This window comes from Acomys russatus, chromosome 31 (genome assembly GCF_903995435.1).
Source record: "Acomys russatus chromosome 31, mAcoRus1.1, whole genome shotgun sequence".
Classification (NCBI taxonomy): domain Eukaryota; kingdom Metazoa; phylum Chordata; class Mammalia; order Rodentia; family Muridae; genus Acomys; species Acomys russatus.
The window spans coordinates 1,591,357-1,723,320 of record NC_067167.1 but is presented as its reverse complement, the minus strand read 5'-3'; the positions used below and the strand labels follow the sequence as shown (position 1 = coordinate 1,723,320).

Genomic DNA, 131,964 nt, shown 5'->3' with positions numbered 1-131,964 from the left:
GGCGGTGGGCGGGGCTTTACCACACTAGGGCGTAGGTTGGAGGCGGGAGCGCAGCTTTACCATGGCGCAGGGGCGTGGCCGAGTGGCGGGCACGCCGTTTTGCGACGACGCCTTGTGGGTGGGTAAAAGGGGGTCGCCGCGCTACGGCCGCCGCGCTTTGCGGACAAGCCAAGGCCGCCCCGGTGCGGGTCGCGAGGGACACCAGAGGCCGACGGCGGCGAGAGCGTACCTGAGGTGTGACTAGGACCGGCAGCCGCCCCTCCCTCGTGGGGGCGTGGTTTAGGGAACGCGACAGGCGTCGCCCTTCCGTTGCCATGGAGACGCGTGGCGGTCTCCCGGGCGCCCGCCCACAGCCGTGCCTGTGACGTCACTGTCTCGCCACCCGACGTCACGGGGGCGGGGCAGAGGGGCGTGGTCTCTGCTGGCTGGGGTTGGCGCTGAACCCGGAAGTTGCTAACATAAAGGAAAATAGTATCCTAAAGTTAGTGATCCGCGCCTCAGCGCAATGTCGATTTTGGTTAACGGCACGTGGTCAGAGTCAGGGCTGAAAGTCTCAGTGTTCTTGTTCTTTTTCCTTTGGCTGTTTTTCGAGACAGGGTCTCTCTGTGTTATTCTTGGCTGTCCTGGACTCACTGAGTAGACCAGGCTGGCCTCGAACTCACAGTGATCCTCCTGCCTCCTGAGTGCTGGGATTAAAGGCTCCACCACACCAGGCTCTCCAGTGTTGGTTCTTTAAAACTTTATTTTGTGGGGCTGGAGAGATGGCTCAGTGGTTAAGAGCATTGACTGCTCCTCCAGAGATTGAGTTCAATTCCCAGCAACCACATGGTGGCTCACAACCATCTGTGATGTGATCTGATGCTCTCTTCTGGCCTGCAGGTGTACATGCAGGCAGAGCACTGTATACATAATAAATAAATCTTTTTTAAAAATAATTATTAAGAGCCAGGCGTGGCTGGGCGTGGTGGCGCACGCCTTTAATCCCAGCACTCGGGAGGCAGAGGCAGGCGGATCGCTGTGAGTTCGAGGCCAGCCTGGTCTACAAAGTGAGTCCAGGATGGCCAAGGCTACACAGAGAAACCCTGTCTCGAAAAAAACCAAAAAAAAAAAAAAAAAAAAAAAAAAAAGAGCCAGGCGTGGTGGCGCACGCCTTTAATCCCAGCACTCAGGAGGCAGAAGCAGGCGGATGGCTGTGAGTTCGAGGCCAGCCTGGTCTACAAAGTGAGTCCAGGATGGCCAAGGCTACACAGAGAAACCCTGTCTCGAAAAACCAAAAATAAATAAATAAATAAATAATAAAAATAATTATTAAAAAACACTTTATTTTGTTTTTGAGACAGTCTTGCCATGTAGCTCAGGCTGCCTTCTCCCTCAGCCTCCAAGTGCTAGGACAACAGGCTGTCTGTCTGTCACCCCTTGGTTTTTCTGGCATGGCATGTATTTTTTGCATGGCAGGTGTATCCCCAGGTGTCGGCCTCTGGGGTCGCAATCCTGCAGCAGGCCACCCGGGGCCAAGCGGTAGGTGCCCTGCCAGCCTCCTGCTCCAAGCGCAGGCTTGGCTTCCAGCTGGCACTCAACCGGTGCAGCCTCCAAAGTGCTTGGTCACTCAGGGCTGCGGGGAGGGGCTGTTGAGCAGGGTCCCCGTGTGACCCCTGGGAGGATGCTTGCCCCATGAAGCCCCTGTTTCCCCCACCCTCGCCCCCCCACACATTGTAGATATTTGTTCACAAATCCTCAGAGCCTGGGTGAACCACTCAGGGAGGCCTCAGTCCTGGGGGAGGGGAGCGCTAGTGTCAGATGACATCATGGGTGGTGGCCCCTCGGATGGCAGGACCTCACAGGCCCAGATCCCAGCTTCCTCCTCGTGACCGTACGTCGCTTCAGGCTTGGAAGAAAGGAAAAACACACACACACACACACAAGAGGTGACTATGGCAGAGCGTGGTGGTGCACTCCTTTAATCCCAGCAACCGGGAGTTCGAGGCCAGCCTGCTCTTGAAAAACTTTGGTCTTGAAAAACCAAAAAAACAAACAAACAAAAAACCCAGAGGTGAATACGGTGCCGGCCGCGTCCAGCTCTCGGGCTGCCCTGGGAGGCGGCGTGGGAGCGCGCACACGGCAGGTTATCCGCCTGGCACACGCCGCCCTCACAGGTGTGGGAGAAGCCAGGCTGACCCCATCTCCACCTCTGCTCTTCAGGAACTGTACCTGGGAGGGGTGGGCTGTGGCCTACGAGCCTCTTAAACCAGTGAGTGGCTGTGTGACTGTGAAATGCCCACCTCCGTCCTCGGGACCTCAGGACAGGTTGACTGCAAGGCGGGTGGGCTACGGTGGGGATCCAGGAGTGAGCGACATGCTCGCCCACCCCAGGGCAAACGGCTGCGCACCTGGCAAGGCACTCCCGGCGGAGCCTTGGCCAGCCCCAGGTCGCCACCACCCTGTTCCCAGTGTCAGCGACATGGGGCGCAGTATCCCCCAGTTCACAGCAGTTGCAGGGCTGCAGCTAAGGCGCGGGAGGCGGGGGAGGGTCTGAGCCCAGGTCGCATGGAGAAGGACCAAGATGAGGTGAAGCCACAGTTCTTGATCCTGTGAAGCTGCGCGGGCCAGCGGGGTGGCCCGAAGGAAGCAGGGCACAGCTGAAGGGTGAACTTCTGGGGTACCACTCTCTAGGATCCTAAGACACGCCTCCCCCAAGCCTACCTGAGTGGCCCAAGGTGATCCAATCAGATCCTCCCCTGGGAACCGTGATGGAGGGATATGTAACTGATGCTGGGACTGGGGACTGTAGGCAAATAGCCTCAGAAAGAGGCTAGCCTGGGCTACAGAGACGGAGTCACAAAGGTGGGGCAGGCGGCAGGCAAAAGCGACACTGAACTTAGGTTAAGTATGTTGACATACAGCCTAGGATGAACAGCAGGCTCAGACTGACTTCTGGGATGCTGGGATTTCTCCCTCTTCCCCCTCCTCCTCAGTTTGTTTGTCTGGGTCTTTTGTTTTGATTGGTTTGGTTTAGTATTTTGGGACTCGGTCTCCCTAGGAGCTCCAAAGTGGACTGGGACTGGACTCTCTCCCTCTGGAGCCCAGGATGCTCTTGGTTTTGTGACAACTCACCTAGGTGTTTGGCTAACAGGTGATGCATTGTCATGGTCAGCAGATGCTGGAATATTTAAAACGTATTATTGGAGCCAGGCAGTGGTGGCGCACGCCTTTAATCCCAGCCCTCGGGAGGCAGAGACAGGTGGATCGCTGTGAGTTCGAGGCCAGCCTGGTCTACAAAGTGTGTTCAGGACAGCCAAGGCTACACAGAGAAACCCTGTTTTGGGGGAGAGAAGGTTATAGATGGGTGTGTATGTGTGTGTGCCACCAGCCTGGCAAGATGGGTGCGTGTGTGTGTGTGTGTGTGTGTGTGTGTGTGTGTGTGTGTGTGTGTGTGCGCGCGTGCGCGCACGCGCCACCAAGCCTGGCAAGATTTTCTTTTTTTTTTTTTTTTTTTTTTTTTTTTGGTTTTTTCGAGACAGGGTTTCTCTGTGTACCCTTGGCTGTCCTGGACTCACTTTGTAGACCAGGCTGGCTTCGAACTCACAGCGATCCGCCTGCCTCTGCCTCCCGAGTGCTGGGATTAAAGGCGTGCGCCACCACGCCCGGCTAAGATTTTCTTAATATTTATTTTACTTCATGTGCTTTGGTGTTTTGTCTGCATGTATGTTTTTGTGAGGGTGTTGGGTCCCCTGGATCTGGAGTTACAGACAGTTGTGAGCCACCCGGTGGGTGCTGAGAACTGAACCTGGGTCATCTGGAAGAGCAGCCAGTGTTCTTAAGCACTGAGCCATCTTTCCAGCCACTATAATTTGGGGGGGGGGGCGGTTGTTTGTCGAGCCAGGGTCTCTTTGTGTAGCCCTGGCTGTCATGGACTCACTTTGTAGACCAGGCTGGCCTCAGACTAATAGTGGTCCACCTGCCTCTGCCTCTGCCTCCCAAGTGCTGGGATTACAGGCATGCACCACCATGCCTGGCTACAATTTTTTTTTAAAGACAGAATCTCATGTAGTCCATGCTGGCCTCAAGCCCCATATGTCGCAGAGGGTGGTCTAGAACTCGTGATCTCCTAGTGCTGGGTGCTGGGCTAACACCACCCACTGAGCTCCAGACCAGGGGTTGTGATGTCTGCACTGAGAAAGCCCCAGCAGACCAGGTGACTTCCTCACCCAGTGGCTCTTGGCAGCTGGAGGAGGCAAAGGGAGCTCATCCTGACAACTGACAACATCCTGTCCCCAGCAGAAGGTGGAGGAGAGAATGACAAGCAGGTGACAGCTGCCCTCACCCTCCACTGGCACTCTCGGAGGCTCCGGTTCCAAATAGCTTCCTCACCCCGAGTGGCAGCGTGCCCAGCCTTGCCCGCCAGCCCTGGTAGTTTCCCTCTGGGGGACAGGACAGGACACTCGGGGTCACCCAGCAGCAACCAGCCTTGGAAGACACAACACTGCTGTTTTCTTGATGTTGCTCCAGGGACCAGAGTCCAAGGCGATCCAGGGATCATGCTGGGGGGGGGGGCGAAGGGGCAGAGGGGGGGAGTGTGTCTCTAGGCGTCCGTCAGTCATCTGTAAAGAGCTGACTTGGGATTGAGCTGCCACTTGGCTGACTGGTGGTCTATCTGCCCTATCAGTATGAGGGAAGCCATTGCGGACACATCGGCTAGTGCTGCCTGCTCTGTGCTGAGAAGGGAGAGGGGCTCACAGCCTTGATTATTGATGTCTGACCTGTATACAGAGTGGAGGAAGGGCATCACTGACCTCTTGCTCTGTACAAAGAATGCAGGAAAGTATCATTTATCCATCAATTGATTTGTGATTCCCACCCTGTGCATAGAATGGAGGGCATTGGGCTGGAGAGACGGCTCAGAGGGTAAGAGCACTGGCTGCTCCTCCAGAGGTCCTGAGTTCAATTCCTAGCAACCAGGTGCTGGCTCACAGCCATCTATCATGAGATCTGGTGCCCTTTTCTGGCCTACAGGTGTACATGCAGATGGAGCACAGCATACATAATAAAGAAATAAAATTTAAAAAGAAAATAAAGGAAGCTGGGCAGTGGTGGTGCACACACCTTGAATCCCAACACTTGGGAGGCAGAGGCAGGTGGATCTCTGTGAGTTCGAGGCCAGCCTGGTCTACAAAGCATTCCAGAGGTTTCTGAAGATTGGAGAACCCTAGGGAGACAGTTCCAAGTTAAGAGCCAGTGGTGGAGCCTCTTCCTGGCTTCAGAGATGAGTGAGTGTGTTCTGTTCTGTCCCCAGCATCCAGCCAGCAGAAGAGGTAAAGTGACCACTGGAAGCAGAGGTAAATGGAACCTTAAAGAACAGCTTAGCCTAGGGTGCTGTCGTATGCCTGTCCTCCCAGCATGTAGAAGGCCGACACAAAGGCTGGACGGTGGTGATGCACCACTTCATTCCCAGTACCTGAGAGGCAGACGCAGGTGGATGTCTGTGAGTTCGAGGCCAGCCTGATCTACAGAGTGAGTCTGGGACAGCCAGGGCTACACAGAGAAACCCTGTCTCAAGAAACCAAAAACCAAACCAAACCAAGCCCCCACAGAAGCAAAGAGTGGGTTACAGCCTGTGAGATTAGGACTTTGGTGACAGGGCTCAGGGTGGGTGGACAGAGAGCACCTGTGGCCAGTGTATTCTTTTTTTTTTCTTAACATATTTTTATTGAAAAATAAAATAATTCATATTACATCTCATTTGCTATCCCATCCCCTGCATCCTCCCATTCCTCCCTCCCTCCCTCCCGCTTTCACCCCATTCCCCTTCCCTATGACTGTGACTGAGGGGGACCTCCTCCCCTGAATATGATGCTAGGGTATCAAGTCTCTTCTTGGTAGTCTGCTATCCTTCCTCCGAGTGCCATTGGGCCTCCCCAACAAGGGGACATGTGGCCAGTGTATTCTTTAGGACAGCTTTAGGGAAGGAACCTGCAGAGGACAAACTGAGAAGCGTGCCCCCTGGTGGCTGCAGGCAAAGTGGCACTCTAACCATGGAAGAAAAGGTGGGGTAGGGAAATAAATAGGTGTACTTTGTAACTATGGGTTTCTGTCCCGCTCTTGCAGAAACTGACACACAGGCTGGTTCTCCTTGAGGCCAAGTAAGAGGGGTGGCCCCACTGTGGCCACTTTGTTGGAAGTGCAGCGCTGTTTGCTCCTAGAGGCACATGGCAGCCAGCAACCCTCAGTGCCCTTGGTCTGTAGACACATCGCCCAGGTGTCTCTCTTTTTTCTTTTTGGTTTTTCGAGAGAGATACTGTGTAGCCTTGGCTGTTCTAGACGCTTTGTAGACCAGACTGGCCTCTGCCTCCCAAGTGCTGGGATTAATGGCGTGCACCACCACCACCTGGCTTCTGCCTTTTAATGACACCAAGCAGCTAGGTCCAGGACCTACCCTAGGCCAGGCTCACTAATGCTCTCGGCAGAGCACCCGTCCCCATGGGTGCCAGCCTTCCCTGGGGTCTGGCAGGCTTTGAAGTTGTTCTGTGTGTGCCTCACTATGTAGCTCAGCATCCAGGGAACAGCAGAGCATCGTGGTGCTTACTTGGAACCACAGCCCTGGGCAGCCATGAGGAGGAGGATCCTTGGTGCTCACCGGCCTCCCAGCCTAGCCCTGTCAGTGGGGAACTTTCGAAAAACAAGGCAGACAGGGGGAAAAAAAAAACCAAAAAAACCAACAAGGCAGACAGCAAGAGAAGGCAAAAGCTCATGTCAGTCTCCAGGCTCTGCACACATGTGTGTCTGCACAGCACAAATACAGGCCCTGCTGCAGAAACAGTTTATTTCCAGAATATTCTCACATAACAAAATCAACTGTGGCATTTGGGTCCACATACACAGGGCTGGGCAGGAAAGAGCTGTAGGTGGCCCGAGGGTGTGGCACCTATGGCAGACACTTGGCCTTATCCCTGGGCCACTCTGAGATGGGGCCTCAAGGTACAAGGCCACTCCCTGTGTGCCTGGCAGCAACTCGCCACCCTCAGGTGGAGAACAGAGGCCAGGTGCTCAGGCAATTTGGCAGGACACTGGCACAGAAGTATGGCCCTGTGGGGAAAGCCTGGGGACTGCAGTGACTTGGCTGGTGGTCACAAGAATATTGAGTCCAATGTCATCAGGGGCGCTATGGACATCCAAGACTCAGTCAGGCTTTCCTGGCGAGGCCACAGCTGTCCTGGGAAGGCAGGAAGGGGAGGGGAGGAAGTCCTTCGTAAGGCACAACTTCATTCCTGGGTTCTGCTCCGGGCAGACCAGGGCCTCTGGTCCGCGCTCTCCTTGGCTGGGGGACATGGCCTGCCACACAGCAGAGCTGTCTCTTTCTTCTATTACTGCCCACGGGTGGGGGTGGGAGGGTCCCGGTGGCCAGCACAGCCTAAACCAGGTGGATCAGGGCCTTCAAGTGGGCAGAGTACTCAGGATCCTGGGGACAGGAGTGACAGCAGGCTGCCACTGTCACAAGAGATAGAACTAGGAAGCTGCAGGACCCTGGGCACAGAGGAGCCTAGGGGTGGGCTAGATGGTGGAGCAGAGGATGCAGTCATGACAGCCATGCCCCTGCCTCTACCATTCCCACCCATCCCCACAAGTGCTCTGGGTCCAGCTTTACATCTTGGTGACAAAAAGGACGGACAGGAGCCTGGCGTTGGAGGCCGCTCCCTGGACTGGCTGGGAGCAGGCACACAGCCAGGCTTCCATGGGATGGCAGTCGACGGTGGCTGCTGGGCAGTGCTTGCTGAGGGCTCAGACGAGATGAACACAGGCCGGCGACCTCCTGGAACCCCTGGGGGACCAAGGTTGATGACGGGAGACAAGAGCCGCAGTGCTGGGGCAGCCAGCTGCCTAAGGCCACTGGCCACTGGCTGAGTAGCTGGGGACTGTGGGGTATTCGGGCAGACTGCTTCCAGAGAAGTTGTTGAACTGGGCCTCCCTTGATGGTGGGTTCCTCCAGGTACCGGCTGTCCACTCTGTCTGTGCCTTCTGGAAGCTTCCACCAGCCCCACGGTAGATCCTATGCACCTGAAGGATTAGGGGACAGAGACAGGCTGTGAACCCTCCAGTGAAAGCATGGGCAGTGCAGGGCCCTGCTCAATCAACTGCACCCTGGGTGCCTCATCTCTACCCCGCTGTCTCCACAGCCCACAGGACACCGTAGGGTGGCGTCTCGCTGTCACTGCTGAGTGTGACCTTTGACCAATTTAATTTTATTTTTTTTAATTTTATTTTTTGGTTTTTCAAGACAGAGTTTCTGTGTAGCCTTGGCTGTCCTGGACTCACTTTTGTAGACCAGGCTGGCCTCGAACTCACAGTGATCTGCCTGCCTCTGCCTCCCGAGTGCTGGGATTACAGACGTGCGCCATCATGCCCAGTCCTGACCAATGAAAAACTTATTTATTATTATGTACATAGTGCTCTGCCTGCACATACACCTGCACACCAGAAGAGAGCATCAGATCTCATTATAGATGCTTGTGGTTGCTGGGAATTGAACTCAGGACCTTTAGAAAAGCAGTCTTTAGCCATCTCTCCAGCCCTTGTTTTTTGGTTTTTCGAGACAGGGTTTCTCTAGCCCTGGCTGTCCTGGGCTCACTCTGTAGACCTGGCTGGCCTCCAGGGACCCACCTGCCTCTGCCTCTCAAGTGCTGGGATTCATTTTTTAAGGGACCTGGAGGAAGAATGGGGTGAAATGCATGCAGGGCAGGGTGGGTTGTGCCCCTCATGTTAGCACTCAGGGGGCTAAGGGAGGACCAGGAATCTAAGGCTAGTCTGGATAGTTTAAAAAAAAAAAAGCTGGGTGCATGCCTTTAATCCAGCACTCCAGCAGCTGAGGCAGGAGGATCAGGTGTTCAAGGTCCCCGTCAGCTCCACACTGAGTTTGAGGCCACTGTAGAGGCCCGGAGGGCAAGGGCAGTCTGCTGTCCCCTGGCTATCTTCATGGCTTGGCCAGCTGCTACCCTTCTTCAGTGCTCAGGGCTCATTTCCCAGCATGCCTGGGCCCACAATCTTGAGAACTCTTCTCACTGTCTCCTCCTCTGCTCCACTGTGACGTGAGCGTCTCTCCTGGCATAGCTGGCTTCACAGAGTGGCGCCCTGTCAACAGTGGCCCAGGAGCCTCAGGGTTCCTGTAGAGGCGCAGTTCTGGGGACCTGGGGACCTCACCTACACACATCAACCTGAGGAATGGAAAAGTGGCCGGGTGGTGGTGACACACACCTATAATCCCACACTCGGGAGGCGGATCGCTGTGAGTTCGAGGCCAGCCTGCACAGAGAAACCCTGTCTCGAAAAAACAAGAAGAAAAAAAAGAGAAACAAACCCAAAAACCAAAAAAAAAAAACCAATGGACAAGTGGCTCGGCATGTGTGAGGCCCTGGGTCCATGCCCCAGGAAACAAACTGCAAAAACAGGCTTCTGAAAGGGTTTATCTTGCTCTCCTCTGTAGCTCTGCCCCAGGCTCTGGGGGTGGGGGTGGGGTGCAGGCAGAGCTGCCTGAAGGTCACTGCATTGTCTAGGGAACCTGGCCAGCCTGGGGTCCTGCGCTCCCCACCAGGAGGGCTCCTGAGCCTGAGCCACTGGTGCCAGGGCCAGTCATGTGCTCCGCCCTTGCCCTCCTCTGGGGCCTGCAGTGTGTCCTCCCCAAACCCTGTGAGTTCCCAGGTGCCAGCCTGCAGCTGAGCACATGGGTATCCTGGGTCGGATGCACAGGAACGGTGAGGTCAGGGGAGAGACTGGAGGACTCACCTGTACAATAGTGACAGCCATCAAGGCAGCAGCCAGGGAGAACATGATGGCTGGGATCAGCATCACCACAGCAGCCCCAACATTGACCCCAAAGACTCCAACAGCTGCCAGCCAGCCACTGCAGAGTGGGAGAGGGGAGCCGGGCACAAGGGCTCAGCGCACTGAGAAGGGCCTGCTGTCCTTCACATGCAAAGAGCTCTGAGAAACCAACAAAGACAGGTAAACAAGGCCTGCTGTCCTTCACATGCACAGAGCTCCAGCAGATCACAGAGAAAAGCGTAACTTCAAAGGCGCTGGCTCAGCTCAGGGCCAGAAAGTGACTCATCAACACCAAGTAATGGCTACAACAAACTTCACAGTTTAACAGGTTTGAAGTCACAGAACATACCAAACAGGAAGCCACATTTCTTTTTCCTTTTGGTTTTTCGAGACAGGGTTTCTCTGTGTAGCCTTGGCTGTCCTGGACTCACTCTGTAGAGCAGTCTGGCCTCGAATTCACAGCAATCCACCTGCCTCTGCCTCCTGAGTGCTGAGATTAAAGGTGTGTGCTACCATGCCCAGCACAGGAAACCACTTTTTAAAGGTGGCGCACGCCTTTAATCCCAGCACTCAGGAGGCAGAGGCAGGCAGATCTTTGTGAGTTCGAGGCCAGCCTGGTCTACAGAGTGAGTCCAGGACAGCCAAGGCTACACAGAGAGACCCTGTGTCGAAAACCAACAAAAGCATTAAGTGAAGGCCTTAATGGCTCCTGCAGGTCAGCACTGTGTCTTTCATTCTCCAAGGACTCAGGAGACTGAGTTGGTGGTTGCCCGTGGTGGGCTGCACCTGCCTTTCAAGCACTTAGGCGGCCGACTTGAGGATCAAGAAGGTCAGCCAGGCGTGGCGGCCTTTACTCCCCAGGACTCGGGAGGCAGGCGGGTCTCTGAGTTTGAGGCCAGCCTGGTCTACAGGGTGAGGTCCAGGACAGCCAGAGCTGTTATACAGAGAAACCCTGACTCAAAATAAAACAAAACCAACCCAACCACACACATTACTTTTTCTTTTTCCCCTTGATTTTTCAAGACAAGGTTTCTCTGTGTAGCTCACCCTGAGCCAGGCACTGGTGGCATGGCCAGGTGATGGGGTGGGTGACAGCCCCTTCAAGGGTTACAGGCTCCAGATGCCAGGGAGGTGGTGGGAGGGCATGGCTTACGAGCAGCACTGAAGGGTAAGCGCACGCCTGGGGACCCTATATGGACACAGTGGCACTCAGGGACAGGCAGGCAAAGCCCTGAGTTCCAGGCCAGCCAAGGCTGGGGCCCTCAAAAAAAAAAAAAAAAAAAAAAAGGAGAGCCCTGACTAGGAGACGGAGACAGGGCGCTGTCTGTCCAAGGCAGGCTTGGGCAGCGCTGACAGGATGGGCTCTCCCTCAGAGGAAAAGTACTGCTGGCCTAGCAGGGCTGGGGGCAGCTCAGCCATGCCCTCTGCTGGCGGCCCAGGGCAAGGTGCTTCTCTTTCCCCACCTCCCTACCCACGGGTCTGGAGGGAGCCGGGGAGCCCGCGTGCGCACGCATGCCCGCACGCACGCGCGCGCGCACACACACACACACCCCTCAGCACTTACCACGCGCCCCAGCCTGAGAAGCCGATGGCCTGGATGACAGTCAGCACAAACTGGGCCCCGAAGATGAAGAAGAACGTCATGAAGTTAAAGGAGCTGTCAGCTCTGTAAGGGCAGAATGTGCAGTGTCACCCCCACTCCCCAGGGAGGGGACCGAGTGACACAAGCTGTCCTTGTGGGACGTACAGACAGAATCGGCGAGGACAGCACATGCAGCCTGGGTGCTGACTGACCACACGAGGAGACGGGGAGCCCCAGCGTCATGGAGTGGCTAACCCCTTGACACCATCAGGGCTGAGGGGCCACCACTGGGCGGGCTGCTGCTGCTCAGAAGGAAGGGTGCTTCTGGGAGTGGCAGGTGGGACGTCTCTGCTCTGGGGCCACTTGTCCCTGCTGTGGTGGCTGGGCAGGCATGTGTGTCACACAGGTCCTCCTGGGCTATCCTGGGCTACAGTCCTCTCAGGCACCATTTCCAAGCAAACACAGCACTCGCCCAAGAAGGCAGGGGTAAGGTGGCTGAGAGCAGACACCCGTGGATGGATGACAGACACACACGCAGCCATCTACAGGCTGGCGTGTTACAAACAGGAACAAGGCTCTGACACGCACCACGGTCAAGGGGCCTTGTGCTCAGACAAACAAGCACAGAAGGCCACACAGCTGTGACTCCATAATAGAAAATGTCCAGAATGGACAAATCCACAGACAGGAAGTGCGTTTGTGGGTTTGCGGAGGGTGGAGAGGGGACAGGGTGACAGCTTATGAAGACTGGTTTCCTTTTGGGGTGATGGAATCTTTGAGAAGCAAGCACTAGCAATGGCTAAGCCACTGTACTGCCACACTGAGGTACACTGCAGTTAGGAAACCACAGTGCATGAGACAAGGCTCACTAGAGCCATCACTAAGACTCAGAACAGCCACGTCGGGCTGACTACGATGTCTAAATGGGTAGAGCTGTGTGCTGTCAAACCACCGGCCTGAGTTCAACCCCCAAGACTCACCTATTGGAGGAAAAGACCATTCTGTGACCACTATGGCTGTCATGGCACATATGTTCATGTGTGCGTGCGTGCGTGCGTGCGTCCTGAAAACAAGGCTAGGCATGGAGGTACAGGTCTGCAATCCAGACGCTGAGGCAGGGTGGGCCACTATGACCAATCTTCCTACAGACACTCCACATCAAAGCACCCAGGGGGAGGGGGGCAGGACAGGGCTCCTTCCAAGAAAGCCTGAGACAGAAGGTGGCTGTGGCCTGTGGTCACAGATTGCTGACCACAGCATAAACATCCACCCACACTGGACACGCAGGAGACAATCTATTAGTAACTAAGCCAAAGCCTCTCCTAGAGGGGCAGATTCCAGGTCCCCAGGGACCAGAACACCCTCTGTGGGCCAGCATGCGGCTACCTACAGTTCTGAGCATGTGCACCCAGCCCCTGGGGCTCACCTTCTACATGCCTGATGGCCCCTGGAGCAAGGCTTACCGGAAGGCCTTGTATGCAGGCCGGAACCAGCACACATAACTGCAGGGAGTGAAGAGCAGCAGCCAGAGAACGGCCAGGCCGAAGTTGCCCCCTGCTCCAACCGCAATCCACCAGGCCAGGCAGGCCACCAGGTTTACACCCAGAGTGGCACAGTAAACTGGAAGGGGACATAGAGGGACAAGTACGCGGTGAGTCACCAGAGACCCGGGCCAGGCCCAGGGACGTTCGATGCCAGCACAGTAAGGCTGGGCATCATGCAGGGCCTGGCACGTCTCATGACCCACCCGTGGACCACACTGCCCCTGGCCGCGGTGGGGAGGGGACCCAGCACTCTCCGGGTGGGGCCCCCCACCCGGCCCACCCGCGAGGCTCACACATCCACAGGCGGTAGATCCTCTTCACCAGCACCTGGTGCTCCACGGGGATCTCGTCGGAGAAGTCCTGGTAGAAGCAGGGCTTCAGAGGCAGGAAGTGCGGCAGGGGGGGGAAGTTGTTCTCTTTTCCTGCAGGAGGGGACACCCCCAGGTAGCCCGCCACAGCCACAGCCTGTGGGAGCACCCTCCTCACACCTCAGGGCCCCCTGAAGCTGGACAGGACAGGGACCCCACAGGATCAGCTGTACCCTCTGTGGGCTGTAGCCAGAGTCACACGCTGGCACTGCGTGTGTCCGGGGATGGGGAGGAGGAAACCACCAGGGAGCAGCCACAGTCAGTACAAAGGCCCTGAGGTTGGTACCCACTGTCCAGCAGTGGTGGGGCTTAGGACAGCCAGAGGCCCTCCAGGGCCCCCAGGCTCCCTGCACGCTCCTCCGAGCTGTCCTGCTTTACCCCCTCCCTCGTCTGCAGCCGGAAGATGTGGATGGTTCTTTGGTGACCTGTTTGTGCCCCGCAGTGGCACCCAAGACAGACAAGGCAGACGCTGGGGGAGGCAGACCAGTTGCGCAACCACAGCTGTGTGTGCACTGGGGACACTGGCTGGCCAGACTCACCTGCCATCTCTGTAGTGGCTGACCAGGCACCCAGGCAGGAGGGACCACCTGAAAGGAGACTACAGTCAGGGTCTCTGGAGCCACTGGGACCAGGAAGACCCCAGTCCAGCCCACGCTGCAGGCTCTGCTGGACAGGCCAGCCAGCTTGGCTGCTGGCTCAGCAGGCGTCGGGCCCGGATGTGGGGCCGCCTCACGTCATTCTCCTTGGTGCCGTCTGGAAGGGGATGGGTCAGGCCGCCTGAAGATTCTACCCACAGCCCTAGAGCCAGGATGTCCCCGTCTCGGTGGCCCTACAGACGACTCAGTGCTTCCACCCCCATCCAGGCACCCAGAGTTCCCTGCCATGTGACAGCAACTGGGTCACTCCAGCTGTGGGTGTCAAACTCCCCTGGGATGTCACAGGAACCCCCAGCAAGCCCCAGGGGCACCCAACAGTCACTTTTCAGAGTAGCTCTGGCCGAGTGCCTCCTTTAGGACACACACGACTAGGCACGGGCCCATGCCACCTAGGGTAAGGAAGCTGCAGGTCTCCTGATCTCCCTGTACACACCCTGTTCAACCAGGTGCCCTGACTGGACACAGCCCCTCAGGCACAGGTTGGGCTGCTCACAGCTCTCAGCCTCTCCCTGCCACGGAAGCACGTCTTCTAGGAAGGGCCCTAGTTTCCCTCAGACAAGGAAGAGTAGAAGGACTACACGAAGACCCAGGGAGAACCCAAGCCCCATCTTTGGTCACATCTGCCTGGCAGCTCCATGGAGCATCGCTGACTCCAGCATCCTGCCTAGTACACTTAGACTGATCCTGCGGAGCCCCGACCTCCCCATCAAAGACGTATACAGAACGGCTGGGATTAGCCTGTGGGTGAACAGACCTGGTCCAACAGGTGTCCAGACATACTTGGAACATTCCAGACTCCAGGGACAGGCAAGGGTGCCCCTGCAAACACCCAGAGCAGTCTGCACTCAGCAGGGCTGTCCCCTCCCCTTCACAAGCCACACAGCCAGACAAGGATGCCCAACCCAGCCTGGCACCTCAGTGCAAATGGGAACTTAGTTTGAGGCGCTTTATTTTCACACACAATGGCTGCTCCCTGGCAGAGCCTGGACGACCATGGGGGCTATAAGACGCCACTGAGCAGGTAAGCAGAGCCGAGTCCCACGGTTGCCTGGTCGCCGCAGGCAGCGGTGAAGAGGCCACTGTCTCGGGGCTGAGAGGCCCACATGCTGACACAGTTGGTCGGTGTCGGGTGGGGCCCCGGGGTCGGGGGCCATGGAGCTGCAGGGGACTGCAGGCTGGTCAGGAGCAGAGAACGGTCCTGAGGCAGAAGGCCAGCAGGCCTAGGGGTCAGGGTCCAGCTGGCAGCACTGGTCCTCGAGGATGCCGCGGAACACCTGGAAGCGGTGGTTGAGGTCTGAGCGCGCATGCACACGGAAGCAGGTGCCCAGGGCGCCATCCGGTGAGGGTGCCCCATAGAAGACGCGCTGGATGCGGGCGTGGACCAGGGCCATGGCACACATGACGCAGGGTTCGCGAGTGACGTACAGGTCATAGCCAGTGCACACATAGGGGAGGCCATCCTCGTCCTGGTCCAGCTTGCGCACGCTGCCCGCGCGGGCACCCTGGGTGGAGGCGGTCTGGGTGAAGGAGCAAGCTGGGTGGCGTCTGAGATCACAGGAGCCGCGGCCCTGCCCCTGGGCCACCAGGTCAATGCACACCATGACGGCGTGCAGGAGGGGGCTGTCCACGCTGCTGCAGTCATGGCCTGTGGCCAACACACGGTCCGAGGCTGGGTCCACCACGACGGCGCCCACCGCCCGCAGGCCCTGGGCAGCTGCTCTCTGGGCAGCCCGCACCGCCTGCTCCATGTGGCTCTGCATGGCAGCTCGTGCTTGTGTAGAGAAGAGCTGCCCGGCCAGCGCGCTGGTCACCTGCTTGTCTTCGTGGAAGGATGTGGGCCAGTGGGCCCGTGCCTCCTCAAACTGGCTCCGGGTGAGGGGTGGCCGGGCGGGCACCAGCACCAGGAAAGGTGTGCCCAGGCCACGCGGGTCCACGGCCGTCCTGGGGAGGAGCTCAGCCAGCGAGCACGGGCCCGCGGAGGGCCCTGCCAAGCACAGCAGCAGATCGGACGCGTGGGCACCCTCGGCACTGCGGCTGGGGCGCACGCGCTTGAGGTGGGGCTGGGCGGGAAGCGGATAGACGGCTGACACCTCCCGGAGGAGGCGGGATGTCTGACGCTTGTCCAGGACAGGCGCCGCGTAGGCTAGCACCAGCTCCATGGCCCCCGACTGCTGCTCCGACAGGACGGGGAGGGCTTGCCACTGTGCCGGCTCCCACTCCTCACTTCCAGCCTTCTCAGGCTCAGGCTCAGGCTGCTCTGCGAGGCCCGAGGTGGGCTCCATCCTCAGCGGGGCTCGACTGTGGGAGACAGAGATGGGACTGGAGCGTCATCCGACATCTGTCAGCTTCTGTGGGGCAGGGGTCTGTGCTGGGATGCTGTGGGTACCACCAGGCCCAGGAAGGAGGAGTCCGGAGCACCAGGTATTGTCAGCGTACTCCACAGTGGCACAAGGGATAAGCGTGCTGGGCTCTTCGGGGCTCTGCTGAGGCCATGTGTACCCGACAGACGCCGTATTGAGGACAGTGTGGAGACAGGCACTCATTACTATCAGATCCAAACCCACCCCAGCAGCTGGCACAAAGCCCTAGCTTCTTCCGGCCCCTACCCTACGGGAACCAGGCCCGGTGGCACCCTGCCACCCCAGGAGGTGTAGGCCAGAGGACTAGGAGCTCACGGTGCTTTTGAGACCAGCCTAGGCTTCATAAAACCTTGTCACTAACAAAAACCATGAAAATGAGGAGCCAGTCTTTGGCCCCCACAAACAAGCCCATGCATGGGTGGTCACCACCCACAGACATCCACTTCTCAGTCTGTGCCTCCAGAGACCACAGGCCTGCTGTGAGCCGTTGACAAGCTCTGGCTGACTCCAAGACCTCAGGCCTACAGTCAGAAGGACCTGGGTTCTGCCTACAGTGTGGGGACTAGACCTGCCTAGTGCAGTCCAGGAGAGAGCAGTCCCTGGGGCCCCCGACTTGGACTAGATGAGACCTGCAGAGGCTGGACCACTGCTCCCCACATGCAGCTCCTGGCTCTGGGGAGTGGGGGTGGGGCACTGATGGGTGCTTGGGTTCCAAGCTGCTAAATGTCCCATTTTCTATATGGTGACAGTGAGGGTGAGTTCAGGACCACCCATCCTTCCCAAAAGCATACACTTCAACTGACTGTGCACCTGACCCCAGGTGGCCTCAATGGAACATGCACACACTGGTCTACCTGGTGGCACACATCTGTCATCTCAGCACTTGTGGAGCAGAAGCAGGCAGACCGAGGCCGGCCAGCCAGAGCTACGAGGTGAGACCTCATCTCGATCGCTGTACACCCAGAAACGCGGCAGGCCTAGGATGCAGCCTAAGATGCAGCCTTTGCCGAGGAGGGGCAGGCCTCTGTCCACACCCCTTCCCACTGTGGCCTGCCAAGTCCCTCCACCTCCAGCTTCAGTGGGCTAGCCTGGGAACCTGCCTATCCATGGCCAGAGCTTTCAGCCAACCCTCAGCCTGCTTGTGCCAACACCATGGCTACCCTGTGACACACAGGGAAAATGCCAGGCTCCTCCAGGCGCCCAGCTAGGGCAAGGCTATGTGGAGAGGATCCTCTCAGAAACACCTTCTTCTTGTTCTGGAGTCAGCGCTAGAGAGGCCAAGACAGCAGATCTGAGCAAGCAGGCCGTTCACAGACCACCTTTCACCTGGTTCTTTGCTACTGAGCCCATTGGCCATCCTTAAGTCATTAGCTTGGCTGACAGCCCCGCCCCGCCCTGCCAGGAATCCCCGCCCCTCGCCCGCAAAAGGAGACTGGGGGTGTGGCTGAATAGTGGCAACGCCTAACAAAGCAGAAGGAAATAGGGAGGGGGGAAATAAAAGAGCCCCCCCACCCGACCCCAACCCCGCCACCCCCGTGACAACCACCCGGCCACAGGAATTCTCCACGGGATGGGCTCACCCGGGCTGCCCAGGTCAACACTGCATGGCTCTACGGGCTAAACAGATAACTACAGGTGCTACCCAGGAGCCATGAAGTCCAGGAAGGGGTCTGAGAGCCCGGTGTCACCATGGCTGCCCCTGCACAGGCTGCACTGGCAGGCAGAGGCCATGGGGTGGGGCATGGTGACATCTGGCCTCCCCAGGGCATATACCAGGGTTACAACCCACACCACCCGCCTGGGCCACAAAGCGCCACTGTCTCCGGGGCAGAAGACACAGCCTCGTTTGTCCCCTCAAGACTACGGCAAAACAAGGGACGCGAGGGGGAAAGAAGGCTGCCTTGGGGACAGACAGCCTGGGCTCACAGACCTCTGGGAGGAGTTTAATAACTCTAATGCCGTGGCTAATGTGACCCTTCAGGTTCCCTGCTGCTACACAGGCCTGTTCTGCAGGCTTGTTTCCTTGTTTTGAGACAAGGTTTCCCTACGTAGCCCAGGCTGGCCTAGAGCCTGCCAGCTTCCAACTTGCAGTCATCCCTCTTCCTCTTGTCACCTCCCACGCGTGGGGCTGAAGCGGAGACCAGGACAAAAGGGCTCCCTTGTCTCAGGGGACAGGTTTGAAAGGATTGCCTTGGGCCACAACCAGGGACCTGCCACCCAGGGGACACTCCCTACAGTGGCTCGGGAAGCCTGCCTCTCTGCACTGACCAACTGCAAGCAAACAACGGTCCTGGGCCCATGGTCCGACAGAAGGAGACCATGGCCGCAGTGTAGACTGGCTGCGGGGATGGACAGGAAACTGCATCGGGGAATCAGGTCTGGAAGGCCCTAGGGGGGAAGATGCTGGGTTCCAGGCCAGCATGAGCCTTACTACAAACCTTCCAAAAATAAAATATAAAGAGGGCTCGGGGCAAAGCTCCGCAGTAGAGAGCCTACCTATATCTACAGCGAGGGCCTGAGGCTAAGTTCAGGGGTGCACAAACCAGTGAGGGAAATGGGGTGCGGCTCAGGGGTAGACCACTGCCTCGGATCCCAGAGATGAGCAGGGTTCCTGCCTAAAATCCGCTACTGAAGGGAGGGGGCACGGATCAGCAGCACCGTGCCAGCCTAATATAACCAAGTCCAGACTTACGATCCCTGGTACCACCAAAGATACCCCAAGAATTCCCATAGGGCACCACGGCTTAAAGAGAAACTGCACACCTGCTGTCAAGATGGTGAATAGACAAACCTGCGGCAGGGGACTAACTGTGATGACCCGTATCAGGCAACCGGAAGCAACTGGAAATCACGGGGTTTCCGGAATGAAAAAGTAGGGTACACGCGTGCGCAGCAAACCGACGGCATAGGGCGCGGTGGGTGCAAACCCTGTGCGCACGCGTGTTAGCGTTGACCGCTCGCGCACGCGCACGCCCACCGCCTCCCGGGAAGCGCGCGACACCCGGAGCCTACGCGGTCCGCCCCGGCAAGGCTTTATTTCCCCGTGTCCACCGCCCGTGCCTCGTTACCAGCCCCGCTGCCCGGTGGCGGATGCGGAACGGCGAAAGCCGAGACCCTACGGCGGGTGCTCACCTGAGGGACGCCCGCGCGAACGCCACGCTTCTCCAAGTCCTAGCAACCGGGCCGCCCCGCCTGTCGCCGCGGGGCACGACGGGAACGTAGTTCTGTGGGCGGGGCCTACTCCAGGCAGAGGCGAGGCTTTGACTACAATTCCCTTAAGGCCGCGCGCTCGGCTGCTTCACTCTACCCTTCTGTATCAAGGGGCTTTTTTTCCCCCTGCGTCCTGGTGGGGTGGGGTGGGGTGGGAAGGGGGGTGAAGGGGGGATGGAGAGGAACACCGTGTCACTAGTTCGAGACCTACGGATGGTGCCGAAAGTTGGACCCTGCTTGACACTTGGCAACATCAGCAGAGAGAGGAGATTTGAGGCAGGAGACTATGGCCATAAAGAGCACACACACTCAGATTACTGTAAAGGACCCCATCGCCACTGAACAGTCACTTCCACTGCTTGGAAGGCGACCCGTGGTCTGAGGTTTGGGTCCACACAGGCCCTCATTTTCCTCGTCTGTACAGTGGGTGCAACAAACATATGCACTCCTGAATTAAAATTTAGGACTGAACCCAGGTGGTGGTGGCGCACGCCTTTAATCCCAGCACTCGGGAGGCAGAGGCAGGAGGATCTCTGTGAGTTCGAGGCCAGCCTGGTCTACAAAGTGAGTCCAGGACAGCCAGGGCTACACAGAGAAACCCTGTCTTGAAAAACCAAACCACAACAAAATAAGTAAATACTAAAAAAAAAAGGTTTATTGAATGAGCATTGGGGAGCAGAAAAGGGGGGGCCACCCCAGAGACAGAGGAAGAGGGGAAGAGAGAGGACTAAGAGGTTGGTTTTTGTTGTTGTTGTTGTTGTTGTTTTTGTTTTCTGAGACAAGGTTTCTCTATGTAGCCCTGGCTGTCCTGGACTCACTTTGTACACCAGGCTGGCCTCGAACTCACAGAGATCCACCTGCCTCTGCCTCCCGAGTGCTGAGATTAAAGGCGTGTGCCACCGCATCCAGCTTGTGAATACTTTTTAATTACTTTCATTGTTTTATAGAGAGTCTCACTGAATAGCTTGGTCTGGCTAACAACTCACTCTGAGGGACCCCCGAGACTGTCCCAGAGCAGTTCTTCCTCTGCCAATCAGAAATAAGGACTTTTCCTGGGGCCCTCACGAGGCTGCAGACTGCCTGGCTGAGCCATGACTGGCCGGGAAGGTTCAGACTGGCGCCAGAGAGCCTGGGTTGTCCAAGTCTGCAGGGTCAGCCTGTTTGCAAAATCCTCTTGGCCTGCCTGTCAGGACCTTTCCGGGATAAGGGGTGTCTTGTGACCAGCGTAGGTCCCACGGGATGGGTTTGTGGACACTTGCAAAACAAATGAGCAGGAGATTAGTGTGGCTGGGACAGCTTCACAAAGGTGGGAGCCGTGGGTGCTGTGCTGGCTTCCAGGAAGCCACGTGAGCTGAGGGACTCTGAAAGGACACCAAGAGTTTGGGACATTACAACAAAAGAGGACCGCTAGAAAAACCCATGGAATTTAATAATTTCTGCCTGAGCCAAGGCCCACAAAAATGCTATACCATGTAGGCTCAATTTTCTAAACAATTATATTTCATAATGAACTTATTAACCAAGTGTACCTCACTTATAACCCGACTAACCCTAAACAAGAGGAAAAGAAGATTAAAGAATACATGAATAGCCGGGCGTGGTGGCGCACGCCTTTAGTCCCAGCACTCGGGAGGCAGAGGCAGGCAGATCGCTGTGAGTTCGAGGCCAGCCTGGTCTACAAAGTGAGTCCAGGACAGCCAAGGCTACACAGAGAAACCCTGTCTCGAAAAAAACCAAAAAAAAAAAAAAAAAAAAAGAATACATGAATGAACCCTTCTGTGTCTCCGTTCCCAGGGAAGATTCTCCTGGCGTAGTCAGCAGGATTTCTTCTTCTGGAACCTGGAGCAACCAGAACCTGGAGCAGCAGCCAAAGCCTAAAGTCTTCACTGGAGCGGGTCTCTCAAGGAGTGTCTCAAAAGTCAGCGATGAGCAGCCACTCAATCCCAAGTCTCCAAAGACCCCCACCTCCTGTTTTGGGCTCATATATGTATCTCCTCCCAGAGTCTGTTCACGGATGTTTTTCAGCGGGCCACAATCAAGCTCCCGCACGAGGCGGTTCGTCCTCTAGTGGATTAACCTCACCTGTTCTCTCACGAGTCTGTTCCTCATCCCACACGTGGGATCATAACAAAATCGGGTTTCTCTCGTCTTCATCTCCCCGTTCTATCAAGTAAAATAAGCTATATAGAACAAAATAATTGCCGGGCGGTGGTGGCGCACGCCTTTAATCCCAGCACTCGGGAGGCAGAGGCAGGTGGATCGTTGTGAGTTCCAGGAAAGCCTGGTCTACAAAGTGAGTTCAGGACAGCCATGGTTACACAGAGAAACCCTGTCTCAAAAAACCAAAAAACCAAAAACAAACAAATAGAACAAAATAATTATAAGAATTATCCAGCCGGGTGTGGTGACACATACCTTTAATCTCAGCACTCGGGAGGCAGAGGCAGGCGGATCGCTGTGAGTTCAAGGCCAGCCTGGTCTACAAAGCGAGTCCAGGACAGCCAGGGCTACACAGAAACCCTGTTTCGAAAACCAAAACCAAAAAAAAAAAAAAAAAAGAAAGAAAGAAAGAAAAAAAAAGAAAATTATCCAGTAAGTCACATTTACAAGGCCCATTCCATTTGTAGTTGACAATTTTTGAGAACTTATTCCACTATCTATCCTATGCTACTGAGACTTTTTCAAAACATGGTCTCTCTATGTTATCTTGGCCGACCTGGACTCACTTTGTAGACCAGGCTGGCCTCAAACTCACAGCAATCCACCTGCCTCTGCTTCCCAAGTGCTGAGATTAAAGGCGTGTGCCACCACGCCCGGCTTACTGAGTCTTATCCTAATGTCTAAAGTTTGGTTTTTTTTTTTAAACTTTTAAACTAAAATTTATAGTAATACTGTGGCTATCTAGTCTTCAACCCCATCAGAGACCCCAGAAGGAAAAATTATCTAATATGAAGGAAGTGCAGGCAAGCAACTTCCAAAAGTTTTGACAGGACAGAGAACTGACTGTCTGGACAGTCACAGGTTCCTCTCCATCGTCCAGGCATCCAGTCTTCAGCCTGCTGGCTCAAAGCATCTCACAGACTGCTCTGAAGCAGGAATCCTGAAGGACTGGCCCACCTGCTCTCTGCAAGGCTGGGCCGCCAGTTTCTCAGTGTCAGGCTTGATCATAGCGGACGGTCAGTCTCTCATCAGCGGTAGAGATGAGCATAGTTCCTCAGTCCAGTGACTATCTGCCACTATCATTTCTTGATGCCCACATAATTAGACTGGAGGTGCTGCCAGGAACGGTTGTGTCTCTGTGTCATAAAAGCCCTTATTATTAAATGCCATAATCTGTGAACCTCTGAAGTGTTTGAAGACCGACTATCTAGTCTATCCATCTATCTATTCCTTTGAAAAACATTAAAAAACTAAATAAAGCTTATTCTATAATTAAGTAATTTAGTATCTAGTAAGGTTTTTAGGTGACCAACTACTAGCTTCTATCTCCTAGAGATCCTGAACAGGTTGTAACAGTTAGTTTTCACCTTTTCAAATAAGTTGTACATATATAATACATTAAGTAAATATCACATACAATATATAGTTTAAGTTTCCATCAACATACCATATACACTACATAAAGCAAAAATTGAATAAAGTAATCTTAAATTTCCATCAATCTACAATACCAACGTGAAATCTTAATTTGAATATCAATATAAAATATTTGTGGCTAGTAGATTCAATAATCTACTTTTTAGTCTATAAATCTATCTCCTCCCTTGTTATCTTCCCTTCTTCCCCCCTTTTTTTCCTAACATTGGGATAGAGAGAGAGAAAGAAGGATAGAAGAAAGAAATCCCGAAATGAAACTTTTATTAACTTATAACTAACCCCCCCTAGGCAAAAATGAACATTGATAACCCACCAAAAACAGCCACCCCATCTAATGGGGGCATCGTTTTCTCAAAATTACTTTTTGCTGTTTGGGGAAAAACATCTTTTGGGTACCTTTAGAAAAATGAGATGTTGGCCAAATGCTGGAAAAGCTATCTGTATCTGTTTTTGTCCGGTGTTTTGGGGATCAATCCTGGGGGATAGCCCTTTTTTAAGTTGATATGCATGCAATGTCTTTTCTTATTTTGTTTTATTTTTCAAGATAGGGTTTCCTCTATTATCTTGGCCGTCCCAGACTCCCTTTGTAGACCAGGCTGGTCTCGAACTCACAGCAATCCACCTGCCTCTGTATCCCGAGTGCTGGGATTAGAGGCACGCACGCCACCACGCCTGGCTACATGCAATTTCTTGAGGAAACAGTAGCTGAATCAGTCTTTGATGTTGAGTCACCCGGGCTACCTGCTTTGTCCTCATAATTATCTGTTTTTTTTGCTCTGAGAATACGCAAACGTTTACAAGTATTAGTGTAAGTACACAAATATATAATATGCAAGGTATACGAATTATCTAAAGATAAACATCTGCTCATTTTTGAGCAGGCGAAAGCCATCACTTTTGTACATCTGTTTGAGCTGTAACATCCAAGCTGCATGGAGAATGTGATGTCATAAGGACCAGGTGGCCCTTACGATTCCCTTGCTGTACGAACGCATTCATGTTTTAGGTGCTGCGAGATCTCTCCTGATCAGATCTAATCTTTTTTTTTTGTTTTGTTTTTTTCGAGACAGGGTTTCTCTGTGTAGCCTTGGCCATCCTGGACTCACTTTGTAGACCAGGCTGGCCTCGAACTCACAGCGATCCACCTGTCTCTGCCTCCCGAGTGCTGAGATTAAAGGCGTGCGCCACCACGCCCGGCTCAGATCTAATCTTTATACGTTTTGTCGGCAGCCATATTTTTTCACTCCCCGTAGAAACAAACATATCCATTGCCCCATATCAAAACTTCTTTAAAAAATATTTTATTTAATTTTAATTTATGTGCATTGGTGTGAGGGTGTCAGATCTTGGAGTTACAGACAGTTGTGAGCTGCCATGTGGGTGCTGGAAATTGAACCCAGGTCCTTTGGAAGAGCAGGCAGTGCTCTTAACCACTGAGCCATCTCTCCAGCCCTCCCATCTCAAAACTTTTGCAGGTTTTCAGTCCATGGTCAATAAATCTTCATAGTAAATTGCTTGTTCTAGTTCCTCAGTTTTTTCTATAACCCCATGTCTCTCAGCTGCTGTTGTCTCTTCATCAGCAACATTAAGAAAATTTAAAGTCAATAAAGCATTATTTAATCTGTCCCTGGGGGGTCTTTACCCTTCCCTTTTCTTTAATAAGCATCTCTTTTAAGGTAAATTAGCTCTTTCAATCACTGCCTGCCTGCCCTGTCGGATTGTGTGGTATACCAGTAATATGCTTAATATTATAACATATAAAGAATTTCTTCACCTTAAGGGTATATATGCAGGAGCATTGCCAGTTTTTATTTGTGCCAGTATTCCCGTAATTGTCATTATTTCCAATAAATGAGTAATTACACAATCAGCATTTTCAGAACTTAGTTGCCCAAGTAAATCCCGAATATGTATCGATAATATGATGTACGTATCTTAGTTTTCCAAATTCTTCAAGATGAAACACATCCATCTGCCAGATTTAGTTCCTTTTTTTCTGGAAAGCTAATATTAACTGTTTTTCTTACCCAGTCATCTAATGGCGCTCCTCTTTCCTTTAAGGGTCTGATTGCCCTCTTACATTCTGTGTTAGCATTCTCATATGCCACAATGAGTTTCAATGCCTGTTTGGTGTCAGCATCTGCTATTGCTCTGTCTAGCGCTGATCCCAATCTCTGCAAAAATTCTGCGAAGGCTTCCCCAGGCCCTTGAAATATCTTAGTAAAGGGAACAGTTATCTTACCAGGCTCCTTCACCATGTTCCAGGCTCCTAAGGCTGCAGCACGACATTGTTTGATCACTGTGTCATCCTATTGGACTTGTTGTCTTAAGTCAGCATATCACCCTTCCCCAAGCAATTGCTCTTTACCAACATTTATGTCCCTTCTCCTATTTTCTTGTTCTAATCTCTCTGTCTCCCTTCGCCACCACGGTAACCACTGCAGCTCTTGTGCAGCTTCTAATACCACTTTTTCAATCTTGGGGGACAAGTCTATGCTGCGTGGCCCAGGTACTCAGCATTTGTTCAACAAAATCCGAATGTAGTTCATACCTGACTACAGATTCCTTAAAATGTTTTAAATCTAGCATATCTATTGGACTCCATGCCATTTCATCATAACCCTCAGCTCCATGCTGAGCAGGCACGCATCTTACAGTAACTGGAAAAGCCGATGGTGATGGTGTGATTCTGGGGGGTTCATCTATGGGAACCTTTTCCTCTAAAGACCCTTTTGTTTTTCTGCTCTCCTGTTCCTGTAGTGTTTTACAGCCTCTCTGGCGTCCCATTTCTCTCCACCCCCTTCCACACGCTGGCGCTCTGACCACCTGGCTTGTGGAGCAGGGCAGGGCGGCAATGGTGGGAAACACTCACTCTCAGTTACCAGGTTTTTCTCCTTTATCAACTGCACTTTTTGTTTTCCATTTGCTTCAACCTTTACTTTAAATTCTCTAGTTGTATGGCCAACTCTGCCGTCCTTTCCAGAATGATAGAATTTACTGACGCTTCTGGTTTTCGCATCTTATTTATTGGTCTCTTTTCCAATCTTTTAAAAATTGTTATACAATAAAAAGACCAAGAAAAAAATAAAAATTCTGTCTGGGTATAAGGCAGGAAAGGACTTTGTAATAGCAACTGCGATTTTATCAACACCCTGAAAGAGCATTGCTATCTCTTGAAAACCATTATCTTCCTCTACAACATTAGAAGTTAAGTTACCCATGATGCCCAAAGCACGTTGGGCTCCACTTGTAGGCTCAATTTTCTTAGCAATTATATTTTATTATGAACTTATTAACCAAGCATACCTCACTTATAGCCTGACTAACCTAAACAAGAGGAAAAGAAGATTAAAGATTACATGAATGAACCCTTCTGGGTCTCTGTTCCCAGGAAAGATTCTCCTGGCGAGTGAGTTAACCCAGAAGCAGAAAGAATCAAATGGTATATACTCACTTATATCTGCATACTAGCCCAAGGGGCATGTCCCATGAAAGCCTTCACTTACCAGGAAACTGGGACAGAGGGGAGGACATCCTATTGGGACTCTAAATGAGAGAAGCATGGGAGAATAGCAAAGTAGAAGGATCCAGAGGGTCCTAGAAACCTACAAGTAGAACATTATGAGAGGCAGATTTGGGCCCAGGGTTCCCCCTCAAACTAAGGCACCAGCCAAGGACAATACAGGTGGTAAACTTTAAACCCCTACCCAGATCTAGCCAATGGTCAGAACATTCTCCACAGTGGAGTGGAGAGTGGGATATGACTTTCTCACGTACTCTGGTGCCTCACCTTTGACCATGTCCCCTGGAGGGGGAGACCTGGTAGCACTCAGAGGAAGGACAGCAGGTTGCCAAGAAGAGACTTGATACCCTATGAGCATATACAGGGGGAGGTAATCCCCCTCAGGAACAGTAATAGGGGAGGGGAATAATGGGAAAATGGAAGGGAGGGAAGAATGGGAGGATACAAGGGATGGGATAAACATTGAAATGTAACAAGAATAAATAAATTAAAAAAAAAAAAAAAAAAGATTCTCCTGGCGTAGTCAGCAGGATTTCTTCTTTTGGAACCTGGAGCAATCGGAACCCAGAGCACAGCGGAAGCCCAGAGCCCCAGAAGCCTTGCCTCGAGTGGTTTTCTCAAGGAGCGTCTCGAAAGCCAGAGATGAACAGTCACTCAATCCAAAGTCTCCAAAGACCCCCACCTCCTGTTTTGGGCTCATATATATATCTCCTCCCAGACTCTGTTCACGAATGTTTTTCCACTGGCCACAAACAAGCTCCCGCACGAGGTGGTTCATCTTGTAGTGGATTAACCTCACCTGCTCTCTCACAAGTCCGTTCCCCATCCCACGCATGGGATCATAACAAAAACAGATTTATTTCTTCTTCAATACTAGGGGCTTAGTAGTGAGGAACCCTGACTGCTATCCCAGAAAACTCAGGTTTGATATCTGCACCCACATGGCTGTTTACAACCATCTCTAACTCCAGCTCAAAGAATCCAATGTCCCTCCTGGCCTCGATGGGCACTAGGCTCTCATGTGGTGCACAGACAGATAAATATGCATAAAATAAAAATACACACTGGGTGGTGGTGGCACAAAGCTTTTAATCCCAGTACTTGGGAGCGATAGCTGTGAATTCGAGGCCAGCCTGGTCTACAAAGCGAGTCCAGAACGGCCAAGGCTACACAGAGAAACCCTGTCTCAAAACAACAACAACAACAACAACAAAAAACAATACAAAACAAAACCAAAACACAGAAGTCTTTTAAAGGATGCTATGCAAGGGGACTAAAGAGATGGCTCAGTGGTTAAGAGCACCAGCTGCTCTTCCAGTGAACCTGGGTTCAATTCTCAGCATCCACATGGCAGCTTGTACCTATAACTCAGTTCTAGGGGATCCAATACCATCACATAGACATATATGCAGGCAAAACAGCAATGCATATGAAATAAAAATAGTAATTTAAAAAGATGCTATGCAAACACTCACCCTGAGCAATGCACCAGGCCCTCACTGGGAGATTCTAGCAGTTTTCTTTTCTTTTTCTTTTTTTTTTTCTTTTTTTTTAATTTTCCTTTTTTGGTTTTATGGTTTTTTGGTCATTTGTTATATTGGCTGTCCTGGGCTCACTTTGTAGACCAGGCTGGCCTTGAACTCACAGCGATCCGCTTGCCTCTGCCTCCTGAGTGCTGGGATTAAAGGCGTGCGCCATTTTTGTAGTGATATATTTTTTAATGCTATTCGGAAATTTATTATAGTCATAGGGGTACGCAAGAAAGAAAGAGGGGAGAGAGAGAAGGAGAGAGAGAGAGAGAGAGAGAGAGAAGAATAAGAGACAAACAAGTGAGGAGAGTGGAAGAGGAGCAAGAGCAATTTGTTTCTTCAAATATTACAAGAATAGGTCTTTGTTTTATACACGGAGAAACCTTGTCTAGAAAAATAAAAAACAAAAAACCCAAAAAAGATGAGGCTGGCTCAGTGGTTGAGAGCATTTACAGCAGCCAGGTGTAATCAAGGGAGCAGACAGGGTTTCTAAACAGGGTCTTTCAGTGTAACCCTAACTGGAACTCTGTAGATTGGCCTCAAACTCAGAGATCAGACTCCCTCTGCCGCCCAAGGGCTGAGATTAAAGGCCTGCGCGACCCCAGTCCCCCCTTTTTTTGACTGTATGTGTCGGGTGGCTGCAGAAGCCAGAAGTAGGCGTGGGATCCCCTGGAACTGGAGTTACAGAATGACGTTAACCGCCTTGTGGGTGCTGGGAACCGAGCCCTGATTCCTTGTAAGAGCAGACAGTGTTTTAGAGCTCAGAATGAGAACCTGAGAGAGACATATTTGACCTCGCCTCTTCCTGGAATGCGGAGGTAAGGAAGTGGCGGGACGGGAAGGCAAGAATAACTTAAATAACCACTGGACAGCAGACTCCGCCCCCTGAACGAGGTTAGGCTCAAGCCTGGCCCCAAGATGGCCCTGCGCTTCTTTCCCGGCCAAGACCCTGTTTCCTCTAGATGATCCACCCGCAGGTCCACTGCGGCCCCGCCCCCGGAGTAGCCCCGCCCGCGCCACAGACCCCGCCTTCCACCTCTAGCCCCGCCCAGTACCCAGGCCCCTCCCACCCGTGGCCCCACCCCAATGCAAGCCACGCCCTCACAACAACCTACCCAATCCGCTTCGCGGTCGCTTTGCCCCCGCCCCCATAAACAGCTTTGGGAGGGGCCTCCTAGCTGGCGCAGTCCCCTCGCATCACTTCCGGGGCGGTATTAGAACAAAGCTCACTTCCGCCCGCGGCGGAGCTGCGGTGGTGGCGGCGCAGGAGGCCGGGCCTGGGTCCCCAGGGACAGACGGACGGACACACGGGCGGGCGGCCGGGAGCCATGGAGTGCGGCCCCGGGGCCGGCGGGCGCGGGCGGCGGTGAGTGCGGGCGGGCAGACGGACGGACGGACGGACGCGCGCGGGCCGCGGCGGTTTGCGGAGTGGGGCCGAATCGAGCGTGGCCCTGCGTCCGAGACCTCCCTGCGCCCTCCGGGGATGGCTGCGGGACCAGTGCACCCACCCCGGCTCCCTGGCTCCCCCACGTCCTGTGCAGCGATCCAGAGCGATAGCTTAGCCTCCTCGGGACGCGACTGTGCTCCGAGAGACGCCCGGGCCCAGCCGCAGACCCCTGAGCCAGCTCAGGAACCTGCCCCTAACCAACCCACACCATCTCCGCTTCCATCTCTCTGCTGACACTCGCCGGCCACCTCTGCTTCACGTCTGGCGTCTTCCTGCCAGCTAGGGCCCACAGCGGGCTTCCCTTCATGGCTCCTCCTCATCCCCACGATACGGTCCTCACGCTGCAGCAGAGCCCAAAGGTGCAGCTCGAGCCGGCCCTGCTCCCCTGGGAGCTCTTTTTGCAGTTTTTCGAACCCTCTTTCGCTGCCCGGGTTTACCTACCCTTTCCCGTCCTCGGTCAATTAGCTATTTCCTTTTTTTTTTTTTTTCCCCCTCACTTGTGTGCGCCCACGCAGAGGCCAGAGGACAGCTTTCTGGCTTTCTGGAGTCGGTCCTCTCCTACCGTGTGGATGGATCCCCTGATCCAACTCGTATCTTCAGACTTGGTTGCAAGCACTGAGCCATCAATCTGTCTGCATTCTTTGCACTTTTCAGCTCCTAGGAAGGGTCGCTTGCTGACACTGGCTGGGTGAGGCATGCCAGTGCAGGCAGTCGTATGTAGGTCGTCCTAGCGCCCTTACAGTAGCCTGGCTACTTGTAACACGGGGCCTAGTTTTGGTTTTGATCACAATACTTGGGGCTTTTCAGTGGCAGTAAGTGAAGTAATCTTGGCTTACACTACCATCTGTGACACGAGCTCCCACATGCTGTCAGTCCTCAACATGTAACACTGGCAGATCTCGGAGATTTATGTCTTCCACAACTTCCTCATTTTCTCTGCCTGTTCAGAACATAGTTGGTTTTTTTGTTTGTATGGGTTGGTTTTCCAAGACAGGGTTTCTCTGTGTAGCCTTGGCAGTCCCTAGACTAGCTTTGTAGACCAGGCTAGCCTTGAACTCAGAGATCCCCCTGCCTCTGCCTCCTGAGGGCTGGGATTACAGGCGTGTGCCACCACTGCCGCCGTCGCTGCCCGGCCTCAGCACATGGTTGTTGAGGGAAACCAGGTATTTATTGGTCTTACTGGTCCTGCCCCCGGGGAGTTTCTTGTTGTAGGGTGGAGAGCTGGTTATCTGTAGAATCATGAAAATGAGGGGTCCTCACGGTGTGGACGACTCAGGTTGCTGGCATCGGCAGGGACAGACTTGAGAGGGAAACTGAGGCCTCTCCTTGTTTGATTTGTCGAGAAAGCATACTGCAAGATGAGACCCCAGAGGTTGCACACTTGATACGCTCTGACTAGGGGTGCAGTGTGTGAATAGGAAGGAGGACACCCCTAAAAAAGGAGGCCATTCTATGGGTGTGTGCTTCAGAAAGTGTCAAGGTAGCTAGGGGGCGGTGGCTTGGCATGGGAGGATAGTGGCTGAGAGGTGACCCAGGCAAGGAGGCTAGAGTACAGTAGGGAAAGGTTCAGGCGGGGCCAGTGGGTGGGACAGCAGGACTAAGGATCTGTGCGAGTGGCCTGGAGGGACACAGCCTCTTCCCTGGCTTCCGTGATAGCCTGTTCACCCCGTTCTTGTCCAGTGTGGTTCTCCAGGGGTTCTCCTCACCAGACTGCAGATGCCTCCAGACCCGTCGCCAAAGGCTGTCACACGAGGAGGCCTGGACCGTAAAGCTGATGTCTCTAAACATTGACCTTGTGGACGTTTCGGGCAGGGTCATTCCCTGCTAGGCTGTTTGGGCTATTCAGGATCCTGGACAGAGTCCCAGGTCCCCACCCACTCAGTGCTAGGAGTGTTCCCGGTTACAGATGTGGCCTGGTGTCTCTTAGAGACAGGTTAACCTGCGTCTGAAACCCACTTCCTGCGAGCTGTGGCCTTCTTGACACTATCTTTGTCTCTGCTGTGGCTGTCATAGCTGTTCTTCCAGTGTGGCCCTGAACTGTGGACTGCGACAGCGCTTTACCTAGCCCCTGACCTCACATCTGAGTGTCATGTGCCTCCCTTTGCCTGTTACCCATGTCCCTCTGTCCCTGTGGACTTACATGCTGTGACCTAAAACCCAGGTGTACTTGGATATCCTGTCAAAATGGAGTCTCCTGACTTCCTCCCAGGCTGTGAGAGAAGGCAGGCATGGTCTGGAAATGTCTCTGTGTCTGTCCCTCGGGCAGCTCTGCACACAATGGCAGTGGCTTTGGTGTTAGCCAGACACATTTCAGAGTGTCCTGCAGCGTTTGAGTTGCCATTGGAGTCAGGCCCCTGTCCCCCACTTAAGTAAGTTTGCTGCCTCTGGGAGGCAAACAGTATCCACATTTGTAGGTGCAAGGGACCCAGGCTTGGGAGGTTGGGTGACTGAACCCCAAGTTTGCAGCTGCAGGAGACCAGCCTGGCCCCAAGCACAGGGACAAACCATTGTCCCAGCCAATGGGGCCCTTCGTCTGACTTGCATCCTGTCCTTGTTTCCCGGTCTTTGTGACTGTTTCCTCTGTCTCTGTTCCAAGGCCCTGTGGCTCACCTCCTCTCCCCCCCTTCCCCCTGCGTGGGAGCCCAGGAGCCTTTGGGTCTCTTTGGCTCAAGACCTGGGCTGCCTTTGTTACCTGTTCTGGAGGATAACTCCTCCAAGGTCAGAGGGAGGCACTGGTGAGGCGGGCAGAAGGGTCTGGTTATAGGCTTGGGCGTGCTTGGCAGGGCGTACATAGCAGGAGTTGGATCAGAGGCCCAGGAGAGGCTGCTGGGTGAGCTAGGCCAAGAGGCCAAAGATAGACCGCGGATGTGGAGACAGGTCTTCCTCCCTGCCCGGCACAGGCTGACACGTGGTTCTGCCCTAGCTTCCTGGAGGGAACCCACATCTTGGTGTCCCCCGCAGGGTGTTCCACTGTATGGCATGGAGACCTGTGGCTGCGAGGCTCCCGGAGGCTCGCCTTGGACCACGATGGGGCCGGGCCGCGGCCTCCTAACGGGACTGAGGTGTGCGGCCCACGAGCCTGGCCGCCTGCTGCCTGCGTCTCGGAGCACCCCCACCCCTCCCCTGGCCCGGCGCGGGCCGTGCGCCCGCCATGAACGGCCTGTCGGTGAGCGAGCTCTGTTGCCTCTTCTGCTGCCCTCCCTGCCCGGGCCGCATCGCTGCCAAGCTCGCCTTCCTGCCTCCCGAGCCCACCTATTCTCTGGTACCTGAACCCGAGCCGGGGCCCGGTGGTGCCGGCGCTGCCCCCTCAGGTCCCCTGCGGACCTCAGCGGCCACCCCTGGGCGCTGGAAGATCCACCTGACCGAGCGCGCTGACTTCCAGTACGGCCAGCGCGAGCTGGACACCATCGAGGTCTTTGTGACCAAGAGCGCACGCGCCAACCGCATCGCCTGCATGTATGTGCGCTGCGTGCCAGGTGCCAGGTGAGCTGGGGCCCCCCCAGGCTTCACTGCAGGGGTGCACGGATGGGGCACTGCCCTGTGGTCCAGCCCACGTTACCCTTCTGGTGACAGTCAGGAGATTCCACTTTCAGGTCCCCACCAGAGGGTGAGGTGGAGCCCAGAGTCCAAAGGGTGAGCTTTTTCTTACGAGTCAGGCAGGTGCTTGAGGAAGCTGCCCAGGCAGGGCCAGGCACAGGCCTGAGGCCAACTGGGAACAGGGTGGACCTTAAGATTTTGCTGGTGGCCAGGGATGGGGCTAGTCCTCCCCCTCGCAGTAGAATCCTCTCGTGGAGGCAGCGCAGAAGCAGGCTCTTTCTCGTGCATAGTTCCCAGTGCCGTGGGGTGTGACACCACCGCTGAGATGGCCATTGGCCTCCTGTGCTGGACGTGTTGCTGTTGAAACTTGAATTCACAGTGGGTCCCTCTGTGGATCCTGCTGTACCCTGCAGATGGGCACCCTATGGCCTGCTGCCTGACTACAGCGAGGGCCTACAGGACTAACTAGCCTTCAGATCCCATCCCCAGCTGGCAACACACACACACACACACATGGTCTCACATACATGCATACACACACGGAGGCAGATACATACCCATGCATACACATGCACACATGCATACACATGCATGCTCTCTCACGCACATGCACACACTGTGGGAGCCTAGGTATGAAGCTGGGCTCTCCTGTGTGGCTCCAAGTAGAGCCAGTGGGTGCTGCTGGCTGCCAGTGTGGGCGGTCAGCCTGTGCCCCTCCCCTGCTCTGCTGCTGGCTGCCAGTGTGGGCGGTCAGCCCGGGCCCCTCCCCTGCCGCCCCGCCAGGTACACAGTTCTCTTCTCGCATGGCAACGCCGTGGACCTGGGCCAGATGTGCAGCTTCTATGTTGGCCTGGGCACACGCATTGGCTGCAACATCTTCTCCTATGACTACTCTGGCTACGGGATCAGCTCTGGCCGGCCCTCGGAGAAGAACCTCTATGCTGACATTGACGCTGCCTGGCAGGCACTGCGGACCAGGTGAGGGCCCGCTTCACATCCTCTCCCCAGGGCTCTCTTTGTGGACTCACAGAGCAGCGTCCATGCAGGGAGTGTACAGGGGGCCCCACCCTTGTCATTAGGGCCCCATATGGTGCTGGAACTGACGGCCCTGGGGAGGTGGGGACCCTGGTTGGCCTGGAGATGTGCCTGGTATCACTGGGCTGGGTCCCCTGGTGCTACTGCTCCTGGCACTGGGGACTTGAGTGCCCTTCCCCCTGTGCCGCAGGTGCCAGTACCCTGGGCTGGCTTCCCCCTGCTTCCACTGCCCAGCAGCCTGGAGAGTCACTGAGCTCTGTCCATTTGCCCTAGTGCGGCACTGCCCTCCAGGGACCTCCCTCAGCACTGCAGCTAAGCCTCCCTGCGGTGGGCGGAGCATGGGCCTGAGCTGTGGGTGGTGCCCAGCCGGCATAGCTGGGGGGGTCTTGATCAGCACACAGGGGCAGTGGATTGCGTCGAGGTGACACTCCTACCTGGGATCTAGGGAGGTTTGCCCAGGACAGACGGCTGGGACCTACGGCAGGGCCAGCACTAGGCCAGCTCAGCAGGCTAAGTGCCTATGCAGAGCTACTCTGGTAGGAGCTGGGAATAGGCTGGTTCCCAGGACCTGAGCAGCCACATTGCCTGTGTTGTACAAGCTTCTAATTGGGCAGGAGGGACTCAGGGAGTTCTAAACTGGGCCGAGCCATCCGGGGACACGGTCTCCTAAATTCCCAGAGACTCAAGTTGGTGGAGAGGCAGCGCTGGGAAGAGTCAGCCCGCCTCCTCTTTGGGGTCAGGAGGGAGCAGGAACTTTCGATCTGGAGTCTGACTTGAGTCGCAGTCTGCCTCAGTCAGGCCCCATGGTCCTGGCTCCCTCGTGGGAGGGACTGCGGGAAAAGCCAGGGAGCCACCGCTGGGCAGGACCCTTGGGAGCTGCCCCGCTCCAGCTCTGCCGGTCTTGCTCTGACAGGTACGGTATCAGCCCGGACAGCATCATCCTGTATGGCCAGAGCATTGGCACGGTGCCCACAGTGGACCTGGCGTCACGCTACGAGTGCGCTGCGGTGGTCCTGCACTCGCCTCTCACCTCCGGCATGCGGGTGGCCTTCCCTGACACCAAGAAGACCTACTGCTTCGATGCTTTCCCTAAGTGAGCGTGGGGGTGGGGCCTGGGGCCGGGGCCTTGGGGGCGGGACAGAACCCCAGCCTGATCATCTTCTCCCTCAGCATAGAGAAGGTGTCGAAGATCACGTCGCCGGTGCTCATCATCCACGGCACAGAGGACGAGGTGATCGACTTCTCCCACGGGCTGGCACTGTATGAGCGCTGCCCGAAGGCCGTGGAGCCTCTGTGGGGTGGAGGGCGCTGGGCACAACGACATTGAGCTGTACAGTCAGTACCTGGAGCGCCTGCGCCGCTTCATCTCCCAGGAGCTGCCCAGCCAGCGCACCTAGCCAGGCCGCAGGGACCTCGACAGTGTACGGGCCTCCTGCCGGGGCTGCATGTGACCCGGCACCCCAGGGGCCGCCAGCCGTGTGCAGGTGACACAGGTCCCTCTTCTCTCCTCGTGGAAACAAAGAGAAGGAAAGAGGGAACTTAATTAAAAGGTTTAAGATTTTAGGGTTGCCTTGGTTTCTTCGTGGCTCCAGTGCGCCTTCCTAAGGCTGGGAGATCGCTAAGACCGGCCGGGGGTGGGGAGTGCGAGGAAGACCTCAGGTCCTCTCTGCTGGGCTCCGCACCCAGGGACTGGTCCCCACTGCACACAGGTCAGTGGACCCCAAAGCCAAAGCCAGGGCCAGGTCGTATACTGCCAGCTGGGAGCTGAGGAGGTCTCCCCGGGAGGTGGCCCTAGGGTGCTGTACTCTGTAGAGTTGAGCCCTGCGTTGTTACCTCTAGCCATAGGGTCCCTAGACTGAGGAAGGGCTGTCTGCAGGAGGTCGGCCTCCTGACGCTGCAGGGTCACTTAAAAAAGCGGGTGGTGCGTCTGGGGGTGGGGGGCGTGGCACTTGAATAAGAACAGAGGTGACTCCAAAAGCTACTTAGTGCCGAGCTGGCTCTCAAGCCTCTGATGCCCGAAAAGCTTCACCAAATCGGAGCATTCCTAACCCTGCGCCCGCTCATCTCTGCCATCAGGACCTTTGCACGGTTTGCAAGGGTGCCCTCACTAGACTCCCTGTCCGACGTGCCGCTGCCTGGCTTGGTTCTCCTCCCCCGCCCCTCAAGCTGTTCCAGGGCGGAGTCTCCACTGTGATCTCAGTGCAGGCAGGAAAGTGGCTGTACGCAGGCCCAGGATGCACATGGTCAGGAGGGATAAGTGATCCTAGTCAGGCTGAGGCAGGAGAATTGCTACCAGTATTTAGGGCAACCTAGGGTACAGAGCATGACCCTGTCTTAAAAAGCTTTTTAGTGGGGCAGCGGGGAGCAACAAACAAACCAGCAAAGCTGTGTTGGAATTACTTAGAAGAAAACAAATGCTTTTCTTTGGTCCCGCCCCTCTCCCCAAGCCAGCTGTTGGTGCCTGTTTCCTGGGTGCTAGGGATGGGACCCAGGGCTCTCTGCCCAGGCGGCCGGCCGTGTGCTGCAGCCCCAGCCCTCTTTCTGCTCTTTGAGACAGGGTCTCGCTCTGTGGCGCTCTGAGCCTATGTGCTGCTGGGGGTGCATGCCGGGAAGAACTCCACTCACCCACATTGCCTGTTCTGTTGTTTTGTTTTGCTTTGTTTTTGAGACAAGGTCCCACTGTCTCTGAGCCTGGTGAGCTGTAACTCACATGTAGCCTAGGCTGTGCAGGGAGTCTGTGGCCTTAAGCCTTCCCACTGCTGGAGATGACAGGCATGAGCAAGCGTGTGCACTACATCAAGTTAAAAACAAAAGGACAGGCAGGTATAGTGTACGCACGCCTTTAATCCCAGCACTCGGGAGGCAGAGGCAGGCGGATCTCTGAGTTTGAGGCCAGTCTGGTCTACAAAGCGAGTTCAGGACATCCAGGTCTACACAGAGAAACCCTGTCTTGAAAAATCCAAAGCCGGGCGTGGTGGCGCATGCCTTTAATCCCAGCACTCGGGAGGCAGAGGCAGGCGGATCACTGTGAGTTCAAGACCAGCCTGGTCTACAAAGCGAGTCCAGGACAGCCAAGGCTACACAGAGAAACCCTGTCTCAAAAAACCAAAAAAAAAAAGAAAAATCCAAACCCATTTATTGGGGGGTGAGACATAAGTGCCACTACATATGTGCAGAGGTCAGAGGTCAAGTGTCAAGGGTCAGTTCTGGGGCTGGATTCAGGTATCAGGCTTGGAGGCAAGTGTCTTAACTCACTGAGCTGCCTGGCTCGCCCGACTACAGCCAACTTTTTAAATGCTTCTGTGTTTTGCAATAGCTGTCTCTGTCACGATTAGCTGTTCAAAAATTGGATAAAAGTACATGCATTATAAAGATGCATATTTAAGTCATCCAAATTTCCTGGCCTCTTTCTATCCAGTTGGTTTGGTTGTTTGCGAAAGTGTTTCATATATTCAGGAAATTGGGGCTGAGGAGACAGCTCAGCGGTTAAGAGCACTTGCTGTTCTTGGCAGAGGACTCAGCTCAGTTCCCAGCATCCACATGGAGCTCCCAACTGCCTGCCACCCCAAGGGCCCCAGGGCCTCTGGACTCCTGAGCTCCTGCACACATGTGCATGCACAGACACACAGCTACACGAGACAAGGAAGTTACTGCTTTGTCTGCTGGCAGTTTTGTTTAATGTGAGTGGCCTAAATCCAGGTCTCTGTACCACACTAGAGGGCAGGTGCCCCGAGAGGCAAGAAAGGAGTCCCAGCGCCCCTGAGCTGGAGGCAGCTGTGAACTGCCCCACATGGGTGCTGGGAGCTGAACCTGGATCCTCTGTAAGAGTGGCCACTGCTCTTTTTGTTGTTTTGTTTTTCAAGACAGGGTCTCTCTGTGTAGCCTTTGCCGTCCTGGACTCACTTTGTAGGCCAGGCTAGCCTCGAACTCACAGTGACCCACCTGCCTCTGCCTCCCGAGTGCTGGGATTAAAGGCGTGCGCCACCATCTTAAGTACCGAACAATATGTAATCCCCCCTTGGCTCTCTCTGCTGGACACTGAGCACTTGTGGCTTGTGCATCACAGCTCAGTCTCAGGCACCATCCTCACCTTGATTGGTTCACTTGTACAGGTGACCCCTCTGCATCTGTCAGGAAGAAGCACAGCATCTGTGGGTGTGTGTGCTGTCTCTGCCTGCTCACGGGAGGCAGGGCATGGCGGTAGGGCTGGGAGCCCTGCAGACCATGGACAGGACAGTGACCCCAGCTCCTAGGTTGTCTGTGACTCCTTGTGTCTTATAGTTACTTCTTAGTGTATTGCTCCCCTAGGCTCCTATTCACACACACACCCCTTCACCAGAGGCCATGGACTATTCCAGGAAGCCCCCCGCCCCCATCTTTGGTTTGGCTTGGGGCCAGGCTGCTCTCCCAGCAACACGTTCATACCCTCATTGTAGTGGTTTCCTAGACCACACATGGCCACAGGGCCCTGGGCTTCCCTGGTGGTCCCTACACCTGACCTCAGACCCATGGTCTGCCAGCCGTCCCCCATGGCTGGTGGGACCTTCCTGTCTTGAGGGCTCTGTGAGCACCAGCTGCACCCAGCTGAGGGGAAGAAAGGCAGGGACCAGTGACTTCTGAACCCACTGTGTCCTCTGGGACAGCTACCTCCTTTACTCAGCACATACACTGGGGACAAGAACATGTTGGACATGCGCCCCCTTTGGCTGACCTGTCCACTCCTGTCCAGTCATACTTCTTTTTTAGAAAAGGATTTTACATAGCCCAGGCTGTCTTGGAACTCACTCTGTAGACCAGGCTGGCCTCAAACTCACAGAGATCTGCCTGCCTCTGCCTCCCGAGTGCTGGGAGTAAAGGTGTGTGCCAGCAGCGCCCAGCTCTGGAACTCACTTATAATAACCAAGAGTACTTTGGATTCCCTGATCCTCTGGCTTCCACCTGGGGAATGCTAGGAATAAAGGTGTGCACTACATTCTCAGAAAACAAAAAACAAAACAAAAAAACCCTAGCCGGGTGTGGTAGTGCACACCTTTAATCCCAGCACTCAGGAGGTACAGGCAAGCTGGCCGCTGTGAGTTCGAGGCCAGCATGGTCAACAAAGTGAGTCCAGGACAGCCAGGGCTACATAGAGAAACCCTGTCTGGAAAAACCCAAAACAAAACCAAAAAAACAAACAATGGACCTGAGTCCCTGGCCCATCCATTGCTCAGCTTATCTTCAGTCACTGTCCCCAAGAGAAACAGCCTGAATGGGCTGCAGGGATGGCTCAGTGGTTAAGAGCACTAGCTGCTCTTCCAGAGGACCCAGGTTCAATTCCCAGCACCCACATGATGGCTCACAACCATCTATAATGTGCTCTGATGCCCTCCTCTGGCCTGCAGGTGTACAAGCAGGCAGCCCGAAGCCTGGCTGGCCTCTGGAGGATGCACAAATGACACAGACCTGTAGTCTCTGTCCCACCTGACTGAAGGGTGTGTAGCTTTTCCCACGGTGCAGGTCAGAATAGGCACACTGTAAGTCTCAGGGAGGTGACAGGCCTTGAGGGGGCCTTAGCATATCTCAGAACTTGAGTGGCTGCCAGCTGCTCTTAGGCCCCCAACACTTTAGTCTTGTCCCTCAGAAGGGAGCCTAGAACTCTCAACACAGGGGTCCTTAGGAGTTCGCCTCTGGGGCCTGGTGTGGTGCACACATTCAACCCCAGCCCTTGGCTGGGCAAGTGGATCGCTTGTGAGTTTGAGGCTAACCTGATCTAAACAGTAAGTTCTAGGACAGCCAGAACTGTCCCAAAAGAGACCTGAAATACATGCAGCCAAATGTTAGATAGGCATGGTAGCCCAGACCTGTCACCCCCCCCCCCCCCACACACACCAGATCCTGTCTGAAAATAAAACAACTCACCCAGGGGACTAGCCAAGGCCTATGCCTGAACCCCAGGGGTACTATGACAGAGAAAGCGACTCACCTCTTCTGCCTTGTGGGAGCAAGCTGTTTATTTATCCCAGAATCCTCAGTGGCAGAGCTGTGCGCCCTGGGTTCCAGCCTTGAGAGGTGCTTAGGCCCAACCTGGGTCAGCAACAGGCTCCTTGGTGACACACATGGCTTGCACTTGGCGGCGGCTTGGGGTGTGAGGATGGTATGCAGGCACACCACGTGTGCCCTCACGTGGAGGCTGCTCTGTGCAAAGGCAGGCATAGCCCAAAGATGGCCCTGGGGCACGACTGAGCTGGGGGTATGGTTGGGGTAGGGTAAGTGGCATCACCTGGTGGTTGTGCAACCAACCCTGCTTACCACCGTAGGGCTGTTAGTGGGCGTGACATCACGAGCCTTGGGCAGCCCTTTTAGGGCTGCAGTTCTCAAAAACAAAACTGTACATGGCTTCTCTTCAGGTGTGTGTGGGGGTGCAGAGGATGCCGGAGTGCAGAGGGAGGGCAACAGATTCCTACGGGCTCTGGGCCAGGATGCTTCTGGTTGGTGGAGTGCAAGCCTGGGGGAAAGGGTGGGTCTGTCCTCCTTCCTGCGCGACGTAGACTTGGGTAACCTGTCCACGCCTGCCCATCCCGAGTGTTGCTGAGGCTCCCAGAAGTATCCAAGCTCCGACATTGAGGGACACAGGCTATCACCAAGAAGTATAGTAGGGCCTGGGGAACATGGCAGAGGTGGAACCCGACCAAATCAGCCTGGGGTGCAGGTAGGGAAGGTAGAGATGACGCCCAGGGTAGGGACCTCTGCTACCATCATCTACCCTCAGCTGCGGAACGAACGTGAAGATGGAGGAGGTCCGGCTGAGACGGCTCCGGCTGGGGCGCTTTGCCCCCTGGAGGCCGCGCGGGGCACTGCATGGCCTCCACAACCCGGCGGGAGTTAGGAAGGGGCGGGCGCCGGGTCGCCAACTTCCGCGCCCCGGACGCCTGGGGCCTGGGGCTTGGAGACGAGTTTCCAATCTCTCCATTAGCCAGCCTCAGTTTCCCTGCCCTAGTCTCAAGAGCCCAGCGGGGGAAAGGAAGGAACGCCCAGATCTCCGGTGTCCCCTAGCTTCGCATGGATGACCGAGCCAGGCCTTTTCATTGGAAGCGCCGCTCACTTTTGCCATCCCGGTTATCCACAGGCCTAGTGATTCCCGAATCCCGGTGCGCAAATACGAACTCTAAAGATTCGCTCAGCCACCCTCGCTCACGTAAGGTGGTGGGCACCCTACGTTTTCCCAAGTCCCACCACCAGGATATTTCGTCCCCAAGCCAAGCATGGTGTTGGGGAACCCAGAGACGAGTCAGGACTGCTGGGTTACAGCCCGGCGCCAGGGCGAGAGAGGGGGAGGGTCGCGCACGTGGCCCGGGGGCGGGGCAGCGCGTTTCCGCACCCCCACCCTGGCCACGTGCGGATCCCAGCCCCCCCTCAACCCCCGGCGGACAGGGGCGCGCCCCAGTGCCTGAGCGTAGGGGGGAGGGATAAGTTGGAGAGGGGAGGGTTCCCAGCGACTGTGCACCCGGCACAGCGTGGTGGGCGCGCCCCGTAGAAGATGGAGCGCGCAGCCGGGGGAGGCGTGGCGCGTACTGGGCAGGAGGCGGGGCATCAAAGGCTGGGGTGGGGCATGTGGGCGTGTCGCGGGGGTGGGCGTAACTCCCAACGCGTGGGGCGGTGGGGATCCGGGAGGGGCACCGGTGGGATCGGTGCACGCCGGGCCGAGGGGACTGTTTCCCCCGGTTTCGCTTGTTCTTGCGTGGAGAGGGCACGGTACAGGGTGATAGGGACCCCGGGTGCTGTGCCCGTACACGAGGTGTGAAAGTGGGAGAGGACCCGCAGCTGGCGGAGTGAGCTCCGCCCATTCGCGGTGGCGCGCGACTCTCTGGACGGTGGAGGGCGCGGCAGGAGGGGGCGTGACCGCGGTGGGAAGAGGGCGTGGCCACTGAGCCCCGAGGGGGCGTCCTCCGGGCGGGGCGGGCCGCGGCCGCCCCCGCGGGCTCCGGTGCGTCAGGGCGCGTCAGGCGGGGCGGGGCGGGACTGAGCGCGGGCGGCGGCGGAGCGCCGGGGCCTCCTCCTCTCCTCCCTCCTCCGCCTCCCGCACACCAGCAGCCGCCGCCGGCCGGACGGGCGCAGCTCCAGCCGCCTCCGCTTCTCTCCCGCCGCCGATCCCGCGCGTCCTTGTCCGGCATGTCGGCGGCCGTGGCGTGCGTGGATTACTTCGCCGCCGACGTGCTCATGGCCATCTCCTCCGGAGCCGTAGTGCATCGCGGACGACCCGGCCCCGAGGGCGCGGGCCCCACTGCCGGCCTGGATGTGCGCGCCACGCGCCGTGAGGCCACGCCGCCGGGGACCCCTGGGGCACCCCCACCTCCAGCCACCGCTCCGGGGCCGGGAGGCGCCACCGCTGCGCCCCACCTGCTGGCCGCCAGCATCTTGGCCGATCTGCGAGGCGGGCCGGGAGTCGCCACCGCAGCCAGTACCGCGGGGGGCACCTCACCGGTCTCCTCCTCTTCGGCCGCTTCCTCTCCATCTTCGAGCCGCGCCCCCGGCGCCGCCAAGAGCCACCGCTGTCCCTTCCCAGGCTGCGCCAAAGCCTATTACAAGTCTTCGCACCTCAAGTCACACCTGCGGACGCACACAGGTAAGCCCCTCATTTTGGGCACCCGTGGGGGTTCAGGGAGCGCTTTAGAGAGTTCTCGGGGACCCCCTTCCCCCACCTCACTGGGAACCCCGAAACTGCGTGGCGCGTGGGGGGCGGGGAGGGGGGCGCGCCCGGGCCTCAGCCGCCCCGCCGGCCGGGAGGGCGGGGACTTGGTGGGTGGGGCGCGCGCGGGGGGCGTGGCGGCCACGCGGTCGGGCAGCGCGCGGAGGGAGGCCCTGGTGGCCAAAACTCCGGTGACTGCAGACTGTTCGGGATCCACCCCGGCATGGCCGGTCCACCGCGCGGGGTCGTGGCCCTTAGCCTCCTAGCCCCTCAGTCGCGATTCGTGTTCCTATCCGGTTTCTCTGCGCTCAGGGTCTCTCGCGCTTGGTGGTCAGAACATCCGGTTCCGTAGTTCTTCCTCGACCCTCCCCCAGCCTCAGTTTCCTTATCTGTGAAGAGGGTGGGTGGATCCGCCTCACCGCCTCCAGGATAGCGGCGCGGATTCCCTCCGGAGGGTGGCGAAGCCTCTGGCTTGGAATCAAGGGGTGGCGATGGTGAGAGGGTGGCTGCCCCGAACATTTTTTTTTTTAATCTCCATTCTGAGTTATTGAACGTAGTGGATGGATGCCAGGGCCTAGACCTGGAGTTAGGGGCTTGAATCTTCAATCCAAAGAGATTGAAATCCCCACTACAAACCTTTAATCCCCCGCTGATCGTGAGGCAGGCGGATCTCTGTGTTTGATGACAGCCAGGGCTATACAGAGAAACCTGCTTCAGAAAAATTTTAAAAAGGAAAGAAAGGGGAAAACCCCACAACAACTCTCCCCTGACCCCTTGTGTTTTTTTGGTACTTCACACACATGTGATGGGTCTGCACAAAGTCCAAGGTGGTCAGCAAGAGACTTAGCCGTGCCAGGGGTTCTGGGAAGCCAGTCCCTTGGCTTTGGATTGGGGAAACCTTTTGCCCAGGTATTGGCTGCTTCCTGACCTGGTCACTCTTAGGGTTTATCCGTGTTAGCTGGGGATGCACACTGGGATTTGAGAAGCCATTCCTTTACAGTCGGCAGCTCTGAGGCCTCCCTGGGATGGGGCGACCTGGCTCTGCCATCCCCCCAAGTTACCTGCTTTTGGTTTCCTGTCTATATAAGTGATACAGACAACCCCACTCTTAACGGTTGCCGTGGGCAACAAGGCATCCAAAAATGGCTTGATCCGGGAGCCCCCATCATGGTCCCACTGGAGGAGAGTTTAGGACAGCCTCCGTAGCTGTGTGGGTGGCCCCAGGCGGATTCAGGGCAGGTAGGGGGTGGAGGCGCCATCTTCTGAGTCTTCTGCCAGAGGGTCCTCTCATTTTGTCCCTCAGTCACTGCCCTTAGCCCCTGTGGTCTAGAGGCTGCCCCGTGTTGGGCCCCAGATGGACCTTCACTGTTGTTACACATCTCTCTCCAGAACATTTGAGGGGACCACAGACATAGCAAGGTTGTGTGTGTATGTGTGAGACAATGGGGAGAGATGTCTTTCCCTGCCTCGGTCTGGGGTCCAGGGTGCCCTGGCTCACGCCAAGTCAGTCAGTGTGCCAGTAATGGGAGCCTGCTGAGCCAGGGACCCTATCTTTCTGAGCCAGGCTGTACTACCCAAACGTCCCATCCCAGCATTCTTCCTGGTTCCCAGACATGGGGTCTGTAAAAGAGGAATCCAGCACACACACACACACATCCCAACACACATACCCTGGACACCAGGAGGCAGTTCTGTTCCGTGTCTGCAAACCACCCCTAAGCTGAAAGAGGTGACCTGGCTTGCCAGAGAAACTGAGGCCGGCAAGGTGGCGTCCCCCAGACTGGCCTTCGTGCTGCCGGGGGTGGGGTGCTGGCTTCACTGGATCCTGTGTCCTACTCTATCACCTCTGTCACCATGGGAGACTGGGCACCGTGTCCCCAAACTCCTCTTATAAATAGCCATTTGTAGGACGGGAGGGGCCCATTGAATCTGGGCACCTTCATGTCACTTTGGGGTTGTCTGGGGAACATTTAAGTCCTGCTAATTTAAATGACTTGGGTTGTTTTTTGTTTGTTTGTTTGTTTTTGTTTTTGGTTTGATAGATAGGGTCACTGTAGCCCTGGCTGTCTTGCACTTCACTCTGAAACCAGGCTGGCCTTGAATTCACAGATGTGCCCGCCTCTGCCTCCTAAATACTGGCATTAAAGGTGTGTGCCACCAAGGTAGAACCATATAGTTAATTTTAAAAGCCTCTTTTTGGGGGGGGGCAGGGTCTCTCTGTGTAACCTTGGCTGTCCTGGACCCACTTTATAGACCAGGCTGGCCGGCCTCCAACTCACAGCAATCCGCCTGCCTCTGCCTCCCGAGTTCTGGGATTAAAGGCATGTGCCACCACGCCCGGCAAAAAGCTTCAGTCTTTGAGACAAGTTCTCACTTCGGTAGCCTAGACCAGCTTTGAGATGCGTGTCAATCCTGCTTCAGCTTTCTCCCCAGGCCTAGGAGTACAAACCCCGGCCATGTCTGACTTTTTACCCAGCCTCTTTTCAGTGGAAGGGGGTTTGGCTCTTCTACCCTGCAGGGGAAGATGGCACACTGGCTGGCTTAGGATCTAGTTAGCGGGGCTTGCCTCTAGTGCAGGGCCTGGGGTAGGTCTGGTCCTCTCAGAGCCCTGTGGACTAGGAGAAAGAACACTGTCGCTACCCACCCACTCTTGCCTGCCTAGGGCCTGGATCTGTTTAGTTCTCTGACTGAAGCCACCCCCATTGTACTTGGGGGTGCAGAGGAGAGCCTGGGGCTGGGGGGGGACACCCCCACCCAAAGGCCTACAAGGCAGTAGGCAGAGCTTGGCGCTACTGGTTGCCACAGCCCTTGCTTGGGGCGGAGAAGGACTTTAGAGACTGTGGGAGATGTTGACGTGGTTACCATGGATACTGCCAGAGAGCCAGCCTTGGGGCGGGGGCGGGCGGGAGGAGAGGCTGGCTCAGGTTCTGTTTGCCAAGCCCCCTCCATCTCTGGCATCCTCTTTCGGGGGGTGAGGGGGGTCCCTCAAGACAGAATGCAGACCTGGCAGGGTCTCAGTAAAGGCGTCCAGGCCCTGCTAGGTGGCCTCCATGCACCCCACACCATGAACTCCCCCTAACTGCGACAGGCACATGTGTCCCCTGGACATTGCTTGGTGTCTTCTGGAGGGCTTCAGAGTCACCTCCAGTCATATTGTCTGAAAGTCTTGTTTACTTAAGTCTGAGGAACATTAGCACCTGGGCGGGGGCTGATGGCCAAGAAGGACGGTCCCAGAGGCCTGCACGGTGGACACCACCCGCTGCCACTGCCCTCCGCACACACCATGGTGCGCACACTCCCACCCACCCACAGTAATGTGAAAAAGTTATATGCTTTGGGAGAAATGTTAGTGCCTGTGATTACCAGGACTGGGGGGTGGGGGTGGAGGGGAGAATGTTGCAGTCCCCTGTCCCTTTCAACCCAAACCATGAGTTGGGAGGGCTTGATGTGCGGGAGGCCTGTGTTGCTGGGTAGGGCTAGGAGCAGTGGCTAGAGAAGCAAGGGTAAGCTGGCCCCAGGGCTGGCATTTTGAGGGCTACTGAAGGGTTTGCCTTTAATCTCCAGGGCAAGGGTGGGGGGGCTGTCTAGGAGGCCGGCTGGCTTTATCAGGAAATCTCTTTATAGAGAAGGGATTAGGGTAGGAGGAAGCGTTGGGGGGGGGGGTGCAGAGACCGCTACAGCTACCCCTTAGTGTTTACACCAGTTTAAAGTGCAGAATGCCTGAATCCCAGGGCTGGGGAGGAGGTCATGGGTTCGAGGCCAGCATGGTCTACAAAGTGAGTCCAGGACAGCCAAGGTCACACAGAGGAGCGGGGGTGGGGAGAGTGGTTCTAATTCTTCTGAAGCAGTCTCCAGGAGGAGAAGCAAGTGGGGAAACTGAGGCCTGGGATGGATGGGCCTAGTCAAGATTCCTCAATGAGAGTTGAAGTCCTGTGGGGGGGAGGGTCAGATGGCCTTTGGGGACTGCCATCACGTTCCACCCAGCTGCGGCTCAGTGCATGCTCCCCAGCTGGTGGGGGCCCCCAACATTGCTGGAGGTGATAACCACACCCCTACCCAGGCTTCTGATAAAAGGAGCCAGATGGGCTGGCAGTTGGTAGACCAACCAGAGGACCGCTGCCCTTTTGGGTATGTTAGTGTCTGCCCTAGGGAGTCTGGTGGGGGTTACTCTACTTCCCAGTAGCCCTGGCTAACTTGGGACTTAAAGTGTAGCCCAGGCTGGCCTCCAGAGATCCCTTTTTTTCTTTTTTTCTTTCTTTTTTTTTTTTTTTTTTTTCTTTTTTTTTTTGTAGTCCTGGCTGTCCTAGAACTTGCTCTGTAGATCAACTCACAGAGGTCAGCCCTTCCTCCGCCTCTTGAGTGCTGGGATTAAAGGTGTGCGCCACCACTGCCTGCGTAAAATTATTTGTATTTACTGTGTGCTCGTGTGTATAGGCATGTGTACATATGTAAAGGTCAGAGGACTTCCTTCTACCATGTGATTCCCGGGGCTCCAGCTCCTAGTAACGGTTAAGGTGGGCCTGGTGGCAGGAGGCATCTGCATGTCTATAGCCTACTACTGCCCCCCCGTTTTTTTAAAGAATGATTTGTTTTGTTTTGTTTTGTTTTGTTTTTATGTGCAGTGGTGTTTAGCTCATGTATGCCTGTGCAAGGGTGTCAGATCTGGTGTTAGAGACGGCTGTGAACTCTGCCATATGGGTGCTGGGAGTTGAACCCAGGTCCTCTGAAAGAGCAGCGGGTGCTTCTAGCCACTCAGCCATCTCTCCAGCAACCCCCTCCCATGTAAATGGAATGATAGGAGTCCCCTAGTGGGAGGTGTCAGATTCAGGAGCAGTGAGCCAGCCTTGCTGCTCCGGGTTCACCTTCTCTGTCCGGGCTGTAGGCTTCCCCACAGGTGAGCCTTGAACCCCCCCTCCCCCGCTTCCATCCCCCTCCGTGCAGCCCAGGCTCACCCTATGATATTTCAGAACCGGCAACTCAGCACCGGGCCTCGGCTCACATCTAGGCATTGGGGAGGGACAAATGTCATACTGGGAGACCACCAGCAGAATCTGTGATGCCCATCCGGGACGGGGTAACCCACAGACTTTACCACTGACTCCCCAGCCGTGATGGTGGTCAGCTGGGCCATCTTCCCCTGAGGAGGTCAGACCCAGGCAGGGTGAGGCGGGGCCTGATGGAAACTGCACCTCCAGGTCCCCCTCTTCTTGCCACTCCCCTCTTGAAGCAAGTTTACAGGGTGTCACAACCTGCGTGTTTTAGAGGCTACAAAGCACCCAAGCCGTCCCCAGTTCACCTCGGCCCCGCCCGAGTCAGAGGGTCAAGTCCACAGCCACGCCCACGGGGCTCTTCCTGCATGGTCCCCACCCACCTAATCCTCCTCCTGCTGGCCCAGAGTTCCTGTAGTCAGGTACCCAGGACTTGGGCTTTGAAACGCTCCCTGGCCTGCAGCACCCCCACTCCCACCCCCAAATTACCCCTCTGGGTAGATTGTGATACGGTAGCACAGCCAGGCCAAGGCGTTTGGCAAGTGTGCTGAAACGCCACCACCGGTGTGCACACGTGCGCTCCCCAACCCCCTAGCCTGGGGCGGGGACTGGCAGGTCCCAGCACAGCGAGGCGACCCTGGCCCGGGCCTCTGTCTTGCCGTGGCGGGAGTTAGGACCGCGTGAGCAAGGCCGGTGGAGCTGCCGACGTCTCCACCGATCGCCAACGCCGCCGAGCTACGTGCAGCAGCTGCGTTCCCAGCGGGCTGGCGCTGGCAGCGGTCGCCTCCACTGCAACCTGCTCCTGGCAAAGTGGCGAGGGGCGGGGACTAACCCCACAGGGAGGCCCCGAAAGGGGAAGTAAGCTGATTGCATGCTAGGGGGGATGTCCCCTTTCCTCTTACGCCCCCCTCTTCAAAATGGGGACAAGATTCTGTGTCCCCCTTGGACAGACAAAGTTCTGCCCCCCACCCCCGCGTCTGTTCCAAAACTAGGAACCCCGCCCTATAACCCAGCACCCAGTCAAGATTGAGCCCCTTGAGCGCTGTGGTCGGGCCGGGAGTCCTTTCTGGAGCTGTCTTAGGGCTCTTGGGCCCCGCTGACAAACATTTTTACAGGGACCCAGCATTTTGGATCACTTTAGGTATGAGGGCTGCTGGCAGCCACCTGGGAACACTGGTCCCTTCCCCCTTGCCTAGGGTCGCAACTTGTGGGGCCTCAGGTTGCCTGGATGCCATATACAATTGGCACATGGGTGCCCCAGAGGCAGTTTCCTGCGTCCTGCGCCCCATGATGAGGGGCCGCTTGGGTGTGGTTTGCAGGGGTCCCGGATGGAGAAAGTTCTTCCCTGGCTGCTTCCTGGGCGGTGGTGGCTGGCGCCTAGTCCCTGACCGGCTCACTTTCCCTCCCCTTCCTCAGTTCGTCTCTCCTGGGATCCCCTGAGTTGCTTGCTTAGAGGAAAGATGTCACCAGGTCACCCGGCCTTTGGTCTGGCCCGGTATCTGTTCCGCTTTCTGGTCGCTTCTACACTTCCTCCCCTGATTTCCACTAGTCCTGTCTGGAGGGCCCCTTGGCCATTTTCTGGGGCAGTTTGAATCCTTCATACTGCCGGTTCCCCAGTGGATTAGCCTGGGGACCGCAGGAGGAGACCTCGTGCTAGCCCCGTTGTGAATTCCCAGAGCTTAGGCCTTCGGGTCACTAGTGGCCAGGATCTGCCTCTTTTCCTCCTCTGGACAGGAATTGTACACGGCTTTTCAGGTCTACACTATATGCATGGGCCCTGGAGCCCAGAGCCACATCCCCACCAGGTCCGAGGCGCTGGGGTTCTGAGTGAACCCACCGGCCCCTTTCAGCGCCTTGGAGACCCATCTAGGAAGATGCTGACCACGCCGCGAGGCCTGGTATTGTGTGGGTCCTTTAGGAGACCGGAGAGCTTGGCTGGGGGTGGCTGTGGCTGCTGAGCAGGGCCAGCAAGGCCACCAGGGTGGTGGGAGGGGTCTCTAGAGGAAGTTGCTTAGTGATGGCCCGCCCCTGCCCAGCTGCTACTGTTGAGTCGGGCTGGCCCCGCCCCCTAAGGCCACACCCCCAGGCTCTCCGCCCTCCACCCAGGAGTTGAATTTAAGCTTAGTTTGATATTGCCAGATGACTTTTCCTAAGTCCGCAGGGTACAAGGAGCGCTGCACTGCACCCCGGCTTCAGAAACGCGGGCTGAAACTAGCTGGGTTTGATTATTCAAAACTGCACGTGGCCCAGGGTATGGAGAAGAGCCCATCCCAAGCCCATGTGCCCCAGGCCCATCCATGGGGAAAGGGTGGGGGTGAGGGCTGCGGGGGGAGGGGGGCGGACGGGACGCCTCCTTTCTGTGCCCCGTGGTAATTTGGAAGAAAGGACGCTGTTGGGGACTAGAACATCCCAGGACCTGTTAGGATGGGCAGAAGTGGGCAGGGTTATGTCCAAAAGACACAGGCTAGCCACGGCACGGACATGGTGGCCCACCCTTGGTAGCCCCAACACTTGGGAGGCTGAGGCAAGGTTGCCTTCCGTTCAGTTCTAGGCTAACTCGGCTCTGTAGCAGGACCCTAACTCCACAGACTCCACAGGGCTGGCTGGGAATGTAGCTCAGTGGGCAGAAGCCAGGTTCAGTGTCCAATGCCTGGCCTTGTGCAGATGAAAGCAAGGTGGCCAAGTCACACTCGGCTAAGGTGCGGAGACACAGCGTGTTGATCAGAGCCGACTCTGTAGGTGGATGGCAGCCTTGGGACTTACAGGAAATCCTCTGTTTTTGTCCAGGTGAGCGGCCCTTTGCCTGTGACTGGCCTGGCTGCGACAAGAAGTTTGCCCGTTCTGACGAGCTGGCCCGCCACCACCGTACGCACACAGGCGAGAAGCGCTTTCCCTGTCCCCTGTGCACCAAGCGCTTCACCCGCAGCGACCACCTGACCAAGCACGCCCGACGCCATCCCGGCTTCCGTCCGGAACTGCTGCGCCGACCTGGTGCCCGCAGCGCCTCGCCCAGCGACTCGCTGCCCTGTAGCTTGGCTGGCAGTCCCGCACCTAGCCCCGTCCCCAGCCCAGCGCCTGCCGGCTTGTAGAGCCCTGGCTAGCTACCCTGAGATGGCCGGCTCCCCAGGCCGCGGCAGGGATTTCCACCAAGGGACACACCTGCCCTCTGGAGAGAGCCCGTGTCCTGGAGTCCCCGCCCACCTCCAGGAAACAGCAAGGGGACTGAGAATGGACTTGGGTCACCTGGGGGGGGGGTGCGGCCTAGGAGGTGGCCTCGGGTTATGTCTGTAAATAGCCATGATTAACTGTCCCATCCCCCTCTGCAGGGACCCCAAAATGGGCAGTCGGCAGGCCTCCCCTCTCCTGCCACCCTCTGCCTTCCCTCCTGGGTGGCACTGGGCTGTGCAGCCTAGACCCTGTTCCCCCACTCCTTTTCTAAAGCCCCCCCTCCCAGTCACTCCTCCAGGTTGGGACACAGGTACACAGAGCCATAGGTGACTGGGGCTTCCCGTGGGCCCCAACCTGTCCCCACTCCACTGAAAGCCATGGCGGAAGTTCAGGGAAATGGAGGGGTGCGGCCTGGCTAAGCCCCGCCCCCCCATGGGTACTCAAATCTCAGGTGTCCACAGGTTCTGCCCTGGGTAAGGGCCTCCCTGTGCTCCCAGCCCCAGGAGTGCAGGAGACGCTAGAGTTTTTCAGAGGAGAATTTAGGGTTAGGGGGCGCAGGCAGGGTGTGTGGCGGTCCCCTCAGAGCATTGCCACTCACTTAGGGTGTGATGCTGGACCGGTGGGGAACAAATTATTTATTGTCCTCTCTGACTGCTGGTATGGGGGTGCCTGGCTCCCCCGATGAGAGTGTGCATATGTGTGAGAGAGACAGTGGGTGTCTGATTCCCCGGGGCCCAGCCTCCCTGCTCCCACTGGGCAAGGGTCCCAGGGCCTTTGTGGCATTGCGTCTCAGACAATCTTCTACAGGACCCCTGTGGCCGTGAGGCAGGGATGTGGGGCTCTGCCCTGTCCTTCATCCCTCCATACTCCTGGGTGTCTACAGAGGGTGGCCTTGGACTGCAGGACTGAAAGCAAGGGGCTTAGCTCCTGGCCTTTCGGGGGGGGGGGGTAGGTTTTGGTTTTTTTGTTGTTGTTGTTTTTGGATGAAATCAACTATTTTTTCAGGCTCCAGTTCCTTGTTCAGGGAGGGGTCCCCTTGTGTGACCACCATCCTCAGCTCAGGGGTGACTGTCGGGGAAGAGAGCCTCTGGTAGGGTCGTCCTCCTACTGCGGTTTGGAGTCCTTTCCTATACAGGCAACTAGGGATGACCCTCCCCCCCTAAGAAGTTGGGGACCCAGAGGAAGTTGAGCTGCCCTGTGTTGGCTGTGGGTGGTTTCTGACATTCCCATTTATTCCAGAATCTTCCATCATCCAATGAGGGAGGCTTTGGGTCAAGCCACCTTTATCTGAGCTTGCGTGAAGGGAGGTGCCTTTCTGGAGCTGGGCTCAGAGGGTCCCGGGCCAGCTTCCCCGCGCCCTGCCCCACCCCCACCCACGTACTTCCATTTCCCCCTTCTCTTTGGCCACAGAAATGAGATGCCTTAGCCTGTGAGGTGTGGTGGGGGACTGGGGCCCCGTTTTCTGTGTCTTTGGATGAAGCCTGCTTCATCCCGGCTCCTGCTGGTCCCCAGTTCTTCCTGCAAACGGGGGTTGGGGAGGTCTGAGGCCCATAAGCAACCAGAGTGTTCTTGGTGTCCTTCCCTTCCCCCAACTCAGGTTCTGGTCTGTCACTGGGACTTGGGTCTAACCATTGAGTGCTGGTGTCTGCAGGGGGTGACAGCCAGGACCAAAGTCCTAAGGGATTTGTTCTTCCTGTGGGGAGGGCGCTCCCCTCCTCCTTTACGCCTGGCCTCACACCCTTGTATTTAATTAAAGAAGCCCTTTTTTAAAACCTGCCCTTGGTGTCTTGTCTGATTGGTTCCCATGTCCCACCCCCTATCATTATTGCCCCCAAGGTCCCCCAGCTACGTCCTGGCGAAACTGAGGCAGCTGGCTGGTACACTCCAGCTGGGTTAGGACCCCCTGAAGGCCTGGGAGGGGGCTGCCTACAGCAGCGTACACCGCTCGAAAGTCACCCACGCCTGGCACAGCTGCGCACCCGCCGCCCCGTTACCCAGCAACCGGAGCTCCGTGACAGGGCGCCTGGGGGCGTCTGCTTCCCGCCTCCTTCCGGAGACAGCAGGGGAGGTGGGGGGTGGGGACAGACCCCTAGAGCTGCACACAGTGAAGGAACTCTATAAGCTGTAGCCAAAAGGTGCCTCGGAACTTCCCCGTCACGCACACACGCCATCCTTGTATATCCTCCCGTCCTGCACAAGTTGAATGCCCGCTTGGAAGAGGAACGAGCGAGGTTGGTGCAGAAAAAGGGTACAAGTAGGGATTCAAGAGGTTAGGAGATTTTAGGAACCAACTGAAGAGCTTAAATCCCCGTTGGAGAGAAAAAGACACTAGGTCCCAGAGGTCTGCTGAGCTCTGGGGCTGGGGTTAGGTGGAGCTGAGCGGCCCCGTTGCACCTGCTGTGCCAGGGAGGTACTGCGCCCCACCTAGTGGCCAACGCTGGTACTGCGAGCCTCCCCAGGTGTAAGCCGTCCCACCTGGCGGTCTCCTCACTGACCCCACGCGCCTGGCGAGCTTGCGTGGAGCGTGCCCACAGCTACTGCGTGACATCCCGCACAGGCCTCCGTGATCCCTTCGGCTTCTCCAGCTCCCGCACTTTCCCGTCGAAGTTTTAGCTCCCTCACGGACCAGAACCCACCATCCCTGTGTGGCTTCTTTGCTTCATCGGCCCCGCCCTGCCGTGCTGTCCCTGTGCCCTGTCACAATGTTCACCACTTGGTCCTCGTACCATTCAAATCTTTGACAGTTTCAGGGTGTGCAGCTGAATGGTGACAGCTTGATTGGCACAAACAACAGCGCCACAGATACGGTTACGTATCCAGGACTCCTTGCCTCTAATCATTTTTAAACTTTAAAAATTTTTTTTAATTCTTGGTTTTTCAAGACAGAGCTTTTCTGTGTAGCCCTGGCTGTGCTGGACTCACTTTGTAGACCAGGCTGGCCTCGAACTCACAGTGATCCACCTGCCTCTGCCTCCCGAGTGCTGGGATTAAAGGCGTGCGCCACCACGCCCGGCTTAATTCTTGGTTTTTCAAGACAGGGCTTTTCTGTGTAGCCCTGGCTGTGCTGGACTCACTTTGTAGACCAGGCTGGCCTCGAACTCACAGTGATCCACCTGCCTCTGCCTCCCGAGTGCTGGGATTAAAGGCGTGCGCCACCACGCCCGGCTTAATTCTTGGTTTTTCAAGACAGGGCTTTTCTGTGTAGCCCTGGCTGTGCTGGACTCACTTTGTAGGCCAGGCTGGCCTCGAACTCACAGTGATCCGCCTGCCTCCGCCTCCCGAGTGCTGGAATTAAAGGCCTGTGCCACCACGTCCGGCCCGTTTTTAAACTCTTGACAGGATCTAGGGCCTTACGTATTGATGGTTCTACACCTGACCAGCTTCTCACTCCGGAATTCTAGTCAGGAGCTTGAAAGTCCCCCACCACCTTGGCCTCTTGTGGCTGGTTCTCTCACTGAGCACCCTGTTTTCTAGATGCCTCCATACCAGCGGCGCTCAACCTGTGGGTCACGACCCCCTTTACCGGTCCAGCGACCCTTTCGCCTAATTTAAGTAAGGGCCGGGCGTGGTGGTGCACGCCTTTAATCCCAGCACTGGGGAGGCAGAGGCAGACGGATCTCTGTGAGTTCGAGGCCAGCCTGGTCTACAAAGTGACCCCAGGACAGCCAAAGCTACACAGAGAAACTCTATCTAAAAGATCATCAGAAAACATAGACATTGCATTATGATTCAAAACAGTAGCAAAATTACAGTTACGAAGAAGCAACGAAAATAATTGTATGGTTGGGTCACAGCGATAGAAAGGCTGGCTGAGAATTGCTGCTCTGTACTGTCATGTGTCACAGCCTTCTGATCAGGACTGAACAAGACTCCAGTGTGTGTAATAAAAGACTATTTTAGAGCCGGGCGTGGTGGCGCACGCCTTTAATCCCAGTACTCGGGAGGCAGAGGCAGGCGGATCGCTGTGAGTTCGAGGCCAGCCTGGTCTACAAAGTGAGTCCAGGACAGCCAAGGCTACACAGAGAAACCCTGTCTCGAAACACCAAAAAAAAAAAAAAAAAAAAAAAAAGACTATTTTGTGCTTAAAATTTGGTTCCTGCGATTCATGACTATGTGAACAGACATATTTAACTTCTTAGGTGAAAATGTGTGTTTTTTTCCTTCCATGAGGATCTATTGGAAGGGCTTTGTAGTCTCTCATCTCCCTTGCTGAGCTTTCTGTCAGAGATCCTTCTGCGAATCCTCCAGTCAAGGGCTGAGGGCGTGGTCAGGGGTGAAGCCCCGCCTAGAATCCCCCAGTGAGGGGCTGGGGGCGTATTCAGAGTGGAGCCCCGCTCAGAATCCCCTAGTGAGGGCGTGGTCGGGGTGAAGCCCCGCCTAGAATCCCCCCAGTGAGGGTCTGGGGGCGTGGTCAGGATGGGGTCCCCGCCTAGAATACCTTTGTGAGGGGCTGGGGCGTGCCAACTTGGCCTGCACAAAGGCCTGGATTCCAACTTTTCCTCCTTGACGTGGTTGGGGGAAGAGGGGGGAAGACAATGTGTTCTAGAAGCTCTGTTTTGTTCCCTCCTCTGCCTATGTTTCTTTTCAGTCATGTATGTGGCTAAGGGGGAGTGGTATACACACAGTTCCTAGCAGTGCTAGGGAGGTGGAGGCAGGAGGATCATGAAGGAGAGATAAACATGTTTTTTGTTTAGATCACAAGTGGGAGATGAGAAAAAGACTTGTGAGGGCGCAGGTGGGGGAGATTGGTTGTTAACCAGCTGAAAACATCCTTGAACAAGTTCTGAGAGGAGGTATTAAATGTGAGCCAAAAACAGGAGGCGGGGCCTTTGGAGACTTGGGATAGTTTTGGCTGTTCATAGCTCCACTTCTAGACAGCGCCTAGAGAGAAGCGCTCGAGGGAAGGCTTCGGGGCTCTGGGCTCTGGCTGAGGTTCCGGGTTCTGGTTGCTCCAGGTTCTAGCAGAAGAAATCCTGCTGATTACGCCAGGAGAATCGTTCTTGGGAACTGATATCTTTCCGGTTTCATTATTGTATTCTTTAATCTCCTTTTCGTATTATTTAGATCAGTCAGGTTATAAGTAAGGTACTCTTGGTTAGTAATTTTGTAATAAAATATAAGAAAAGTGAGCCTATAGGATCAGAATTTCTAAGTCATTTTCACTACTTACAATGTTCAGACCAGCCTACAGTTAAAAAGAGAGAGGAGAGAGAGAGAGAGAGAGAGAGAGAGAGAGAGAGAGAGAGAGAGAGAATAAAAGAAAAAGAAAGAAAACAAAAGCCTGGTCTGGTGGCGTATGACTGAAATCCCAGCACTCAGGAGGCAGAGGCAGGCGGATCTCTGTAAGTTTGAGGCCAGCCTGGTCTACAAAGTGAGTCTAGGACAGCCAAGGCTACACACACACACACACACACACCCCTGTCTCTAAACTCTAAAAAAGAAAACAACAAAACAGAACAAAACAAAAAAACCAGAAAGGCTGGAGAGATGGCTCAGAGATTAAGAGCACTGACTGCTCTTCTTGAGTTCAACTCCCAGCAACCACATGGTGGCTCACAACCATCTGTAATGGGATCTGGTGCCCTCTTCTGGCAGGCAGGCACATATGCAGGCAGAGCATTGTATACACAATAAATAAATACGCTTTAAAAAAAAGAAAGAAAGAAATATATGTACAGTGGCCCACAGATCTTTGCAGCTACTCGGGTGGCCAGGCAGGATGGCTCTGAGTTCAAGCCAGACAAAAGGAAAACACTGTCGTGTGGCCATCCTTTGGCACTTGCTGCTGGACAAGCGCCCCCAATGCAGAACAAATTCGTTCTTTTGCAGTCACTGCGTCAATGAATGGACAGGCGCTGAGGGTTGTCCTGTGGGGCCCTAGGGTACACCAGCTAGCCTGGTGGTGTTGGAGGTGAGACATATATGAGGGCGAGCTATCCGTGAAGGTTTGAGAAGGGATCAAAACTGTCACATGGAGAAACAGAGCTGGAAGCCTCACCTGCTGGAACATTCTAACAGGCTCCCCGCTGCTCCCCTCTCTTCTGCCTAGGATGGGAAATGATGTCACCACTTTTTTGGGGGGGAGGTTTCGAGACAGAGTTTCTCTGTGTAGCCTTGGCTGAACTCCTGTTATAGACCAGGCTGGCCTTGAACTCACAGAGATCCCACCTGCCTCTGCCTCCCAAGTACTGGGATTAAAAGCGCGCCCGGCAATCTCACCACTGTTACAGACTGTGTTTACCCAAGGACTTTGTTGAGAAAAGGCCACATTTGGAACCCTTGCTGGTCCCAGAGCCCTGCTGCCAAGCTGACTGTATTTTTTCTTTTCTTTTCTTTCTTTTTTTTTTTTTTTTTTTTGAGACAGGGTTTCTCTGTGCAGCCCTGACTGTCCTGGACTCACTTTGTAGACCAGGCTGGCCTCGAACTCACAGCAACCCGCCTGCCTCTGCCTCCTGTGTGCTGGGATTAAAGGTGTGCGCCACCACCTCCTGACCAAGCTGACTGTGTTTCTGTGTAGGGAGCCTGCCTTAGAGTCCCTGCAGCACCTGCTTCCAAGGCTTTCGGACCCAAAATTACACCTGGTTCTCTTTGTCCTCTCATTGCTCCGTTCACTTAATTGTTTCTAATTATTATATAAATGCACACTGAAATGAAAATATTAAAATAAATAAATAAATAAAAAGAAAATATACTTAAGCCTGCCCGGTGACTTTAATCCCAGCAATCAGGAGGCAGAGGCAGGCAGAACTCTGAAATGGAAGTTTCGGTTTATTTGTAAATCCAGTTTTTTGTTGTTGGTTTTTTGTTTTTTGTTTTGTTTTGGTTTGATTTTCCTTGTGTAGCCTTGGCTGTTCTAGACTTGCTCTGTAGACCAGGCTGGCCTCAAACTCCCAGCGATCTGCCTGCCTCTGCCTCCTGAGTGCTGGGATTAAAGGTAAATTTGGTTTTTGTTCTAATCCCAAGTGTGGGATTTTAGTTTGAGCTTTAGCTTGTCCACACTTATTGTCTCCTGAAGGGCGTGGCTTTTGCCAGCCGGCCAGGCCTTCCTGGTGCAGCACGCGTGGGGGCTAGGCCTCTGAGGATATAAGTAAGAGCACAGAGAGAGCGAGGTGTGGCATGCGGTGTTGCCTGCAGCAGTTGGAAGAGATCAAGGATGGACGGATGGTTTGGAGCAGACAGAGAGAAACGCTTCGGCATCGAGGAGCAGCGGCTTGGAGGAGCCTGCTGGCTGCGTCCGCTGTCGCCAGAGACAGGTATAAAGCCCAACAGAACCCATTCGACCAGGAGAAGGAAGGGGCCCCCTCTCCCCACTAACCTCTCTCCTATGTAGGGTTAGGAGGTTGGAAGGGAAGTTGAGGCCTAAACATCCCAAATTTAAAAAATGTTTAAAAGATAGATTACTACAGATCTCAGTGAGTTCAAGGCCAGCTTGGTCTACACAGTGAGTCCAGGACAGCCAGGACTACACAGAGAAACCCTGCCTTGAAAACCAAATACCTATCTATCTATCTTTTTTTTTGTTTGTTTGTTTTGTTTTGTTTTGTTTTTCGAGACAGGGTTTCTCTGTGTAGCCTTGGCCATCCTGGACTCACTTTGTAGACCAGGCTGGTCTTGAACTCACAGCGATCCTCCTGCCTCTGCCTCCCGAGTGCTGGGATTAAAGGCGTGCGCCACCACGCCCGGCTCTATCTATCTATCTTTAAGCCTTATTAGCATGGGTACCCTGGCACTGCGAAGCTCACCCACAGGGCTGGGCTTTGTCGCCCGCCATCGTCCGTACAGCTTTCCCTTTGCCACACTGTGTCCATCGGACACTAACGCTCATCCTCGGCCGCTACTGCTCAGCATCTTACTTTGTTTCCATGCCTCTCATGACTCTGTGACCTCCTGGGAATGTGACTCTGTGCTATGTCTTGAGTGGTGGCTCATGAAATTTTTAAAAATATCTTTACTGTTGGGCATGGTAGTGCACACCTTTAATCCCAGCACTTGGGAGGCAGAGGCAGGAGGATCTCTATGAGTTCGAGGCCAGCCTGGTGTACAGAGTGAGTCCAGAACAGCCAGGGCTACACAGAGAAACCCTGTCTCTAAGAACAAAACCAAACATACACACAGGCAGCCACATGTGCACGAAAATGAGCCTTGAGCACAGGAGCTTCTCTTTAAGTAAATAAACACCAAATTAACAAATTAAAAAATTTATAGGTAATGGGTGTGGCAGCTTAATCCCAGTACTCAGGAGCCAGGGTGTGGTGGTGCATACTTTAATCCTAGACTTCAGGAGGCAGAGGCAGGCGGATCTGTGAGTTTTGAGGGCAGCCTGGTCTACAAAGAAAGTCCAGGACAGCCAGGGCTGCACAGAGAAACCATCTCGAAAACAAAACAAAACAAAAAACAAACAAACAAAAATTTAGGGGCTGGAGAGATGGCTCAGTGGTTAAGAGCACTGGCTGCTTTTCCTGAGGACCTGGGTTCAATTCCCAGCACCCACATGGCAGCTCACAGCTATATGTAATTCCAGTTTCAGGAGATCTGATACCCACACAGCAATGCCCATAAAATAAAATAAAAAGAAATTTAAAAAGAATCCGGGCGTGGTGGCGCACGCCTTTAATCCCAGCACTTGGGAGTCAGAGGCAGGCGGATCGCTGTGAGTTCAAGGCCAGCCTTGGTCTACAAAGTGAGTCCAGGATGGCCAAGGCTACACAGAGAAACCCTGTCTCAAAAAACCATAAAAAAAAAAAAAAAAAAAAAGAAAGAAAGAAAGAAAGAAAGAAAAAAGAAAAGAAAATTGAAAAGCAGGCATTCATGGTGTCTCGGGCCTGTAATCTTAGCATCTAGAAAAACTGGCTCAGGTTCAAGATCAGTCTAGGGTACAGTGTCAGGCCCTGCCCAAACAAACAGAAACAGAGGGTCTGGGGACTTAGCTCAGTTGCTGAAGAGCTTGCTGAGCATGCATGAGGCATTGGCTTTGATCTCCAGCACTGTCTAATGGGCAAGTCCACGTCCAGCCTGTGCTGCATGAGATCTGGCTTGTGCACAGCCCGAGGACCCGAGTTCTAATCCCCAGCACCCACTTAAAGCTAGGCACTCTAGGAGGGAAAACTTCAGATCCCAAACTGGCAACCTCCCTGAGCTCAGAAAATAAAGCTTTCATTCTAAGCTTCTGTATCTGAAGTGAGTTTTCTCGGCTCTCACCCCGAACCCAACATTTTGACTTCAGTGAGCCTCAGATACACTCAAGCTGCGCATACACAGAAACACAAAAGTAAATTCTAAAGAAAATATAAATCAATCAACCAAACATAAACAAAGACTCGACGATAACGCTCTCGCTGTCCTCCGGGGGGCGCACAAAGGCTTTAGGCAGCGAAATGCAAATAAGCAGAGTCTGGGCTGGAGGCGCATTTTCAGTCAGGCGCGTTCTGGACAGCCCAGGCTCCTCGGGGGATTTAAGGTTCAAGAATGCGAAGCTGCTGCATCCGCGCAAGTCCGAAGCCGAAAGGCTGAGACCAGACACAGATAATTTACGCGTTTTTCAAATTTTATTTTTATTTCTTGGTGTTTCGAGACAGGGTTTCTCTGTGTAGCCCTGGCTATCCTGGACTCCCTTCGTAGACCAGGCTGGCCTCGAACTCACAGCGATCCACCTGCCTCTGCCTTTTAAGTGCTGGAACAACAGGCGTGCGCCACCACACCCGGCTTAATAACGCGTTCTTTAGAGCGTCTCTTGTCTTGGGCTTCTTGTCCCTTCTCCGTCAGCTACATTTTCTCGGGAGTCGACATTGCCAGCAGGCGCACTTACGGGCAGCCCTTCCCGGCGTCCCTAGCGACAACGTTCCGGGGGGCCTCTAGGGGCCTCGGGGCAAGATGGCGGCGGCGGCGGGGTCCGAGAGGCGCGAGCGGAGGCCTCCGGGGCGAGTGTGAGGAGGGGTCCCGGGGTCCCGGGTAGGTCCGGGCCGGGGCCCCGCTGCGGAAGGGACCATGCTACGTTCTACCGGCTTCTTCCGCTCCATCGACTGCCCATACTGGGCGGGGGCTCCCGGGGGGCCTTGCCGGCGGCCCTACTGCCACTTCCGGCACCGCGGAGCTCGGGGTCCCGGCGCTCCCGGCAGCGGCGGCGCAGCATCTCCCGGCTCAGCAGGTAAAGCCCGCACGACCGCGCCGGGCTCCGCTGCTGGGCCCGCCTGGCCGCACACCCTCCCTTAGCCGCCGTCGCGATGCTGTGCACGAGTGCCCAGGCCTCTCCGATCACAAACTGAACCGTAAATCCCGACAGGACAGGGGGAGTGACAGTGCAGGCGCGTCACCCAGCTAGGGGGACTTGGTGCGACCGGTGTCATTCCCTCCTGTCACCGTGCGCTGGTGGGGAAACCTTGTTTATGATCGAGACCGTTTCCCTTCGGGCGAGACCGTCGCCGCCTCCAGTAGTTTGGATGCACAAGGCTCTAGGGCCACCAGCTGCTTGTCCAGCCGCAAACCCGCTTGGCTTAGATGGGTGTAGACGTTCAGCTTGGCAGGGAGCGTGCCGCACTGTTGAAGAAGGCCTCGAGGATCCGGCAGTGTGTAGGAGGTATTGTGTCAGGAAGGGAAAAAAAAAAAAAAAAAAGAAGTTGGGAGAAATTAGGATTTTTGTTAGCTGTCGTTTGTCTTTAGTGTGTAGGCCAGGCTGGCTTGGCACCTAGGATCCTCACGCTTCGATCTACCGGGTCCTGGAATAACTCTAAACCCAATCCAGAGAACTTCGGTCGCACAGAAGAAGACATTGTAGGAGATGAAGAGATGGCTCGGATTTAAGAGCGCTCGCTGCTTTTGGCTGGGTGTGGTCGTGGTGCACGCCTTTACTCCCAGCACTCTGGGGGTAACGCCCGATGGACTTCTGATTCTGAGGCCTTGTTCAGAAAAGCCATAGACGGTGAGACCCTGTCTAGGGATGGGGCGACAACATGGTGCTGCTGTTGCACAGGCCTTGGGTTGGGTTCCCAGCATCCACATGGCAGCTTGGTAATCCCCGTTCCAGGTGACCTGACACATTCTGGCTTCCGGGCAGCAGACATGTCTGGTGCAAATGCATTCATGCAGACAAAACTACCATACCCACCAAGTTACAAATAAGAAAATCAAAACAAAACCCACCGTTACAAATAAGAAAACCAAACCAAAACAAAACAAAACAAAACAAAAAAACAGCCTTGCACCCAGGCATGGTGGGGCTGCAGAGGCAAGTGAATCTTTTTGAGTTCAAAGCCAGCCTGGGCTATATATATGTAGCCTCCTCTAAGAAAGAGAGACAGGCAGACATTAGGAGGAAAGCCTGGAGGGAGAGGTTTATTGAATAGAGTGTAATTTCGACCTCTCTGGTGACCCGTTCCATAGGAGTGGCATATATATATATATTTTATATTTATATTTATATATATATGTATTTATATATTTTGTGTGTGTGTGTGTGTCTGTCTGTCTCGTGTGAGTGTATCTGCAGAGGCAGGCAGTTATGAGCCTTCAGACACGGGTGCTGGGCCTGGAGCTCAGACCCTTGGCAAGAACAGCCAGTGTTCTTAACTTCTTAGCCCCTTGTTTGACTTTTGAGACCAGGTCTCACTGTGTGGCTCTGGCTGTCCTGGGTTGCCTCTGCCTCCAAGTGGGAACTAAAGGTTAAGTGGGGTTAAAGGTGAAAGCAGTTCTGGACCTCAGGGTGCCAGTGTGTCAGATCATGACTTCCAGCTTCTGCCCACAGCTTCAGGCCGGGGACAGCCTGGCTGCTGGCCTCGAACACAGAGTTCTGTCTACCTCTGCCTCTGCCTCCCAAGTGCTGGGATTGAAGGTGTGTGCCACCACCCCTAGGCTGACATCCGGGCTTTTCTGCCCTGTGGGGATGGAGGCTGGGTCCCTGCCTGTTGTGTGCTGTGCCAGTACAGTCCCGTCCCCAAGCAGAGTGTTGGGGCCTCAGCCGTCCTCTCGTTGTTCTGCTTGTCCTGTCCTGTGCCACAGCTGTCCACCTGCTTTCCCAGAAGGGCATCTTTGGGGTCTGGTTTTGTCCTGCACACCCTACACTCCCCGAGGGTATAGGCACTTCGTTCCTTGTGGCACCTTGTGATGTCCTCAGTGCACCGCGGTGGCCCTCTGAGGAGGCCTGGGCCTGCACTGCTCTAGATGAGGACAAAGGCTCAAGTGCTTGGACCTTGGTGGTGTCCTTTGGGCTTGCTGGAGTAGCTCTCCACAGCCTTTGTGCCCACAAAAAAGCAAACCCACATGTGGCGGGCTTTGGTGCCTCGGAGCTGTAGGTGAGAGCGACATGGAGACAAACGGCCCTGGATGCTGCCAGCTGGCTTTTCCTCAGCTGGGGATGCGTGCTCACCCTGTTGAGGCGGGGCTGAGTGCCATGGAGGGGAGATGGGCTTTGGGGAAAAGGAAGTTTGCTCCTGATACCAGTGAGGGCGTAGGAGCCCCCGTGAGTGACAGGGCTAGGCCTTGGGTATCTTTCAGGGTTCCTGTTGGTTTGGGTTTGGGTCTATCTAGCTGGTATACATGGAGGGGCCGGCACAGTGGCCCTCACAGCCCAGGGCCCACTTGTCTCCACTCTTGCACAGCTCCTGTCCCTGTCAAGGGAGGGAGGGTGAGAGGAGCTGAAATGACAAGTGACACCGTGCGACTCCATCTGAGACTCTCTGGCAGTGAGTTGTGGGTGGTGGCCAGGAGCGAAGTGCCAATGGCCCACCCCCAACCCCCAGCAGGAGTTGTTCCCAGATTCTCCTGTGGACAGTTTGGGTGCCAAGGGGCAAGTCCAGTGCAGTAGCTGTGGAGCTTCTAGAAGGAATAGGGTTTGATCAAGCAAAGGAGAAGGGTGTCCTGGGGGACAAGAAAGTGCCTGTGCCTATGGCCAAGTTCCTTCTGAGCCTATGCGCACTCCTGGATCCCAGCCCAGTTCCCACAGCATATGGGTGAGCAGGGTCAGGGCAAGCAGGCAAGGCTGGCCCCTTCCCACCAAGCTCTGCCAGCGACACATAGGAGGGACCTGGGACTGCCTGTTGTCCTGTTAGGTCAGGCTTTGCCGCCTGCAGAGGCAGAACTCCAGGGGTGGCTTTCCTTGTCTGAGCAAGCTAATGGCAACCTACACTTTGGCCTCCATCCCAGGAAAAGACCAACTGACAGGAACCCCAGCAGGGGGTGCTGCAGGCCACAGCATCTGGCCAGCCCTTGTCTCCCAAAGAGGGACAGTCGAGGATAGTTGGCACTGGGCATGTGGGGAGACATCTGTGCATTGGAAGGTGAAGCGCAGGGCCACCCTACTCTGGTTGGACAGGTGCCTGGTGACATCAGGGCTGCCAGTAGCTGGCGCCACCAGCCCATTGTTGCTGGGGGTGGCGGCTTGGAGGGCTGATGGGCTTCCCAGGGCAGGACTGAGGACACATCCTCCTGCTCCTCAACTGCCACACGTGTCAGGTGCTCTCTTCAAGGTCCTTTTTGTGGGCTGGAGAATGCAGAAGAGCCCCAACGCTGCTCATCCTGTGGGGCCCACATCTGCCCCTGGCCATGGCTCCTCTGTGAGGTCATCCTTCACCAGGTCCTCCTGATGTGTGGCCTGTCTGCCCTGGTGTCATTTACCGAAGGGCCTTGGGATTTCAAGTGACTGCTGGTGCAGGGAGCTGCTGGAGTGTGGGTTGCAGCTGGCCTCCTGTTCTAGGGTACCCTCCCACAGAGGGGGAGCCTGTCCAGGACAGCGAGACAGCTAGACAGACCTGAGGGGTGGGGGCTCAGCTGGCTGGATCCTGGAAGTGCAGCCTCTGCAGGGGCTTCTGTGGCAGTCAGGAGCCATGTGGGAGGAGGTTAGGGCATGCTCTACTCCCTGGGAACGATGTGACAGTCTGGGAGTGCTGTGGGTAAACGCTGGCTCCCACGCCCTGCCTCCGCCATTCTGGCCATTCTGGGCTCAGTGTACACTTATGGGACTGTATGGGAAGAGGGGCGGGGGCAAGCACACTGGCTCTGGGAGTTGAGAAAAGGCAGGTCCTTGTACGACATCCGGAACTGGGTTTTGAAGGGTCAGTAGGAGTTTGTCCGGTGGCTAGAAGAAGCCAACAGCACTCCTCGCTGACGCCCTCGCAGCCTTCTAGAGAGGTTTGGGTGCCACTGTTGATCTGGGGGAGTGACTTGTGCAGGGGAGATTGGAGGCTCAGCCCCGCACCCCAGCTTTCTTGTTAGTCTTCCTGCAGCTGCAGCAAGCCGCTCTTCTGAGGACTCCTGAATCTATGTGTTGAAGGTCCTGAGAGCTGGTGGCCCAGGGTCTGCCCAGTGAGCTGTGGGGGTGGGCCTCAGGGCAGGTCCAGACTTGGGTGGGTAACAGGGGGGCTTGGCTGGGGACTCTTGCATAGTTCTCAGTACAAACATGTAGAGTGGGGGTGGGGTGCTTTTCCCTCTGCAAACCTGCTGGTGTCAGGCTGGGGCAGGACAGAGGGGACCTGGCCATCTCCACGGGGAGCAAGTTAGGAAGGCCAGATAGGGCCTTGTCCTGGAGGATTGTATTTATTGGCCTGTGGGGCAGAGGGAAGGAGGGCCACCTGTAGCCTGGCCTAGGATGATGTCAGCGCATGGGCTCCTCTGACTGGTGGGGACCATGGTGGCTCCATCCTGTCCTTGCCTCAGAGGCCCCAGCATCCGAGGCATGTAGGGGGATGTCCCCTTGCATCCTACTTAGTGGCCCCACCTGCCAGGGAGCCATTGTCATCCTACAGGCCTGGCCTTGTGGAAGAAGGCAGCTTTGGAGGGTGACCTGGGGCCCAGGGTCCTGGGCTTATTACTCAAGGGTGCCCTCCTAGGGTAAGACTTGTGCACTTCCTGGCTCTGCGCCATCTTCCTCGGCCAGGCCTCATAGTGTGCCATCTCCCAGAGCTCTCTTAACCTGCTCTCCTCAAGGAACCTGGGAGCTTGATCCTGCTTGGGTGACCTGCTAAGGGATCCCAGTGTGGGGTGGACAGAGCCAGCCTAGGAAAGATGGGTCACAGTCCTCTGTGGAGACCTTGGGCTGTGTGGTCATCCACTGTGGGGCTGGCAGTCAGTGCTGTGCCAGTCAGAACCCATCCGAGGCAACACAGAGTGGCTGGTTCTCCCAGGACCTCGCGCCCAGCACCCTGCTTTGCCCAATTTCCTCCTCTCCTTCCCCTGTGGTGTTTGGGGAGCATCCTTCTCTGCCTCCTGGGCTGGGAGCTCTCAGAGCCCGAGGCTGGCTGGGCCTGAGCAGTGTCTGGGCCTTTATCAGTTTCTTGGCCTTGAGTGGAGACCTCGGGTGCTGCTGCTGGCCAGGGTCTGGCTTCCTGTTGGCAGGAGAGAGGCCCAGGACTGTACTGCCTTGAGAGACTACCACCTCTGGTGTGGCCTGAGTCTGGGTCACTCCTCCCGCAGGCAGTCTGAGCTTGCACTGGGCAGTCTGCCCTGCAGGTGGAGGTATTTCCGAGAGCATAACCTGTGGGTGCTCTCAGTCACCTGTGTGCCCAGTCCCCCTCCCCAAAGAGCACCGTGTGCATCCAGGTTACACAGAAAGGTCCTGTCTCATTATGAGGCCCAGGCTGGTGCCATCCCCTGCCTCAGTTTCCCCTGTCCTGGACTAACAGGTGTGCAAAACCACCCCAGGGATCAACATTAGTGACTGTGTGAAAAAATACCTGGTAGCAGCACTTCAGAGTTTATTCTGGTTTAGCAGCGGGCTGCAGTCCACACGGGGACCAGGGTGGGGGCAGGGCAGAGGAGGGGAGGGGGAAGGAGCCACTCACATCGAGCCCACAGTCAGGAAGCAAACGCTGGTGTTCAGCTTGCTTTCTCTTTTTTTGTTGTCTAGGACCCCAGCACATACAATGGTGCCCCCAAGTGTAGGATGTGTCTGCCCCTCACAGCCAGTGAAATGATGCTCCCCTCAGTTAACAGCGCCCCTCCCTGTGATGCTCCCTCACAGTTAATAGCACCCCTCCCTGTGATGCTCCCTCACAGTTAACAGCGCCCTTCCCTGTGATGCTCCCTCACAGTTAACAGCGCCCCTCCCTGTGGTGCTCCCTCACAGTTAACAGCGCCCTTCCCTGTGGTGCTCCCTCACAGTTAACAGCGCCCTTCCCTGTGGTGCTCCCTCACAGTTAACAGCGCCCTTCCCTGTGGTGCTCCCTCACAGTTAACAGCGCCCTTCCCTGTGGTGCTCCCTCACAGTTAACAGCGCCCCTTCCTGTGGTGCTCTCTCACAGTTAACAGTGCCCTTCCCGGAGCTCCGTCCCCCTGGCAGTGGTCACAGGTTACCTGTGCTGTGCTCTGAGTCCCTGCAGAGTCAGACTTTCACAAGGTCCCCCAGAGCCCATCTCAGGAGCAGGGTGGGCACCTCAGGTTCAGGTCACCACTGTGAGGGCCACCCTGTGCCTGTGTCTGAGCTGCAGACAATCAGAACCAAGCTCTTGGTAGCTGTGTGCTCAGAGTCTGTAGACTGGCCAGGCATGGTGGGTCACACCTTTACTCCAACACTCGGGAGGCTGAGGCAGGAGAATCACCTGAATTCCCAGACAGCCTGGGCTAAAGTAAGACCTTGTCTCCAAGAAGCAAGCAAGCAAACAAAAACACCTGTGGGGTGGCTGAGCTTTTGCCACCGAGCCAGACCAGCTGGTTGGATCCCTGTAGCCTGCATGGTGGAAGCAGAGGACAGCCGCCAAACGGCTCCGACCTCCACTGCAGACGCTCCAGTAAACAAAACAGGCAGCCAGGGCTGCTCCACATTTGGCTGTCATCCCTCCACTGCCATCTGGGCTCACACGGGGCTGGGCTTGCAGGTGGCCCTGGGCGCAGTGTTCATTTCAGCCCTGGTGAACGCTTTGGTCTCTTAGGTTTCCCGTTCCCGTCTCTCCCCCCGGCCCCAGCGGCATTGGCATGCTAGGCAGCTTCTCTTGAGGCTGTTTCTCCCCAGCCTAGGTCGGCCTTGAACTTCTGATCCTCCTGCTTCAGCGTCAGGCATGGCTGGCCAGCTGCCTCTGATCCTTGACATGTTACTTTCTCCCCCGCACTTCTAGCTGCCGCTCTCTCTTGCTTTTTTTTTTTCCCCTGAAACAAGGTTTCTCTGTGTAGCCTTGACTGTCCTGGACTCAAGACCAGGCTGGCCTGGAACTCACAGCCATTTGCCTGCCTCTGCCTCCTGAGTGCTGGGATCACAGGTGTGCCCAGCCTGACATCTCACCCTGATCACCCCAGCACCCGGGAGCAGAGAGAGAGAGCCGAAGTCCCAGGTCCTCCTCAGCAGCACGTCCAGGCCAGCCTGGCTTCCCCACAGTGAGGTCTCGCCTCAGACAGAGAGGGTGAGGCAGCCCCTCTCCGTCCCCCCACCTGCCTCCTCGCTCGGGGGCTGTGCGCCCCTCTCAGCGCGGCTGTGAGCACCGGGCTGCAGATGTGAACTTCCTGCTTGTGTCCCTCATTGAGGTGCATCTTTCATGCACAGAGCTTGTATTTTGGGGTGTTAGCTGCAGAGATGGCTGTCACAGAACAAGAAGCAAAAGGCAGAAGCTCGCCTGGCCAGTACAGCCCCTGCTCCCTCAGCCTATCTCCCGGCAGGCCCTGTCTCAGCTCCTTCCTGTGTCTCCCAGGCCCACTGCCCTCTCATGACCACCCTGTGATGTCACTAGGCCCCTGATGATGCAGGGTGTAGTCCCCAGCTCAGGGTCATCAGCCACAGGAAACGGGACAGGAGAGCAGTTTGAGGCAGCTGTGGGGGAACTGCCACAGGTTCATGGTGGGCTTTCTGCACATGCTTCAGGTGCCTGACATCTGCGGGGCAGTGCAGGCCATTCCGGTTTGTAACAAGATGCCCACACTGGCCTTGCAGCCTGTGCACTTCAATTAACTGTCATTTCTCTCCTCCCCTCTGCCCCCCCCCCCCCAGTCCCTTGGGGGCAGTGCTCGGCAGTGCCTGGCCCCACTTCTCTCGCAGATGCTATGCACAGTTCGGTCACATAACAGTTCTTGTTATACCAGTGGGTATATCATAGGTACCGATCCCTTTAAGCCTTTAAAAAAAGATCTTTACTTTTTATTATGTACAGGAGTGTGTCTGTGTGGGTGTAGTGCAGGTACCCATGGAAGCCTGAAGTCCCATTCTCTGGACTGGAGTTGCTGGTTTGTAAGCCGCCTGATGTGGGGCTAGGGTGTAAGCTAGGCCCCTCTCCGGAGCAGTGCGAGTTCTCACCTGGCCATCTCCAGTCCCTCTGCGAGGGACACATACCTAGCACAGGTCCTGGCATAGGGCATGTGATCCCCACACAGCAGCATGGCAGTGTCACGGTGGGGATGTCCTCGAGGCCCAAGCGTGGTGTGCAGGAGGTTCTGGAAGGTTGGTTCTCTTACCTTACGCGTCTCTAGCAGGTCGGCTCAGTGGCTGCTCCGTGTTCTTTTCCTTTCAGGGCTTGGTTATGACCCGTACAACCCGGAGCTGCCTCAGCCTGCTGTGCAGAGGGAGCATGGCGCCCTGGGCGCGGACGGCGGCATGCTGGAGCTGGAACTGGTCAACCAGGCCATTGAGGCTGTGCGTGGTGAGGTGGAGCTGGAGCAGCGGCGCTACCAGGAGCTCCTGGAGACCGCCCGGGGGCACGGCGCCGCGGCTTCAGCCCTGGCGCCCTGCAGCCCTGCCGCCAGCATGGATGACGACGACACCTTCTCCCTGGCCCTCACGTATACACCGGGTGGCCTGCTGAGCCCAGACTCTGGCTACCAGCCCACCCCACTGGCTGCTCCTGCTGAGCCAGGTCACAAGTACTCCCTGGCGCCTTCAGACCGGGGTGAGGGCAGAGCTGGCGGAGGTGCTGGTGCCCTGGAGTATGTCCCCAAGGCTGTGGGCCAGCCACGCCGCTGTGGCCGTCCCGTGCCCGGTGGCAAGTACGTGGTGGACAGCTCAAAGCCATCAACAGACCTGGAGTATGACCCACTGTCCAACTACTCAGCCCGGCACCTTGGCAGGGCCAGTGCCAGGGACGAGCGGGCCACCAAGCGGCCTCGGGACTCCAGAGGTGCTGAGCCCTACACACCTGCCCTCAAGAAGCCATGGGACCCCTTCGGCAGCTGTGAGGCCAGGTTCTCAGACTCAGAGGACGACGTGGCCAGCCCCCCAAAGGCTGATGTTAAGAGCCCGAAGGCTGGCGCTGACCCTGGGAGCAAAGCGCCTGGGAAGCCGGCCTCCAAGGAGAGCGCGCAGCCCGGGGAGGGCAGCCTGCGGGGCACCAAGGAGATGGCCGTGCAGTATGACGTGGAAGACCTCGGGCAGCCTCCTAAAGCACCGGGCACAGTGTCCTCGGCCAAGCTTGCCTCCCCAGCCAGGGCCTCTCAAGATGCTGGGGTCCCCAAGGAGGGCAAAGCCAAGAAGAGGAGAAGTGGGACCCCAGCCAGCGTCAGCCACCAGGACAAGGCCCACAAGAAGGACAAGAAGAAAGACAAAGGCCCAGCGCGGGCCCGAGGGAAGGACACGGTGTGTGCAGACAGGAGCAAGTCACAGGCCGGCAGCCCGCGGGCCAAGACCCAGGGGCCCGAAGGGACCAAGAAGAAGCCATCCTCTGCCACCACAGTGGCCAGCTCAGGGAAAGGGGGGGCGGGCCGCCCCTCCACTGGGGGCCCCCAGGATTCTGGGCCTGGTGCCCACGCACCATTAGCCTGGAAAGGCAGCAGTTCAAGAAAGACACCATCGGGGAAGTTAGGGGAACGGAAGGCCCGCTCCCTGGATGAGGGTGCCCCCCAGGACACCCCTAAGCTCAAGAAGCGGGCCCTGAGCCATGCTGAACTGTTTGGGGATGAGAGTGAGGAGGAGGAGGGCTCGGGCCGGGGGGCCGGGGCTGGAGCACCCCGGGTCTGGCCCCCCATCCTGCCCAGCCTTAGTTCGGACTCTGAATCAGACTCCGACTCCAGCCTGGGCCTGGGTGAGACGCAGGTGCCCAAGCGTCTCAAGGCCGCGCCGCCCGCGTCCCCCGCACCGCCCTCCCCGTTCTCCTCCTCCTCCTCCTCGGGAGGCAGCCAGTGTGCGGAGGAGGATGTGGACTACTCGGCCCTGGAGAAAGAGGTGGACTTCGACGCAGACCCCATGGAAGAGTGCCTGCGGATCTTCAACGAGTCTACCAGTGTGAAGACGGAGGACAAGGGCCGGCTGGCCCGGCAGGTGAGGGTGCTGGCCTTGGCAGGCGAGGGCCCTGCGAGGGGACACTAAGTCCTGCAGCCATCTTCAGCCGACTCCAGCCTCTGCGACCCAGGCAGAAGCCGCTCCTTCAGCACCGGCCTCTTAACTCCATTCAAAATTCAGGAACCCTCGGTGGCCGCCTGCTGCCCCCCTGCACCCTGCCCAGAGCGAGGACGCTGGCTCGCTGCCCACCCAGCCGGCTTCCCGTGGCAGCATCCGACTGACCGTTCAGACTGACCGGCAAAGGGGTACCGGGCCCTCCCGCCCCACGCCTGCCTCACACCACCTCCTGTCCTCGGCTCCTTGCCCTTTCTTGCCCCTCTGCCCCTCCCCTAGCTCTTGCTCCTTTCCTGGCCCCTAACCCCTTTCTCTCCTCTCTCCCTGGCTTGCCTGGCTCAGGCCAGCCAGCCTTGACCCATCTGGGTGTCCCTTGTAATGACCCCGTGCTGGCCACCAGAGGGAGCTCACCCTGAGCAAGCAAAGATGGACTTGGCCAGTCCCCTCCAGCACCAGGCCTAGGGACTCCCTTGACTGGCACTCCATATCTGAGCCGTCACCCTGGGCTGGGTGTGGGGGCAGCAGCAGGGGCCATGCCCACTGTCCTGTCCACAGGAAGCCTGGGAGGCAGGTGCTGAGGCCGGGTCTTGGGCCGCAGGGTGCTCATCCTGGGTAGGGCTCTCATTTGCAGGACCACCTGAGCTCTGGTGACAACAGGCTGGGTGGAAGGCAGGGTCTGTCCCCAGTCGGCACCCAGAGTGAGGAGTGCGTGTGTATTTTCAGCCCCCCAAGGAGAAGGCCGAGGAGAAGGCGCACGCTGGCCTGACCACTTTGTTCCCGGGTCAGAAGAGGAGGGTCTCACACCTCTCCAAGCCAGGCAAGGAGGTGAGACCCAGATCTGGGGACACAGGGCGGGCAGCTGGAGGGAGAAGGCCTGCCACCATAGCCTGGCTCCCTGGACCCTGCTGCTACCTTTGGAACCCAGTGCTTTGTGTCCCATCCACACTGCCTGTCCCACTGTCCCTGACCTGGGCACAGGAACAGTGCAGGGTGGAGTGGAGCAAGTCCCTGTGGGTATTGGAGCTGAGTGGACTATCCAGCTGCTGAGCCCAGCTGCCTCAGTGAGGACACTGGGAGAGGCCTGTGCATGGTGTGATGACAAGCCTAGACCCAGACAAATGTCCCAGGTGGTGGGGCTCGGGGTGCCAGATGCAATCGCCAAGGAAAGTTTTGTCTTTGAGGAGACATGGGGTGCAGATAGCTCATGAACCCCAAGAGAGAACTGAGGTCAGGAAGCAGCCCACTGCTGCCTTATACTGGTGGGCGGTGGCACCTTGGAGTCCCTGCTGCCTCCACTAGCTCAGGCCACATCACTCCGTTTGCCTTGAGCGCTCTAGACTCGGAGCTAGGCTCCAGCACCTGTGTTCTTTCAGGCAGAGGCCCCAAAGAGGGTCCCGGTGGCTCCCCCAGCTCGGCCCCCAACTGCTCAGGAGGTGTGCTATCGGCGAGCGCAGCAGGCTCAGAGGGACTCAGCCAGTTGGCTACAGGCTACTCCAAGGCCACCTGAGAGGCCCCCCTCTGTGCACATCTCAGCCCCCGGGGAGAAGAGGAGGATTGCTCACGTCCCCAACCCCCGCCTGGCTACCGGTAAGCCCTGCCCCCCCACCCCCGCTTTTACTCCCCACCCCCACCCCGCATGTACATTGTGAAGGGGAGCAGCACCCTGAGAACTCCTGATGTACTTGGCCTCACACCTTCCCAGGGCCTTGGTGACTAACTTGTAAGGACAAGATGGCCAGGATGGTTTGGGCAGCCTTCTTGCTCCCTTCCAGCCCAGGGCCCTCAGTGCTTACCTGGAGTGGGCGGCAGCTCAGAAGGTCAGGTGTGGGTTGGTCCTGTCCGCTCTGAGTGGTGGTCCCAGCTCTAGGGAGCAATGCTGTGTGTCTCACAGCCCTCAGGGAGGGTCGTGCCAGCTCTGACTGCCCTCGTATGCCAGGCACCTCTTGATCTGCCTCTGCTCGCGGTCTAGCTGCTCACAGGCCGGGAGTGGCTCCTGCAGGTGCGCCCTCCTCCCTGGGGGCTGAGAGAGCACTGGAGAGAGCAGCCTTGGGCTGGTTCCGGGAAGGACAGCAGTGGCAGACTGTGCTTTCCCTGAGCCCTGTGAAAGAGAGATCCCAGCCAGGGCAGGGGTCCCTAGCCTCTCCTCACCTTCTTCAGTGTCGCTGGGCCCTGATGTCAGGTACCTCACACCCTTGCGTGGACATACAGGGAGTAGCTAGGGCGGAGACTCTGGTTTGTGACCTCATTACAGGGACAGGCAGGTAGGCTGTCACAATGAGCAGGCTGAGGCATCCCAGGCCCTTTGGTCCTGTGCCCAGGAGCCAGGGCTACCCCTCAGACGTCAATGTCTCGGAGTTGGGGGCTGGAACATGTGTCAGAAGCCCCGACCACGCCCCACCATTTGCCAGACTGCCCGGACCGTGGCGTTGCCTGAGCCGGCCTCCGCAGCCGCGTGGCCCTTCCCCACCTCCATGGACTTGTCCCAGAGCAGCTAGAGTCCCATGTCCTTCCGCAACCCGGGCCCGGTGCCCCGGCCCCCGCTGCGCTGCGAGATGCGCGTCCTGCTCACACTCAACGACCGCAGCTTCCTGGTGCTCCGCAGCTCCGTCATGGGCCTCCTGTCGTCCTGCACTCATGTCCCCTGTCCCCCACCAGCCCCCACAGGTGCCAAGAGGGCGCTCCCTGCCAGCAGCAGCCAGGTGCCCCACGGCCCCGAACCTGGCAGCCAGCCACTGAAGACACGCACGTTGTCAGGAATGGCATCCAAAACAACCAGCACCATCACCCCCAAGCGCGTCGCCCACAGCCCGTCACTCCAGGTACCCGCACTGCTGCCAGCTTCCCTGGTGCTCTCACAGTGAGCTGCGCTCCGCCCCTATGGTCCCAGCAGGATTGTGTTGGCCTTGGGTCCTAGTGCTGAGAATGAGCTTACTCACGCCTGACCACGCCCCCAGCCCCTCACTGGGGGGGTTCTAGGCAGGGCTCCACCCTCTGCTGTGCCACCCCCGCCCCCAGCCTTTCCCTCTGGAATTCATGGCTGAACTCATGTGGTGGACAGCCTATTGCTGTCTTCCCCAGAGGCCCTGTGTCCTAACAGCCTGGTGTCTTTCCTTTAGAGTCTAAAGAAGCCCGTTATCCCAAAAGAATTTGGTGGCAAGGTCCCCACTGTGGTCCGCCAGCGCTATCTCAACCTGTTCATTGAGGAGTGCCTCAAGTTCTGTTCATCCAACCAGGAGGCCATTGAGAAGGTGAGCCCTGGCGTGTGCGTGCCCTTCATGGGGCAGACTGGGGCCCCTGGCATGCACGTGCCCTTCATGGGGCAGACTGGGGCCCCTGGCGTGTACATGCCCTTCCTGGGGCAGACTGGGGGCCCTGGAGTATGCGTGCCCTTCATGGGGCAGACTGGGGCCCTGGCTCTCATGGCAGCGGGCTACGGCTGGAAAGGTCCCATCTGTCCTCCAGGCTCTCCTCTGGGCATCTTGGTCTGAACTGGCTGCCTGTGCACACATTGCGCTGTGCCTGGCTTGGACTGCTCCTGCAGCCTGCCCACTGTCATCCCCGGTGTAGCTGGCCCTAGTGTCCATGCTCATGGGTGCCAGGACCACAGGCTGAGCACTGTCTTCCCCAGGCCCTGAACGAGGAAAAGGTGGCATATGACCGCAGTCCCAGCAAGAACATATACCTGAACGTGGCTGTGAACACCCTTAAGAAGCTGAGGGGCCTGGTCCCCAACACCGGGCCCAACCTCAGCAGTGAGTCAGGGCAGCTGTGTGGGGAGTGTCTTGCCCAGAGCTGGGTGCTCAAGGGCTGCAGCAGCAGCACCGACCCTGGTCCTTCACTCTTAGGCTGCTGCCTGAGGTGCCCCATGCCCCTCCCCCTCCACAGCCTCTTGACAGTGAGTGCCTGGCGCTGTGCATTAAGCTAGGGGGGCGCAGGAGAGAGGGTTCAGACATTTCTTACATCCTCTTGAGAGGCCGCATTCAGCAGTCCCCGTGGTGGCTGGCTTTCCTGTTCCATTAGCAGCTTCTCCCACCTCAGGACCCATTAGTTACTCGAGTGGCTGCAGCGTGCTCCGCCTCACACCTTTCGTCAGGGGCAGCAGGCCTGGCCTGTTCACCCAGAACTGGTGGGGGTGGGGTGACCTGCTCTGAGGTCCCATCACCCCAAACAGTGCCTCCCTTCCCAGCGGGGACTCCTCCCGTAAGCAGTAGTGGACAGTGTTTGTGCAGTGGGGTGTTTGTTGGGCTAGGGGTCAGCAGTGAGGGACTGTGAGGGCTGATATTGCAGCTGCCCGATCCCTCCTTGACTTTTCTGTCTATCCTTCTAGAAGCCAGTGGCCGCAGGGTTGTGTCTCACGAGGTTGTGCTGGGGGGCAAATTGGCAGCTAAAACCAGCTTCTCACTGAGCCGCCCTAGCAGCCCGCGAGTGGAGGAGCTAAAGGGTGAGTTGGCGGCTCTGCTAGCCTGTGCCTTCCTCCACGCCCGTGTCTGTCTGTTCTGTCCCCACCCTACCCCATATCATCATCGGCCCGTTGTTCTCTCCCCCTCTGGCACACTAACACCCAGTGCCCCCGCAGGGACTGCCCTGTACTGCCGCCTCAAGGAGTACCTGCTCACCCAGGAGCAGCTGAAGGAGAACGGCTACCCCTTCCCCCACCCGGAGCGCCCTGGGGGCGCTGTCATCTTCACAGCCGAGGAGAAGAAGCCCAAGGACTGTGAGTGTCCTCTCAGCAATGCCCTCAGCAGGGCCCTCAGCAATGCCCTCAGCAGGGTCCTCAGCAATGCCCTCAGCAGGGCCCTCAGCAATGCCCTCAGCAGGGCCCTCAGCAATGCCCTCAGCAGGGCCCTCAGCAGGGCCCTCAGCAATGCCCTCAGCAGGGCCCTCAGCAATGCCCTCAGCAGGGTCCTCAGCAATGCCCTCAGCAGGGCCCTCAGCAATGCCCTCAGCAGGGCCCTCAGCAATGCCCTCAGCAGGGTCCTCAGCAATGCCCTCAGCAGGGCCCTCAGCCAGGAGGTCTGGGTGGTTAACTCCCTCTGAGTTGTAGCAAACAGGTCAGGGCTGGGCCCCTTACCACGCTCAGGGGTGCTGCCTGCCAGCCCCTCACACACCCACTTGGTCTCTGCTTGTCCGCCTGTCTTCACACACAGCCTCCTGCAGAATCTGTTGTCGCTGTGGCACCGAGTACCTTGTGTCCTCCTCGGGCCGCTGTGTGCGCAATGAGGAGTGTTACTACCACTGGGGACGGCTGCGGCGCAATCGAGGTGAGGCTTGGCCACTGTTGCACACAGTCCTGCCCACGCCCTGCTGGCCTTGAAGGCCCCGTGCCCACCGCGGCCCAGTGCCGTGTGAAGGCCCTGGCCTTCTGTAATCTGCATGTTCTTTCCAGAGCACAGGGTCTGCCTGTCTCATTCCTGCAATGTCCCTGAGGGTGGGGACCTTCCCAGGCCTGTGTCATCTGGGGACACTGCTGGCCCAGATCCCTTCCCTAAATCCTGGTCCCTGGCTGGGTGGGCAAGGACCCTGCCAGGTGCCCTGAGCACCATTGCTCTGTCTCTCACCAGTGGCCGGGGGCTGGGAGACCCAGTATCTATGCTGCTCGGCTGCGGTCGGCTCTGTGGGCTGTCAGGTCGCCAAGGTAAGTCCTGCTGTGTGCCACCTCTGCTTTGCGCATCTGACTTGGTCATAGCGCTACAATGGGGTTGAGGGACGCAGCTGAGCGCTAAGCCCAGGCCGGGCATGTGGCCGCAGCTGCCTCACAGGCACCTGGTCCCAGGCCTAGCCAGGGCGTGGGAGTCCCCGAGCGCCGTATGTGGCCTGTGCTGGCCTGCTGCTGACCTCCCTGTTCCCCAGCAACACGTGCAGGATGGCCGGAAAGAGAACCTGGAGGGCTTTGTGCGCACCTTCCAGAAGGAGCTGCCAGAAGATGCCCACGCGGGGGTCTTCGCCCTCGACTGTGAGATGGTGAGTCTGGGCTCTCAGGAATCTGGGTCCACCCTGGGAGGCTGAGGAAGCGAAGCCCGATTACAAGTGGCAGGTGAGTGGCTGGCAGACACAGACTGCCACCACAGCACGTGTCAGGCTAGTGTCCTGCTGGGGAGAGGGTCTGAGTTTCCTAGCCTGCGCTCCCCCTGACTCAGTGGCCACCCTGGTGGCCCTGACTGGGCTGGTGCAGCAGCCGTGCCCAGCTGCACAGGAGCCGTGGGCCCGGGAGGCTGCTGCATCTGCCGCTGTCTCTCATCCTCAGTCCTACACTACGTACGGCCTGGAGCTGACCCGGGTCACAGTCGTGGACACAGACATGCAGGTCGTGTATGACACCTTTGTCAAGCCTGACAATGAAGTTGTCGACTACAACACCAGGTGTGTCCCGGCCTACCACGGGACCCAGGCCTTACTCCCGTCCCGCCCATCCCGACGCCCCTCTCGAATCCGGCCCTCTGCAGGTTCTCAGGGGTGACAGAGGCCGACCTCGTGGACACGAGCATCACGCTGCGGGACGTGCAGGCTGTCTTGCTGAGCATGTTCAGCGCTGACACCATCCTCATTGGACACAGCCTGGAGAGCGACCTGCTGGCCCTCAAGGTAGCTGTGCCTGCTCTGGCTGAGGATGGGAGGCCCTGCCCGCCCGGTGCTCTCTGCCACCTACACCCGCCTCCCTATAGGTCATCCACAGCACGGTGGTGGACACATCTGTGCTGTTCCCACACCGCCTGGGTCTGCCCTATAAGCGTTCCCTGCGGAACCTCATGGCCGACTACCTCAGACAGATCATCCAGGACAATGGTGAGGGGCCAGGCCTGGGGCGGGGGCGGGGAGTTAGGTGGTACAGGAAGTGAGGACCATGCTGACCACGTCTGCCCTGCAGTGGATGGGCACAGCTCCAGTGAGGACGCCAGCGCCTGTATGCACCTTGTCATCTGGAAGATCCGAGAAGACGCCAAGACCAAGCGATGACCCCTCCCCCACCGTTACCATGCCACCCTGCTGCCCTCAGCCCCGACCCCTCGGCCCCAGTGCCTCAGCCCCGATGCCCTAGGCCTCTTTTCAAACTCTGTAATAAAACATGACAGCTGACCCTGCGCATCCGAGCTCGGGCTACAGGTCCAGAGCGGCCCAGAGCCGGGGCTGAGGTCGACCCTGAGACTAGCCCCACATGCCGCTCCCCAGTCCTGTCCCCTGGAGCCTGCTGCTGCCCAAGGCAGAGCTGGCCTGGCCCCTGTGCCCAGTCAGGCACCCCTCCCCCCTTCCTCCCCCACCAGCCCACAGCTCCAGGCTGTGGCCTTACCTTCTGCTCCTTTGTATATAGCGCAGGCGACGGGACAAACCTCATGGTTTGAGACAGGGGTTGTCTTTTTTTACTTTATACTGTTATTTTTATTAATTTTTAATTTAAACCTGCTGACCTGCATACCTCCTCAGCTGAGGAGTCCAGCCCTTGTGCCACTGGGATCCAGGGGCCGAACCCCACATGGTCAGTCCCGTGGGCCTGGATGTCTGCCCTGCTTTGTGGGGTGGCTTCCGGAACTCACCCCAGCCCACCAGGACTCCCCAACCTCAGAGCCAAGGCAGCCCCCCAGACCTGGCCTTCCGGGGCCTCTGGGCCACAGTCCTGGGGGCAGCTGCCTCTCTCCATGGGTAGGAGCAGAATAAAAGTTTGTATGAACTTTAGATTTCACAGTGTGTGGTGCTTTGGGGGCCAGGCAGGACCCCGACACACCCCCATGTGGCCCCTGGGCCCGTACGACCCTGCTCTGGGGAACATGTGCAACACCCAGAGCTCTGAGTAGGCTGTGCTTGCGAGCTCTACCCTGAGGGTTAGTCACCTCGCTGTTGTGTCCCAAGTGCAGGCCGGTGGCGTGCCTTCGTTCCTTTTTGCCTATGGTGAGCCCATCTAGTGAGACAAGGGGCAGGTGGAGACCAGGAGCCCCTGCCACCTGATGTCCTGAGAAAGGGCCTGGCCGTCAAGGCCACTCTGTACCCAGGCCAGGAAACAATTTTACATGTGACCTCAGCTTGATTTGCTGCCTCTCGGTGTTTATCTATGGGGCAGAGAAGAGGCCTAGGGCCACTGGGTCCTGACCCAGCTGAGGTTAGACCCATGCAGGGTAACCTGGGTGTGAGGGTCAGGCCCTGGGGGAGCCCAGTCCAAATGCTCCCTCAAGCTTCCCGCAGGCGCTGCAGCCCACAGCCATGCACATGGTTGGCAGGGAGCTGCAGGGCCCGAGGGTATTACTAGCATAAGCCAGGCACCCACCCTTGGGTTCTCTGGACCTACCTGTCCCCTCTACCTTCTGTAAACAGGCTTTTAATAAACACTGTCAATTATTCACAAAAGCCCAGGTCTGTCTTGGGTGCGTTGGTATGTGTCTGCCTCTGCCCTGCCCAGAACATGTCAAGGTCCCCTAGAGGCTTGCCCCAGGTCAGACCAGCCAGCCAGGACCTTTGTTAGCTAATCCTGGCTCTTACACTGAGAACCTCAGGGCCTTTGTGTGCTTGGGGGACGCCTCCCCACTGTGATTACCCCCTCCCTGCGTACATGGGGCGCCTCTGATAAAGGTCATGCAGAGGACGGGAGAAAGATTTGATCAGATGTTGACTGAGTTAATGCTGAGTGAGTGGAGTAGCAATTTCTTTGGCATGCTCCAGGGTCAAGCCAACTTGACTCAAAGCTTGCAAAGGTAAGTGTTGAGGAACCTTCCAGAAGTTCTGCTCTGATGGAGGCTGGGTCCTAAGTGCCCTCCTTATCCAAGACATTCATGTTCTGCCTGTAAGGTGCTCAGCATAGTGTCTTGTCTGCTCCCTTTCCCAGAAGGCACCAGGGCATGGGAGATGAGTACACAAAGACAAAGCGCCTGGCTCAGGCATGCAGTTGACTTGTGCAACCTTTCCACTCCACGTCCCCTGGGACACCTTGGCTTCAGCAATGTCCAGTTTGTAAGGCAGGCTGGGGCTGCCTGCCTTGAAAGACCCTGAGACCCTGGGTTCCACACCAGCGCTGGCCACAGTGGCCCATGCCTGTCCTCCCTGCACTCTGGCTGGAGGCTGCAGGATTAGGCGGTCAAGGTCATTTTCTGTCCTCTGCTACGCAGCAAACTTGAGGCCAGCCTGAGCTTTTCAATTCCTACCCTGCAGAAAGAAGCCGGACCACCTCCCCACCTCCGCAGGGGTGCCCTCCTCTGCAGGGGTGTCCCCTGGATCGTGATTTCACCCTGTCACAATTCTCCTAGGTCTGGCCTTATCTTGGTCTCTTCCAAGGCTCCAGACTACACACACACACACACACACACACACACACACACACACACACACACACACACACACACACACATGTCCCTGCCTGACCTCCTGCCTGATCTCTCAGCAAGGCTTCTTTGTCCCTACATTTTTTTGGTGGTGGTGGTGGTTTTGAGACAGGGTTTCTCTGTGCAGCCCTGGCTGTCCTGGACTCGCTCTGTAGACCAGGCTGGCCTCCAACTCAGCAATCCACCTGCCTCTGCCTCGCGAGTGCTGGGATTAAAGGCGTGCGCCGCCGCACCCGGCACTGTCCCTGCTTTCAAAAAAATTATCTTTATTTTATATATGTTAATGTTTGTGCTGCACATATGTCTGTGTGAGGGTGTTATATCCCCTGGAACAAGTTACAGACAGTTGTGAGTTGCCATATGGGTGCTGGAAATTAAACTCAGCTCCTTTGGAAGAGCAGCCAATGCCCTTAACCACTGACCCATCTGTCCATGCCCTCTGTCCCTACTTCTACCTGTGCCCAAGACCCCTCCCTTTTTCCTGGCCCACGATGCTTGCCCACCCACCTTAGAGGCTTTTGCCACCAAGCATTGGAAGCCTAGTCTCCGCCCATGATGCCCCACCCTCAAGCATGAACCCCAGCCTCTGTGGCCATGCCCACATGCCTGGAGCCACACTGCCCAGGGCGGAAGACATGGCCCCGCCCACAAGACCCGACCACACCCACACACCCTGACCCCGCCCACAACTAAGGGCTGTGCCCTTAACCTCTCTGCCACCTTCCCCCAGGCTCCGCCCCGGCTGCCTAGTCCCACCTCTCTCCCCTCCCTTGAGGCTTCGGTGGGCCACGCCCCCTTCGCAATGCCCCACCCCCCGAGCCCGCGCCGCCCGTTTCTGACCCGTTGGCACCGGGCTAACAGCTCCACAACATCGGCGGCCCTGGACGCCACTGGCCGCCCGCCCTAAGCAGCCCGATCCCACCAAGCCAGGCCCTCACAGGTGAGCACCAATGCTCACGACCTATGCGTCCCTGGGCGCCCGGGTGACCTCTCTGGGCTCTGGGGGTCAGCACTGGGGCCAGGAGATGGCGCCCCTTTGAAGTTCATAAAACCAGACACAGAGTTGGGGGTTGCCGACAGGACGATCTGGTGACCACTGGGGCTGTGCGTCGTGGTGGCTGGGGGGTACTGCTAATGCGATGTCTGGTGAGTGGGCAGTGTTCCTGCCCCAGATCAACTTTGGAAAGATTCTGACTCAAGCCCCTTTAGGGGTCCCATGGCCTTTCACAGGGGCCACCTAAGATCATGTGAGGACACAGATATTTGCATGACAGTCATAGCAGTAGCCAAATTATAGGTTTTTTTCATTTTGTGTGTGTGTGTGTGTGTGTGTGTGTGTTTTGAGACAGGGTTTCTCTGTGTAGCCCTGGCTGTCCTGGACTCACTTTGTAGACCAGGCTGGTCTCGAACTCACAGCGATCCCACCTGCCTCTGCCTCCCGAGTGCTGGGATTGAAGGCGTGTGCCACCATGCCCGGCTTTCAAAATTAGTTATGAAGTGGCAATGAAAATAATTGTATGGTTGCGGGTAACTGCAACAGGAGGAGCTGTGTTAAAGGGTCGCAGCGTTACAACGGCCAGGCCGAGAGCCACCCTGAGCCACTGGGCTCGAGGGCCCCTATGAGCTCAGCCTCCCCCAGAGTCTCCCACACAGGCCTCCAGCCACAGTTACCCTCACCTGAGAGTCAGGTAAAAAGGCCCCAGTCTCCCAGGACCCAGAGCTGGCGCTAAGCCAGGAGGAGGCCCAGCCCCCGGATGCCCTGAGGACACACATGACTCAGACACCAACAGTCCCTGTCCTGGGGGAGATGTGGGGTTCATCAGACAGTAAGACAGTGAAAGCGCTAGGAGAGAGGTGAGCAGAGGCAAGATGGGGGACACCCCAGCGACCCAGGAGGCCCGCAGGAGGCGCAGGATCCCCACAGGCCGGTCTGGCAAGTACAGGATGAGATACCAAGGGTGAGGAAGGCACCCATCAGGGAAGGGATGGGAGGTGGGAGAGGTGCGGGGGGGGGGTAGGGGGGAAGAGCTGCCAGGGTGGGGTCAGCTGCTCTTTGCCTGGGTATGATTTGTAGAGTTTTGCAGCAGAGGCCAGGATCCCCAGGTACAAAGCCAGACTCAAGTTCCCAGCCAGGGATGACACACCGATGTCGGTCGTCCTAGCTACTCCAGGACTCAGGAGAGTCATGCGTTCAAGGCCAGAGTGGTCTACATAATGAGACCCTGTCTTAAAAAAAAAAAAAAGAAAAGAAAAGAAAAAAATTGAGAAAGATTATCAGCTGACAGCTGTCACCACACTCAGGTGGGGCCTTGAACTCATGGACGTCATCCCCCTGTTTCAGTGTTCCAAGTGCTGGGACTAAAGGTGCGTGTCACCACACCAGGCCAGATCTATTTTGATGTGGTTTCATGGTCTGTGAGATGTCACACACACACACACACACACACACACACACACACACACACACACACCCCACCCCTTGGCCCCTGTGGAGTCAGGTCAGCACATATGGACTGAGCATGTGTGGGGTGCTAGCTGGGCCAGCAGGTGGAACAGGAGGGGCACAGAGGAGACTGGAGGTGCTACCACAGCGTCTATGACACAGACAGGGATTTCCTCTCAGCTACCCCCCAGCCTTTGCTTTTATTCTAAGGCAGGGTCTTGCTGCACGCCCCACACCAGGCAGCCTTCCAGGTGTCAGGATGACCCGTCCGGCTTGCAAGGCGGTATTTTAGAGAGAGGTCTTTGAGGGCAGTGACAGACATCATCCAGAAAGACTGTGGGACAGGGTGACTGTCACTTAGGTCTCTCTTCCGAACCCCACAGCCCCACCAACATGGATGATGTTCACCTTGGGGAAGACCTAGATGATAATGGCAGAGGTGCGGTCCTGTGTCACCGGTATGGCAGGGTGAAGAGGGAGGAGAAGTGGGGAACAGAGGGGGGTACGCCCCAGTTTGCACTACGGACCAAATGGGGCTGCCATGACTGGGGCTGTGTCCTCAGTCTAATCAGGTGATCAAGGAGTCCCTGGGACCCAGTTCTCCTGAGTGGAAGGGATTTTAGGGGTGCGAGCACCTGAGCGTCCACTGAACCTACCACTGGCAGCCAGTGCAGGGACCTGCTGTGCCCAGCAGCGTTCTGTCGTCCACTTCTGATGTTTACCAAAGCCCTGGCCTGAGATGGGCATCCACGGTACCTGGGGCCCCCCCGGGGGCCTATTAGGCCTCAGGCTCCAGGGCGACGGGTTGGCGGCTGTCCCTGGCTGAGCCCCAGCAGCTCCTGCCTCTCCTCCTGGCAGAGTTCACCTGGGAGGTAAAAGCCAATGACAGGACCTACCACAAGCAGTTCAAGAAGAAGGGCTTCCTGTGCTGGAGGCAGAAGAAGTACAAGGTGAGTCGTCCTGCCCCCACCCCCAAGCTGTGCCCTGGGGGGCCCACCCTGCGCCTGGCCCCAGGATACACCCTGGGAGTTCTCTTCCTTCTCCTCCTCCTCCTTCTTCTTCTTCTTCTGTTTTCCAAGACAGGGTCTCTCTGTGTAGCCCTGGCTATCCTGGACTGGCTTTGTAGACCAGGCTGGCCTCGAACTCACAGAGATCCTCCTGCCTCTGGGATTAAAGACAACCTAGGCTGTGCTTTAACCCCTGAGAATCCTGCCTCAGCTTCCCTCTGGCTAGGACTAACAGCCTGTGTCACCTGGCCCAGTTTATTTATTTTTGCAGGAATAGGAATGGAACCAAAGCTGGGGGTGGGGGTGGGAGTGGGGTGGGAGTGGGCCTCCGTTCTCTGACCACGCCTTCAGCCACTTACGAGGTGTGGGGGGGGGACTCAAGTCTTTCTGCCTCAGCTTCCTTTTTCTTTCTTTCTTTCTTTCTTTCTTTCTTTCTTTCTTTCTTTCTTTCTTTCTTTCTTTCTTTCCTTTCTTTCTAATATTTATTATATATACATTGTTTTGCCTGCATATACCCCTGCATGCCAGAAGAGGGCACTAGATCTCATTATAGATGGTTGTGAGCTACCATGTGGTTGTGGGAAGAGCAGGTAGCCCCCTTAACCTCTGAGCCATCTCTCCAGCCCCCCCCCCCTTTTTTTTTTGGTTTTTCAAGACAGGGTTTCTCTGTGTAGCCTTGACTGTCCTGGACTTACGTTGTAGACCAGGCTGGCCTCGAACTCACATCGATCCACCTGCCTCTGCCTCCCAAGTGCTGGGATTAAAGGCGTGCGCCACCATGTATTTCTTATTTTTATCCCAATGACAGTGTCTGTGCTCACCAAGCCTCTAAATTCACTCTGTTCTCTGTGAGCTAACCCAGCTGCTGACAGTGAGGGACTCCCGCCAGGCATACCCACAATCCCTTGCTGTCTCTCACTCAGTAGTAGAACCTCAGTTAAGGTCTGCAGGAGGCCTTGCCTTCAGCTGGCGCTCCACCAAGACCGCGGCCTCAGCAGGTGCTCGGTAAATCTGGCTGGAAACCTTGGAGTTACCATGTGGGCCAGAGGCCTAGCAGACGTTCCGTGTTGCCTGCTGTATGCTTTACTGATGGTGCCCAGGCCTTACGGGAGTCGCATCTGGGATGGGTGGGCAGCCTGGTGCGCTGGGGCTGCACCGCGCACGCGCCAACAACTGACCGCTCTTGTCCTAGACCAACGCCATCCACACAGCCAAATACAACTTCTTCTCCTTCCTGCCTCTGAACCTGTTCGAGCAGTTCCGTCGCGTGTCCAATCTCTACTTCCTTTTCATCATCATCCTGCAGGTGGGCGGGGCTGGCCGGTGGGCGGGGCCTCAGGGTCACAACAGCCACCATGGGGGGTCGGGTGGTTCCCGGAGCACCCTGGGGGCTTTTCACTGAAGACTCTTGTGCTCGGGTCTGTGTGACGGGGTACCTAAAGGCCCTCTCGCCTCCCCTCAGTCCCTGGCATGCAGGGGCTTTTCAGCAAACAGTGCCCTGGGGCCTTGTATGTGGCAGGCACCCAGCAAATGCTACCTTACGTCTTTTGGGGGGGGGGGGTTGAGACAGGGTCTCTCTGTGTAGCCTTGGCTGTCCTGAGCTCGCTTTGTAGACCAGGCTGGCCTTGAACTCGCAGTGATCCGCCTGCCTCTGCCTCCCAAGTGCTGGGATTAAAGGTGTGAGCCACCTTAAGTCTTTACAATCAGCAAGTGCCCAGGAATTCTGGCTGCAGGATCAGAAAGGCGGTAGGGCTTTGCAGTATTCCCTCGGCTCTCCCCGCTGCGTGACCAGGCTCTGGGGCTTGGCAGCCTGGCACCTTACAGTGGGCCAGTTCTTGGCACCTGGTTGATGCCTCGCCTGCCGGCAGTGCCTCTGCCTCTGCCTGTGAGCAGTGTCTCTGGAGCAGCCACCAGCTTAGCATCTCCTCTGTTCTGTTTGTCACCCCCTTAAGCTACAGGGCATGTATTGAGCCCCTACTGTGTGTAGGGGGTGATATCATCCAGCTTGCCCACCCCCACCTCTGTCTGCAGGAGACTTGGGGGCCAAATGGCAGTCTGGAAAGGTGGTAGCCTGGAGGTGACAGGAGACAGGGCTCAGGTCTGAAAGAGATGGAAACTGGTTTCCTAGTGGGGATAGGATGGGGAGGTGGTCTGAGAAAGGGCTCCCGTGAGGAGAAGGGGAGGGTGGAGCCTGTGACTCTCTGGTCCCCACAGAGCATCCCTGAGGTCTCCACGCTGCCCTGGTTCACGCTTTTTGCACCTCTGGTCTGCCTGCTTATGATCCGGGCCACCCGTGACCTCGTGGATGACATCGTGAGTGGGGCTAGGCCGGCCCTACGCAGGGTATGGGGACTTGGGACTGTCCACAGACCACACACACAGGGAGTGGGGTGGGGCTCGGAGGCAGGTGTGTGGGCTGTCTCGCTCTCCTGCCTCTGCCTGCCGCCTCTCTGTCACGGTGATCCACTCTGAGGCCCGGAAATGGCGCCGTTGGGCATGAACCTGGCCGAGAGGACACGGGATAGGACCGCCTGTCTGATCTGCACTCTGTCGGTCCAGGGTCGGCACAGGAGCGATAAGATCATCAACAATAGGCCCTGTCAGATCCTGAAGGGGAAGAGGTGAGGCTGACGGGCAGCGCGGGAATGGGGGACATCTGGGGACAAGGGGACTCTAATCATGGGGGCGGGAACTCAAGGCAGGAGTGGATGCTGAGGCCACGGAGGAACACAGCTTAGTGGCTTGCTCTCTGTAGCTCACTGAGCCCAGGCCACCTGCCTAGGAGCGGCCCCGCCCACAGTGGGCAGGAACCCTCCCACATCAACCATCCAAGTCTGATGGAGGCTTCTCAATTGAGCTTCTGCCTCCCAGATGACACTTGTGTCAAAATTGACAAAATATGCGCTGGGCAGTGGCAGCACACGCCTTTCATCCCAGCACTTAGGAGGCAGAGGCAGGCGGGTCTCTGTGAGGCCAGCCTGGTCTACAAAGCAAGTCCAGGACAGTCAAGGTTACATAGAGAAACCCTGTCTTGAAAAACAAACAAACAAACAAATCCAACAACAGCAACAACAAAAAATTGACAAGACACTAAGTACAACCAGGACCCAAGCCTGCATTTATTAGGCGCTTGCTGTGCACCTGGCTGCAGGTTGGTTCTGGGATGGGGACAAAGAGTCTGGGGATCTGACTGGGGAACACAGGCACTGAGACATAGGGGCTGCTTCTTGAGGACAGTCTGAGGAGGACATGCAGAGGGGCTCTGGGTCCTATGGCAGGACCTAAGGTGGTCTCGGAAGGCTTCCTGGAGGCAGCAGCGGCTGAGCTGAGCCTTGCAGCAGGATGGCTCAGCGGGAGTAGTGACCGCAGAGGTGGCAAACGCAGCCCCAGGTGACAACAGGTGGCGTGCAGGGTGGCTTTGTAGGGAGTAAGCCGTGCGTGCCGTGATGGAGACCCCCTTCCTTGTAGCTTCCTCTGGAAGAAATGGAAGAATCTGTGTGTGGGGGATGTGGTGTGTCTCAGCAAAGACAGCATCGTCCCGGTGAGCCGTCCCCCCTCCCGCTCCCCCTCCGCGAGCACCCCCAGGGGACGGTCCTGCGGCAGTCCTGACTTCTCCCTGCCCCTCCCCAGGCCGACTTGCTGCTGCTGGCCAGCACGGAGCCCAGTAGCCTGTGCTATGTGGAAACTGCGGACATCGACGGGTAAAATGGGATCTCTGGGGGTGTGGGCTACAGGAGAACCCTACTTCCTTGTGGCCATCCATTCAGCTAAGCCTTCAAGGCAACAGTGTGTCTGTACCCTTCCTTCGGCAGATGTGCTGTGTGGCCTCAGACAAGGCCCTCCCTTCTGTCCACACGGTGGGTGCTCAGCTCTAAAGTGGTCAAGCACCCGGAGGAAGTATGACTTGTCACTTCAGGGTGTCGTCCCTGGCTGCTTTTTTTTTTAATGGCTTTTTACCATCCCCTTGTCCCCAGGGAGACCAACCTGAAGTTCAGACAGGCTCTGACAGTCACACACCATGAACTTACTAGCCCGAAGAAAATGGCTTCCTTCCATGGTAAGGGATCGGAGGTGGCCCCGTGGGCCTCTCTGTCCCTCTTTTGCTGGGTCAAGATGGAGTGGGGGGTGTCCTGCACAGCTCAGGCCAAGTCCTGTGCTTTTGCCAGGCTGGGGTGTCATAGTATCTTCTACCACGGTCACCCATGGAAAGGGGCCCCTCCCCCACAGCCGACATACCTGCAGTCCCTAGTCTACCACAGAAAGGCCCATGTGCTGCTGTCCTGGCTGTTTGCTGTGTCCCGGTGAGCAGGCACAGCTGCTGCCCTGTCATATGGCACCATAGACACAGATGCAGTCTTTCAACCCTTGGCCACTGGCTTTTGCCCTCTAGCTTGGTTTCGCTAATCTTCCTTAGAACCTACAATAATTCCAGCACTCAGGAAGCTGGGGAGGATTGCTCAGTGGTTACCACCACTCGCTGCTCTTGCAGAGGACCTAAGTTTGCCTCACAGTGGTTCACAGCAGCCTGTAACTCTGGCTCCAAAGGATTCAGTGCCTCTGAGCTCCACAGGCTGCGCCATACATGTGCACATACCCGCACACAGACGTGGAACTGAAAACTTTCTGGGCTGTGGTAGCACACGCCTTTAATCCCAGTGCTCGGGAGGCAGAGGCAGTGGATCTCCATGAGTTCGAGGCCAGCCTGGTCTACAAAGTGAGTCCAGGACAGCCAGGGCTACACAGCTAAAAAAGAAACAAACCATTTTAAAAATCAACAAAATCTGAGGCAGCTCGCTTCTGGTGGAAGGTGGCTTCAGCCTTGATCTTTTGCCTTCCTAAGAGCACAGGGCCTCATGGTCACATGTGACCCCTGGGGATCAGGCATAGAGAACAGGCATACCAAGATGTTAGGTGCGGACAGTGTCCTGGGGTCCTGATTTGTTGGCCACTCAGCATTCCAGCAAGGGGCTTCCGTGTCCTTCAGAGGGAGGAGACCCAAAGATCAGAGGCCAGGGAAGGCAAGAGCTTGTTTGCACAGCAGCCCGTGCACGCAGTCCTCTCTGGAAGTCCCGTTCATACCCGACACGCTAACTGAGCATGTGCTGTCCCAGGTGCTGGGCCAGGCCCTGGGTCATTGTATGGTGGAGGCATGTAGGAGGCCGCTGAGGTCATGGTGGGAGGACTTTGAAGCATTTCAGAGAAAGCTGAGATGGTGCTGGGTGCCATGAGAGACCCGGTAGGGTAGCCTGCGCTAGACTGAATAGAAATGTGTCAGGGAGCTCTGGGACCAGGACCACTACTTAGGCCATAATATGGCTGCTGCTCATGGGGTCGCCACAGGTACAGTGACTTGCGAGGAACCCAACAGCCGGATGCATCACTTTGTGGGGAGCCTGGAATGGAACAACAGGAAGTACCCACTGGACATCGGGAACCTCCTCCTGCGTGGCTGCAAGATCCGCAACACAGACACCTGCTATGGACTGGTCGTCTATGCTGGTACAGTGCCCTGGGAGTCTGACTGGGGACAGGAGAAGCCTGAAGTGAGTGAGGGGCCCAAAGGCTGCCGTGGCCGCAGATGTGCTGCATGATGTGCGGCCCTGGGGGCTGTCAAATGGTTACGCTGAGAAAATGCAATGTTGTGGAGGGTAGGAAGGGTGGGTGGGTGGGTGGATGGGTGGATGGATGGGTGGGTGGGTAGGTGGGCGGATGGATGGATGGGTGGATGGACAGATGAGTGGGTGGGTGGATGGATGGATGGGTGGATGGATGGATAGATTGTTGGATGTTTCAAAGGTGGGCAGGAATATGACAGATGAAAATAAATCTTGCAGGCTTAGATACAAAGATCATGAAAAATTGTGGGAAGATTCACCTGAAGAGGACCAAGCTGGACCTGCTGATGAACAAGCTTGTGGTTATGGTAAGGAGCCAGGAGCACCCGCGGGACGCCCTCGTGGTCATAATAAGGATCCAGGAGCACCGCAGGACGCCCTTGGAGGGATGTCGTGATGATTTCCCTCTTCTGAGATGCCCTGGATTCCCTGCTGTCTCCTCACCCTCCCTCTTCTTCCTCCTGCTCGCTTTTGTTGCTATATAGCCCAGGCTGACCTTGAACTCACATCCTTCTGCCTGTTCACAGCACTGAGGTGACAGACTTGCCCTGGCTCCTTTTGCATCGGGGTTTAACTGGAAGCCTCATAAAGGAGAATCAGGACTCCGGCCAGCCGGGATTACAAAGAGCCTCAGAGCTGGACTAGGGCCTGAGGGAGCCTTCCTCCCCTCTCGCCCTCCCCTTTAGCTGGGCATCCCCAGGTCATCCTGCCTCCACCCATGTCCCTCCCCCTTGCAGATCTTCATGTCTCTGGTGATGGTGTCCCTGTTGCTAACATGTGGCTTCAACTTCATGGTGAAAGAAATCAAATCCAAACACTTCTACTTGTCGATACTGTACGTGCGCTCGGAGGCCATGGAGTCTTTCTTCATTTTCTGGGGCTTCCTCATCTTGCTCAGCGTTATGGTGCCCATGGCCATGTTCATCATGTGAGCTCGGGGGTGGGGCTTAGGCGCCCCACGGGGCGGAGCTTGGGTGCCCCTCCCATGGGGGTGGGGCTTGTGAGTGCCCTCCCCCCCCATTGGGCGTGGCGGTGGGAAGGAACCTGACAAGGTTGGCCTTGGCTGTTCCCAGCGCCGAGTTCATCTACTTAGGCAACAGCTTCTTCATCAACTGGGACGTGAGCATGTACTACGAGCCCCTGGACATGCCGGCCAAGGCCCGCAGCACCAGCCTCAACGACCAGCTGGGCCAGGTGCAGTACATCTTCTCAGACAAGACCGGTACCCTGACGCAGAACATCATGACCTTCAAAAAGTGCTGTATCAATGGCTGCATCTATGGTGATGCCCCGCCCCCCGCCACTCCCAGCACCCCTGCCCCTCCCCACCCCCAGCACCCCTGTCCCCCCACTCTCAGCACCCCTGCCCCTCCCCATCCCCCAGCACCCCTGCCCCCCCACTCTCAGCACCCCTGCCCCCCCACCCCCCAGCATCCCTGCCCCCCACTCTCAGCACCCCTGCCCCTCCCCATCCCCCAGCACCCCTGCCCCCCTCAGCACCCCTGAGCCCCCACTCTCAGCACCCCTGCTTCTCCCCACCCCCCCAGCACCCTGCCCCCCCACTCTCAGCACCCCTGCCCTGCCCCACCCCCATCACCCCTGTCCTCCCCTCTCAGCACCCCTGCCCCTCCCCACCCCCCACACCTGTGAGGTCATGAGGTTGTCCTGGGGGATCGACACCTGGATACAGACCACCATCCCTGAGGTCTCAAGCTTTGATAGTATGTGAGGTCCCCTGGAAGCCCGCTCTGGGGATCTCTCAGTGTGGCCTCCTGCGGGAAAGCTGAATCCTGAAGCGGCTTTTTTCCCCAGATTCAGATGATGAACACGGGACACTCCGGAAGGTGAGCCGTGTGGCCCCTGCCTGGCCGCTGGGCCTGAATGGGCTTGGTGGCGGGTGGCAGGTGGCAGGTGACCTGACCCTGTACCCGGCCGTCTTCTAGCTGAACCCATATGCCTGGAACCGATTTGCTGATGGCAAATTCCAGTTTTACAATGAGGAGCTGGAATACATTGTGCGAAGTCAGGAGGACAAACTAGTGCGAGAGTTCTGGCGCCTGCTGGCCCTCTGCCACACCGTCATGGTACAGGAGAAAGACAGTGAGTGGCCAGGCGCTAAAGACGGCTCTCCTCCTGCCATCCAGGAACCCACCACCCCAGCCGCTTGCGCTTGGGTTCAAGTCACCAGGCTCTGGAAGCTGTTCGGGCCCTGTTGGTCCCCAGGGGTTGTGTCTTTCCACCACCCCAGAGGCTGGTGTTAGGCGTTGCCGCCACAGGCAAGGTGCTGGGAGGAGGTGGCTTGCCACCCCTTCTTACCCACACATCCTCCTTTTTCTGTCAGACCAGCTGTTGTACCAGGCCGCCTCCCCTGATGAGGAGGCACTGGTCACCGCTGCCCGGAACTTTGGCTACGTGTTTCTGTCCCGGACCCAGGACACCATCACCCTGGTGGAGCTGGGGGAGGAGCGGGTCTACCAGGTTCTAGCCATGATGGATTTCAATAGCGTTCGCAAACGGATGTCCATATTGGGTGAGTGCAGGCCCCTCCGCGACGCTCCTGTGCCTCACAGTGGTGGGCATGGGGACACCAGGACCTTATCTTCCTCCACCCCACAGTCCGGAAGCCAGAGGGGTCCATCTGCCTCTACACCAAGGGTGCTGACACAGTAATTTTGGAGCGTCTTCGTAAGAAGGGTCCCATAGAGACCACCACAGAGGAAGTCTTGGCTGTGAGTCTCCTGCTGGGGGCGGGGGGTGGGGGGAGGCCACTGCGCATGCGTGCTGACAGAGGCAGGCACCCACATTTGGGCAGGTTGTTCATTATGCGAAATGTTTGCCTGTGTTCCACTCCCATCCCCTACGCAGAAGCTGCGAGGCGATGAGCCTGTGCCGCGTTTTTCTGCTACCCACAGGGACACCCGGAGGGTGGTGGGCTCTGATTTTGGATGCCCCTTCACCTGACCCTCCCCAGCTGCGGCTGGGCTCTGGGACCCTTTTAGACTTCCGCTCTGTGGATGAAGTGGGGTCTCCCTGTCTCAGTGTTGAGGGTGTAACCCTTGGTCTCTCCTCCCTGTCCTGCCAACCCCACGTTCTCTGAGCTCGGGCAACAGGCAGACCATGTGCACCTGTGCCTCAGTGGTGACTGCTTATTCATTTCTTTTATTCCTCAAGTCTCAGACATAATCCTCACCTCCAGGGCCCAACTGTCTGGCTGGGTGTGTGTGTGTGTGTGTGTGTGTGTGTGTGTGTGTGTGTGTGTGTGTGTGGTTTGTGTGTGTCCCCGTCCGTCCACAGGCTTTGCTGAGGGCTCTTGGGTGCCCTTCTCTGCTGTGGGGAGAAGGGGTTCAGGTCTTCCAGGATGCGGAAGACCCAAAGTCCAGGGGCTCAGTCCAATGGACCAGTCTCCCATTGGAGCGGGTGGGTAAACGGAGGTCCAGTGATGCGCACAAGTCTGTTCGAGGCACCCACCCCTCTGGAGACCTGGTGTGACAATCAAGCCTGACCTCCCACCCCACCGCACCCCCGTAAGCCAACAGCCATGGTCCAAGCTCTGAGGCCATAGCAGGATAGAGGAACACGAGAAACAAGCGGCCCCCTTTTCCCTGGTGCCCCAGCCTCTGGGGCCCCCGGACCCTCAGCCTCCAAGAGTGAACATGTTCCAATTCTGAGGGCCTGAGAGTCCACTGAGCAGCTGGGGAGTAGACACACACACACAACTTCCTTTCCAGCACTGGATATCTGAGGCAGGAGAATGAGGAGCTCAGGCTAGCCTGGGCTATCAGGCTAGCCTGGTCTATCAAGTCAAGAAAGAGTCGGCTGGGCCATGCATTGGGAGGGTGTTAGTGGAGAAGTTGCTGCTGGTGCAAAGGTCCAGGGCATGAGGGCGCTGTAGCTCTGGGGACCCTGAGGACAGGGTGGGCTGTTCATAGCTGGGCTGCCGCAGGCCTTTGCAGAGCAGACCCTGCGCACCCTGTGCTTGGCCTACAAGGAGGTGTCGGAGGACGCCTACAAAGTCTGGGAACCGGAGCACCGGGAGGCCGCCCTCCTGCTGCAGAACCGCGCGCAGGCCCTGCACCAGGTGTATAATAAGATGGAACAGAACCTCCAGGTGGGTGGGGGTAGGGGGGCCAGGGAGAGGGGGCGAGGAGAGGGGGCAGCGTGGGGACCCGCAAGCCAGCGGCCTCCTTGCATCTGGGCCTGGGTGCCTCCTGAACTTGCTGCGCTCGTCTCCCCCAGCTGCTGGGCGCCACGGCCATTGAAGACAAACTGCAGGACGGCGTTCCTGAGACCATCAAATGCCTCAAGAAGGGGAACATTAAAATATGGGTGCTGACCGGGGACAAGCCAGGTGGGTCCCCGGCTCTGCCGGCCCCGGAATGAAAGCCGCAGTTGGAGCGCTGTCCCGCTAGCCGCGAGGCCCTCAGTACTGTCCTCAGGAGCGGGGCACGGGGCACGCACAACCCCGGCGCTCCTGCGTTCACCGTGACCATCACGCAGCCGGGTGGGGACCCCTTCACATCCTTGGAGACACACCTGCCTTGAGGTGACCTCCGGTTGGCCTCCTGGTCAGCGTTGAGGGGATGTCCTGGCCTCCCTCCCACCCGTGGTATAGATGGGCCCACTTTGACAATCTTTGAGATTTTAAATTTTGGTTATTTTTGTTTTGTTTTCTTTGTTTTTTTTCTTCTTCTTCTTCTTCTTCTGACTTTGAAATAAATAGGACATTTTCGTTGTTTGCTCAAAATGTGCGGTCCCCAGGACCCCAGCCTCCATCCCACCTTGCGCTCCCCTATCTCCCTTCAGACCCCCCCAAATCCAGCAAAATCCATCCCAGGGCCACCTCTGATTGGCTAGCCTGGTTATGACACGTGGCCGCTCCGGGCCAATCACTGCGGCCGGCTGCAGGAAGGCGGCAGTAAGGGATGAGGCCTCAGTGGTGGGCGAGGCCTCTGGGTGTAGGTGTGTGGGGCTCCGGGATCCGAAACACTGTAATGTGGCTGGATTTGCAGAGACAGCGGTGAACATCGGCTTCGCGTGCCAGCTGCTGTCGGAGAACATGTTAATTCTGGAAGATAAGGACATCAAGTAAGCAGGTGACCTCCCTGGTACCCTCTCACACAGTCCCATGGGCGGGACAACAGGGCCGCCATCCCATCCATCCCATGTTCCCCCGCAGTCTTTTACTGGAGAACTACTGTAACGGAATAGACCAACAGAGAGAGTTCAAGGTGATGATTCACCACAACGTAGCCTTGGTCATCAACGGAGAATTCTTGGTGAGTGTCACTGGCGGCGAGGTGCGCAGACCGGTTGGTGAAACCCGGGCTTGGGGACATGGCAAGAAATGGCGATGCAGTCCTAGTGACTCAAGCCCCTTCTCCCCATCTTTACCCCCCCCCACACACACACCTGACACCCAGGACCAGCTGCTTCTGTCCTTGCGCAAGGAGCCCCGAGCCCTGGTCCAGAACGCAGTTGTGGATGAGGTCACCGAGGAGCAGGGTATGTCCGCCATGGACTTTCTCCAGGCGCGGAGGATCTCACAGTTTTGGAAAAACTTTGGGCCCTCCCGGGGACCGTCCCAATCAGCCGCCAGCAAGATCCACGAGAGCCCGGAGGTGCGACGGGAGAGAGCCTTTGTAGACCTGGCTTCCCGGTGCCAAGCTGTCATCTGCTGCAGGGTGACCCCCAAGCAGAAGGCCCTGGTGGTGGCATTGGTGAAGAAATACCAGCAGGTGGTGACGCTGGCCATCGGGGATGGAGCCAACGACGTGAACATGATCAAGAGTGGGTGACGAGCCTGTGGCTGGGTCAGGGCGGGGAGTCAGGAGTCCGGGGATCGGATCCCGGAGGGCTGACGCGGGCTGCCGTGGCCCCTGCAGCTGCGGACATCGGCGTGGGGCTGGCGGGTCAGGAGGGCATGCAGGCCGTACAGAACAGCGACTACGTGCTGGCCCAGTTCTGCTACCTGCAGCGGCTGCTCCTTGTGCACGGGCGCTGGTCCTACATGCGCATCTGCAAGTTCCTGCGTTACTTCTTCTACAAGACGGTGGCCAGCATGATGGCCCAGATATGGTTTTCCCTATTCAACGGCTTCTCCGCGCAGGTGTGTGGGGGCCTGAGGCCTGCTGGGAACAGCCCAGAGGCTGGCCTTACAGCTGGCTGTGTTGTTGCATGCCTGTCATCCCAACCCTAGGGAAGCTGAGGCAGGAGGATTGCCACTAGTCAAGGACCACCCGAGCAGATCGGGTGGGGTGGCACACGCCTCTACATCTTTAATCCCAGCACTCCGGAGGCAGAGGCAGGCGGATCTGTAAATTCTAGGTTAGCATGATCAACAGATTGAGTTCCAGGACACAGAGAAACCCTGTCTCAAAAAACCAAAAAGCAACAACAAAGCTAAGGTTATTAGTTAGAGCCTGGGTTGGAACTACAGCATGAGTGGCCTCGGCCGTAGCTCAGCTGGTGGAGTGCTGACCTACTGTGCACAGACCCTCGGGACTCTCCTGCCCCATACATGTGGTGCTGGGTGTGGAACCCAGGTGAGCATTCGGCAATTATAGCCCAGCTGGAGATCCCAGAGCGCTTGCGCTGTGGGCTCCTGCTGACTGCTTTTTAGCTCAGTGAGACAAGTGGGACCGGCCATCCCTGGGTCTAGTCTAGCTCCTTTAGTCTGAATCAACCTTGATGCTGTCCTAGGAAATTCTAGAAGCTCATATTTTCCGCCTGCTCCTAGCACCTCAGAAGTCCCCCACATTCCAAAGTACCAAATGTCCATCCATGTCTACCCTTGCTGTGGCCTGTCCTGGCCAGCCCCAGCCGGCTGCCTCAGCTCCTGAGCAGACGTCCTCAGGGTGCCCCCTCCCTTGCAGCCCCTGTATGAAGGCTGGTTCCTGGCTCTCTTTAACCTGCTGTACTCCACACTCCCAGTCCTGTACATTGGTCTCTTTGAGCAGGTGAGTGGGATGTGGTGTTTTGCGTGCTGTCTGCTATCTGTTCTTTCCAGAGCTCTGTCTTGTGGGGGTCTGTGGGAGGGGGTCCCCTTGCTGGAGAGAGTCCTGTACCCCGAGGACCAGATCTTCTGTGGAGAGGGGGGACCGGAAGGAACGTCCTGCTGTCCCTCCTACTGGTGACTCAGAGTAACTCTGTCAGGGGGAATACCTTTGGGGGGAGAGAACCACAGGGAACATTCTAGAACAGTGAGACTGAGGACAAAGACAATTTCACCTCCCATTAGTTTTTTTTTTTTTTCTTTGTTGGTGGGAAGAAAATTGGGTTGTTGTTGGGCATGGTGGCACACGCCTTTAATCCGAGCACTCAGAAGGCAGAGGCAGGCATATTTCTGTGAGTTGAAGGCCATCCTGGTCTACAAAGAGTACCAGGACAACCAGCGCTACACAGAGAAACCTTGTCTCAAAAAACCAAAACGAAAAAAAGAGAGAGAGGAAAAAAAAGGAAAATTGGGTTGTTTTGTTTGAATGTATGTCACATAATGCTCAGGCTCTTTAAGCCCCCACCTCCAGACTCCTCCCACCTCCAGACCCCCCCCATCTCCAGACCCCTCCCACCTCCAGACCCCCCCATCTCCAGACCCCCCCCACCTCCAGACCCCTCCCACCTCCAGACCCCCCCCACCTCCAGACCCCCCCCACCTCCAGACCCCTCCCACCTCCAGACCCCCCCACCTCCAGACCCCTCCCCCCTCCAGACCCCCCCCCCACCTCCAGACCCCCCCCACCTCCAGACCCCTCCCACCTCCAGACCCCTCCCACCTCCAGACCCCCCCCCCCTCCAGACTCCCCTTAGAGCCTCTGCCTCCTGTCCAGGACGTGACTGCTGAGAAGAGCCTAAAGATGCCTGAGTTGTACGTGGCCGGCCAGAAAGAAGAGCTGTTCAACTACGGCATCTTCCTGCAAGCTATCGGCCACGGCATCCTCACATCCCTCATCAACTTCTTCATAACGCTTTTGGCCTGTCACGACATGTCCAAGTTTGGCAGCTCGAGCGACTACCAGTCCTTTGGGGTACTGGTGGCATTATCTGGCCTGTTGTCCATCACCCTAGAGGTAGGTGGGGCCACGACCTCTGAGAAACAAGGAGGCCTCTGCCCCACACTGACTTGTTTTGTTTTGTTTTTCAAGACAAGGTCCCTCTGTGTAGCCTTGGTTGTCCTAAACTCGCTCTGTAGACCACACCAGCCTCTGCCTCCCAAGTGCTGGGATTAAAGGTGTGCACCACCACGGCCCCAACCTGACTTTTTATTCTATCTCCTCAAAAAGATTTGGGATTAAGGCCAGGTGTGGTAGTGCCTTTAATCCCAGAACTCAGGGAGGCAGAGGCAGGTGCATCTCTGTGATTTTGAAGCCAGCCTGGTCTACAAAGTTGAGTCCAGGACTTCCAAGGCCACACAGAGCAACATTGTCTTGAAAAACAAACAAACAAAAAAACCAAATCAAGCCGGGCGTGGTGGCGCATGCCTTTAATCCCAGCACTCGGGAGGCAGAGGCAGGCGGATCGCTGTGAGTTCGAGGCCAGGCTGGTCTACAAAGTGAGTCCAGGATGGCCAAGGCTACACAGAGAAACCCTGTCTTGAAAAACCAAAAAAACAAAAAACAAAAAACAAAAAACAAAAACCAAATCAAAACCAAAAGATTTGTTTTAATTGTGTATATGTGTGTGTGCTGGAGTTACAGGTCCCTGTGGGCCAGCTGACTGGGTGCTGGGAACTGAACTCGGGTCCTCTGCAAGACACCCATCTCTCCAGGCTCCCCTTTTAAACGTCTGGTTGGGTTTTTTGTTTTACACGCACGCACGCACGCACGCACACGCACACACACACACACACACACACACACACACACACACACACACACACACACACACCCCTTTCTCTCTAAGCCAGGCTGGCTTTAAACTCACAAAGGCCTGCCTGTCTCTGCTGTCACACAGCTGGGGTTAAAGGTGTGAACTTGCACACACAGCTGCCTTGGAAGTGAGATGGTGTTGATTTTGCGAAGGGAGAGTCTCGTTCATTGCTGCCATGGTGTGACAAGACTTCTGGGGAGACATAACACCATCTGCTCGCCCCACACAGGGAGCTCATGCACCGCCAAAGTCCAGTGTGGGGCACCAATGAGTTTTGTTGGGGTTACTTACAGGAGCAGAAATAGCTCAAAGACAGCCAAGTCACCGAGTCCTCCACAGCATGGGGTGCACTGCAGGCCGTGGCACAGGCTGCAGAGTGTCCTTTGGTTGGACCCTCCTCCGGGCAGCTTGGGTGGTCTCAGCATTTTTTGCAGCTCAGCTTCCTGAGGGGACTCGTGGCTTGTGCTGCTCACTCTGGCAGGGAGGGGCCTAGGGAAACTGGTCAGTTTCAGGGAGTTCCTGGGGATGCTTTGTGTTCTTTAATTTTCCTGCTTAAGAAGTTTCCTGAGGAAGGCGTGGTTTTGTTTTTGTTTGGTTGGTTTTGGTTTTTTGAGACAGGGTTTCTCTGTGTAGCTTTGGCTGTCCTGGACTCGCTTTGTAGACCAGGCTGGCCTCGAACTCACAGCGATTCACCTGCCTCTGCCTCCTGAGTGCTAGGATTAAAGGCGTGCACCACCACCGCCGGGTGAGGATGGCATGTTTTAATCTGGGAAGGGATATTATGGAACAGCGGGGCTCCCTGGCCATGGGGCTTTATGGATTCGTCTTTGCCTCTCATCTACCTACAGGGGGGCTCAGGTGACAGGTGTGTGGTGTCACACCCAGCTTTATATGGATGCTGGGGATTTGAACTCAGGTCCTCAGGTTTACACAGCGTCTCCGGAGCCATCTCCCCAGGACTCCGCTTTAATTTTCTGAGATGGGTTCTCCCATTGAAGTTACAACTAATTAGGCTGGGCTGCCCGGTAAGCTCCAAGGGTCTTTTGGTCCGCCAGGCACCCCTGCCCTCAGTGCTGGGGTTCAGACACACACAGTTGTACCCTCAGCCTCCGTGTGGGTGTTGGAGACTGGAACTCTGGTCCTCCCACATTGCACCCCCACACAGACTTCGTTGAGGGGCTCTCTTCCGCGGCCCCTGGGCCCCTGCCTCTCATGTCTCATCGCTGCCCTCTCGGTCCTCTGCCAGGTCACTCTTATTATTAAGTACTGGACGTTGCTGTGCGTGGGCAGCATTGTGCTCAGTCTCGGCTCGTACGTCCTCATGACAAGTCTCACTCAGAGCCTGTGGCTGTACAGGATCTCGCCAAAGACCTTCCCATTCCTCTGTGAGCTCCCGGTGTGTGTGTGTGCGTGCGTGCGTGCGTGCGTGCGTGCGTGCGTGTGTGCATGCGCGTGTGTGTGCACGCGTGCATGCATGTGTGTGTGCGTGCACGCGTGCGTGCGTGTGTGTGTGTGTGTGTGTGTGTGTGTGTGTGTGTCAGGGGCATGGGCAGGAGGTGGTGACCTGTTGGGTAGCAGGAGGGTAGCAGCAAGCATCTGCCAGCATCAGGAGGGAGGAGGCTGCGGGAGGGGAAGGTGGCCGAAATCAACTGCCCCATACTCTGCTCCATCCACAGTTGCTGACTACAATGTGTTCAGCCAGCCCTACAGCCTGCTGGTAATCCTGCTCAATGTGACCCTGAACACGCTGCCCATCCTGGCCTGCCGCACAATCCATAGAACTGTCGTCTTGAAACTGCGCCCCAAGGTGAGAGGCCGAGCCGGAGAGCTCCCCCCAGCCCCTTGCAGCCATCACAGACACTGTGCCCTGGGAACAATGCAGGTCCCTGGCGCCTCCTGATGTCCTCAGGGGCCCAAGTCCCTAAGCACTAGGATACTCTTTGACACAGTGGGTTTCTGCCTTGTGTCGCTCAGAGCCCAGGGAGGTAGGAAGGCGGGTTTGGAATAGTTTAGGCAAAATAGAAAGTTGGAAGCACTTTGAAACTGCCCCACTATTTCCATCCACGAACCTATACGATATATACGGCCCATCCATGTGCTGGACTGCACCTCGGTCTCCAAAGAAGAGCACTGTTCCAGATGGGCGTGGTGGCGCACACCTTTAATCCCAGCACTGGGGAGGCAGAGGCAGGCGGATCGCTGTGAGTTCGAGGCCAGCCTGGTCTACAAAGCGAGTCCAGGACAACCAAGGCTATACAGAGAAACCCTGTCTCGAAAAAAAATATTGACATTTCTTTATTCATGTAGTGAGGGTAGGGCTTGTGAGCATGGTGGTTCATGCTATGAGACATTTGTGGGCTATCAGGCTTGGTGGCAAGTGTCTTTCCCCACCCAGCCCTCTTCCCGGGGCCCCTTAGTGGAGGACTCTGATCCTGGCTCAGAATCCATTTCCAAGATCCGACACCAGTTGGTTGACCCAGTGTTGGGAGAAGCTCCCTCGCATGCAGGGGACCCTAATGCCCCTAACTTGCAGAAGGAAGAGGAGGTCCCAAGCGAAGAAGTGGCCATTGAGCCAGCCATGAGGCATCTTCGTCGCGGGATCCCAGCTCGCCGGTCCAGCTATGCCTTCTCCCACCGCGAGGGCTACGCGAGTCTTATTACCCAGGGCACCATCCTTCGCAGGCCGACTGGGGAGCTGGACGGAGGCGACAGAGGTGGCGAGTCCCAGAACGAATCTGAGGAAGACTTACCCTCGCTGCGCAAGGAGTCGCTGTTTAACCCACGGAGGATCTCATTCTTGGCCAAGAAGAGACTTCAGCACTTTGGGAGGGGGTCCCAGGAGGAAGTCCACAATGTGGGCACTCAGACAGTGGAGGACCAGACCACTCTTCACTTGGACAGCTATGCTCCCGGCATTAAGAAGGCCCCTGCCAGCACAAGTACCACCTTGGGGTCACTTCAGGTGTCCTCTTCTGAAGATCAGACCTTCCACACCGTGCCGTCCCACTACACGCTGGTGAGCCAGCCGGAACACTTGGACTTTAGGTCCTTGTCTTTGAGGGGTCCCCCCTGGAAGGGTTCCGTCTCTCCCAGCCGCCTAGAAGTCCCCACGAACCACTAGAGCCACAGCTTTAGTGAGCTAGAGGCCCCAGCGCGGCGCTGGGAGGTCCCCAGTCATCCAGGACAGTAGAGAAGCCACCTGGAGGTGAGCAGAGAGGCCTGAGGTGGAGCCAGGCAGCATCGCACGTGAAGTGGGTGTCAGTGCCTTCCCAAGTTGTCCACACAGCTCAAGTGTAATCGCGCCCTACAGGAGCTGGCATGGCCAGTCAACAAACAGCACCCACAGACAAGAGGGGGCGTGTCCTTGCCTTTTCCTAATAAAAACAGGGTCCCTCTGGCCCCAGGCCTTCTGTGGGCTCGTTCCTCAAGCTTGTCTTTTGGGGAAGCCAGGGTAACAAAAACAAAAGCAAACCCACGTCCCAACACTGCCCCTATGGTCAAGGAGTTTAATTGCAGGAGAATTTTTTGTTGGCTTTGTCCCCTTTTCCTCCTCCTCCTCCTCCTCCTCCTCCTCCTCCTCCTCCTCCTTTTGTTGTTTTGTTTTTGCTTTTTCTAGACAGGGTCTCTCTGTGTAGCCTTTGCTGTCCTGCACTTGCTTTGTAGACCGGGCTGGCCTTGAACTCGCCGCGATCCACCTGCCTCTGCCTCCCGAATGCTGGGATTAAAGGCGTGGGCCACCACACCCAGCTTCGTCCCTTTTTCTTCTAAGTGCATAAAACTTCATTGTTTTTGAGAAAGAGAAGGAAGAGCCCAGGCTCTGCTTACCTTTGCCATGTTGGCCCCACACCAGCCTTGGCTTCAGCTGCACCCCAACACCCACCTGCACCTTCCTCCAGGCCACACCTCCACTGAAACACTGACTGGAGCCATTAGAAGCAAGAGCTGATGCGGTCTGCATCTCAGGCTTGGCTTGGCTGACAGGCCCTGACCTGACCCCTGGGGAAGGTAGAGTGGGGGAGGGGAGACGGGCCTGTGCCCCCACCCCTCACCCCTCCCGCCCTGTGCTGCCCTCTGGGTGGCAGACTCTGCGCTTTCCATCTGCACTGGTCCACAGTCCAGCGCACACATAGAGTGGGTGACTAGGAACTTCACTGCGGAAGGAAACCAGTGCGGAGATGGCTAACAATACAGACGGATTCCTCTAGCTCTCTTTAGCTTTTTAAGCCTGTCACGGGGGAGGGGGGCTGAGGAGGGCTGCCCCTCAGTCTTCCAGTTGAGGTCTGGAGCCTTTGATCCCAGAAGGAGCCCTATTTCACACTACTCCTGGCTGAGATGCTCCACCAGCACCCACCAAAGCCCTCGGACCTGGTGGCTAAACTTTGGTTGAACCATTTTGAGAGACCAAGGCAAACCCCAGCACCTTGGGGTGCAGTCCTGCAGCTGGGAGCCCTTCTAGCCCTCCATCCCAAGCCTGCTACATAGGACCTGCCTTTCTTTTCTTTTTTTTGGGGGGGGGGTTGTTTGTTTTGTATTGTTTTTCAAGACAGGGTTTCTCTGTGTAGCCTTCGGTGTCCTGGACTCACTCTAGACCTGGCTGGTCTCCAACTCAAAGCGATCCACCTGCCTCTGCCTCCCGAGTACTGGGATTAAAGGCGTGCGCCACCACACCTGGCTGGGACCTGCCTTTCAAAACCAGCTCTTGGCCTGCAACCTTGAGACCTGGCTGGGTTGGGGGTGGGGGGGGTGCGGAACAGGAGGGGGGTGCAAAGACTCACAAGCTGGCTTGTGACCCCACTTCAGGGGTCACAAAACCATTCTTCAGGGATGCCCCTATGACTGAGGGTATCCCAGGAGAGGTGAGTGGGCCTTGGGAAGGCTCTTGGTATCTGGGAAAATTGGGGTGCACCCAAGGCCACTTCCTATCTTCACTCATGAGTTTCCTGGTTGTCTGTTTTGAAGATGCTTAAGAAGGTTTATGCTGAAGTGAAAGCCAGGTGGGTGGGAGTTGGGGCAAGGAGTCCACAGAGGTGGGCAGCCACCCACATCTGTCCCAGATCCCACAAAGCGGGGGCATGGTCCTCAGCCAGGCCGGACACAGGGCGGGGCTTGAGAGAGGAGCAGAGTGGACAGTGTGCAGGTCTGGCTTGCTCCACGACCTTGTCACCTGACTGGACACAGAGCAGGGCAGAAACAGAGGTGCCCAGAGGGCTACAGGTCAGGCCAGCTGGCTCACGAAGTACACCCCGTGCCCACCCCTCCAGCTAAGTCGCCAAGTGTCAGTCAAGGTCCATCACCTCTTTGGTTTTCATCTTTTCATTTTTCTTTTTTTCTTAAATTACATTTGAACACAGAACACATAGAATCATAAATACTCTCAGAAGACACGACTCCATAAAACGAGGGAACAGAACAAGCCAGGGAAAGGTACAGCTGTCGCATGCCTTTCTCTCTTTCCTAAGAGACTTGTACATAGGAAATCTGTGAAGGCCACCGGTCCCACTCGCCCTCCTGGGGACCACTGGCTTCGTTGCCCTGACATTCGATGCGTCTCCCACGGAACCGGTCAGAGATAAACATGCCATTATTTGCAAAATTATAATTGAACGGTATAAAGCTTCGAGTCACATAATCCCAAAACTAGCTAAGGTTTTTTTTTTTTGTTGTTGTTGTTTTTTTAAGCACATAAACTATACATTAAATATTTTGAGGTATTTCAGAGAGAATTGTCAAAGGCTAAAAGGAATTGTGCTGGGCTGTGGGTTCCCGGTGGAGGGAAGGATCTTTGGTAGGAAAGGACAGTAGTGTGTGGGGCAGAGGGACAGGATGGGGGTTCCACCTGGGTCTTGAGAAGACCCTGACCTTGTCTGAGTGTGCGTGTGTTGTGTTTCAGAGTGTGTGTGTGTGTGTGTGTGTGTGTTGTGTGTGCACGCGCCTATATGATGGTATTTGAAAAGGTTCCATTGGTGGCTCAAAAGTGGAGGCCCTCAATCTCCTCGTGAGGGGGAGGCTTGGGGCGTGGTCAAAGTGGAGCCCCACCTAGAATCCCCCAGTGAGGGCTGGGGGCGTGGTCAGGGGTGGAGCCCCGCCTAGAATCCTCTGTGAGGGGCTGGGGGTGTGGTCAGGATGAATACTTGCCTAGCCTGTGCTAGATCCTAGGTTCCATCCCCATCACCACCAGAAACAAAAACAAAAGCCAGAGAAAACCAAAACTGCTTGACAATGCATCTCCCTGTGATCCCAGCTCTCAGGAAGCTAAGACAGGAGCACACCTCAAGCTAGAGGCTAGCCATGGCTATAGAGCAAGACCCTGTCTTACAAATTTACAAATGTGTGTGTGTGTGTGATATTTTATAACCTGTCACTGACTCATAGATCTTTTGTGGCAGGGCCTCACTCTATGAACTCACAGAGATCCACCCGCTTCTGCCTCCTGAGTGCTGGGACTAAAGGGGTGCGCCACAGCTGCCTCCTGAGTGCTGGGACTAAAGGGGTGCACCACAGCTGCCTCCTGAGTGCTGGGATTTAAGGGGAGGAGGGAACCTCAGTCTTGACGAATGAGAGCTAGTGTGTTTTAAAAGATTTATTTTTCCAGCACGCAGGAGGCAGAGGCAGGTGGATCGCTGTGAGTTCGAGGCCAGCCTGGTCTACAAAGCGAGTCCAGGACAGCCAAGTCTACACAGAGAAACCTTGTCTCGAAAAAACAAAACAAAAGATTTATTTTTAGCAGGGCTGGTGGTGGCGCACGCTTTTAGTCCCAGCTCAGGAGGCTGAGGCAGGTGGATCTCTGTGAGTTCAAGGGTCAGCCTGGTCTACAGAGAGCGTTCCAGGACAGTCAGGGCTACAGAGAAACCCTGTTCTAAAAAGCAAAAATACAAAAAACAAAACAAACCCAAACATTTTGTTTTTAATTGTGTATGGGTGTGTGCATGTGAGGGCTTCAGGGTCCTCTGGGACTGGAGTTAAGGATGGTTGGAAGTCTCCACATGGGTGCTGAGGCCCAGACTGGGCCCTTGGCAAGAGCAGCGTATGCTCTTAACCCCTGAGCCGTCTCTCCAGCCGTGTGTGTTTGTGTGTGTGTAACTTCCAGTGTGTGTGCGAGTGTGTGTACCTGCCAGTGTATGTGTGTGCGTGTGTGTGTGTGCATGTGTGTGTGCAAGTGTGTGTGTGCAAGTGTGTACCTGCCAGTGTGTGTGCATGTGTGTGTGTACCTGCCAGTGTATGTGTGTGCAAGTGTGTGTGTGTGCATGTGTGTGTGTACCTGCCAGTGTATGTGTGTGCAAGTGTGTGTGTGTGCATGTGTGTGTGTACCTGCCAGTGTGTGCCACTGTGTGCCACTGTGTCAGGGGAGACTTGTCACTTGATGAGTAGGAACAGGGGACTCTTTTCACTCTGAGCATTCCGCCTCACACCTGAAGGCTCTAGAAGCATCCATCCGAGCTGAGCTGCTCCCATGGCAGAGCAGCAAGTCACCGGGGACAGAGGACACTCTACACATATCTTTGGTTCAATAAAAAGGCACTCGCCGACCTCGCTGTCCTCCTGTCTCTCTCTCTCTCTCTCTCTCTCTCTCTCTCTCTGGGGTGGGGAACAGCCACAGGGTGGGGGTGGGGACACCCTGGCTTCCAGCACAAACCCTTGGGGTAGGGGAAATCTTTGGTATCAGACGTGATCTTTTGAATCACAGCGTGGGCTCAATGAGGTAGCCTTTACAGGATGGGGGCGCTTTCCTTTTTCTTTTCTCACTAGAAAGTTCTCTTGCATTCTCTAGGGAAACAGGGGGGCCCCTCCCTGGGAGGCAGCCATGGGGTGGGGTTCAGAAGAGAGGGAGTCCCAGGATCTTGAACCCAGAGGGGAAGCAGGAGAGGCAGCCTCCTGGGACCTGGCTGCCAGGCCAGTCTTGAAAAGTCACACAGAGGGGAGGGCTGAGCAGTGGGGTGGGGGGCGCCCCCTTGCTTCTGACCCTTCCCCATTGTACATTTTTTTTCTTTTGGCAAAACAATGGAGCAAGCAGTTTTCAACTTCATCTTCTCTCTTCTGAGAGCGATGTCACCAATGCAAGGCTTACCCCCTGAATGTCCTCTATGGGGGTGGGGGGCTCAGGTATGTACCCCCAATCAACCAAAACAAACAACAAAAAACAAAAAACAAAACAAAACAGGTGATGAATTCCACAGATTTCCAGAGCTTTGCATCCAAGGGACTCCGAGAGGGTGCCTCCATGGGGCCCCTGGATCTGGGGGAATCTGATGTACCTCCCCTGAGATCTGGGGTGTCATCTTTTGCTGTCTGGTGGCCTTGGTCCCTGTGTAGCATTCTTTACGTAGCAAGGTGCTTATAATGAACTCATTCTGGGATGGAGGCTGTGGGCAGCCCTCACCTCTGCATTTGCCACCGTCTCCTTGGAGACACGGGGCTCCCCACAGGTCCCCTCCCGGCTTAAGGCAGGGGATTGTTGGCACAGGCTACCCAGGCCGCTGGAGTAGGGGTGGCGGCTGGGGTCTTGGCTGTGAGGGGGCCGTGGGGGAGGTTGGATTGGAGGACAGGTTTGGGCATCGGGGTGCTGTAAGGATCTGGCTTGTTGTTTGTTGGTTTGGGCCACTTGGGATGGGTCTCAGTTCTTGGGGAGGGGACAATGGGACAGAAACCTGGCCTAGAGGAGAAAGTGGGGGGGGGAGGCAGGCAGGCGTCTTACTCCCCCCTTTTGAGGTCTGGGATCTGGGAAAGAAGAGTTCTCTATTTTTAAAAAATCTTTTTTAAATACCCGGGTTTTGTTTGTAAGGTGTGCTTGATTCTTGACCCACTCTTCCCTTGAGGTCCCCTTGGAATTCAAACTTGATGGGGGGCCTGGGGTGGGTCCCTGTCCCCTAGGGGTGGGTTGGGGCTTGCTTTGGCTGGGTAGGGGACGGGTCCCTCGGTCCCCCGGGGCTGGAGTGTGCGGTCCCCTGGGGGCTGGGGTGGGTGTGTCGGGGTGGAAGGCTCAGGCCTTGGAGAATGTGGCAGTGGCTGTCGCGGTGCCCGGGTTGGCACCCGGCTCCTCTGCCCAGCGGTTCATGCAGCGGCGACGGGCATTCATGAAGAAGTTGCTGACGGTGTTGAGCTCCAGTCCCAGCTGCTGCGAGATGGTAGCCTGCATCTCCTTGGATGGCCTCTTGTTCTCCTTGAAGATGGCGATGAGCGTGCGGCGCTGCAGGTCTGTGAACACCAGCCGCTGCTTCTTGGGTTGCAGGGCTCTCTCTTTCTGCTGATCCTGCTCTTTGCGTTTGCAGGCTGCGGAAGGGGACGGGGGAGAAAGGACACCACGGTGTGTGTGTGTGTGTGTGTGTGTGTGTGTGTGTGTGTGTGTGTGTGTGTATGCAGGGATGTGGGGGTCAGAGCACGGGGCCACGGATGGGGGAACATGACAACCAAGGGATGGGGCAGGAATAGGGATAAGGAGACTTGGGGAGAAAGGGGACCAGATGCACACGGATGAAGAGATGGGGCGCGGGGGGCGGGGGGCCGGTGAGAGTCGAGCATCAACGAAGGAAGAGGAGTAGACAGAGATGGGGCACACAGCCAGGGAGAGAGGGTAAACACTGGAAATGTTTAGAGGATGGAGAGAAAAAGAAATGGAAGAAAAGAGAAGAGAAAGGTCCGGAGAGCTGATGGTGTGAACAGGAGCAAGAGGCAGGGTAGACAGCCATGGGGGAGCCATGGCGTCAGAGACAAAGCCAGCGGAATCTAGTTCCCACAAGAGCCATCACCCACTCCAGCAAAGCCTGCCAGAGGTGACCAGACCCCAGCTTTCTACCCCTAAGCCTTTCCCTTCAGGTCTCTCCAGCAAAGACTGCCCACCCTAACCCCAACATGGGCCCTCCTCCCCCGAACTATGGCAATCCCACCTGGGACGGCCCTGGCATTTTCTCTCAAGCCTGACCAAGCAGGAAGCAGTCCCGACCTCCTCCCGTCGGCCCAGCCCTGGTACTCCTAGGAGCCCTATCCACCTCAGGTTCTGCTGATACGGAGTTTACAGCCCTTGTCGGTTGCACGTCATCTCCTTGCCTAGAGTCCCAGTGCGAGGGGGTTGGGGCGTGGCTTAGGCTCAGGGGCGTGGTGGAGCAGGCCGGGTGGTGGCGCATGCCTTTAATCCCAGCACTCAGGGAGGCAAAGGCAGGCAGATCACTGTGATTTCAAGGCCAGTCTGGTCTACAAAGCGAGTCCAGGATAGCCAGGGATACACAGAGAGACCCTGTCTCAAAAAACAAAAACAAACAAACAAACAAAAAAACAAAACCGGAGAAGCAGATGGTGGAGAAAGAGGGACAGTTTGTGACATAACTCAGAGGGTAGAAGTGCTTGCCACCTAAACTGAGTTACCTGAGTTCAATGCCTGGGAGAAGATCAACTCTAAAACACTGTCCTTTGGACAGGCGCTGAGACAGGCTGATCTCTGTGAGTTTGAGGCCAGCCTGGTCTACAGAATAAGTTCAAGGATAGCCAGGGCTACATTGAGAAACCCAGTCTTGTCCTTTGAACTCCATGTATGCACCATGGCATGTGTTCCCACACACACACATCATAGTACACACGACATTAATAAATACATAAATTTAAATAAGTAGGTTAAAGTTAATTTCCTGTGTGACAGAAGTTAGAACCACCCAGGAGATGAGTGTCTGGGTTTGTCTGCTGGGGGCAGGGATGGGAGTAGGGGATCTTGATTAATTTCATTGAGGTGGGAAGACCCGCCCACTGTGGGCAGCACCATTTCCTCGGCTGGCATCCTGGACTGAGAGTGGAGAGAGAGCTATGCCTTAGTGTGAATGCTTCACTGTCTCTTCTGTCTGTGGACACAGTGTGCGCGTCTCCCTGGGCTCCTAAAACCTCAGCTCCCCACAGTAATGAATTTGGAACCATTAGCCAAGCAAACCCTTTCTCCCTTGTGTTGGCGTAAGTATTTTATCACAGCAACGGGGGAGAAGGAGACACCGGGACTAAAGAGCACAGCTCTCATGACATTTGTGACATTTCAGGACCCTGTGGTTAGCCAGGCGTGGTGGCGCACACCTGTAATCCCAGCACTCGGGAGGCAGAGGCAGGTGGATCGCTGTGAGTTCTAGGCCAGCTTGGTTTACAGAGTGAGTCCAGAACAGCCACGGCTACACAGAGAAACCCTGTCTCGAAAAACAAACAAACAAAACAAGACAAAACACAAACAAACAATCAAGAACCCTGTGATTAGACCGAAAATTTCTAAAGGAGGAAGAGGAGGAGAAGATGAAGAAAAAGAAGAAGAAGAAGAAGAAGAACAAGAACAAGAACAAGAAGAACAAGAAGAAGAAGAAGAAGCCGCCATGGGAAAGATTCAGAATCAAGGTGGCTTTGGGGTCCTCAGAGGCTAGAAGACAAAAATTCCACGGACAGGACTGGCTGCTGCTCAGTATTTAAGAGCATTTGTTGCTTTATCAGGGGGCCCAAGGCCAATCCCTAGAAACTACATTGGACAGCTAACCTGCAACTCCCGGAGGTTCTACGCCCTCTTCTGGCCTTTGTAGGAATTAGCATGCAAGAGACACTCATAAAACAGGCAGTGGTGGCACAGGCCTTTAATCCCAGCACTGGAGAGGAAGAGGCAGGTGGATTGCCGGGAGTTCGAGGCCAGCCTGGTCTACAAGAGAAACTCGAAAAACAAAATAAAAATAAAAACAGCCAAGCCAGGCATGGTGGTGGATGCACGCCAGTAATCCCAGCACTCAGGAGGCAGAGGCAGGCAGATCTGAGTTTGAGGCCAGCCTGGTCTACAGAGTGTGAGCCCAGGACAGCCTGGTCTACAGAGTGACCAGGGCTACACAGAGAAACCTTGTCTCAAACAAAGAAACAAAACAACAATTAAATTAAAAACGAAACAAGGAAGATGTATATTCCACCAGAATTGCCAAATATCTCAATATCAGACAGAGAAGTGCAGTACAGATGCAGTCTGACAGGGGTAACTTTTTATTTTAGTGCAGAGGTGGGCAGATCTCTGTGAGTCCAAGCACAGCCTGGTCTAGATAGCAAGTTCCAGGCCAGCCAGGGCAGTGTAGAGAGCTTGTTTCAAAAAACAAACAAAAGACAGACAGAGTTTAGATTTCTGACATCTTTTTTTTTTTTTTCCAGAAAATTCCTACAGACTCTGTCCCATTCAAATGAAACAGTAAAGTGTAAATGAAAAAGGGGTGGTGTCCCAGGAATGTAAGAAAAAGAAAGGTGCCCTGCAGAAGATGAGGGGTTCCCTGACTGGTTAGGGTTCCTTGAGACTGGGACAGACAGTTTCAGGGACAGTACATAGGACCTCATGAATTCCAAGTCTCTTGTTGAATTCTTTATATTGTTTGTTTGTTTGTTGAGACAGAGTTTCTCTGTAGTCCCGGCAGTCCTAGACTCACTTTGTAGACCAGGCTGGCCTCGAACTCACAGCGATCCGCCTGCCTCTGCCTCCCAAGTGCTGGGATTAAAGGCGTGCGCCACCCCGCCTGGCTCTTCCAAAAGTCTTAATGAGTTGGTTTTGCATCCTGGTTGGGAACTTGCGTGGCTTCAAGTAGCTTTCGGGTCTGCAGAATTGCACAAAAGGAGAAATGCGATCCTTACTTACTATCTACGTGGCTCGGGCATGGATGCCAGTCACACGCGACCAAACCGTGAGCCTCTCGGGCTGCTTTGAGCTGATCGCTATGAGGAACTGTATGGTATGGAGAAGCTGGCTCGGGGTTGGGTGGGGTTTGCAGGAGAAGGACGGCTGGAAGGCTGGGGAGACGGCTCCATCAGTAAATAACTTGTATATAAACAGGAGGACCTGAGGGCGAATCCTCTGAGGACCTCTGACCTCACGTGCACTTGTGCGAACCGCAGAGTGGCCGAGGCACAGACAGCTAAGGGATCCGTTCCTATTGCTGGGAGAAAATACATTGACAAAACTAACTGGGGGGCGGGGGTACGGGGAGAGGGGTCCGTGATTACCCGGTTCGGAGGCCGGCTCTCATGATTCGCTTGTGCTCCTCTGACTTTTTCTACTCTTTCTTTTTAACCTTTCATTTTGTTTTTAGTTGGGGCTGGTGGGCAGGTGTTGTGCCCGTGGAGGTGCAATACCTGACCAGGCCAGAAGGGGGCGATGGATCGTCCTGGAGCTGGAGTTTACAGACAGCTGTGAGCCCCCACAGTGGTGCTGGGAAGCCAATCCAAGCTTTCACAGGAGCAACCAGGGCTCTTACCTACCGAGCTGTCCCCACAAGCCCTGCGGGACCCCCCAGGGACTGGGGGGTAACACATCAGAGAAAATCGTTCGGCCAGTCCTGGTGGCTCACACCTTTAGTCCCAGCATTGAGGAGGCAGAGGACAGCCCCGTCCGCAGAGTGAGTTCCAGGACAGCCAGAGCTACCTCATAGAGAGACTCTGACTCAAAGTCTATCATAACGTGCCCACAGCCACCCTGGTCCTTCCCGGAGACTCCCTTCCCAGGTGGTCCTGGGGTGCCCCAAGTGGACAGTGAAACTGACTGTTCCCACAGGCACGCTGCGTGGTGCGACCCAGGCTCCCATCCTGAGCACCACAAATATGCATAAATAGCTATATAGACTTGGCAAAGACCGGAAGTGATGGAGGGTGCAACAGGTTGTGTTCAGGGTATGACGTTGGAGTGCAGCTGGTGGGTGGACACTGATGGAAACAAAAGTAGCTGCTCTTGCCTGGGGCTCTGTGGGATATGGCTGCCCTATGGTGTCAGCGAGAGAACACAAGCTAAAGGAATGACAGCCCGAGCTCTTACATTCCTGTGACATTTACATTACATGTCAACCACACACCCACCCACCCACCCACCCACCATCCATCCACCCATCCATCCATCCACCCACCCATCCATCCATCCATCCATGCACCACCCACCCACCCACCATCCATCCATCCACCCATCCATCCATCCATCCACCCACCATCCACCCACCCATCCACCCACCCATCCATCCACCCACCCACCCACCCATCCACCCACCCACCCACCATCCATCCATCCACCCATCCATCCATCCATCCATCCATCCATCCACCCATCCATCCACCCACCCACCCATCCACCCACCCACCCATCCATCCATCCATCCACCCATCCATCCATCCACCCACCTTACCATTAGCAGTCTACTAGACTGCTAGAAAGGGACAGACACAAATTTTCACAACACCTAAGATTTTCATGTCAAGCACTTTCTGTGGATTTGTTATTTTGCCCTTACAATGAAAAAGAAATTTATATACACAGCGACTGCTAGTCATTGGCCTAGGGAGGCCGAACCAGGGACAAACAATTAACAGGCCAGACCTGGGTGGATCCTCTTGGAGTCTCTAAAGGGGACCCCCACACAGAGCCTGGGGGAGTGGCCTGCCACAGAATAGTCTTTTTGGTTTTGTTTTTGTTTTTGTTTTCGAGACAGCATCTCTCTGTGTTAGCCTTGGCTGTCCTGGACTCGCTTTGTAGACCAGGCTGGCCTTGAACTCACAGCGATCCACCTGCCTCTGCCTCCTGAGTGCTGGGATTAAAGGTGTGCACTACCATGCCCGGCTATACAGAATAGTCTTGAAAGAAACAAAATGTTCTTTTCTGTGGATGGCTCAGGAAGCCACTGCCGGTTCCCTGCCCTCAGCCTATGCTGCCTATCGGCATGGACAAGGCCCCAGCTCCAGGCTCTGCTGCTGCTTGCGCATACGGGTTCTCCCATCATGCACCTCCCCGCAGCCAAGAGGAGCCTCGGGGACTCTGAGCAGCTGTCGCAGCCTCCAAGTTAGCCCTAACCCCAGGTCAGAGCCTTTTCAGTGCAGAGGACACTGTGCCTGAAGCTGGGTAGCAGGAGGCATGAGGAGGGCCTGGGGCCTCACACTTACCCACCAGGCAGCTGCAGACTGGGCTGCCTAACCCTGTGGCTCCATCTCCACTCGAGAGGCCTCGAGCTAGGCCAGGCTCTTCCCTCTCACCTCCATCTCCTCCTCAGTTTTCTCCTCTGCTTCCTCTTCCATCTCTTCCTCCACCTCCCAGGTCTGTCTCCCCCAGTGCTGCCCTCCCCTCCCTCCACCGCCATCCTGATGCCTGCTGCCCACCACCCCCATCTCTCCACCATCCCCTCTGCTGCCCCCCTGGCTTGCTGTGCTGTCTTCTTCTCTTCCACCTGCGCCATCCACCGTGGCGTCCTGACGTCACTATCATCTACAGCACAATCCCCACCCTGGAGTCTCCTCCTGGCCTTCCTCCAGGCCCAGCACCAGGGGCCCCACAGCCAGCATCCCAGCAGCTTCTGCATATGTGACGGGGGCTGCCTCACACATAATCCATGCCTGCCACCCATGGGTGTTGTGGCAGCTGTGAGGGTCACCTTGTTCTTTCTAGGGGCTAGGAGGGTGGGGTGGTCCACAGGCCTCTCCTGTCACTGGGAAAGCCAAGACACAGTATTCAGAGTCCTCCTGTCACCCTGTGTCCTTATCTGTGGTCTCTCTCTCTCTCTCTCTCTCTCTCTCTCTCTCTCTCTCTCTCTCTCTCTCTCTCTCTCAACAGGGTCTCATTGTGTGCTCTTGGCTGTCCTGTAGACCAGGCTGGCTGCTACCTCCCAAGTGTTGGCATTAAAGGTGTGTACCATCCTGTCTGGACAACCTTTTTTTTTTTTTCTGAGTCAGGATTTCTCCTTGTAGCCTTGGCTGTCCCGGACTCACATTGTAGACCAGGCTGGCCTCAAACTCAGAGATCCACCTGCCTCTGCCTCCTGAATGCTGGGATTACACATGTGTGCCACCACGCCCCGAGGGACAACCCTTTTTTTTTTTTTAAAGAAAGATTTGTTTTTATTATTTTAAAATTTGTGCATAGACGTGTGTCTGTGCTGGGGCATGCGCAGTGAGTGCAGTTGCCTGTGGAGGCTGGGGGTGTTGCATTTCCCCCCCACCCGCCCTGGAGCTGGAGTCACAGGGTTGTGAACCACCATGCAGTGCAGGGAGCTTTGCAGGAACAGCAAGCATTCTTAGCGGCTGAGCCGTCTCTCTAGCCCCTCACCTTGGAGGTTGTGGGTTAGGGTAGACTGGCTGGATAGTAAACCCTCAGAATCTCCTGTTCCTACCTTCCCAGGGCTGAGACTACAAGCAGGTGCCACCATTGGCCCGGGTTTAAATTTTGCATGTTTAAACTGGGCGGTGGTGGTGCATGCCTGTAATCCCAACACTGGGGAGGCAGAGGCAGGTGGATCTCTGTGAGTTCAAGGCCAGACTGGTCTACAAAGTGAGTCCAGGACAGCTAAGGTAACATAAAGAAACCCTGTCTTGAAAAAAAAAACATTAAAAAAAACAAAAAACAAAAGGCCAGGTGTGGTGGCACACGCGTTTAATCCCAGCATTTAGGAGGCAGAGACAGGCAGATTGCTGTGAGTTCGAGGCCAGCCTGGTCTACAAAGAGATTCTAGGACAGTTAAGGGTACACAGAGAAACCCTGTCTCGAAAAACAACAACAAAAAAAATTTTTTTATGTTTATATGTTTATTGTGAGCTCCTGCACCGGCCCACCCTCTAGCTTTGCCCCATCGTGTTGCAGTTCTCCATATGTCCAGAAGAGGGCAGCCGCCCCAGCCTATTGGGCTGTATCCCGAGTGGTTTGGCAGCTGGAGGCGAACACGGTGCCCTCAAATGCAGGGTTAGACTTCGGGTTTTGCCTACGTCACCCGTTTCTTGACTTTCTAGGGTTACTAGGGGCCACAGACTACGCCAGGCCCAGGCCTGATGCATAGCTGTTCTATGGTTTCCCAGGCAGGACTCACTCCCTTTTTTCCATTGCCAGGAAGTGCAAGAAAAATACTTAAAGCCCGGCAGTGGTGGCGCATGCCTGTAATCCCAGCACTCAGGAGGCAGAGGCAGGTTAATCGCTGTTGAGTTCGAGGCCAGCCTGGTCTACAAAGTGAGTCCAGGATAGCCAGGGCTACACAGAGAAACCCTGTCTCGAAAACCAACCAAAAAAAAAAAAAAAAAAAAGAAAGAAAGGAAGGAAAAGAAAAATACTTAATGAATTGGGAAAGAGATGGGCTCCCCAACTTCACAGGGGAGAAGTTGAGATCTGTGAGAAAAGTTGAGATCTGGGCCTCACGTCCCACATGGCCACGAGAGCATGTTAGGAAGGCCTCCTGGGATCATCCCCTTTGGGAGACAAACAGAGAACTCCTACACATCCCTTAAAGTGCAATTGCAATGGCCCTACCCCAGAAAGACCTTCCCTTCCCTTTCTGCAAAGCTTTGGCTCCATCTCTGTAAGAAATGGTCCCAGGGCTGGGCCTCTGTGGGCAAAATGCTTGTAGTTCAGTGGGCAGGGTGCTTGTAGCTCAGTGGGTAGGGTGCTTGTAGCTCAGTGGGCAGGGTGCTTATAGCTCAGTGGGCAGGGTGCTTGTGGCTCAGTGGGCAGAGTGCTTGTGGCTCAGTGGGCAGAGTGCTTGTGGCTCAGTGGGCAGAGTGCTTGTGGCTCAGTGGGCAGAGTGCTTGCCCATCATGCATGTAGCCCTGGGTTCCTTCCCCAGCATTAACTAAAATAGGCCAGGTGGCACATGTTTGCCCTCGATCCTGTCAGTGTTGGAGAAGAGAAAGGCGTTCAAGGTCCATCCTTGGCTACATAGAGAATTGGAGTCTAGCCTGGGCTATGTGAGACTCTGGCTCAAAAACCAACAAACAAATAATAAAAAATGAAAGGAAAGAAAGAAATCAAGAAAGGCATAGAAAGGTATATAGTTGTCTCTCCCCAGCACCCCACCCTGCCCATCCCATTCCCCACAGAGGCGCTGATGCTCTTGCCACGTTCCTTGCTCCCCGCCTGGCTGCCCCTCATCTCTCTACTAAGGCTGGTGTGCAATGGCGGTGCCTGTCGCCCCCCCAACACGCTCCCCATCCCCATCCCCCCACCCACCCCGCCCCTTCCCCCCTGACCCCCCCCAACACACGCACACTCTGCAGCTGACAATTCAATACCAGCTTGGTCTCTGGCTGTGATGATGGCCGGTTTCCTTGGCGACAAGTCCTGCCCCGCCAACAGCCGCAGGTTGGGACCAACGATCTCTCTCCCCATCCCGGTGACTCAACCCAGCCTGGCTGAGCTTCCCTAAGCTGCTCCTGACCCGACCCGCCTCTCTGGGTGATTGACTTTGTCAGGGTCACAAGTCCCCCAGACATTTAAAAGGAGGCTCCTGTGGGTGGGAGGGCTAGGGTGCCTCAGTGGGGGCCCGTCCCCACAAATTCCCGAACGGATTCCTTCTCCCCGACCTGAGCAGGGCTCCCCTCGGGCACCTCAGTCAGGGTCAGGTGTCAGGCTGGCTCCACCTCTCACGGCCCTGCCCTCCCGCTCCCTCCTTCCAGGAGGGGGTTGATCTCTCCATTTTCTAAAGTCCTATCTGGAACCGTCCACACACACCTGGCCTGTCCCTTGTCGACGAGGAGCACCCTGGCAGGTGGGGACTCGGGGTAGCCAGTGGCAGTTTCCACCTGGACTTTCTGCCAAGGAGATCTCTCACTGACCACTCCTCCACGGGGTAAACCAAGTCAGCACACAGCACTCAAACTCTGATTTTTTTTTTTTTTTTTTTTTTTTTTGAGACTCATGTATTCATCCCGGGTTGCCTCCACCTCACTACATAGTTGACGACCCGAACCCCAGCGTCCCCAGCAGGCTCCCCTCAGACTGGCTCCTCTCTATTTTGATATAAACTCTCAGCCAGGCGATGGTGGCGCACGCCTTTGATCCCAGCGCTGGGGGGGGGGGGGGGCAGAGGCAGGTGGATCGCTGTGAGTTCGAGGCCAGCCTGGTCTACAAAGTGAGTCCAGGACAGGCAAGGCTACACAGAGAAACCCTGTCTCGAAAAACCAATAAACACACTAACAAACTCTCTCTCTCCTGTAGCTCAAGCTGGCCCGGAACTTTTGGCAAGTCTCCTACCTCTGTTTCCCAAATGCTGAGATGACGGACGTGGGCCACCACGCCAGGCTGAGCTTCGATGTTTAAAAAGTCATTTGCAAAATGCAAGGCGGCAGTTGGAAGAGGAATTAGAAAAAGATGGCTGGAAAGGAACCAGGTGACTAGGAAAAGGCGAGGCCGACCCAGAAAAGGCCGGGCCACGAGCAAGCGCTTCAATTGTTTGTGAATTAATCCACCGATAAGCGCCTCGGTTCTGTCCCCGGAAGTGCGTCCCGCCACCCAAGGAGGACAGGGGTCGGAGCCGGACAGCGAGGAGACCGTGGTCGGTGTGGACCCGTAGGCTGCTGGGAAAACCAAGGGAGCTCTTTTTTGCAGAGCACCCTCCCAGCCGGGTCCCAGCAGAATCTGAGAAAGTGAAAAAAATAAAAACAAAAGGCGCACGCCTTTAACCCCAGGCAGAGACAGGCGGATCTCTACAGAATGAGTTCCAGGTAGCCAGGACAGAGAAACCCTGACTTGAAAATCCAAAAATATGAAATAAAAATGATGAATATGGTGACACAGGCAAGAGGATTAGGGGTTCGAGGTCATCTTCAGATACACTGGCGGGTTGAGGTCAACCTGGGCTACCTAAGACGCTGTCTCAGAAACAAAACAAAACGCTAACACGGGATTGTTTTGAAAGAACTGTGTGGAAGGTTAGAAGGGACGTGTGGGAAGACGAAGGGCAGTGAGTGGTAGAGGAGGGACCGGGTGGGAAGCTGCGCCCCCTCCGGGCACCCGGGGCCCGCAGGCTCTCTGTCGAGCCTGCGCAAGAGCCGGGTGTCGTGGATTTCGGGGGATTCGTCTCCACCCAAAGCTGGCGGCTTCCAAAGAGACACGGGGTGGTGTTTATCGCGCACCCCGGGCTCTGGGCCGAGGAGCGCCCCTCTCCAAGCCCCCAGCGCTAAGTGTGGGGTCGTTCGTGCGTGGATTCAGGTGCCCCCCGACCGCAGCGTCCACGCCCCCAGCCAGGCTGTCTTCCCTGGGACCGCAAAGGGACCCCGGCGCAGCGTGGGCACAGGTCCCCGAGCCCCTACGCCCGCCGTCCTGTTTTGTTTCTCTCTGCGGCTTTTCAAGCTCCTCAACTGTCCCCACCTGTGCCCACTGGTGTGACTCCTCGGAGGAAGGATAGTCCGGGTTACTCGGCCTAGGGTAAACTGAGGCCACAGGTGTCTTAAAGCTGCCTGAGGGTCGCGCGCGCGGACCTCCCAGTCACCCCCTCCTAGCCCAGTCCCCCCTCCCCCTCCAGCACTGCCTTGGGTATTGATCAGGGCCTATTTTTAATTAAAAACTTGATTCAAACCAGCTTGAACTCCCCTGGTTAAAGCCAGGCTGTTCACCGGGTAATACAAAGAGACCGCGGGGGCGGCCTGGCTTCCCATGGCCGCCCGGTCTCCGCGCCTCCGGGCTTTTGTCCCTCACCTGGCCCTCCAGCCGCGGTCCTCCCCAGTCACTCAGGAGGAATGAGGGAAGCATAGATGGAAGAATGTTCCGGAAAGACCTTCTCTGCACCTTATAGGCTCTGGCAGGTGATCTTAGAGTCCCCTCAACCGGAGGACAGCAGTGGATTGTCAGGTGGGGAACAGAGGCAGAGAAAGTGCTCGCTTGTGTTTCCGGCCTTAATTCAGGCTAGGAACTTAGCTGAAAGGGGCTTTTCTGTGGGTTTTTAAAATTACTTTTTTGTTTTGTTTTTTGAGACACGTTTCTCCAAGCTGGCCTTGAACTCACAGAGATCCCACTGTGTTCTGCCTCCTGAGTGCTGGGATGAAAGGCGTGTGCCACCACGCCCCGGCTAAAATTACATTTAATGTTGTGTGTGTGTGTGGATGTGGGTGAGGACAGCACGCTTTTAGATGTCAGAGGACAATTTACAGGGGTAGAAGCGGGATTGAACTCACGTCCTCAGCCTTGGCAGCAAGCACCTTTCCACTGAGCCAGGTACCCTACCTCCCAAAGGGGACTTCAGGATGAAGGAGGTCACCCTCAACCTCTCACCAGGCCGACTTGGGACCATCTGTTCCTGTCTGCCCGACCCTGGTGCGGTCACAGAAAGTGGCTGCTGGCTTTAGGGCAAGGTGTGAACTTGGCCTCCCTCCTACACAGGCTCACCCCGGAACCCTGGCATCAGCAGACAGTGCCAGGCAACGGAAGTCACCATGTCCTATTGAGTCCAACTGTAGGAAGCTAGCCTTCCTCCTTTCCTGAAGGTCTCTGAGGACTCGTGTGTGTGTGTGTGTGTGTGTGTGTGTGTGTTTGTGTGTGAGAGACATGACAACTCACCAGTGCCCAGGATACTGTCACCTTCACCAGAGCTGGAGGGACAAACACAGGCCTCAAAGCCACTGCTGTGTGTGACTGCTGTGAAAGTGGAAAATAACAGAGTGTCACACCAGCTAACGCACTGTAAAGTGCCATGTCTCTCTAATGTCCACCAAGAGACCCCCCAGCTGACCTGCTGGGTGGGTCTTAACCACCTTGTTTCTCTGGGAGCCTCTCCCTAGAATTCCCAGGTGCGGAGGCTGGGGGTGTGGCCAGGAGTGGAGCCCCACTTAGAATTCCCTAATGAGGGACTGGGGGCGTGGCCTAGGGGGTTGGACACTTTCTTAGCCTGCGGGAGGCCTGGGGGGAGGGTGTCTTATCCTCAGGACCCTGTGAAATTTAAAAACCCTCCCATTGGAGTCTTTGCTGAACTAGCAGGCTGGCGGGTCCATTACCCTGAGCAGACTCTGCATTCTGGACAGTGGGGCTCATTTTAAGGATACCCTGTGGGAATGGTTCACAAAGGCCACCTAGCCCTGGAGACATGGCCTCAGGAGCTGAGTGTATCCTCTGTGGGCACCTGCAGTGCCCCTCCCCACTTTGACCCATGTGGACTTGTGCCACCCACAGAGCCCATTCCAGGAGCCTCTGCCCCTCTCTGAGGGGCTTAAGCAACTCTGTCCATTAATGAGATTAGAAAACTGAGGCTTGGACCTTCGTCTAGGACCAGTCAGGGATGGACCGAGGGGAGCCCTAGGTCTAAGTCAGGCCTTCTGGGGCAGTGTCTCTACTTCCTGGGGTGGGGGTGGGGGGCGGTAGCTTTTGTGGGGATGTAGGGGTGTGTCTGAGGTTTACACAAAGACCTTAAGGATGGGGGGCGTGGCTGCGGATTCGTGGGAGCGCCCTGTTCTGGCATGAGGCCCTGGGTTCCAGTCTTGTGTGTCACCCCAGCACTCGGGCAGTGGAGGCAGAGTTAGGAGTTCAAGGCCGTCTTCAGCTACCAGGAGGCCCTGCCTCAAGTAAAAGATCAAGGGACACCAGGGGGTGCCCATAGCCCCCAGATGGAAGGGTAAATGTGTATGACTGGCGCTGGTGGCACAGGAGGCAGAGGCAGGTGGATCTCTGTGAGTTCGAGGCCAGCCTTAGACTACAGAGTCCAGGAGAGCCAAGACTACACAGAGAAACTCTGTCTGGAAAAAAAAAACAAAAAACAAAAAACCCAAGCCAAATAAAATAAAAGAACAAGAGACCCCATAGATGGCCACCTCTCCAGTTTTCCCAGAACCCACAGGGGAGGAAACAGGGCAGGGTCTGAAGAGCCTGAGGTCACACATTCTCACCCCTGGGACTTCTTGTCCCCTGCCCATAGCTGGCTGCGTCTGTATCCCTACGTGCAATTCCCTTGGGGAGACCAAGCACCCACAGTCCCTAGATCCTTCTCTCTCTGTGTGTGATGTGTGTGCACATGTGTGTGTGTGTGGTGTGGTGTGTGTGTGTGTGAATTCCTATCCCCTCCTTTGAATATTTCATTATATATGTATATTTTCCTGATCAGTTAAAAAAAAAAAGATTTTTTTTTTCAGTCCAGAGTTGCAATTTAAACAATATTTGAAGCCGGCCGAAGCTATCGACCTGGCGCACGGTGATGAATCACAGACGGTAATTCGAATTCATCGACCGCCCCACCCGCCAGGAGCCACCCCTCCCCCAGCCCTGCTCCCATAATCACAGTTTGTGACTGTCGCTGGTGTGTGTGTGTGTGTGTGTGGTGTGTGTGGGGAGGGTAGAAGCTCAGAGAGGAAATTCTGGGATGGGGTGGGAGCTAATGCAAAAATTCTCCCAACATGGTGGGGGAAAGTGTTTGGGGGAGCTGGAGTCTGGACCTTCGGTGGCTCCTCCCTGCACACGATGCATTCTTTACATTTGGGGGAAACTGAGGCATGCAGAGGACAGCACACATTGGGGATTCTGAGGCTCTTTGCAGCATTTCTCCTCAGGCACAACAAAGAAAGGAATCACTCTCTGTGGTCCCCAAAGAGGTGGCTGTTTTACTGGGGCTGGGGGACAGGGAGGGGCCAGGAGTCCTGAGCCTGAGCTCAGACACCTTCCAGTTCCCCCAGGGCCCCATCCCTCTCTCTGTCTCCAGCCTTGCTTTTGGCTTCTTTCAGCGGCAGCTGCTTGGGTCTCTTTTCCTCTCTGTCCCTCCATCCGCCCCCTCCTCTTTCTGTCTCCCCAACTCTCCATTTCTCTCCCCTTTTTTTCCTATCTCCCTGGTCTACCTCTCTCTGTCTCTCCCCCCCCCCCTTTCATTCCCCCTCTGGCAATTTCTTTCTTTCATCTATCTGTCTGTCTGTCATCTCACCTTGTCCCTTTCTCTCACTGGTTCTGTGCTTTGCAGAACCCTCTAGGGCTGGTAGCTTTGGGGACAATGTGTTTCTACCGGGTCTGTGATGCTGACAGAGAGTTTCCCTCCTGTGCTCATGGAAGCCAAAGTCCAATTTTGCTCCCACCGGGTCGGGGACAAGAGAGTGATGCTCTGGGTTTGCCGGTGTGGTGGGGGGCACCTGCAGGTCTTCCGGCTGTCCCTGAGACACGGGTATGTTGAAGAGACTCGCCTGGCTGCCTCCACCACCCTCTAAATGCCACAATTTACCGCCACTTAACTGCTTTTCATTTGTGCAGGGACCAGAACTAAAGGCCTGGGCTCCAGCCTAACGCCAGCCACTTCTGACTCTGGGGAGTCCGAAGATGGGGAAGAGACCCGGAGTGCTGGGTCACAGTGTGACAGAGCGAGCCCTAAGGCGTGCAGCCTGTGTCCCAGGTTCTAAGTTCCCTGAGGTGGCCCCACTTCCAACTCGCACGACACAGTCCTAGAGGGAGATGCTGGCCACTGTAGCAGCGCAAGGAAAGGAGCGAGTCTGGCTACTTCACGCGGGACAGAATGGCCTTGACTCGAATTTAGAGCTGCAGGTTTTGGGACCCTGTGCCCAGGTGATGTCCCCCTGTGCCCGTGGTGTGCCTGTCTCTTGTCTGCCTTTTGTGTTCACAAAAGACCAATTGACACACCAATTGCAGACCATCTTAAGACACTAAAGGTGACAGGCAAATGACAAGCAGTGTGGGTTCAGGGTACACAATGTCCCTAGGTTATATGTACAGAAGAGGAGGCCCTGGTTTCAGAATTCACAGAACACTGGCCTTGGTGACAACTTGTGGACTACAGGAGGGTGTCCCACACAGGTAGGAGGGGGCTGTGTGTTGAGACACCAGTGTCCTGGTCAGCAGCAGCAGCACCCTTTAGGTGAACCTGTGCATGTTTCTCTTCATGCCCTCCAGAACTGTCCCCTCTCCTGCAAAATACAGGACCCCAAACATCCCAAAGACAGGTCTCATCACTTATGCTGAGAATCAGAGAAATTCCACCAAAAAAAGTGTGTGTGTGGGGGGCTGAGGTGGCTCTGTGTGTGCCAGGCTGCGGGCGGCTGCACAGTGGGCTGGGAATGTGGAAAAACGTCACGGGCTCTAACCAAATCCACTTCTGTCCACCCCTCCACCCAGTGGTCCCCTGTTTCTCTACACCCCTTGCATGCTTGCAGGGTGGCCTGGGGGTACAGTCAACCCAGTGCTCCACTCGAGCCTCAGGGGCGCCTCACTTGAGCCCCGGCTGCCCCGCCCCTCTCCGTGTTTGTATGCAGAAGGATCGATGAGGCTCTGGAAACCGCTATTGTCCCTGGAACGGGGTGCACAGCCCCCTCCCCACCACGCCAGAGAGAAACCGCTCAGCCTAGACCACTAGCTAGCTCTCTGGCACACACACACCCCTCCCCAAACACACAGGATGTAGGGTCCGTGGCAGCCCGCTCCACTCCTCGCTGGGGTGGGAGGGGACAGGTTAGACCATAGGAAGAGACAACGGGTCCTTGAGGGGCTGGCTGGTATGCCTGTGTGTGGGAGAGAGAGAGAGAGAGAGAGAGAGAGAGAGAGAGAGAGAGAGAGAGAGAGAGAGAGAGAGAGAGAGAGAGAGAGAGAGAGAGAGAGAGAGAGAGAGACTCAGGCAAGACGTGAGGGAAGAAAAGAATAAAGAGGGTTTGGGCTGAGAAGGGGAAACCAGCCCAAAGAGAGCGGCAGCAATTTGTTTCGATGGCGAAGTAGGAAGGCGGACGGGAAAGCGGGAGGGAGCAAGGCCCTGGGAACCACCGCGGGTGTGAAGGCCTCTGGTGGATGCCACTGAGCCCAGGGTCCCATGGGCCGCCCCTCCCCCGCAATCTCAAATGACCTTTGCCAGCGGCCAGAGCGGGGGAGGGACGGGGGACTAGCGGATCGATCGTCCGCACAGGCTGAGCGGCATAGGGAGAGAGGGCTTGGTGGTGGGGCTGGGGCAGAGCAGTGGCGAGACCATGGCTAAGGTAGTCAGCTCCCGGCGGCGCTTTGTGACTGGGTGCAGGGAGGGCGCCCGTTGGTCCCTCTTGCAGGATGGTTGGGGAGTAGGGGAGTGGCACCTCTGGTCTCGGGGAACACGCTGGATCGGGAACCCAAGGAGCGTGCAACACACAGGCGCGTACCCGAGCACGCACGGAAGTACTAGAGGGCTGTTTTAGTTTAGCATCCTATGTCAGCACCAAAGACACTAGACACCCTACACAACCCCCCAAAAGAGCAGGGGCGGCGACAATTGCAATTACCCTCTCCCTATTAGCGATGGTCGGCGGTGCAGACCCAGGTCAGCCTCGGAGGCTATAGAGGAGTCGCCTCCCACCGCCCCCCTACCCCAGGCGCCCGGGACCCACTGTTTAGGGGCCGCTGGAGAGTCAGTCCCTCACCCTGAGCCAAGAGTGTCCCCCAGAATCGAGCTTCCCGGCCCTTGTCCCCTACCTGCCAGGCGCAGCGCCGACATGCGCTGGAACTCAGGCTCCTGCAGCCACTTCCACATCCTGCGGAAGGTCTCGCGGCCGGATTTAAGCTTGCTCCAAGGCTTGGGGTTGCGAAGCAGGTCGGAGAGGGTGCCCTGCGAGCGGCACAGGATGCGCTGCGCGAAGATGGCCTGCGGGATGCTGTAGCGCTTTAGCTCCGCGGTGATGCGCTGGGCCACCTCTTTAGTGTTGATTTCTTCGGCCGCGGCGCCGGCTCCCGGGCCGCCGCTGCCACCGCCGGCGCCACCGCCCCCTCCGGGGCCACTGCCAGCTGAGTGAGGCCCGTGCGCCCCGGCCGCAGCTAGCCCGCCCAGCGGAGCCAGCAAACCCGCGGCCGCCCCACCGGCCGCCCCGCCGCCTCCCGCGCCGCCGCCGCCTCCAGGCAGCCCTCGGGCCAGCGCGTCCTCCGCGCGCCCCAGCAGCGCGGCGTGTGGCTCGAAGGCGGCGGGTGGCAGTAGTTTGTCCCCGGCCAGGTGGCCCGGAGCCCCGTAAGCGGCGAGCGGCGGCGGCGGAGGCGGCGGCGGCTGCGGGGCGCTGTGCAGAGCCGGGGGCAGCGCGCTGGGCAGCGGCGACAGGGGCGACCCCATGGTGGGCAGCTCCTTGCCGTAGGGCCCGTAGAGGTGGCCCACCGAGGCCAGCGCCGCCCGCTCGTCACGCATGAGGGTGAAGCTGCCGCTCACGCTGGCCGCCAGGCGCTGCGGAGGGGGCGGTGGCGGCGCGGTGGCCGGGTGAGGGTGCGCGTGTGGATGGCCTCCGTGCGCCCCGGCCACCGCGTGCTGGTGGAACTTGTCGGCCACGGCGGCCAGTGGCGGCAGGTGCTGCAAGGGCGTGAGCGTGGTGTAGGTGCCACCTAAACCTGGGGCCTCGCACGCCATGCCCATGGCCGGGTGCAGGGGACCAGCCAGCTCCCCACGGAAGTCAGGGCCACCACCCGCGGCCCCTGCAGCCCCCGCGCCCCCGGTGCCCCCGCCCCCAGCGCCACCACCATCCAGCAGGCTAGCCATGCCCGCCACCAGGCCCGGGCGCCCCGATGCCACCAGGCTTCGGTGTTGGGCCGCGGCGGAGCGCGCGTGGCCGGGGCTCAGCAGCTCGCCGGCTTGCGCGTGTGTCACCCCGTGCAGCCCCCCGAGGCTCTCCAAGCTTAGCTCCATCCTGGGCTCCCCCTCCGTGCGTGCTCAAGGCCTCAGCATGGTCCCCACGCACTGGCCGACGCTCCCTGTGGCGGCGGCGGCTGCTGTCCCGCTCTCTCAGTGCTCTCTCTCACGGCTTCGGCTGCTGCAAGCAGCGGCCACCAGGATGTGGCGGGGCGGCCGCCGCCGGCGCCCGGGCCCGGGTCTGACGTCAGCGCCCCCGCCCATCGCTCCGCCTGCACCCGCCAAACCCCCTGGAGTTCCAGGCTGGCTCCCCCGTCCCCCGGTGATTCTGCTTGCCCAGAGAACCCGAGGAATTATTGGGGGAGAGGGGACGCCAACCTTAGCTGGGACTCTGTGTGTTCTCATAAGAGCGCCTTTGATTTCCCGTCCCTCCACGTCCCTTCTGGCACCCCTGAGTCCCTGAAGTGTGGTCACATATACCCCCTACTCTGTAGACACCTGCCCCCCAGAAGAGCGTAGTCCTCTTTGGGGTTCAAGTGGGGGAAATGGGGAGGTCCGCAGGACAATCATACAGTCTGTATTGGCCTCAAGCAGAAGGAAGAGCAGGCACCCGGGCCTCAGTTTCCTCAATTGAGGAATGGGATGGTCAGGCCTCTGGAGTGTTCAGAAATCCTTCTTAATGGGGACGTGTGACTTTAATCTCGGGACTGGGAGACAAAGGCAGGTGGATCTTTGAGCTGGAGGCCAGCCCCATCTACACAGCAAGTTCCAGTTCAGGGCTACATAAGTGAGTGAGACCTTGTATCAAAGCAAACAGAGCCCGCCCCGCCCGAAGTCCGTGTGTGTGTGTGTGTGTGTGTGTGTGTGTGTGTGTGTGTGTGTGTGTGTGTGTGTGTGTAGCGGTGCACCTGTGTAATCCCAGCACTCAGGGAGGCAGAGGCAGGCAGATCTCTGAGCTGGAGGCCAGCCTGGTCTACAGACCTGATTCGAGGACTGACAAAAAACTACACAGAAAAACCCTGTCTGGAAAAAAGGAGGAAGGCAGGGACCCTTCCCAAGTCTAGTGTGTTTGACTGCTCTCCTGTGTCCTCTCTGCCTCGGGCCTAGGGGTGTCTTTTCAGTGGGTTGGCCACCTGTAGACCAGCTTAGGTCTTTCCTCAGACTGAGGGAGCTTAGGAACCCTCTGTCTTCCACTTGCGGAGGAGGATGGAAAAGGGGCACCTGGTGGGCATCTTACAGAGATGAGGAACCTGGAAATAGAATCCCTCTTGGGTTGGTACTGTGGACAAGCCAGACCATAGAGGGACCAGCGCCAGCCCTCTCTCCTTCCTCCTCTTTTTCCTGCCCACTAGGAGGGTTGTTGGGGTCCGTTCTGGAACCTAAAACACCCATCTCAAGGGGGAGGACCAAGTGCTCTGAAATGGCAGAGACACCAGCCCCCCTCCTCCTCCGTGGCTTGGGCTGTTGGGCTGGAAACAAAAGGAAACAGTCCCTCTGTCCCTCAGTTTCCCTTTCCCCACGGGAACAGAGGGGTCCTTGGGTGGACGGTGGTGAAAGACCCTCTTTTAGTGCTCAGAACCCTGCATTTATTACGTTCCGGCTGTTTAACCGGGGAGGGGAAGAGCCCCAGGTGTGGCGTCACTTCTTGCCTGTTGCTGCCTTGATCTCCCATAGGGGACCAGTTGGGAGGGGAAGGGGGAAGGGCCATTGGGGGGCAGAAGAAAAGGTTTCAGGAGTGGATACTTTTACTCACCCACCTCCTCCAAAGAATAGAAGAAGCCTTGGGGTCTTCTTACTCGGGGTGTCTGGACAGTTTGGGGGTGCAAAGAGGGATCACACCATTTGGGTTCCCTCCCCATGTGGTGGAGAGGTGGGGATAGCTGCTGTACCCAGGCCCAGGGTCAAGTCTGAGGTCCCCTACACACGACATCACTGATAATTAAAAATAATCGCGGGGTGCAGAAATCAATCCGCCATCCTTCCTTAGGCAATAGAATCCAGGGCTCCTGGAAGCAAAGAGCCCGAAGACCAGTGGGCGTGCACGGGGGCTGGCTGGGGTGTTTCTGAGCGGAAAAAACAAAAGGTAGCTATGAACCCTTTCAGATACTAGTCACCCCGGGGCTCCGGTGGAGGGGGTGGGGTGACACAACCCCTGTCTGTCTCCATCTCCTACTGTGGTAGATTGGGTTTTAAATGATATCCACGGCCGATCCCCCCCCCCCCCGTGATTGAGGAATCTATTTTGAAGAAAGAAAAAGAGAGGGACCTGTGGCTTTGAGATAAGGGGGCCACCTTCCTCCTCTTGAATCAGGAGACCCTCGGGTGCCACACACACTCTTTCAAGCTGCCTAGACTTGGAAGGGGCCTCTCAGACCCACAAAGGGACTTTTTTTCCCTGGCATTTGCAGCCAGCGCGTAAGTCTTCTGGGGACAGCTTGTTCTCTGCAGGGTCTGTGGTTCCACTGAGAAATGGAGTAAAATTCTAGGGCCCTCCTCCGAAACGCACTGTGTCCCCCCAGAGCCCCCAAGAACTGGCCTCCCCCACGATAGTAATTAGTAAAATAGAATTGAGCAGGACCACGGGGGCAGGCGGGTGGCTGGGGCCTGATCGATCTTAGGTCATTAGCAAATTGAGGGTGGAGGAGGGGCGGGCTGGAGGGGGGCAGGCCGACCCCCATCTCTATCTCCGTGGGGACCTAGACAGCTCATGGAAGCGCTCAGTGGACCTCGTATCCCCTCTGGGGGGAAAAAAAAATCAAAGACGGAGTCAGGCAGCCCCAGGGTGTCTCAGGCTTGCCCGGCTGCACCAGGCTAATATCCATCGTCTCTGTGCTCAGCTCAAGTTTGGGGGACATCTTGCACTCGGTTAACCTGAGGGCCGTGAGGGTCGGATCGGCACAAGCGTCGAAGGTGTTGGAGCACCTCCCTGGGCTTGGCTGGAGCAGTTGGTAGCCCCTTCAACCTCCAGGAGCCCCGTCACCCAATCTGGAGGCGCTGGAACTATCGCCCCCTACTTTGTCCTCCCTAATGTCCTTTTCTTGGCTCCTAATTATAAGTAAACATTGATGTGGGGACTTTAGAAGCACAAAATTGTCCCCTTTGGGGGGGTCATCCAGCCTCCAAGCGACACGAGCTGCTGTTTAGTCCCCACCGAAATGAGCCGGCTGCTCATCCGTGCCCTCTCTCCTCACCGGGAGGTTTTCCGTACAGACTTCGGTGACTGACTGCCCCCTCCGATCCAGACAGAGCTGGGTACTCCCTGAAACCTGCCCTGCTACAGTTCTGTTCCTCACACCCCGCCGCGCCGGTCCTCCTCGGTTCGGAGGAGCTTTTGGTTGGGCACTGAGTTGTCTGAGATGGGACAGAGAAGAGGGTCAGCCTGGGTGGTCCCAGGGACCTCTGTTGGGTGTGGGGTTGCAGGTGTATTCTGAATGTGGCACATCGGGGGCTCATCCAGGGCGCACACGGCACCCCGAGACCCCTTCAGCGTCCGGGCCGGTGACCGCTTCTCCAGTGGCACCTTCCAGGGGGCTGTTCCGCGACAGCTGCTCCCGATCGATCCCCGGTGGCCCCGCGTCTCCATCGAATCCCCCTGGCTCCGGGCCGCGCGCTGCGCAAACACCCGCCTATTTGCAGCGACGGTGGGGCCGAGCGATGCGAACGGGATCAAGGACCTCAAACTTCACTCCACCCTCTCAGCCTCTCAAGTTCCAGAGATGCAGCGAGGGGAAGAACCCCCATTCCGGACACCGATCAGCCCACTACCCTGCCGTGACTCAGTTTCCCACAAGGAAGGGGGCCACTGGCTCTGTGGGACCCCAGAGGAGAGAGCGCCCGACGCTGTACTCTAAGCCACCTGCTGTTTCCTTTCTCTGTCCTCCCCCCCTTTCTTTTTTGCCCTCCTCTTTCATCCTCCCCTCCTTCTCCGGCAGAGTCTCCCGTAGTCCAGGCTGGCCTCAGCCTCGCTCCCCACCCTCCTGGAATGTGGCGCGCCCGCCAGCTTGCTCTTCCCCAGGTGGCTCGCAGGATTCAAAGCCACCTCTGCCACCAGGTCTTCAGACGCACTCCCGCCCCCCCTCGCCCCCGCCTCTCCCCACTCTCTCCACCCGGAGCACTAGAGAAAAGGAGCTGTTCTTAGAGGGGCGGCGGGTAGGGGACTGGGGGTGGGGTGGGGACGACACAGTAGCCGGGGCGGACTTGGGCACCACGGGGGGCCTACTGTAGGGGCGGGCTGGAGAAAGGGACAGGTAGGAGCCTTCTAGACCTCCACTCTGGGGTTCGCGTCCATTCTTGGATTGAGCAAGGAAACCCTGTGGCTGGGTGCAGTCGTGGCCAGGACCATGTGCTGTATGGGACTCCGGACACACACACACACACACACACACACACACACACACACACACACACACCAACGCGGGCTCCCTGAAAGGTTAATTACGCAAAGCGTCTATTCCACGGGTCCCGGAGCTGGGGTGCCTTGGTAGTGGGTTTGCAGCGGTCACAGGCGGCACACACAGGCGGGACAGACACACTGAAGTGGCCCACGGTGGCCGCGGAGATCTGGAGGAGCCCCAGCCGGAGAGAGGACGCTGGCCTGCAGGGCCAGGCGCACGTGCGTCACCCTGGATGGCATCTGGCTCAGGGCCTCAAGCCTTGGCTAGTGGCAGAGGGTGAGGCAGGGCTGGACCGCGCCATTAACGCGTCATTTATCAGAACACTCCTGGCTCTTTCCGCTGCCCCAGCGGGTGGGGAAGGAAGACACGTCCTGGCCAGAAAGAGGCGTTTGCTCAGCTTCGGGAGGCCTCTTCGGGCTTGAGGGAAAAGGGGGTGCAGCTGTGTGGGGGCAGGAACTGCACCTGCAGAGTTAGGGTAGCGTCTGCCATCCACTGAATATAACGGGCCTCTCCCCCTCCCTTGCTGGAGAGGAAAAAATAATACCATTCCCCCCCCCCCTCACCCACTTCTCCGTTAGGACTAGGACTAGTCTTTTCTTTTCTGGAGCCAGGGGTCCTAATGGCTGGGTCATGTAGGATGCGTAGGAGTTTGGGTCCCAGAAAGGGTCTGAACTGGAAGAGGAAGTCTGACAAACCGGACCTTCCATGCCCTCTTTAGGAAATGTTTGTTGAGTGACTCAGTGAGATAAAGCTAGGAACTAGACTGAGGTGGGGAACACAGAAACCAGGCTCTGAACAGTGTTGGCCTTGGTTTGGGTGACTTTGAGTTCAGCCCCATTGACCCACCGGGGTGTCTGGGTCGACTGCCGGTGACAGGAAAGTAGCTTTAAGAAGAGTGGCTGGCGGCTTTCCTGCGCGAACAACACCTGTTCTGGTTAGGCTCCGCCCTCTGCCAGGGCCTGGGCTCCCCGCCCCCAACAGCCCTGAACTGACCTGGTCGCCAGGAGGAGGCGCCAGGGAAAAGACCTGTGGGGATTTGGGGCTCAGCTCCGGGGGCGGGGGGAGAGATCTATTACAGCCCCGGCTCATCTGCACCGGCCACAGGATGGGGAGGGGCTACGGAGGGGTGGGCGGAGGCACCTGGGACAGCCCCTGGAGCTGGTAGCAGCAGGACTTTCTCTCTGGTCTCAGTGTCTCCCAAAGGGAAAGAATATTGGGGGGTCTGGGGACCCATCCCACCTCCCTCTCCTCCCTCTCCTCTCCTCCCTCTCCCCCTCCTCCACAGGCCGCTACCCACAGCTCCCGCCTCCCTCTTACCCTTTGCCGCCTCCCCCCTCCTTCCCCTCCCTCCTCCCCAACAAACCCCAGTTTCAGCTACAGCACAGTGACTGTGACAAACCCCATTCCCTCTCCCTCCTTCACTTCTAGGGGACTGCAAGCTGGCAAGGGGACATCAGGGCAACCAACCACTTGGTTGTTTTATATCTGGGGAAACTGAAGCACATTCATTCCAACCACTCGCTTTCCCAGAGCAGATGTCTCTCAACTGAGGGGTGGCTGAAATGATGGGGTGCGGTTGGGGTTGTGACATGACACCAAAGCCTGGCTCTGGGGGGGGGGGAGCTATGTCCTTTCTACACGGCTCTTCCAAGGTGGGGAAACTGAGTCTCAGACTGCCCCCACCCCTTCAGGCTCTATCCTCGGTGTGTTCCTGCTGACTTATGGCTTTGATCCCAGAGGGTAAAGGATTCACACTGGGACCCCACACCGGGGACGCCTGTGGAGGCTCAGTTTCCCCATCTGAGCAGCTGAGCTGAAGCATTCCCAGCATCCCCTGCCTGACCTGA

The 131,964-nt window shown here is 56.5% G+C and overlaps 7 protein-coding genes across 9 annotated transcripts; 4 read left to right on the top strand and 3 right to left on the bottom strand.

Annotated features, from left to right (window-relative positions):
• Positions 1-7,855: 7,855 nt before the first annotated feature.
• Positions 7,856-19,548, bottom strand: Scamp4 (secretory carrier membrane protein 4). Of its 3 annotated transcripts, none has more exons than XM_051139747.1 (7): positions 19,453-19,548; positions 13,844-13,891; positions 13,230-13,358; positions 12,856-13,012; positions 11,375-11,476; positions 9,772-9,889; positions 7,856-8,049 (listed from the first exon to the last, which is right to left on the bottom strand). In XM_051139747.1, exons 2-7 carry the CDS (start codon positions 13,848-13,850, stop codon positions 7,873-7,875), a joined length of 690 nt encoding a protein of 229 aa, XP_050995704.1. In that variant the 5' UTR covers positions 13,851-13,891; positions 19,453-19,548; the 3' UTR covers positions 7,856-7,872. The 3 variants fall into 3 exon arrangements, with proteins under 3 accessions (XP_050995704.1, XP_050995706.1, XP_050995705.1); XM_051139749.1 differs by having other exon boundaries at positions 13,230-13,296; positions 19,453-19,523; XM_051139748.1 differs by lacking the exon at positions 19,453-19,548 and adding an exon at positions 14,741-14,764 and having other exon boundaries at positions 13,230-13,296.
• On the bottom strand, positions 14,809-16,386 carry Adat3 (adenosine deaminase tRNA specific 3). Its single transcript, XM_051139746.1, is given in 2 exon segments — positions 14,809-16,254; positions 16,256-16,386. Coding segments are annotated over 2 exon segments (1,110 nt in total). The 5' UTR covers positions 16,292-16,386; the 3' UTR covers positions 14,809-15,180.
• A 9,850-nt stretch (positions 19,549-29,398) lies between the features above and the next one.
• On the top strand, positions 29,399-35,759 carry Abhd17a (abhydrolase domain containing 17A, depalmitoylase). The gene is made up of 5 exons (XM_051172963.1): positions 29,399-29,545; positions 32,588-33,109; positions 33,947-34,141; positions 35,112-35,291; positions 35,369-35,759. The coding sequence occupies exons 2-5, from the start codon at positions 32,778-32,780 to the stop codon at positions 35,523-35,525; spliced, it is 864 nt and encodes a 287-aa protein (XP_051028920.1). The 5' UTR covers positions 29,399-29,545; positions 32,588-32,777; the 3' UTR covers positions 35,526-35,759.
• Positions 35,760-42,327: 6,568 nt separating this feature from the next.
• Klf16 (KLF transcription factor 16) lies at positions 42,328-51,780 on the top strand. Its single transcript, XM_051139726.1, has 2 exons — positions 42,328-42,800; positions 50,639-51,780. Exons 1-2 carry the CDS (start codon positions 42,347-42,349, stop codon positions 50,938-50,940), a joined length of 756 nt encoding a protein of 251 aa, XP_050995683.1. The 5' UTR covers positions 42,328-42,346; the 3' UTR covers positions 50,941-51,780.
• An 8,960-nt stretch (positions 51,781-60,740) lies between these two features.
• Rexo1 (RNA exonuclease 1 homolog) lies at positions 60,741-78,495 on the top strand. Its single transcript, XM_051172879.1, has 16 exons — positions 60,741-61,163; positions 69,436-71,174; positions 71,973-72,074; positions 72,623-72,836; positions 73,905-74,068; positions 74,366-74,497; positions 74,878-75,001; positions 75,577-75,690; positions 75,826-75,963; positions 76,397-76,510; positions 76,811-76,884; positions 77,100-77,210; positions 77,494-77,609; positions 77,693-77,831; positions 77,912-78,032; positions 78,115-78,495. Exons 1-16 carry the CDS (start codon positions 61,004-61,006, stop codon positions 78,201-78,203), a joined length of 3,651 nt encoding a protein of 1,216 aa, XP_051028836.1. The 5' UTR covers positions 60,741-61,003; the 3' UTR covers positions 78,204-78,495.
• A 4,892-nt stretch (positions 78,496-83,387) lies between these two features.
• Positions 83,388-101,713, top strand: Atp8b3 (ATPase phospholipid transporting 8B3). Its single transcript, XM_051139799.1, has 27 exons — positions 83,388-83,433; positions 83,853-83,944; positions 85,194-85,307; positions 86,216-86,314; positions 86,561-86,622; positions 87,470-87,542; positions 87,632-87,702; positions 87,976-88,058; positions 89,342-89,500; positions 89,836-89,924; positions 90,354-90,544; positions 90,690-90,898; positions 91,429-91,460; positions 91,560-91,716; positions 91,958-92,146; positions 92,233-92,345; positions 93,560-93,724; positions 93,853-93,964; positions 94,626-94,701; positions 94,793-94,892; positions 95,037-95,403; positions 95,499-95,722; positions 96,489-96,572; positions 97,443-97,682; positions 99,728-99,866; positions 100,158-100,288; positions 101,015-101,713. The coding sequence occupies exons 1-27, from the start codon at positions 83,388-83,390 to the stop codon at positions 101,600-101,602; spliced, it is 4,005 nt and encodes a 1,334-aa protein (XP_050995756.1). The 3' UTR covers positions 101,603-101,713.
• Positions 101,714-107,458: 5,745 nt separating this feature from the next.
• Positions 107,459-125,780, bottom strand: Onecut3 (one cut homeobox 3). The gene is made up of 2 exons (XM_051139947.1): positions 124,592-125,780; positions 107,459-107,748 (listed from the first exon to the last, which is right to left on the bottom strand). Exons 1-2 carry the CDS (start codon positions 125,778-125,780, stop codon positions 107,459-107,461), a joined length of 1,479 nt encoding a protein of 492 aa, XP_050995904.1.
• Positions 125,781-131,964: the final 6,184 nt, after the last annotated feature.

What these genes read in the sequence shown, in the direction of transcription:
- Scamp4 (XM_051139747.1), bottom strand. An exon ending in GATCTACCGCCTGTGGATGT is followed by an intron (nt 13,013 to 13,229) that starts GTGAGCCTCGCG and finishes GTCCCCTTCCAG; the next exon opens with TTTACTGTGCCACTCTGGGT. An exon ending in CCTGCATACAAGGCCTTCCG is followed by an intron (nt 11,477 to 12,855) that starts GTAAGCCTTGCT and finishes CTGCCCTTACAG; the next exon opens with AGCTGACAGCTCCTTTAACT.
- Abhd17a (XM_051172963.1), top strand. Translation starts at nt 32,778, where the DNA reads ATGAACGGCCTGTCGGTGAGCGAGCTCTGTTGCCTCTTCTGCTGCCCT. An exon ending in CGCTGCGTGCCAGGTGCCAG is followed by an intron (nt 33,110 to 33,946) that starts GTGAGCTGGGGC and finishes CCGCCCCGCCAG; the next exon opens with GTACACAGTTCTCTTCTCGC. An exon ending in TGGCAGGCACTGCGGACCAG is followed by an intron (nt 34,142 to 35,111) that starts GTGAGGGCCCGC and finishes TTGCTCTGACAG; the next exon opens with GTACGGTATCAGCCCGGACA.
- Klf16 (XM_051139726.1), top strand. Translation starts at nt 42,347, where the DNA reads ATGTCGGCGGCCGTGGCGTGCGTGGATTACTTCGCCGCCGACGTGCTC. An exon ending in ACACCTGCGGACGCACACAG is followed by an intron (nt 42,801 to 50,638) that starts GTAAGCCCCTCA and finishes GTTTTTGTCCAG; the next exon opens with GTGAGCGGCCCTTTGCCTGT.
- Rexo1 (XM_051172879.1), top strand. Translation starts at nt 61,004, where the DNA reads ATGCTACGTTCTACCGGCTTCTTCCGCTCCATCGACTGCCCATACTGG. An exon ending in AGGGCCGGCTGGCCCGGCAG is followed by an intron (nt 71,175 to 71,972) that starts GTGAGGGTGCTG and finishes GTGTATTTTCAG; the next exon opens with CCCCCCAAGGAGAAGGCCGA. An exon ending in ACGGCTGCGGCGCAATCGAG is followed by an intron (nt 76,511 to 76,810) that starts GTGAGGCTTGGC and finishes GTCTCTCACCAG; the next exon opens with TGGCCGGGGGCTGGGAGACC.
- Atp8b3 (XM_051139799.1), top strand. Translation starts at nt 83,388, where the DNA reads ATGGATGATGTTCACCTTGGGGAAGACCTAGATGATAATGGCAGAG. An exon ending in AAAGACCTTCCCATTCCTCT is followed by an intron (nt 99,867 to 100,157) that starts GTGAGCTCCCGG and finishes CTCCATCCACAG; the next exon opens with TTGCTGACTACAATGTGTTC. An exon ending in TCTTGAAACTGCGCCCCAAG is followed by an intron (nt 100,289 to 101,014) that starts GTGAGAGGCCGA and finishes CCTAACTTGCAG; the next exon opens with AAGGAAGAGGAGGTCCCAAG.
- Onecut3 (XM_051139947.1), bottom strand. Translation starts at nt 125,780, where the DNA reads ATGGAGCTAAGCTTGGAGAGCCTCGGGGGGCTGCACGGGGTGACACAC. An exon ending in GTCGGCGCTGCGCCTGGCAG is followed by an intron (nt 107,749 to 124,591) that starts GTAGGGGACAAG and finishes CCCCTTCCGCAG; the next exon opens with CCTGCAAACGCAAAGAGCAG.